The following is a 144,179-nucleotide window of genomic DNA, read 5'->3' on the forward strand; positions in this document are numbered from 1 at the left end:
GAAGTTTCTCTGCCCAGTCATTGTGTGTATCTACCATCTTTTGCAATATGACCTTCATATTCTTGTTGGCTGCTTCTACTGCTCCATTAGTCTGTGGTCGGTAAGTAGTAGACTTATGCCTCTTAATGCCAAATTGGTTACAGAGTTCTTCCACTTTTCCCCTGAAATGCAGGCCTTGATCTGAAATCAACTGTTGCGGCACCCCGTATCTGCAGATGAGATTCTCTTTTATGAACTTTGCCACCTTGGCAGAAGTTAGGACTGCATAAGATTGAGCCTCTACCCATTTTGTGAATTAGTCGATGGCGACTAACACGAATTGATGTCCATTTGAAGCCTTTGGAGTTATTTTTCCAACCACATCAATTCCCCAGGTAGAAAATGCCCAAGGGGTATTTAATGAGTGCAACTCTGTCGGAGGAATATGAATGATGTTGGCAAATATCTGGCATTTATGACATCGCCTTACGAAGGTAGCACACACAGCTTCCATAGTGGCCCAATAGTATCCCATCCTGAGAATTTTCTTGGCCAGCATCCTTGCATTCATGTGTGGTCCACATATTCCTTGATGGATTTCTTCCATAATGATTTGAGCTTGATCCTCATCCACACATAATAGTTGGATACCATCATAAGACCTCTTATACAATAAGTTTCCTTGGAGGATGAACTGAGTGGCATATTTTCGTAAATGCCTCTTCTCTCTTTCTGAAAACTCTTCAGGATATCTCCTTTCCTTGATGTAGTCGACCACTGGAGCATACCGAGGTCTTCCATCCTCAGTGAGCGTGTTGACTAGTTCTCCATATGCTGGGCAAGTCCTTTCTATTAGGAAGGGCTGGATCTTATCTTGAGTATCACATTCTACCATGGATGCCAAAGTGGCTAAAGCATCGGCGAATCGATTGCTATCCCTGGGCAGATACTCAAAAGAAACTTCCTTGAAGCATTGCGTCAGTTGTTCCAGATAGACTTGGTAGGGCTTCAACTTCTCATCCTTAGTCTTCCACTTTCCTTGTGTTTGACAGATCACCACAGAGGAATCTCCGTAAACTTTAATTTTGTCAACTCCTACAGATAGAGCCATTTCTAACCCAATAGCACAAGCTTCATACTCTGCTATGTTATTGGTACAACTAAATTCCAATTTGAAGGCCATCGGCAAGTAAAAATCTTCTGGGATTATCAATAACACCCCTGCGCCAAATCCTTTTTAATTGGAGGCTCCATCAAAGTACAGTTGCCACCCCTTAGTTGGTCCGGCTTCTACGGAGTACAAATCTTCATCTGGGAAGAGGTCCTCTGTTGCTCGGGAATCATGCTCTGAGGGAAATGCTGCTAGATGGTCGAGATTGCTCGCCCTTTCACAGACTTGAGTGACATAAGTTATGTCGAATTCGATAATAGCAACAACCACCTAGCCATCCTTCCTGTCAATCTGGTTTCTCGAAGAGGTACTTAATGGGATCCATACGAGAGATCAACTTGACGGGATGTGACACCATATAGTGCCTCAGCGCTTAGTTACCCAAACCGGAGATGTACATATCTTTTCTATGGGGCATATCGAAGTTTCATACTCGATGAATTTCCTGCTCACATAGTAGATTGCATGCTCTTCTCCATCCGCCTTGCCAACTTGGGCCATCATTGATCCGATCGTTGTTTCTCCTCCGACAAATATAGGAGCAAAGGTTCACCGAACACTGGAGGGACAAGTATAGGAGGAGAAAGTAGATACTCTTTGATTTTCATAAAGGCATCTTGACATTTCTCGTTCCATTCTTTCTGCTCTTTCTTCCTTAGGAGTTTGAAGATAGGTTCACAAGTGGATGTCAACCGAGATATGAATTTGATGTATTGGATGCTGCCCAAAAACCCTCGTACCTCTTTTTCTCGTCCGGGGTGGTGGCATTTTCGTGATGGCTTTTATCTTGTCGGGTCCACTTCTATCCCTCTTTTTGACAAGAAATCCTAGTAATTTTCCTGCTTTGGCCCCAAACACACACTTCGAGGGTTCACCTCGGCTTGTATTCTTTGATTCTTCCAAAGAACTTTTTGAGAGCTGCAACATGGCCTAGTCGGTCAATAGATTTGACTATCATATCATCGACATATACCTCTACTTCTTTGTGTATCATGTCGTGTAGGATAGCCGTGGCGCTCTTTGATATGTTGCCCAGCATTTTTCAACCCAAAAGGCATTACTTTGTAACAAAACGTGCCCCAGGGTGTGGTGAAGGCGTTTTCTCCCGTCCTCCGGGCACATACTAATTTGGTTATATCGAGAAACCATCCATGAAGGACAGAGAGCATGGCCTGCAGTGTTGTCTACCAAAATGTCAATGTGGGGTAACGGAAAATCATCCTTGGGCTGACCCTGTTTAGGTCACGAAAATCCACACACATTTCGACCTTCCCATCTTTCTTAGGGACTAGGACAATATTGGACAACCATTGAGGGTACTGAGTTACTTGAAGAAATCCCGCATTCCATTGTTTGATTACTTCTTCCCCGATCTTCTCACTCCATTCTGCCGCATCCTTCTTAACTTCTGCTTGACTGGGCGAGCCTCCAGATATGTTGGTAATTCATGTTGCACAATCTTTGGATCGATGCCAAGCATATCCTTGTAGGACCAGGCGAAGACTTCCTCAAATTCCTTGAGGAGAGAGATCATTTGGGATGTTTCGTTATTGTTGAGAGAAGCACCAATTTTGATTATTCGAGGGCATTGATCGGTCCCTATATTTACGGGTGGGTATCCTCTCGGACGGGTTGAGCTCTTCTTTGCTCCAATTGTTCTAACAGATTACGATGTTCTAAGACATTATCATCATCGAAGAATAGGAAGAAGAAGAAGAAACATACTCGGAATCGTAATTTCATTCATGATAAGGGGAAGAGTACAGACAGACCCAATGGACTGGACATTTCCACCGGACTCAGATACAGACTTAGACAGGACTATGCTAGAGCTGGTTACAACTTCAGATTCATCAATATGGAAATCCTCCATCATTCTTGCCCAATTCGCTACGGATCCTTGGAGAGGTTGTATGAGAAGATGTGGTGCCGGTCCTTCTTCTTCTTCTTCAATGATCACTGCTACTTCGAACAGTTTGCCGATCCCTTGATCCCCTGTGACTTCTTTCTTGCTGGCTTGATCCAATTCCATGGATATCCAGTCTACTTCGTTCTTATAGAATATTTAAAGTCCTGGTAGACGTTCGCCCTGTTCTTGATTGAACCATGGTTCTGGATTTCCACAGTAAGGGAAGTCTTCTCCCTCTTTCACGAAGTACCCGTTCAGGGTCTTGAAATATGGCTCACCATTTGCCGTACTATTCGTCTGTCCTGTGACTTTCTTCCTTGGGTTCTTCAGGTTAAACCCTAATCCACAACGGTTGGCATTGGCTGGTATCTCCGGGAACGCCGGTACCCCCTGTTGGTTTTTACCCAATCCTAATCCAGGGAAATATTTCATCTTTCTCATAATCTTTACAAAGGCCTCGCTCCACATTGTCAGGAATTTCCCTAGACTCTGGTCTTCTTCACTTGTAGAGGTAGTATAAATGTGGCCGATTTCAAACCCACCCAGCTGTACTTCTTGCGAGGATGAACTGCCTACTTCAATGTTGGCCAAAGTGTGTACCATTTCCGGGTCTCCAAAAATGGTAATCACTTTCTGATCATATATGAACTTCAGCTTTTGATGAAGACTTGATGCTAGGGCTCTCGTTGAATGTAACCATGGTCTTCCAAGCAACATATTGAAGGATGCTTGAATGTCAATGACTTGGAAGTCTATGGTAAAGCAGGCTGGCCCAATCTTGATACTGGTGGTAAGAATCCCAATCACCTCCCTTCTGGAATTATCGTATGCCCTGATGGTTTGACTGGACGACTTCATTTTGTCTAGAGATAAACCCATGCATCTGGCTGCTTTGAGGGGCATCACATTGAGGGCGGACCCATTGTCTATCGAACTCGGGGACTCGATTCTTGTTACATTCCACCGTAATGTAAAGTGCCCGTTGTGATTCTTTCCTCCTGGGGTAAATCCTCTTGAGAAAAAGAGTGACCGAATGGCATAAGTGGCCCCCACTATGTGAGATAATTCCTCGGCCCCATTCCTATGGGCACTTGAACCTTGGTAAGAGCTTTGGACGACTTCTCGGTGGGTTGGTGATGCCATTAATAAACCCTGATTGAGATGTTGGCTTGGGCTTTCTTCAATTGGTCTAGTACTCGGTTTTCTGGCTCAACAACTGCCGTGGACTGGCTAGACCGATATTTTTCCACTGTCAACTCTTTATTCTTGAAGTTTTGGCCACTCCTGGTTTCCGCCACCTCTGACTCTCTTTCTTTAATGACCAACCGGACTGGGCAAAAGTCCCCATCTTCTTCGTCACTATCAATGATGATAAGAGGACCCTTGGGATAAATTCGGGTTTTACCTCCTTCATCAGACAAGGCCACGATAGACTTCCGGGCTTGATTTAGGATTCCTGACAGGGTTTCTCGCTTTTCAGCAACCTGCTGGACTGTATGGGGTTCTTCTGGTATCAATTGGCCAATGGCATGAAAGGCTTCCGAAGCCGCTTGGTACATCTTCCTTGCTTCCGCCAATGACTTATAGAAGCTGCGATCCTTCTTTTCTCCTTGAGAAACTGAACTTTCGGACCTCTTTTCTGGGGTTGAATAACTGGGTGGATATTCCCTGTTGGGTCATTTACTGCTTCTCCCTCATTGACATGACACATATAGAAATCATCATGTGCTCTAGCCCATGTGCGGTATTCTCTGTTACCCTGATACGGAGACGGGGGAGGAGTCTCACATAGGTCTTGTGTCAAGGCCAAAGTTAACTTTACAGAGTTTTCCAAATGGCGAATTGCTTGAGGGAGCGCCCACTATTTTCTAACAGATTCCAGCTGTTGAAGCTCCTCCTGGTACTTATCATCTAAGACCACCGTCCTCATGAGTATTTCCTGGATTTTATCTACATCCCGGTGGATCTTGTTCACCCAAAATGATAATTCCCATGGTGCGGGTCCATAAATGTTCTCATACTTCTCCAGACGTGTCCTTGGTTGCCAAGGTTCCTCATCGTCCGTTTCTTCTTCCCCTTCAGACACTTCAACATTGGATTCCTCTGATGCAGATTCTTGCTTACTTTCATCTTCTTCAGATGATTGTTCTTCTTCCAACGGCTCTTCCCCTTCATCATCGATGTCCATAGGAAAGATACCTCCGGTGGGGTCAATCTGAAATTCCCGAGGTTGATATCATTGATCCATGCGTCCCATGTTTCACTTCTTCGGGGAGGATCTCGCATAGGAGAATGAATCGAATACAAGACCAGGTCTTCTCGGAGGAGTTTGAGCAGATCACGAGTGCCAAAGCATTGACTAACCAAGTCATATTTTTCAGCTCATGGAGGGTTCGAGCGAGTTCATCCCTCTCATTTGGCATCACCAAGCTCTCACAACGTGCTGTGAAGTTACTACACACCAGATCTGGAAATAAAGAAGTAGCCTTGTACAGGATCTCTTGAGTATGGGTGGAAACATCGAGTATATCTGCGACCTGATAGAAGGCGCTCATGTTCCAACGCTCGAAATCTTCTCTGGACACCGTCCAATCGCCACTGGGAACCTCTGGAGATGATATCTCCTCATCATCTCTGCTTTCATACTCATTTGATGATACGGGTTGAATAAGGCTGGTAGGGTCATTATTATCATCGCTTCTGATGTTATTTACCCAATCCATCGCTTCCACTCCTTCGTCCTCCATCGTTGGACTTTGCTCAGCATACTCTATCCATCCCTCGTGGATATCTTGATCGTCTTCCTCATCTGAGCTGTTGTCAATATCTCCCCTTTCATGGGTAAGAGAGACTTCTTTGGTCGAGCTTGTCCAATAGCTAGTGCCGAGATCGCTTTAAGGAGTCGAGGTGTGACTCGGTGATTTCAGTCCCTCCTTCTTCTTCAGAACCAGGTGAGATATTTCGGATGATGAGAAACCATACTTGCACAATGGTGTCATTATCTCGAGACCCTCTAATCCATACTCCAAGAAATCCATCTTTCGAAGCCGGTTGATGGATGCTATACCTCTACCTTGGTCACATGGTTGCCCGCCTATTCGGATATTCCTGTCACAGTTGGTTTGGGCGCAATAAACTCAAATCTGCATCCTTTCTGCCCGTGCTTATCGTGATCGCTCATCTCTTTCTGAATACCACGGGATGGGCTGGATCAATGTGGTAGGATCTTGGAATGGTGTCTCTTCCCGCAAGATATTCACTCGATCCGTCAGACGACTGGGAATAGGTCCCCTTTACCGCTGGTTGTGAGATTTTCCATGCAGGTATCGGTATTCTACCCATGTGGCATCTTTCGACTTTGGATGATAGAAAGGGGAATCGGGCCGATCCACTTCCGAGACACCTCTTGTCGAACTGTGGGTTCTTTTTCCTCCATAAGTTTCTTGGTCAACATTGCTATATAGACGTGTGCCTTCATTAGCTTCCTCTTCCCGATGGATGAATCAAGCGATAGGATCTCGCTTGCTCGGCATCCTCTTGAAGCATATTTACTCCATGGTTAGGTAGAGGATTTGTGGTGACATTTGGCGGCCGCTTTTTCGAAGTTTAATTTTACCCTCGTCAATCAAGTCCTGGATCGCATGCTTAAGAGCTAGGCATCTATCCGTATGATGGCCTTATTGGTCGTGGGTAATGACAAGATGATTGGGCTTATACGGTAGGTGGATTGTTCAAGTCCACAGGCTTAGGAGGAACGGAATTGATCATTCCCTGTTTCTTGAGCTTGGTGAATAACAATGAGGGCATCATTCCTTCAAAGTTGAGATTCCTCCTCGATGCTTCAGATTCAGTTTGGATCACAAGAGGGGTGGATCCTGTGGCTACCACCTGGACTTTTGCCGCCTGGCTGCTTGTCCCTACAGCATTTCCTCCTTTGGCTCTTGGGCTTTTCCTTGCCGAATAGCTCCCTAATGCTTCACGGGTCATACCCTGATTCTGCCTTTCTTTAAAGATCTTATCTTCAATCTTCTTCCCGATTATCATAAGAGCATCGAATGTTTTGATGTGCTAGTAGTATATCTTCTCACGGTACTCCCCATACAGATTTTTTAACAATATCTCGACCTGCTCCTCCTCAGTAGGGCGGTTCCACATTTTTGCGGCCTTCTCCCTAAACCGCATGAAGTAGTTTGAGAACTCTTCGCTTGGTTCTTGCCTCAAGGTTTCCAATTCTCTTCGAGTAATATCCATCTCAGTGTTGTATGAATATTGCTTAGTGAAGGCTTTAACCACAGAGGCCCATGACTGGGTTTGGGTGTGATCAATCAAGCTGGGTTAACCACCTTAAAGCAGATCCGACCAAAGAATATAAGAACGCCTATCCCATTTGGTTTTCAGAAAGTCCCCATGATCTGGCAATGGTGGCAAAAATCTTGAGATGAGCCCTAGGATCTCCCGATCCGTCGAACTTATCCAATTTCCATTTGAAATCTTCGGGGATTTTCCCTTCGGGAAAGAACACCAGGTCTTCTTCATCTTTTTCTTTGACTTTGCCCTTGACAACCACTTCCAACTCGGCTACTTTTTCTCTCATTTTCTTCTCCCTTTCAGTCTTAGGAGGGTCCGTAGGGTGGCTATCTTCCCCTTCTTCTACTGGTATGATGATTGGAGCCTTGAGGGTTGCGGGGTTAGTTCTCCGGACTTCTTGCTCTGCTGGTCCAGCTATGGATCCGCCCCTAGATAGTTCATTGACTGACTGAACTAGTTGTGCCATGAGTTGCCGCATTTCGGCCATGTCTACTTGCAGCTTATCCACTCGATCTTCGACGTGACTTTCAGACAAGTGATCCTCCAGAGGATTCATGTTACTCACAAGTGATATCTCAGAAGATGAACTAGAAGGAATCAGGGATCTTGAGGAGAATGGTGGGTTGGCTCGAGCCAACCTTCCGTCGCGTCGGACCCAGATGGATAAGGACGGAATCGTGCTTCTATGAAAGAGAGAAGAATACCTAGTTTAGACCCTAAGAAGGCTAAAGAAGAATTTTATTTTATTTATCTTTTTTTTTTGTTTATGATTTTTTTGTATTTTATAACATTTGTTTCATTTTATTATTTTATTTGACTCAAGTAATCGGAGTGGTCATCAGAGTTTCAGCAGACTCCTTCTGAGGCCAGACTTCGAAGGAATGATTTCAAGTCTACTTCGTTCTTACAGAATATTTCAAGTCCTGGTAGACGTTCGCCCTGTTCTTGATTGAACCATGGTTCTGGATTTCCACAGTAAGGGAAGTCTTCTCCCTCTTTCACGAAGTACCCGTTCAGAGTCTTGAAATATGGCTCACCATTTGCCGTACTATTCTTCTGTCCTGTGGTTTTCTTCCTTGGGTTCTTCGGGTTAAACCCTAATCCACAACGGTTGGCATTGGCTGGTATCTCCGGGAATGCCGGTACCCCCTGTTGGTTTTTACCCAATCCCAATCCAGGGAAATATTTCATCTTTCTCATAATCTTTACAGAGGCTTCGCTCCATATTGTCAGGAATTTCCCTAGACTCTGGTATTCTTCACTTGCAGAGGTAGTACAAATGTGGCTAATTTCAAACCCACCCAGCTGCACTTCTTGCGAGGATGAACCGCCTACTTCAATGTTGGCTAAAGTGTGTACCATTTCTGGGTCTCCAAAAATGGTAATCACTTTCTGATCATATATGAACTTCAACTTTTGATGAAGACTTGATGCTAGGGCTCCCGTTGAATGTAACCATGGTCTTCCAAGCAACATATTGAAGGATGCTTGAATGTCGATGACTTGGAAGTCTATGGTAAAGCAGGCTGGTCCAATCTTGACACTGGTGGTAAGAATCCCAATCACCTCCCTTCTGGAATTGTCGTATGCCCTGATGGTTTGACTGGACGACTTCATTTTGTCTAGAGATAAATCCATGCATCTGGCTGCTTTGAGGGGCATCACATTGAGGGCGGACCCATTGTCTATCAGAACCTGGGAGACCTGATTCTTGTTACATTCCACCGTAATGTAAAGTGCCCGGTTGTGATTCTTTCCTCCTGGGGGCAAATCCTCTTTTGAGAAAAAGAGTGACTGAATGGCATAAGTGGCCCCCACTATGTGAGATAATTCCTCAGGCCCCATTTTTATGGGCACTTGAACCTTGGTAAGAGCTTTGCAAGCCTTTCGGTGGGTTGGTGATGCCATTAATAAACCCCTGATTGAGATGTTGGCTTGGGCTTTCTTCAATTGGTCTAGTACTCGGTTTTCTGGCTCAACAACCGCCGTGGACTGGCTAGACCGATATTTTTCCATGTCAACTCTTTATTCTTGAAGTTTTGGCCACTCCTGGTTTCCGCCACCTCGACTCTCTTTCTTTAATGACCAACCGGATCGGGCAAAGGTCCCCATCTTCTTCGTCACTATCAGTGATGATGAGAGGACCCTTGGGACAAATTCGGGTTTTACCTCCTTCATCAGACAAGGCCACGATAGACTTCCGGGCTTGATTTAGGATTCCTGATAGGGTTTCTCGCCAAGAACCTCTCTGGATTGTATGGGGTTCTTCCGGTATCAATTGGCCAATGGCATGAAAGGCTTCTGAAGCCGCTTGGTACATCTTCCTTGCTTCCGTCAATGACTCATAGAAGCTGCGATCCTTCTTTTCTCCTTGAGAAACTGAACTTTCAGACCTCTTTTCTGGGGTTGAAATAACTGGGTGGATATTCCCTGTTGGGTCATTTACTGCTTCTCCCTCATTGACATGACACGTATAAAAATCATCATGTGCTCTTGCCCATGTGCGGTATTCTCTATCACCCTGATACGGAGATGAGGGAGGAGTCCCACACAGGTCTTGTGTCAAGGCCAAAGTTAACTTTACAGAGTTTTCCAAATGGCGAATTGCTTGAGGGAGCGCCCACTGTTCTCTAACAGATTCCAGCTGTTGAAGCTCCTCCTGGTACTTATCATCCAAAACCACCGCCCTCATGAGTGTTTCCTGGATTTTATCTACATCCCGATGGATCTTGTTCACCCAAAATGATAATTCCCATGGTGCGGGTCCACAAATGTTCTCATACTCTCCAAACGTGTCCTTGGTTGCCAAGGTTCCTCATCCTCCGTTTCTTCCTCCCCTTCAAACACTTCAACATTGGATTCCTCTGATGCAGATTCTTGCTCACTTTCATCTTCTTCAAATGATTGTTCTTCTTCCAATGGCTCTTCCCCTTCATCATCGATGTCCATAGGAAAGATACCTCTGGTGGGGTCAATCTGAAATTCCCCGAGGCTGATATCATTGATCCATGCGTCCCATGTTTCACTTCTTCGGGGTGGATCTAGATAGGAGAATGAATCTGAATACAAGATCAGGTCTTCTGGAGGAGTTCCGAGCAGATCACAGGCCAAAGCATTGACTAACCAAGTCATATTTTTCAGCTCATAGAGGGTTCAAGCGAGTTCATCGCTCTCATTTGGCATCACCAAGCTCTCACAACGTGCTGTGAAGTTACTACACACCAGATCTGGAAATAGAGAAGTATCCTTGTATAGGATCTCTTGAGTATGGGTGGAAACATCGAGTATATCTGTGACCTGATAGAAGGAGCTCATGTTCCAACGCTCGAAATCTTCTCTGGACACCGTCCAGTCACCTCTAGGAACCTCGGGAGATGATATCTCCTCATCATCTCTGCTTTCATACTCTTCTGATGATATGGGTTGAATAAGGCTAGTAGGGTCATTATTATCATCGCTTCCGATGTTATTTACCCAATCCATCTCTTCTACTCCTTCGTCCTCCATCGTCGAACTGTGCTCGGCATACTCTATCCATCCCTCGTGGATATCTTGGTCGTCTTCCTCATTTGAGCTGTTGTCAATATCTCCCCTTACACGGGCAAGAGAGACTTCTTTGGTCAGAGCTTGTCCAATAGCTAGTGCTGAGACTGCTTTAAGGAGCTGAGGTGTGACTCTGGTGATTTCAGTCCCTTCTTCTTCTTCAGGAACCAGGTGAGATATTTCGGATGATGAGAAACCATACTTGCACAATGGTGTCATTATCTCGAGACCCTCTAATCCATACTCCAAGAAATCCAACTTCCAGAGCCGGTTGATGGAGGCTATACCTCTACCTTGGTCACATGGTTGCCCGCCTGTTCGAATATTCCCGTCACAGTTGGCTCAGGCCCAATAAATGCAAATCTGCATCCTTTCTGCCCGTGCTTGCCGTGACTGCTCATCTCTTCCTGAATACCACGGGATGGGCTGGATCAATGTGGTAGGATCTTGGAATGGTGTCTCTTCCTACAGCATGTTCACTGATCCCGTAGATGACTCTGGGGAATAGGTCCCCTTCACCAGTGGTTGTGAGATTTTCCATGTAGGTATCTGGTATTCTACCCATGTGGCACCTTCTGACTTTGGATGATAGAACGGGGAATCGGGTCGATCCACTTCCTAAGACATCTCTTGTTGAATCTGTGGTTCTTTTTCCTCCTTGAGTTTCTTGGTCAACATTGCTATATAAACGTGTGCCTTCATTAGCTTCCTCTTCCCGACTGGATGAATCAAGGTAGTAGGATCTGCTTGCTCGGCACCCTCTTGAAGCATATTTACTCCATGGTTAGGTAGAGGATTTGTGGTGACATTTGGCGGCTGCTTCTTCTGAAGTCCAATTTTACCCTCGTCAATCAAGTCCTGGATCGCATGCTTAAGAACTAGGCATCTATCCGTATGATGGCCTTGTTGGTCGTGGTAATGACAGTACAGATTGGGCTTATACCAGGTAGGTGGATTGTTCAAATCCACAGGCTTAGGAGGAACGGAATTGATCATTCCCTGTTTCTTGAGCTTGGTGAATAACAACAAGGGCATCATTCCTTCAAAGTTGAAATTCCTCCTGGGTGCTTCAGATTCAGTTTGGATCACGAGAGGGGTGGATCCTGTGGCTACCACCTGGACTTCTGCCGCCTGGCTGCTTGTCCCTACAGCATTTCCTCCTTTGGCTCTTGGGCTTTTCCTTGCCGAATAGCTTCCTGATGCTTCACGGGTCATACCCTGATTCTTTCTTTCTTTAAAGATCTTATCTTCAATCTTCTTCCCGATTGTCATAAGAGCATCAAATGTTTTGATGTGCTGGTAGTATATCTTCTCACGGTACTCCCCATACAGATTTTCTAACAATATCTCGACCTGCTCCTCCTCAGTAGGGCGGTTCCACATTTTCGCGGCCTTCTCCCTGAACCGCATGATGTAGTTTGAGAACTCTTCACTTGGTTCTTGCCTCAAGGTTTCCAATTCTCTTTGAGTAATGTCCATCTCAGTGTTGTATGAATATTGCTTAGTGAAGGCTTTAACCACAGAGGCCCATGACTGGGTTTGGGTGTGATCAAGCTGGGTTAACCATCTCAAAGCAGATCCGGCCAAAGAATATAAGAATGCCTGTCCCATTTGGTTTTCAGAAAGTCCCCATGATCTGGCAATGGTGGCAAAAATCTTGAGATGAGCCCTAGCATCTCCCGATCCGTCGAACTTATCCAATTTCCATTTGAAATCTTCGGGGATTTTCCCTTCGGGAAAGAACACCAAGTCTTCTTCATCTTTTTCTTTGACTTTGCCCTTGACAACCACTTCCAACTCGGCCACTTTTTCTCTCATTTTCTTCTCCCTTTCAGTCTCAGGAGGGTCCATAGGGTGGCTATCTTCCCCTTCTTCTACTGGTATGATGATTAGAGTCTTGAGGGTTGTGGGGTTAGTTTTCCAGACTTCTTGCTTTGCTGGTCCAGCTATGGATCCGCCCCTAGATAGTTCATTGACCGACTGAACTAGTTGTGCCATGAGTTGCCGCATTTCGGCCATGTCTACTTGCAACCTATCCACTCGATCTTTGACGTGACTTTCAGACAAATGATCCTCCGGAGGATTCATGTTACTCACAAGTGATATCTCAGAAGGTGAACTAGAAGAATGAGAAGGAATCAGGGATCTTGAGGAGAATGGTGGGTTGGCTCGAGTCAACCTTCCATCGCGTCGGACCCAGATGGATAAGGACGGAATCGTGCTTCTACGAAAGAGAGAAGAATACCTAGTTTAGACCCTAAGAAGGCTAAAGAAGAATTTTATTTTATTTATCCTTTTTTTTGTGATTTTTTTTGTATTTTATAACATTTATTTCATTTTATTATTTTATTCGACTCAAGTAATCGGAGTGGTCATCAGAGTTTCAGCAGACTCCTTCTGAGACCAGACTTCGAATGCCGTCATTGCCCAAGCATTTTCAAACACAACAAAAAACAAACAAAAGAAAGATCCTAGTTACCGGGTCATTGATGATTATGTCTGGAGTCAAGATGAGATGCCTTCTTTTTTTTTTTTCTTCTCGAGGGACATGTAAGGTTCCATTATATGGAAGTGGACTTCCATTTTTCTTTGAGGGACCATCGTGGGACTATGGAATTCCTTATCTTTGGTGGTATCTCATATCAAAACCAGGTTAATCGTCAAATGACCCTAAACTCGGTCTTTCTTACAGCTAACAAAGGTTAGTTTGTGTCGTACCCTAATCATATGTGGTCTATTTTCCTACATGATGCATGTAATGGGTAGGCTTTCATAGGACAGAACAAGGCCACCCTTGACAAAACCGATATACCTATCGCTCGTGGTCGTGAATTGTAGGCACGTGGTTCTTTTGATATACCTGGAGAATAGGTCACACAAACTCAGAGTAATCGAGCTAGTGCCTTTTTTGAGTGGCAGAGCACTCCACAACACACTAGTGAATACCCTCGTTGGTGATTCTAAACTCGTACAGTAAATATCAAGGGCTGTAGCTTCGCCGCAAATTACCCATGACTACTCATGGGGTCCAACGGCTACCTACGGGGGTAAGAGGAGTTCCCATGCAGTGTATGTGTGCAAGAAAGTGGTACAGGAAGCGGCTATCATCCAATCTCAGAGTACTTAACATGACGTGCCTCACCTCCCCGGGAGTAAAGGCACGACAGGGAGTACCCTCGCCGTTTGATTTCACTTCGAGCACTATGCATGATGCGGTTAGTACACACAAAGGTTAGCCAGATAAATATATTATGGTATTTATTTATTCATTTATTTATTTTTTTGTATTTTGTTCTGCATATTTTTTTTTTATTTTTTTTCTTTTTATAAAAGTTTAGAGAGAACATTCTGTCATTTATTGATAGCACCTATTTAGAGAGTTTGACCTCGGGTGGACATTTGCCCACCATTTCCCCAGTGAAGTCGCCACTGTAAGTACCGCGGTCCTCCGGGACGAAGGTTTCCTCAGCCCTTCTTGCTAGTGTATTGGTGACATAGGGTTTTGGGAGATACATGTGTGTGTGTATGGATGTGGATAACATTGTCAATATATGATAAATAGAGGATTGGGATCATGCATTAAAATATGTTAACCTAATGAGAAGTCGCCACCTAGGGTTAGGGCCTAGGACCCATTAAGTGTAGCCCTACCCGTGGTGAGCGGAATCGGGCTACGTGACTCCATATGGTCCAACCAAAGGTTCGGGTAAGGGGTCAGGTTACGAGTGTGGGAAGGTGTTAGGCACCCACCTCGCTCGGCCGAAGCCGGTCTCTCTGTGTTAGATGCTACGTAAGGACGAATGTTGTTTCTCTCTTATTACTGGGATGGGGGATATTATGAACTACATTCAGGTGCTATGAATTAAACTAAAGTACAATAAACTACATTATATATGTGAAAAGTGCAGACTAAAGCGGTAAAATATGAAAGGACTACATTGGATCAACAAAAATGCAATAATTATACCTGTATGGTTGTATGCCCCTGGCTCAGGGGAGATGGACGAATGGACCGACGCTTCTTTCTCGGCGAGTAATGGCTCTTTCGAGTGATTTGGAAAAGAGCAAACAGACAGAATAACGTCTGTAACAAGGGAGTTTCGATGGTTATCCGTGCACAAACGGGATACCAAAGCTAAGGAGCCAAAGCGCTCTATACTCAGAGGGACAATCGAAGGATCTGTCCACCCCAGGGAAACCTCACATACTCACACACTCATGAGAGAAGGAGGAGAAATGAGGGTGAAAAGGGAGAAAAGATGCTAGAAATCACTTGGGGAGGGTCTCTCTACCCAAAATTCCTTGGGAAATGTGGGAGGGGACCCTCCTATTTATAGGGAGGGACCTTTTCTCTCTCCTGGCCGAAAAAGTCCTCCACGGCGCCGTGGGTGACGTCAGCAGGCTAATGTCACACCCCCTCATGGCACCGTAGAAATCCGGTACACCTCCCCACAGTGCCGTGGGAAGGTACCCACGGTGCCGTGGGAAGGCGTCCACGGCGCCGTGGGCGCACAGTGCCATTTTTCCTTGTTTTTGGGCCTAAAATGGGCCATTTTGTGTTCAGCATGGTTCTTGGTCTTATGGGCCAGGTATCTTTGGGTCTGAAAAGAGGGGGGTGCGTCGTCCATCGTCCATGTCCTGTTGTCATCATCGCCAATTAGGGGGTGACAAAAATCGGCGTCTACATTTTTCTTTTTCTTTCTCTTCTTTAGCTAAGTGAATAGAACTAAAAAAAAAAAGTGAATTTTCTTCTCCATAAAGATTATTTATAATCCATGGCATTTTGGTAAATATCAAGTTTTCATTTGAAAATACCCAAACAATCATGTAAAAAATCTAAGCCCTAATCCTAACATCCAATAGTGCTCAAGGATAAAAATATCTAGCTAAAGTCTTTTACTTAAATACCTTTAGTTCCATTGCTAAGTTAAAATTAACTCAACCCAAATTCACTTAAATTAACTCAAGCTAGATTCACTTAAATTAACTCAAACCAAATTCACTTAAATTAAATAAAGTCAAATTCACTTAAATTAACTCAGGTCAAATTCATTTAAATTCACTTAAATTAACTCAAGTCAAATTCACTTAAATTAACTCAAATTAAGTTCTCTTAAATTAACTCAAATTAAGTTCACTTAAATTAACTCAAGCCAATTCACTTAAATTAACTCAAGTTAAATTCACTTTAAATTAGTTCAAATTCATAAATGAAATTAAATCAAACCAAATGAACCTAAATGAACTCAAATTCACAAATGGGCCCAAAATCAAACACATTACATACTAGGCCCATAAACAAAATAAGAACCATGAGCTTTAAAAGAAAATCTCATAAGGCTCATACCTAGCAATTAATCAAGAATAAGCCCATGAATCATTTTAACACAAGTAAAATTTATAATTATAAGAGAATTCTTACCAAAATCAATCAATATCATATAGTAGAATCGGTCTCCTTTCATCCAGCCCAATCACTCTATAAAATAAATAATAAACTAATATTAAAAGACAGTACTTGGGTCAGGGTATTACACCATATGTGTTGTAGATGGTTGCCCATGGAGGGTTCATGCATCAGTAATTGCAGATAAAAGAACTTTTATGACCAAGACATACAACTCACAACATATGTGTAAAAGATCTGGAAAAAATAGTAATGCCACTGAGAAATGGATTGCTCAGAAACTTGAATCCTGGTTGAGGACAGAGCGTAATATGAAGGTTAAGTGTATGCTGGACTTGATTAGAGAGTTGTATGGCATAAAAGTAGGTCGGATGCAATGTTACAGGGCAAGGTTGATTGTGAAGGGAGAGAATGAGGTAATGCATAAGTAGGAATATGCAAAATTACCCATGTATGGGAAACTTTTGACAGATAGAACCCCTGGTACAGTGTTTATAATCAACTGCTATGAAAGACATGACTTTGCAGAGGCTTCAAAATTTAAAAGAATGTTTATCTGTCTTGATGCATGCAAGAAAGGCTTTATTAATGGATGCAGACCTTTTATAGGTCTAGATGGTTGTCATTTGAAGGACATATATGAAAGAATACTATTATCTGTAATTTCAATGGATGAGAACAATGGGTTGTTTCCCATTGCATAAAGTGTGGTTGAAGTTGAGAACAAAAATAGTTGGAGGTGGTTCATGTACAACCTAGAAGAAGCACATGGCTTGGATAACCTACCAATTGGCCTGACATTTATATCAGATAAGCAAAAGGTATGATTTCTAAATTGTGTTGTGTATGCGTATATTTACAATATCTGTTAATATGATATCATCTTAATATAATTTCTAAATTGTGTTGTGGGGTCTTCAAGAGGCACTAGCTGAAGTTTTTCCTCATGCCAACCATAGGAATTGCTGTAGACATATCTATAGTAATTTCAAGAAAAAATTTCCTGGTCTATGGTTGAAACACAATTCTGGGCTGCAACCAAAGCACCAAATGAGTTTCTCTTTCAAAAGACAATGAAGAAAATATTGCTATGTGACAAGGAAGCACATGATTGGCTGATGAGGAGTCACCATTCCACTTGGAGTAGGCATGCATTTGATTTCTCTTGTAAGAGTGATCACATAACCAATAACATGACAGTCCTTCAACAACTGGATAGGAGATGTGAGGAGTAAGCCAATTCTATCCTTAATTGATAAGATTAGGGTTAAATTGATGAGAAGGTTTTACAAGAGGTATTCACAGACACTCACACTGGAGGGGATGGTGACACCTTCTGTTAAGAAGATAATCCGTTTAGTTAATGAAGAAGCAAGAGATTGTAAGCCTCTTCCAGCACCCGTTGATGAATTTGAAGTCCTAGAAGGGAAGATACAATTTGTAGTGCATTTAAGAAACAAGACTTGTTCTTGTAGAGTCTGGGAAGCTACAGGAGTCCCTTGTAAACATGTAGCAGCATGTGTCATGTATAATAGGGATGACATTGACACCTATTATGACCCCTTTTATTCTGTTGAGAGATACAAATTGGCACACAGGGAAGTTATTCACCCACTAATTAGTCTGGCAAACAAATTGGGCATAATAGTAGGGCATCTCAAGGTGGAGCAGTCAAGGTATTAGTTTCAACACAACTTTTAAATAACTTATTTTAATTACATTATGTTATATTTGTTTCATTTTTTTACTGGTGAACTTATATTGTGTAGAGAAAGAGAAATGATGATGTAAGTGGCTCCCAAAGCCACCTACTTACCACACAGGAAATGAAAATACCATGTAGAGCTACCAAGCAATCAAGGAGAATGGAAAGGAGAGGTGTAGGAGCAACAACTGGCAGTGGAGTAGCAAATGGCAGAGGAGCTGAAGTAGCAGAGGAGCTAGAGCTGTTGGTGGCAGAGGTGCATCAATAGCAGCAAGAAGGGGTGGGAGAGGTGCTTCATGAAACAAAAGAGCAGTATGAATGTTTTCCCTTTTTTCTTTTTTTTTTAATGATGCGAATTCAGTAGATAGTTTGAAGAAAATGTAATGAATATTGAGTTTTAAGTTCAAAACCTTACTGCCTTGATTTTAACTAAAGATAAATGGAATATTAAGTTCAAAACCTTAGTGTGTAACTGTGTAATGATTAATGGAGTTTTAAGTTAAAAGCCTTACTATGTAACTGTGTAATGATCAATGGAGTTTTAAGTTAAAAGCCTTAGTATGTAACTGTGTAACTGTGTTCAGTGTGACGATGTGTAGATATTGTTGTTGGATATCCAACTACATGACCGCGAAATTTTTTTGGCCAGATTGAAAATGATATAAGATTTAAACTCTCTGCAGTTCATCTTGGGGATGCATGCAGGTCTTCATAATTGTTTTCTTTCACTGTTCTAGCCCATATGTCCTAATTAAATGGGTCAATGGAGTGAAGATGAATAAGGATTGTTGATGGCTGTGATGGAGTTACTCAACTTCAGTACCATTTAAAACTTAGCAGTGCATATACAAGAATTTGTGTGAGATTTCTATAAGAATCTATACACATTGCATGTTCCTTTATCTGCCTCTGTTCACAGACCACAAGATGGCACTCCCATAAACTTGATTCTGGGATCTAGACTGCTCCCCATCTATTTCTCTCAATCATAAGCACACCAGCCATTTCATGGAATTAAGTTACAACAAGTTGAACAAGCTCATACATGAAAAAAGAAGACTCCGAATTTTCATTGAAACATTAAACATTGTCATTCCCTTACATTAAACATTGTAATTCCCTTACATTAAACTTTGTTAATACCAAAACAATCAACCCAATAGTTATTTTGTTATAATCAACACTACAACCACCAAAACAAACAAAGCTAGTATAAAATAACCCAAAAGTTCTACTCTTGAATCTGACTTCTCCATCCTATTAACCATAATATTCCTCAAACTTCGAATTTCTTCATTCATCTGTTGCAATTCTCTACTGGGTTTAGCTACAACTGTCTAGGAATTCTCTCTAGTCAACGACAATCCTCTAGGAGAACTAACAGAGTCACACCATGACAAGTATCCACATCCATTTGATGGTGCATATTGACAATAGTAGTATAGTTTGTGCTTGTTCTGTTGCGACTCTGATATTCTCACTGCTGCTCTTTTGTTACAACTACATAGTCGATTCAGGTACTTCAAATCACCTTGGTTGTAGCTTTCATTCACACTTTTTTGTGACATTGTTTACCTACAAAAGAAACATGGACATCTGTAAATATGGTATAAATTTCATAGACAAATATATAAAAATCAAATAACGTGTGTGTGTGTGTGTGTGTTGCTGTCCCATTACTCTAGGGCCTTTAATTATTATGCTGCAGCCATAGGGAAGTAAAAAATACAACAAAGTATTTTTTGTACATGAGGGAGATGAGTTGCTGTTTTATTAAGTTTTCCTCACATATAGAGATGTGATGCCACTCGACTATGGAAAGGTTCCTATATTTTCTATTGAAAATCACATGATAGTTCTTCATTTATGCCATGAACTAGTCTTCAAATAGTCCCAAAAAAATGCAGCATAGGGTGCTGCACCCCTTCAACAGAAAAAATAGAAGCCAAGAGTCCTTTAAATCTTCAAAACTTGTCAATCTTCAATTGTAGGCCGTAGGAAGGAGACAAGGAGATTCACGAATGCTGTAGCAATGTCTATCCTTGCTCTGATACCATGTAAATTAAATAAAGAAGAAGAAGAAAGAAGACAAGAGAAGAAGAGAAGAAGAGAGGAGAAGGAAGAAGAGAAACTGCACAATTAGGGTTGCAGCCGTAACACTTACAGGCCCCAAAACATAATATTAATAGGTTATAACCAAAAAATACATAAAGATAAAACTACCCCCAAATATAGAGAAATCGTGAATAGGCTAGTGTCAGCCTATTCACGATTCCTCTCTGCTCCCCCTTACTCCTAACACATCCAAACGGAGCCTTCACACCTTCATCTTTCACCCTTTCATATTGTTAAAAAGAAGGGGCAGGGATGAGCTTTGGACCATAGAATCTTGCTCTAGAACCAACAGTAACAGGAGTGAAGATGGCTGTGTAGCCTGTGTTCATATAAATAGGCTGGGCCTAGATTATTTAGGCCCATTTTTCTCATCCAATCAGTGATGAACTCCACAAAATGACCATTGTTCAGGAAATATGGGTTGATGTCTCATTGTGTATGGTCTATACTTGTTAACCCAACAATCCCAAAACATGGTTAATTAGTTCAATATAAGAGGAACAGAGATAAAATGAAGATTTGTGAGTTCTCTCTCTGAATGAGAGTAACCCTGGAAGAGTATTGTTTATATATTAAAGATAATAGGTATAATACATCCCTTGTATAACAGAAGAATTACATCACATGCCACTACTTGTCCTACATTACATCTGTCTGTTGTATTACTCTAACATCCCCCCTCAAACTAAGCCGAGAACAAAGGCCTAGTTTAACAGACACACTTGCCAAGGCTTGCCGCGATAGTGGCTTAGTGAATACATCAGCCAGTTGTTGATTAGAAGGAACGAATTTTGTGACAAGCGAACCAAGAGCCACCCTCTGACTCACATAATGATAGTCCACTTCGATATGTTTTGTGTGGGCATGGAGTATTGGATTGACAGTCATATGCAAAGCACTGAGATTGTTGTAAAATAACGTGGCTGGACGTGGCTGTGGAAGACCAATGATGAACACATTTATGTGTGAAATCTTAGGGCATAAAGCTTACATTTTACCACATTGGACAGAGTTACTTTGGTGCTTTCTTGTGCTTTTTAGGTTTAAGATGAATTCTTGTGAAAATGGAGCAAATGATGCTAATGAGACATTTTTAAGCTGTTTAGTGGTGTTTGGCAGTAGCCGGAAGCGCCCAGGAGTCGAGAAAATCAAGTTTGGATTGAACACTAAAAGAATCGTGCCAATCAGTCAAATTTGAACGTGATTATAGTGGGCCCCTTAGCATAATTTTGAGGTGTCATAGTATGGATGCGTAGCCTGTCGAGTCAGCTTTGCAACGGTTCAAACGACACTTGATTCCGAGTTAAAACGAAGAAGTTACGGCCGTTTCCCTGGATAGAGGTTTATTTATAATTATTGACACTCGTCCGGAGACAAAGTAAAGCGAAAGTTTGGATTCCAGAGGCTTTAGCGCAATTAACAAAAGTTATCTTTCTGTCAGCCGAAAGATTCCATTTGGAAGGCTTTAGAGCAATCCAACTTCAACTTGAGATATCTTAGGCTCCCGAATTTCAAATTGGACGAAATTTGGGTCTATTTTGGGTGATTTTTCACAAGGAATACAATAGTGAGGCCTATATAAGCACCCCACGCTCCACCTTTTTTTGAAGGACAGAATGGATATTTTGTTTATTCTTTGAGTGGAGTCCTACTCATCATTCTCTCTCGTCCAACTTTCCAAGGGCACTTTTGGGATTTGACTATGGATAGATTTAATTTGGAAAATATTCTCTTATCCTTGGAAGGTTGAAAAGTCAAAGATGCATTGATCTCATTGCTTGGAGAAGATATCTACAAAGAAAATGAAGCACAAGAATAGAATAGGAAAATTACTTTTGAGAAATAGAAGGTTTATGTAGCTTAGATTTTTATCTCTCTTAGTTTCTATTTTTCTCTTTTTTCTTGGGATTCAAGCAATGTAAAGAAGAAAGGAGAAGGAAATATTTCTCCTACAATATTTCTCTTCCCTCTTCTATCTTCTCCTCTCCTTCTCCCTATAAATACCTATTCTCTTGGGTTGTAAGAGAGGGAGTTCTAGTTAGTTTAAGTGAGTCTCTAGTTCAGTTTTTAAATTAATTTTAGTTCAATTTTGATTAAAGTGTTAGTGAAATTTCTTCTCTTCTTTTCTTTCTAAATTGTGATTTTTGGCTTTCTAATTTTTAGTTTTGATTTCATAAGATTAGTTCTTTGTAGTTCTTAGTTTTGATTTCATAAGTCTAGTTTAATGATTGTAATAGGTTTAATTCATGCTTTAATGTCTTCAATATGGTTGTAATAGTTCTAGTTTAAAGCTTCCTAGTCTAAGTTCCTATGTTGATGATAAGACTTGGAGATTTAGAAGAGGAAGCCATGTTAAGTTTATTCAACTGTTCATGCAATTAATTCGTGCAAGCAAGTTCAATCCGGTTCAAACACATAAAGGTTTTTATTCTTTAAACCCTTAATCTCACTCTCCCTCTCTTCTATCTCATTCTCTCTCTCTTCTTCTTCTTCTCCCTCTATTTCTTTTATTTTTTTATGTGGTTGTCTATTTCTTTTATTTTTCTTATGTGGTTATGAAGTATGGCTCCATTTTTATTCCTTTCAATTCGCTTTAGTTTGATAGATTAGATGCTCATGTGTTAGGACGCCAATTTAATCCCTTAGATGCGTAACTTTGTTACATGCTTGTGAGTTAGGATCCGTTAGTTTAATTGCCATTAGTTTAATTTAGTAATTTAATTACTTTGGTTCACTTTGCATTACTTTTAAGTTAGTTAAATAGAGTGGCGTATATCTCCTCGTGTTCGACCCGTTGCTACGATTGACCCGTACGCTTGCGGTATTATTTTTAAACTCAAACAACCAATATCACGGAGGAGAAATGCCAACCAAGTGAGTTCAGTAGTAGTAGAAGCCATAGCCCTATATTCAGCCTCCATGCTTGAGCGGGCTATGGTGGGCTGTTTCTTGGCGCTCCAAGAAATACAATTAGAGCCAAGGAATGTACAAAAACCTATCGTCGAGCGTCTAGTGAGTGGACACCTTGCCCAATCTGAATCAGAGAAGGCATATAGATCCAAAGAACTGTTGCAAACAATACAAAGTCCACGATCCAGGATCCCACGGACATAGAGGAGAATACGCTTGACCATGCCAACAGGCATATGCTGGCACACGGAATTGACGGCAAAAGAAAGATCCGGTTGAGTCATAGTCAAGTATTGTAAGGCCCCAATGAGACTACGATACAATGTGACATCAGTGAAAGGATCAGTCGACGCCAAATCAGGCCGAAGAGCCATTGGTGTAGCCGTGGCCATGATGTCACTCAGATGTGCGCGGCGTAGTATATCCGTTGCATATTTTATTTGAGACAAAAATAACCCTTGAGGGGTAGTAGTCACTTCTATACCAAGGAAGTAATGAAGTGGACCCAGGTCCTTCATAGCAAACCATGCCCCCAATGTACCAATAAAGTCTTCAATAAACTGTGGATTATTACCCGTAAGAACAATGTCATCCGCGTAAAGGAGAAGCACCACAACACGGCCCTTGGACCGGTAGATGAACATAGAAGAGTCAGAAGAGCAGCAAAAGAAGCCACATTCAGGCAGAAATGTGCTAAACCGATCAAACCAAGCTCGGGGTGCCTGGCGAAGTCCATAAAGTGCACGATTCAGACGACATACAACAATGGGCCGAGAAGCATCAACAAAGTCTAGTGGCTGACTCATGTACACTGGTGTAGAAAGAAAGCCATGCAAAAATGCGTTTTTCATATCTAATTGCTGGATTGGCCATCCAAGAACTGTAGCAATGGTTAACACCAACCGAATAGAGCCTGGTTTAATAACCATAAAGTCAACACCCTCTTGTTGCGTGAATCCCTTGGCAATTAACCGGGCTTTCAACCTTTCTAAAGTGCCATCAGCCTTCAACTTGGTTTTGAAGATCCATTTGCACCCAACAATATTCATGGTTGAATCACGAGGCACCAAAGTCCAGGTCTGATTTCGGCCAAGGCCTCCATCTCCTCAAGCATGGCAGCAGTCCAGCTGGGATGGCAAAGTGTAGCAGGCGCAATTTGTAACTCTGTTGGAGGCCCATTTGAGGCTGAAGGAATGGTAATAGGTGCACTAGGCTCACTAGGCCCACCTGTGGCATTGGGTTGTTGAACTGAACCAGTAGAAGGCCCACTAGAAGCACCAGACCCACTGGACTCTTGTGGTGGCTGAACTCTAATAGGCCCTTGAGATGGCTGAACTGTAACAGATCCAGGAGGATCAGAAAACCAAGACCCGCTGTGTGGTAGGCAACATGTGATCTGAGTTGGTCGGAGGGTTGAGCCAATGCTCAAATGTCCCAATATCACAAGCTGTAGACTGGTGCAACGCGGGTGAGGTGTTTGATTGGTGAAAGGGAAATACACCTTCATCGAACACAACATGCCGGGATATGTAGACACGCCCAGTAGGATGGTAAAGACAGTGGTAGCCCTTGTGTTTATCACTATAGCCCAGGAATACACAAGGCAAAGAGCGTAGCTAGAACTTGTTGGTGTTAGAACCACATAAGGAAGGATAACACAGCGTGCCAAACACCCGCAACATAGAGTAGTTAGGGTATTTGTGAAATAACATATGAAGTGGAGTGTCCATGTCCAACAACTTTGAAGGCAACCGATTTATCAAGAATACAGCTGAAGAGAAAGCCTCAACCCAATACCTACGGGGTACTGAGGCAGCATACATCATTGCAAGGCCCAACTCTACTGTGTATATGTTTCCTTTCAGCCACACTATTCTGCTCGGGAGTGTTTGGACAAGAGACATGATTCACAATACCAAAGTGACAAAAATGTGCCAAAAAATTCTTATCAGAAAATTCTCCTCCACCATCACATTGAAATGCCTTTAGTTTAGTTTCAAATTGTCTTTCTACCATGGATTGAAAGTTCAAAAAAGTAGCAAAAAAATCTGATTTCCTCTTAAGAGGATACAACCAAGTAAACTGTGAGAAATCATCAATGAAAATGACGTAAAATCTAAATTGTTGAACACTGTCCACAGGGGCTTTACCCCACAAGTCACAGTGAATGCGATCCAAAGGAGCAGCACAACGAGTGAATGAACTGAGAAAAGGTAACTTCCTACTCTTACTAAGCTCACAGTTGGAGCACAAAGTCTTAGATTTTTTAGTTACAGAAATGAGACCCTTATTGAAAAGAAAATGTACTACCCGACCATATGGATGGCCTAACCGCTAATGCCAAACATCTTCAGTAGCAGATTGAAAAAGAGAAGAGAAAAAAGCCAAAAGATCCTGCTCAGTGTGAGGCTGCATTCTAGATGGAGTAGCAAATGTGTATAGACCACCATTGTTTTTCCCCGATGCCAAAATCCTGTTGGACCGAAGATACTTGATCACAAAACCATGTGCATCAAATTCAAAAGAACATGGAAAATCTTTGGTTAATTGAGAAATAGAGAGCAGGTTTTTCTTGATGGCAGGGACCAGAAGAACATTCTTAAGAGGTAATGAGGTTGTACTAGTGGTAACACTGCCAGTTCCTATATGTGTAATAGGAAGGCAAATTCCATTTCCTACCAAACTGTGCTAGAACTAGTATATGGAGTAAGAGATCGAAGTGTACCAGATGCAACAGTGACATGAGCAGTAGCTCCGGTATCAGGGAACCATTCTAAGTCTTGAGGGTTTTTTAGATGAAGCGCAGTGAGAGCTTGAGGTATATCATCCGGTTGATAGCTATTATCAAATCGGCTGTAGCATTTTAGTGCCTCATGACCATGTTTATGGCATATCTGACACTTAATAGAAGTTCGATTGAAGGATCCTTAGTAGTTCTGCTAAGAATTTGTGGAAGAACCTTTATCACTCTGATTTTCCTTGTCATCAGAGGGTGCGGTTCTGGAATTTTCAATGAAACCACGCCCTTTAGATGTGAAACCAGAGTTGCGACATCCTCTGCCACGATTGGATCACCTTTCAAACCGAGAAGTCTTGGCCCCAAGAACCGCAACATGAGAACCAACAGAATCAGAGGAGGTTATATTACCTCTATTTCGAAGCTCATGGCTATGGAGCAGAGGAACGAGCTCTTGATAGCTTGGAACAAGTGGCTTAAGCATAGTAGTGGCAAAAGCCTCATACGCAGAGCCAAGATTCGTCAAGAGCAGAAAGACCTTCCTCTGGTGTTCAATAGGCTCGCCGATTGAACTAAGTTGATCGCAAATGTTCTTGAACTCGATCAAGAACACTAACAGTGAAGTAGACTCGTCTTTCTTCAGGAAGTGGAGTTTGGATAGTAACTCAAACTCGCGTGCCTCAGATGCCTGTGATAATGAAGCTACAAGAGCATTCCTCAGATCTCAAGCAGTCTTGACTCCAACTGCGAGGCCAAGAACTTCCTCCGAAAGAGTACCGGTGATCCAGGCTTTCACAAGCCGATCTGTACGAATCCATGACTGATAGTCTGGATTCACGATCGATTTTCCATCTGGACATGTGGATTCACGAGCTGGTGGTGTGCATTCGCCATTGATGAACTGAAGCAGATCTTGGCTTTCGATTAGAGATAGCATTTGTGTTTCCCAAAGCAAGAAATTGGACTGTGTAAGCTTGAGAGTAACAAAATTAGCTACATTGAGTGTGCAAGGATAAGGAAACCCCATCGATGAATCTGCCATTAATGGTTGCAGGTGTGAGAGGTCAGTTCTGTTGAGCTCTGATACCATAAGAGGAACAGAGACAAAACGAAGATTTGTGAGTTCTCTCTCTGAATGAGAGTAACCCTGGAAGAGTATTGTTTATATATTAAAGATAATAGGTATAATACATCCCTTGTATAACATAAGACTTACATCACATGCCACTACTTGTCCTGCGTTACATCTGTCTGTTGTATTATTCTAACACAATAAACATGGTAAGGAGATAAAACATCTATAGAAGAATCGGGATCTTCTACCCAAAAAAGAAAAAAAAAAAAAGAATCGGGATCTAGCATTCCAGCCTATCCCGATTCCTGCTTATTCGGAATGGCACCAAAGGCGATTCTAGCATGACTTTTGACCAATTTTAAGGGGTTTAACCGGAAAGGAATCAGACTGGTCCTGATTGCATCTCTCGAACCCTGATTCTATCTCATTATACCATCTTTTATCCACCTATGGTGTTAAAAAATGGTATCAAATTAGACTTATCAGACCGATCTTGTATCAGTGAAAAGATTCTAAATGCGACAAAACCTAGGGGTGTCAAAAAAACCAAGCCAGCCCGAGCCTGCCCTAATCCACCTTGAACCTAGACAGGGCCATCAAGCCTAGCCTGGCCTGTTGACACACCTAGTAAGGATCAATCAGGGCTGGGTTGAGGGTATGCTTGGCCCTGGCAGGGCTGGTCTGGGTTCGGGTTTGTTAAAGCTCCTAAGCCCAGCCCAGTCCAGCCCGTTGACACACCTAGTAAAATCTGTCTTACAAATATTTTTTGTCTGATTCGACCCGATACGGTAGATCCGATCCTATATACTGGTCCCAAAGTCCCAGAGTCCCAGTCCCAATACCGTTTTATATAAACCATGATCGCATCCTCACCAGGATCCAAACGGACCTTAAGAATTTGCGCGGGCTAAGTTTGGAAGGTTGGTTGGTCATAAAACACAAAGGTGGGAAACCCTTGAACAATGACGCCAAGTCACCAACGATAAAAAATCGTCTCTCAGATCACTCCCTCCACTTAGTATCGGTCTTCGGAGCTCAGAGAAGCCTTTTAATCTCTCCATTGTTGTTGTTCTACATCCATTGAACTGCTTTTTCTGTACACCATCGGCTAGCCTCGCTAACCCTAGCTAACCCTTGTCCAAGGACAAATTTGTCGTTCTTCGTTCTACTTCATCAGAAGGCCATAAACCCATCCAAAGGTAATTACACTTCTATAATCAATTTTCTTCGAGGATCATGTATGCAGATGATGTTGATGTGTTCTCTAGTTTTAAGAATCACTAAATTAAGATTGTCTTTAATTCAAGGCCTCGATGGTGGAGGAGCATTGCCGAGTTGGATGGCAGGCTATCTTCCAAGTATCGCCATGAAATGTCTAGTTTGTTGCTTGAATCCTATTCTGAGGTATGTCCTTTTCTTATGTTTACCCTTCAATTTAATTTTCTATGGTTGTTATTCGCCATTTATGTTTTGCGGGCGCTTTTGTTGTGAAAAAGGGGGAGCCGGGGGGGGGGGGGGAGGAGAAAAACTTATAAGCTGACTTATTTACAGTTGATGTTGCCGGCACACTAAATTTCGTACTGTTTCATTCTGTGAAGATAGGAGCTTTCAGTCATTCGTACCACATTGGTGGCAGGAGCTGTCCGAGTCATGTATGGGCCTTCATTAGTCGGTGCTCCTTCATTTGCTTCCTTAGGTTAACATTTTTCTTTTAAAACTTTTAAATGCATTATGCAGTCATGGATTCTAAAGCTCAAGCTCTACTGTGCAGATACATCGAATTGGCAACATTATTGACCCAAATCATCTGGCACCTCTTAGTCTTAGAAGGTTAGTGCATTATTTTTGTATCATTCAAGTTCTATGATGTTGCATGGCTGCAAAAGATCCTCTTGTCATGGCCCTGCTTTATCATCTTCTTCCATTTACTGCTGATTCTTTACCCAGTCACTAAATTTATGAAACTAAATAGAGCAAATGACACCTAGTCCTTGTTTTTGTGGAATAAACATTAGTGTTAGCTTGATTCCTTATAGGTAATATGACTAATCAAACCGTGTTCCACTAGCTATCATTAAAAAGCTGATGTCAATTCAATTGAAACTTTCATCAACGTTTCACAATCACATCCTTTTTTCAACCTTAAAAATTCCAATTCTGAACAGTCACAAGTTGTCTGATCTAAGAGAATGTCCAGACTTCTACTATGTTCCATGTTTTCCAATAACTATTTTCACTACTCTCTATAGTGAACTAAATTATTGTTCTACCAGCTAACTTTTTTCTTCTGAAGAGATTTATGAATTCTTTGTACATACAACCTCTTTTCTTTTCCTTACCCTTAAAATTGTTGGTTCAGTAATTGTAATGAAAATTTTGTTTCTTCCTTTTGTTACTCTTAATTTCAGATTGATTATGATTTATAATTTTAGTATTGCTTTATGTTCCTACATTGGTTATTTAGGGTATGTATGGAAACCATTCTGATTAAAAAAATTGATTTTGGGTCAGAATCGATTTTTTCTGTTTCTGAATTTTTGGAGTAATTATGTACCAACAAATGTTGTATGGTAAAAAATTGATTCTGCTATACAGAGAAACAGAAACATGTATGGATTGCCATTTTAACAGAAACAGTTTCCTCTTATATTTCTATCAAATTACATAAAATCTCATCCCTTGGCATAATTTTCATAACACAAATGAATGAGAAAATTTCACTAATTTCAACATGTCCAAAATAATTCCAATACTAAACATAATGTTCTTACACATCAAAAAAACTATTGATTAATTTTCATTCAATTGGAGCCATGTTTCTTGATAAAGCCAACTAGTTTGCAATGTACTTTCGAAATTCATCCATCTCTCTTGCCCTATTTCGTTGGCATGTCACACCCTGAATAGAAACTTAAGTCACTAAGGGGTATTACTCACTTTGATTGAACTAGAATGTATAATAGTGATGTGTATGCCTCTTATTGTGTACGCATGTACGGTTTGTTTTTTTATATATAACATGTATTCTTATAAGATATCATTAGTACAAAAAAAAAAAATGCCCTTCCATACTAGCTGGACATATGTCTAGCCTAGGCCCTGATCCCAAAGGCATTTTGACTGGGCTGAAACAGCCACCCTACCATGATGTCCATGTTGCACAGTAAAAATGTTCAGTCTATCTTTTATCTTTCTTTTCCCCAATTTGATTAGTGTCACTCAATTCACTGCATTGGGCAAGCATTTGTTAGAAGTGGGACCCTTTTGGACCATCCTTACAGAGGTTGCTTGCTTGCTTGCACAAATCAAACCATACTTGCAAGGAAGAAGAATTACCAATAATAGCTTCAGCCTTCACCATAGTTCCCACCCCAGTGCATCTCTCCCTCTGCCACTACATCACCGAACACCCAAAACACAAACAATGAGAGAAAGAAAGCCTCTTCACCTGTGATTGGGCTCCTCTCCTTGGACCCTTTTTAACCAAAACCAAAACCTCTCTCTCTCTCTCTCTCAAGAAGGAACATGAAGGTTTGATAAGCTTTTTGTCCACGTTTTCTACCAAAAAAATGAAAAAAATAAAAATAAAAATCAAGAACCAAGCAAAAGAAGTCAGGGAAGGCAAAGGGAGTTGGGCTTCAGCATCAAATGCTGCTTCTCTCTTCCACCATACCCAGCCAGAAACCCATAGTTGCTCTTCAGCTAGACAACCCTTTCACAGATTAGCTAGATTTGCCCAGGCAAGCAAGCAACCTCTGTCCTGCCCTTAATTTCTACTTAAAGAAATTTTTTTTTTTGTTGATGAATTCCAACCGAAAAAGAGGGGGAAAAAAACACGAGGAAAAAAAAAAGAGGGGACAAAAAAAAAACACAAGCAACCTCTGTCCTGCCCTTAATTTCTACTTTAATTACTTTTTTGTTTAGGAGCTTTCTCTCTTTTTTTTAACACCAGGCCAAGCTTCGGTTGAGCCTTGGGAATCCGGGGCTGGGCCTGGGTTTTATGAGCAGAGGTTAATGAGAAGAGACGGATAAACTCTTATCCAATGTGCAGCACATATACGAAATGCAATTAAATCAGTTGAGCACATTGATTTAAGATCCCTTGAAATCGTGGAAGAGTTTTAATTGAAATCTGCCAACTCGGCTAAGAAACAGGTGAGCCTCATAGAATGGATCCAACCAGAAATCTGATCAAAGAACTCCACCTCATCACCCTCATGGATAAAAAGCACAGAAATTTGTCCAAGACAAAAGCTGGGCTTAAAACTAGATTTGTGAAAACTTCTTTCTCAAATACACAAAGGATATGGTGGTAGTATATCTCCATTACAGAAACTGAAGATATCAATCGATAAATTAAATGTGTCAAGTGTCTGTGTGTGTGTGTGACAGAGAGAGAGGATTGAAGGTCCTCTTGGGCTGGAAGTGGTTCTTGTCGCCCAAGGTGGTTCACATTCAAATACAGAGGAGGATTCTCAAAGAGATATCAATTTCGTTTTTTTTTTGATGACATAAAGTGTAATCACACAAACCACACACCAATCCCAAAAGGTTAACCGTTTCGATTTCGTTTTTGTGATCTAAGGTTTTAAACCCTAGATCTCAAAAAGAAGAAGAAGAAGAAGAAGAAGAAAGGAAAGGAAACATTACCTGAGTTGAAGTAGATGCAGATGATCCAAGCTTTGATAAATCAGAGCTTTTCCCTTCGTTCGAACAGAGGCAGAAATGATGGAGCGAAGAGGGTTGGCAGTGTTCTTCGTTTGAGAGATGGAGAGGGTAAAGCCGTTTTAGGTTTTGTTATGTTTTGAGGGAAAATTCCAAAAAATGCCCCTCTAACTTAAGTCGTTCTAACGCTACCCGATTTTTCATAAAACCAATTCTTAGAATTGAGAAACTCCATTTTGGTGTTTCTCAAAAGCTTGCCAGAATTCATTATATCACCTGGTCCGTTTCAAAGAATCACAATAATGGACTTGACAAACCATACATAATTTGACTCAATTCTGCCCCCAGAATCAGAAAAAATGCCAGAATCTATTTTTTGAAAGGTTACCATACATACCCTTAGTGTCCCAGTTTATGTTTTCTCTCTCCCTCTTCTTTATTGCCCTGACCTGTGGTGTGGTTGTGAAAATTATCATTTGGTTTGACTGTGATTTATGGAAACTATTTCTTCACATTCAATGGCTTAATGGTCTTGTGATATTAATTAATGAATGGGACCATGTCCTTCCTTTATGCATGAATTATTTCTATGCTTTTACCTGTTCATGTCTTTATCTATTGGCTATTGTCTATATTTTTTTGTCCATGTGTTCATGTTGTCTTTTTCACTTGTAATTTGTTCATTTGACTGACAAGATATATATGTCTTCATGATCTATTTCAGAGAGGGCGTTTCTGGACTGGAATTTGACACCAAGGTGATTCTAGATCTCTATTTGCATCGATAATTTTTCAAATGAAGAAATGTATTGATTATTGCAGAGTGGTCAATTTTTTGTGTTATTTGTGTAGGGATGAAAAAAACTGTCATTATTGCATGAAATAAGACGAAACAACATCTGATAACCCTGGTTACAGATTTGCAAGCTTTAAATTAGAGAAGGTAGATAGGAAGCAATCGTTAGTAGTTCTTATTGAAATACAATAGTAAACATAGTCGTCAAGATGTCGCCTTGGTTTTTCCCCCCTCGACCGCCTTGGGTCACCTAGCCACATTGGCGACTATGATAGTAAATTAAGAAAAGTTTCATATAAAGAGCTAGCCAAGAAATTCAGAGCAACATAATCCTAAAGAGAGAGTTGAGAAACTTTTACATGACTCAACTAAGAGAGTTTTTCAGGTATCTTTTAAAGGAAAGAATTCTAAGACACTGGATCACAATATGTAGGCCAGGATGGAAGCTTATTTTTGAAGTAAAGCGTATGAAAAGTCCATCTGTTATTGTTAGAATGTATGGGCCAGAATACCATGGGGGTATTCTAGACCTTTCATTCATTTATTTTCTTCTTTTTTTTGTTAAGCTTATGTCGGCTATGTAAGGGCATATATGTCCATGTAATATTGTTTCTCTTTATTATAATTAAAGAGCTTGAGGGATCACATTGATTCACTCAAGCATTATTCCCCAAACTGTTTTGTTAACATGGTATCAGAGCCAACTTTGATCTAGGTTTTCAAAACCCCCACCCTCCCATGGCTGCTGCCCAGCAAGCCCCAGCGTCCCATGGTTGCTGCCCAGCCTCCTTTGGCTGCTGCCTAGCCTCTTTTGATTCATGTCCCTTCGCCCGAGGGGAATCCATTACAGGGGGAGATCATGGAAACAAGTGGTGGTGATCTTCCTATTCAGGGGGAGCTGACTCCAGTATAGAGACTATTAGTAAATTTCAGAAGGCCATTGGCAACTCCAACATTCTCACTTATAAAAAGAGATGTTCTAGTAAAGGGCAACTTTAGTCCACTGTAGCACCAATACCCATCCAGTTGCCGACTCAGGATCCAGATACTCCTCCTGGGCCTTCCTCTTTCGATCTTCCCATTGCAAAGGTACTAGGACTTGCACTTTACATCCCATTTCTCGTTTTGTTTCTTATAGTTCTCTTTCTCCTTTTCGTGCATTTGTATCATCTCTTTCTTCTGTTTCCATTTCTAAAAATTGGTAGGAAGCATCTACAGACGGAAAGTGGAAGGCAATAATGTTGGAAGAAATGAGAGCATTAAACAAAAATAATACGTGGGATCTTGTAGCTCTTTCTCTAAGGAAAAAACTAGTGGGATGTAAATGGGTGTTTGTGGTCAAACAGAAGGCAGATGGTATAGTGGATTGGTACAAGGTACGTCTGGTTGCAAAAGGCTTCACTCGGACATATGGAGTTGACCACCAAGAGACATTCGCACCAATAGCAAAACTCAACACTGTAAGGGTATTGTTATCTTGTGCTGTGAACCTTGGATGGGATCTTCAGCAGTTGGATGTGAAGAATGCCTTCCTCCATGGTGAATTGGAGGAAGAGGTATATATGGACAATCCCCCAGGTTTTTCCAGTGGTGCTACCAAGGGCAAGGTGTGTAAACTGAAGTGTACCTTCTATGGATTGAAGCAGTCACCTAGAGCTTGGTTCGGTAGATTTCACAAGGCTATGCTTTCAGTGGGATACAAGCAAAGCAATGCTGATCATACCTTGTTCATCAAACGAGTGGGTGATAAGGTAATTACCCTCATAATCTATGTTGAGGGATAGAGGTTGTTCGTTCTTCAAAGGGCATTTTCCTGTCTCAAAGAAAGTATGTCCTAGATCTACTGTAAAAAACTGGGCTGCTAGGGTGTCATCCTTCAGACACTCTTAGTGAAGCTACTACAAAACTCAAAGAAAAGGGAGGCGAACCAGTTGACAAAGGTCATTAATAGAGATTAACGGGCAAACTTATCTACCTCTCTCACACTCGACCAGACAGTATGGTCAGCCAGTTTATCTCATTCCTCTCATATGGAGGCAATCCTTCGCATTTTACTATATTTGAAGTCTGCTTCGGGAAAAGGAATACTTTTATCTCCCATGGTCATCTTAAGGTTGAGGCTGATGCAGATTGGGTTGGTTCAAGTGATAGGAAATCCATCTTTGAATATTGTTCGTTTGTAGGTGGGAACCTTGTCACTTTGCGTAGTAAAAAACAGAATGTGGTGGCAAGATCCAGTGTTGAAGCAGAGTTCCGTGCGATGGCTCATGAAATCTGTGAATTGTTGTGGCTTAAGGGGTTGTTGCAAGACATTGGGGTTGCTGTCCAACCTCCAATGATGTTATATTGTGATAATAAGGCTGTCATTAGCATTGCTCATAATCCTGTCCAGGATGAATGAACTAAACATGTGGAGGTGGACAGACATTTCATCAAGGAGAAGCTGGAAGCTGGGCTAATCTGTGTTTCTTATGTGAAGTCTACTGATGAGCTGGCTGATGTGGTCACAAAGGAGCTGAGTGGCAAAGTATTTCATCCTCTTTTAGTCAAGTTGGGGCTGTTGGGCATGTGTGATATCTATGCACCAACTTGAGGGGGAGTATTAGAATGTATGGGCCAAAATACCGTGGGGGTATTCTGGATCTTTCATCCATTTATTTATTTATTTTTTTCTGTTCAGCCTATGTCGGCTATGTAAGGGCATATATGTCCATGTAATATTGTTTCTCTTTAATATAAATAAAGAGCTTGAGGGATCACATCAATTCACTCAAGCATTATTCCCCAAACTGTTTTATTAACAGTTACGATGATATGTCTTGACACTATACAAAGATTATTTTGACTTGGGATTGTAAAATGACTTATCTACGTAAAACTCTAGAAACATTTCTTTAATAAGATAAATTTTAGAAGTTATATATTTATGCTTTGCTTTATGCTGCCTTGTTTTCTTTGGATTTATGATGAATTTTCAAGTTGAGTCTTGTTGAGAAATTTTAATAAACTGTGCCATCAAACTTGTACTGGAATTTGTGTAAATTTTTTGCTTTAGTAGAAGTAAGTCACCTTTGATTACAGGAAGAGTGACATTCTTAGAAACACCAGATTGGCGTTTGGCATTTGGTTATGCGTTTAAGCAATTGTATTGCTAATGACAGCATAACTTCCTATTTGAACTCTCTTGGCATTCTGCTTCAGCAGTTGAAGTTAACACATCATTCCTCGCATTTTGTTTTAATTTTTTCATTTCTTTTTGGTGACTCGTTCATTTTTTTATGGCTGATTTCTACTCTTGAATCTTTCAGGGAGAATACTTGGCATCAGTAACAAAATCGGGGTGTTTAACAATTCATGACTTTGAAACTCTTTATTGCCTGAGTAGTGGTCTATCACCATGGAAGTGTCATCGACTTGAGCATATTGTGTTGTTAGCATGTAGTAGTGAATGATCTCATTTATTAAACCCAAATACTTGCTTAGATGCAAGATGCCCCTGCAATATATATATAGGGAAAAAGAATTCTGTCTGGGAGCGTGGCACCTGCACCCAAACACAGGATGGGGCAAAATGACCGCCTCGCCCTCCTGAAAGGCAGAAATCCTGCCCCAGTTGATGCTTCCGTGCGTGCTTCCATTGATCCCCGCGCTGGTGAGGAGGGGCCATGCTCCCAGACAGAAAACTCTTCTCCATATATATATATATATATATATATTCTTTTTAAAGTTAAGCTTCAAAATATGTTATAGGATTTTATTTTTCGCTTTGGCAATTTTTCTTTCATGGTTTGCATTAATCAGATGTTTTGAATCTTTCAATACCAATGGACTGATACCCCAAGAAACACGAGATGTAAACAGAATGTAAAGTTTGTACACATATACATTTTTGTCAATTACCCAACTGAACTGAATTGAAGAAGTCAAAAGCCTCAACTAGCGTTGCATGGAAAATCAACTGTACATTTCCTATGTATTTTCTTTCTCAATTAATCCAGAAACCTCTCTTGTGATTTATTTTCCTTCAAAATGAAAGTCAGTCCTAATATTCTTTTCACAGTAGATAAAATCTCCTAAGAACACTTTGATTCAAAATATGTCAAATAGTCTAATGCCATTTCACTGCTTTTCCTTTCAGGGAAGATTTATAAGGAAATGACCGAATGCTGATCAGCATTTGGAGATACCAATCTGACTTTCAAACAGTTATAGTATCACTACCTTCCATAAGTCAACAATTCAGTCTTTGTTTTGCAATCTTTTGGAAAAGAAACAAATCTTTCACCAGTGTAAATAACCCCACCAACGACAAAGGCATCTTGGCAAGGATGTCATGTCCTATGGTTGATCTCTTTGGAAAGATCCAATCCCTATAAATCAAGAGTTCCTGATCCATTCACCCCTCTCTGATAATTTATTAATTTATTTCTTCCTTGATACCCTGCTGAAGTATGAGACTTTTCTCCTCTGCCTGTCAACTTTAACCCAATGCTCCCTCACTACTCAATATGGTAGGATTCAATAATGGAAGATTTTCTTACAGATTACTTACAAAACTATGCTGCAACAATGCAGCTTATGTCGACATCTCATTGAGTCATGTTTATCAGTCATTAGCATATCTAACTATCTAGTGACTTTCCACTTAATTTGCAAGATTCATGTGAAGAAAATCCTACTAAAAGTCTAAAAGGCATACGGCCAATATTTTCATCAGTGCCTTGGAATGAGTAAATCCCCTATACTTTTCATTATGAGGACAATAACCAATAGTTTCCCTTAAGCCCTGGGACAGAGTATGTTGCAGGAGATTGTCAGCTTTGCAGGAATAAATTTATCTATGGACCAGTTGAGTGGAAATGTTGACAATATTATGGTTTTAGACGTTATTGTCTTTCCTTGACACATTATTCTTCCTTCTTTTGATGTGACATCTAACTCTCGACTTCTCATTTCATTTTCCTCTGACTTGCATGATGCATCTTTAGAGACTCCGAGAGGTTGGCTACCCTGTTTGGAGCAACATGCTTGGATTACTCTTAGTAGATAGCAGCTGAAGTGATGGGACAAACAGGTCCATGTATTCCACTGCCCACCCTGTCTTAGCTATGCACGTTTCATGAATAAGGATATCTGCCATGTGGTGGAAAGAGTGCCATTTCTTTTTGTCCCTTTCATGTAGAAACGTGATGATTCATTGGCTGCCATTACCTAGTAAAAGTTCAAGTAATGGCTGGGTCCATGGCTGGATGACGCCAAGATATATAGCCAATCCAAAGATGCTTGTCCATCTGGATTGGACATACAAGTAACTATAGTGGTAGAAAACCTGCCTATCAAACTGAAGATTAAGCCTTTTGTGTCCGAATAAATCCTCTTCCAATTTGTTGAACCTAACACGATGCAGCGAAGAATGGAAACGCAAACAACAATCACACAGTACGCATGAGAATTTACGTGGTTCGGCAAGATTGCCTACACCCACGGTGAGATGAGATTTGTTCCACTATCAATGGAGAATAGGGTTACAGTTGCTCGTCCTCACACCTCTCTCAGATTTTTCGTTATAGAGAAAGAACTCTCGCTACCTGTTTATAGCGAAACCCTATACAAGAAATTTACTGAAATACCCATATAGTCCTTACAAAATTTTCCTCGGGGATTGGTGCCCCCGAACCCCCTCCATACCCCGCAATAGTCCAAAGCGGGTCCAACGCGTGAAACATGCAAGAGCCTTCGGGTCGCGTTGCGTCCCACGGAGGCTCCACACATCAGTCCAATCATCAAAAGTCAAGACACCAAACCTCAACAATCTGGATTGGACATACAAGAAACTATAGTGGTAGAAAGCCTGCCTATCAAACTGAAGATTAAGCCTTTTGTGTCCGAATAAATCCTCTTCCAGAATTTTGATTCCTTTTCATATGAATTCAGACAGATGCTGAAACTTGTATATAGTCATTACTATACTGCACCTTACATGAACAATAATAGGACATCCTTGAAACAAACATATAACGTTGACTATATGGATGCATTCTGGGTCTTGTGGGTTCTCTGAAGTTGCATGTGAGACCATATTTGAGCAAGGTTTCAAGGATTAGGATCGGACTGGCCGGATCACCTGATTTGGATTGGGAACAGCAACATAGTTGAGCATGGTTCCACGGACTGGGATTGGTGGTCGCCAATACTAGCCTATACTAGCTGATATCTCTAGAAATTGGGCCAGAATGGCCAATCTAGGTTGGTATTTGTGGCCACATATCCGGTCTCCGATATGCTCTTTAAACTCTTTTATTTGAGTACCGCACATGAGTTGTTCTTGTTACATAATGGTTTCTTTATACTTTATTATGAATATAGTGACAACCACGATATGCAACTTCTAAATGTTTGCCTTCCATATTTTGCATGTTCTAGTAGTTTAGTTTAACTTGTTTTCTTATGTTCCTGTTCTGCATCTAGGATTCTTAGCTCTCAGTTACCATGATTGTGTCATGTGCCGCTGGTTCTATGGCATTGGGAATATGCTAGTACTTTCTATTCTTATTTTCTACTTGAAGTCCAGCTTGGGATAAAAGTGTTTACTGCATTAGGTTCATTTAGTGTGATTGTTTGTAGGTTTGGAAGAAGATGAAACTAAACATTTGCTGCACCTTTCTACTCATCAACTTGATGTCGTTCGATGGAATCCAGCTAACCAAGATGAGGTTCAGAAGATTTCACCATCTTTCATGGTTCATATTGATACATATGGATTATGTTCATACTTCATAATATATGTGCTGTTATACTGAGTCTGCTACATGTTCCTGTTGAAGTTTGTGCCATGAAAAGGATTGTTCCTCAGATCATGGCAGTGTTCTTCTTTAGTAAATTTAGATCATCTTGACATCAGTTTTTTCTAGAGTGTAATAAACTCTATGTTGGTAAACTAGTTTACAACGGTCTCATGTTGTACTGAGAGATCTGTTCTGATTTAAAGCAGAGGTTGGATTGATAGGTGAGTGTTTCTTGTCATCCAATCTGCGAGCTTTTTTTCTTTCTTATGTTTTTGGGGTGGAGGGGGGAGTACTAGGCTCTGCAATATTCCTGCCAGCAATTTCTGACAAATAGCCACATAAAGAGGAATTTTAAATTTGGATAATGACAAGGACATTCTTGCTGGTTGCCACTAAAGCTTCTAGTTAATGACACGTAAATTCATCTTTAACTTCACTAATTTTTGGAGTTAAAAAGAAGAAACTTGGTATTATCAAAAGTGATTGTAATTTTAAGTAGTGTTAGCTTGTGACCTGAGGGAAGCAGCTATAGTGGTTGAACAGGATTGTTTGTTTAGAAAATGTCACGTCGAATAAAAAAAGAAAAGAAAAAGAAAATGAAACTTGTGAACTTTGTGCAAGTATTGGAAAATAAACTTATATGGGGTTATCCTCAATGGTGCCCCTTTCCTGCTCATTTATTTATTTGTTATGATAAATAAACTCTAAGTTATTGGAGAATAGTAGTTAACTGATGTAGATACACCCTTACATTACATTCATGGAGGAAGGGTGGTGATGTGCATTACCTGATTTTTATTTTTTTGCCAAAGAGCTTGGGTTCAAGGATGGTGCATGTTAGCTCTCTTACTTGCAGGTGATGTGTGTTAATATAATCTCCATGAAGAAATGTAGGTTTATTTGCTGTTGTTGTAATCTTTCTTGCTACTGTCAGATTTGATCTCATGGTCTTTCCAGCTTCCACAACGAAATATGCACGTGTATGCATTTCTATGTTTTTACTTTTGTACATACATTTACTTTGGACCTCTACTGTTGTGTATTCTTGATTTATGCCAGTCTACAATGCACATGCATTCTCTTATGCTAATAACTGTCCAAGTCAAATTATAAGCTCTAAGCACTTAATTTTAGACAATAATCAGATGCTCATGGCTTGCATTTGCTAGTTTTATCTAGAAGATTTTCTATTTCCAACCAAATGCTTTATATTCTTGACCTTTTATCCCTAACTTGTGACATGGTTGTGTATTCTGCAGGTTGCTTGCACATCAATGCAGAGTAATGAAGTTCTTCTTTTTGATATTGGTTACATCTCTTCTGAACCAACAGAGGTCAGTTTCTTCCTTTATTTTCTCTGCGCCTGTAGTCTGGGGCTTATTGACAGTGTGCTTTGATGGATGCTTGCTCTTCTCAGAGGTGCTACTTGCCAAGAACACTAGGTTGACCTAGGTCCATGCCCAGAATGGTACTTTGGTCCATCTAACATGCTCTTATATATTTATTTTCTGGTGTGTCCACTCATAGTTGTCACGGTGTCTAAGCAACCCAAGGCGTTGAATGGGCCTGGACGCAAGGCGATCAAGGCGACACTAGTTGTCAAGGCGTCTGGATGCCAAGGTGGTCACCTAGGCGACGCCTTGACAACTATGGTCTACACCTATCTTGTGTGAGGCTGGTCGCAAGTTGTAACATTGGGCCTTTTTTTTTTTTTTTTTTTTTGCGTTCTTTGGTATGGTATAAGCATTTTTTGTTTGGATGAATAAGTATAAGTATTTTAAGAAATGGTTGCATGTGGGATTCTAATTAGTTGATTATTTTGGACAAAGTTATCTCTTATTATTATCAGCTGTCTTGTGGTCTGGTCTTGACTCTAATGTTCATGTTTATCAACAACACAGGTGCTAAGAAAGAAGCCTACCGTCACGGTGCATGGTTGTGAAACCCTCAAGGGTTTATCTGATATTTCTTTTACTTCCATTGACAAATCAAGGTCAGTAGGACCAGAACTAAATTGGTGTATCTATTCCAGACTTACATACCTGATCATTGGATGGATTTGATATATCCTTTGTTTATCAGCAGTGGATTCCCCTTTATTGTGTTTCCACCTCTTGTAATTAATTGAGTCTTATGGAGGATGAAGGAAAACTTCTAAAATTCTAATGGATGCTTAGGTCTAAGAACTCTTAAGCAGATATGCTATCCAAGTGAAGGATGTAATGGAGATCTATGTTAAATGGCTTAGAGAACGTTGCCGATATCTTTTTTGGTGACTATGGCACTATGCTCTTTTAGATTTCTGGGTTCTCTTGAACTCCATGGGTTTACCCCTCTAGTTCTTGTTTAAGTTCTCTCTTTCTTTTCTTTTAGTGTTACAAAAACATGCAGTCCATACAAGGACATAATCCATTGAAAAGTATCATTGTTGCTGTGTAGCACCCTTCCCTCCCAAAAGCTGTTGGAATCATTTAACACTTACATAAAAGAGAAATCTAAAAACAAAATCCAGGTGCTGCATAAATTTGTATGTGGGATGGCGAGCATCTTTGAATATTCTTCTATTTTCTCTCTGTAGTTCTCAAGAATTGTGAATGGTGTGATATTCTGTTAATGTGAGCTCAAGATCGAAAGGGAACCCAAGGTGGAGACATAAGCACCTGCTGGGGCCTTTTGTGTCCACCAACTCCAGCCAAAGAAGCAATAGGAGCTCCAAATATCTATTGCAATGTCGAGGTAAAGAGAAATATGACAGGCCATCCTATTAGGATCATTGTTCTCTAGACTAAAATGAGTCCATATGGCTGTCCTTTTAAAGCTTAGCAGGCATCTCATGAGGCCGTACTACCCTTTTGGATTCACCCATGAAATCAGGCTCTTAACACACAAAATCCTCCAAGTCTTGATTTATCTAATATCTAAACGTAAAATGTTTTCACAGCCCTGTATCGTTCATCTATGCTACAAACCTACAACAACCTATTTGTCATTTTCTGGCTATGTCCATGTGTCGTACTAACAAGCATCTCACACCGGATGCTTCATATCATAGTTGTCATGTCGCCATGGCGTCGCGTTGGGAGAGGGGCATATCGAGCTACGCCATGGTGGATGTCAATATATGTGATATGGCTTCTGGGGCCACATGGACGCCATACCACGATATGTTGGCATATCGTCGATATTTGTACATATAAAAGTTAGATTAAAATTTTTTTTTAAACCATTTAATAGCTTAGATGCTTTGCTCCAAATCACATACACTAAAGAAAGACTATTGCTATCAAGTCTAACAGTTAGCCTATCATTTGATTTTACTATTGCTTTCAATTATTTGATAGGTTAATCTATATTTTCAATTTTCATACTTTCATATACACTAATGGATATTAGTTACACTTTCATGAATTAAACCATAGTGGCATAGTATATTAGTAGTAGTGTAGTACACTTTCATGTTGATTTTTGATGTTATAGGACATATATTATAGCATACTAAATGACATTAAAAATACAGAAAATAAAAATTAAACATGGTCGACATGCTCGCCATGGCACGCCATGGGGCGACTCGATATATCACGTGACACCCTTCCACCGACTTGATCGCTGCGCTGACAACTATGCTTCATATATATATAAATTTAAATAAAATACAGGGAGTACAAGTGTGGAGGGGGAAGTCTGTTGCAGAAAGAAAACAAGTTATGGCCAGAAGAATGAAGAAGAAACATAATTACAATCACCCGGCTAACTAGGTGATTGTCTAGAACAACATTATGATTACATACTTACAGATATTTCAGTGTTGAGCATTTGGGGTGCTACGTTGGACACCAACTGTTGTCCTTATTATGCTGCTGTCCGCTATTATTTCTAGTTTTTTATGCTTCTGTCCCAGCTGTCTGACATCAGTTTTTTTAATTTTCTAATGTAATGTTTTTTCTTCAAAATTTCAGAGATATTCCTTATTTTGCACACATCTCAATTCCAAAAGCAAGTCAGCTTATGTTTAACTAGAACCCTCAAAATGTTGTTACCCAAATGCGATACAGCTTTTATGGTTGGGTGTGGGTCTGGGAGATTGGAATTCTTGGCTATTGAGAAACACTTGTATACGACTAAGATTCGTTAAATATTCTATCATGTATATTGTTTTCTAATTTAAATATTTTTTATACACTATTCAAGAAAAGTTGACCTTAAAAATTGGCAGAGCCAGTCGTAGCCTACATGCATCATATAGATCCATGTCATATGGTGTTGCTTTAAATTCATTGGGGATTGGAAGGGAATCTATATGGTATTTAGTGATAAATAGAATAAACAGGCAGTTTTACTATGCTGACTTTTAAAATCTCATATACTTTCTGCTAATCTTATCTGTTTTTTTCTGTCGAGCCTTTGATTGATTAGTGGAATTTCCACATTGTGCTTCTTATGGTAATTGTTCGGCTAAATGATTTATCTTCATTTTAACCTTTCCTTCAGGTTGTTTGCGTCTGATGTTTATGGCATCATCAATGAATGGGACAGGAGAGCGAGTAATTTTCCATGTCTTGAGCTGGCCACCAATTCCCGTTGCACTATTAATAGCATCCAGTTAGATGTGGAAAATCGGGTTAGTTACATATTCACAATTTAAACTAAATTATAACATGTGAAAGGGTGATGTAGCTATTGTGACTGTAAGATAGATGCCCTATGGATTTGCCACATCAAATTTTTTGCCCCACCATGTATTACAATTCCTCTTGTTTTGAGTTAGTATTGCTGATCTTAAGAGAGTCCTTACTGAAAATATGATTATTTTTTGAATTTGTGGTTCATCATGTTCCCCCCCCCCCCAAAAAAAAAAAAAAAGAAGAAGAAGTTGGTGTTCCATTTTATGCTTCTTTTTCATGCTGTTTGTTTTTACAAAAAGTAGCCTTTGTTTACACAAATCATAATGCTGGTTTAGCACATGAATATTATGACTAGGTCTTCTTCTATATGTTGCCATTATCTTAAGAGTGGTCTATGAGTTATTTGAAATTCCCTTGCTAGAAGGAAATATACAGGTGAAGCTCATCATTTTCAATTTTTGTAGGGTTCTTTTAAGTTCGTAGAATTTATAAGAATCTTCCTTCGTATTTTTAGGTCTGTTGTTTTCGAGCTTGTCAATTAACCTACTAATCTCATACTTTCCATATAGATTGTTTTTGGGGCAAGTAAACATGGCATCATCTATGTTTGGGATATTCGTGGAGGAAGAACATCTGTTGCTTTTCAAAGCCATAAAGAGGTAAAGGGCAGGGGCACCTTTCAGGTTCTGCTTATTTGATCTTTATTGCTTGATTCTAGCATGGTAAGATGGCATGAACTGTGGTCTATGATAGCTTGAAATGGGAAACGGGTTTTATGAGGAAAATTTACTCTCGTCTCGCTTCTTAAAAGAAGTAATGAGCAGAGTCTCCTCACTTCATAAGTAATTAACTAGGGCTCTTATGAGGGACGAAATAATCAGGCATCTTCCCCTTCTAGTGGCAGTGAAAACATGGTGTGACTTTCGGAAAGATTCATCTTTGACTCCCAAGTTATATCCAATTACTGGCCAAAGGATCAACACGTTGCTCTCTCTCTTGAATAATACAGCCTAGCTTCCAAAACCCTGATTTATGTCGCTAACAAGTGACAGAAACTCAATAAGATAGTGGCAATTTTCTGTAATTTCTAGTAAGTCTAGGACCCTTTTGGAAAGGCAAACAAAAGCTGGGTATGAACCGTAAATAAATTTGACTGGAAATGACGTTTTTGAAATTGCCGAAAAGTGTGAATGTAACAGAACAAACTCAAAATAAATTTTTGGAATATTCTGTAATTTATGTGTAATTTGTAAACAAGTCACCTTCAACTTCACGACTGATTTAGAAATTAGCAGTAACCCAGCACTCAACTTCTCGACTGATTTAGAAATTAGCAGTAACCTAGCACTTGTATAGTTGTATGGTCTGCCACCTACCTGAAATTTTCAGGTTTTGAATCCTAACTTGCAACCCTCTTGAATCCAGCTAATGATAACCCGAAAATGCTACTAAGGAATCAATATCAAAATACTGAAGTTGTGCATTGCGGAAGACAAGGGATCAGATCTGAAATTTGATTTGGAACTCTTGAGTTCAGGCAGCCTTCTGGCCTCCAACTTTGCAATCTGAGTTGCCTTAGGGTAGGAAAGTAAACACTCTAATCTCAGCCCAAAGCATGAAGGTTCAATTGAGTTCTAGAAAGTTTCCCTCAACCCTATGATAATGTGAGACATGGGGAAGGAAGGGGGGCAAAAAGCAATAGCGGAAGAGAATAAAGCAAAGGATAGTGGGAGCGATCAGACCTGAGGAGAAGATGGAAGTGTGTCCAAAATCCAAATCCAATAATTAATTATTTAATTCATTTTATTACGCATGATACTAATGGGTTATGGTTGTCCTTAGGGTTTCACTTCAAAGTGTTCACAACTAGGGACAGAATTGGGCATTTCATTCATACGGTTGTCACATTGTGTCTTATAGAATGATGATTCCAAGACGAGTGTGAGTGTATATACATGTGTATATTGGACAGGATCACATGGGAATCTTAAATGGTGTACTGTTGGATGTTTAAGCAATAAGATTCTCATACGTAGCTTTTGATTGGTCCCTGACCTAAGAGGTCCTTATTGTAGCACATAGGCATTATGGGTTTTCATGTACCAATGTTGATGTCTTTCGGATTATATATCGATGTGTTGGATTTATGGTGTCAAACTAAGTACAAAAGAGAGGCTCAACACGGAATCCATTTCATGTAATGAAGAATATCAAAGAGTGTCTGTACATGATTGAACGAAATCTGGATCCAGTGGCATGATTTGTAAATAGTTTATAGATTTTAAAAAAAAAATTACATATTAGTATATATAATTAATTTCTAAATGTATTTGAAATATTTTTATTGGTCCAATCAATGGTATAGATTCTTTGTGCACGTTATTACAATGGTCTGGGTGGTGGCAATAATTTTTACCATGCCTTGAGGATTGTTACGTGATATTGTTTAAGTGGAGGAACCTAAGTGATTAACTGTTGTATTGGGAAAAATAAGAGTTATTTTGATGTACATATTGGTAAATATCTTTAATTAGAAATAAAGACATTATCCAATATTATATCAGAGGTGGATATTCCAATTGGATACTACCTCTTCCCAATTAAGCAACCAAGGGACTCTTTTAGTAGTGTTATCTCTAAATAAGAGTTATTGATTCAATATGACTCAATTGGATTAAGAGATAAATTAGACTGAGAGATCAAATTTTATTGGCAGAAGTTTTCATGCACGGTGTGCATGGCCTGCATGGAGGCCAGCTCTGCCCCATCTAGGACAGGCTTGATGGGAAGAATCTCCGGTGTACAAGTCCTGGCCCCAATTTTATTAGTTAACTCTTTTATTAGAGTTTGTTTGAAACATGTTTTTTCAGTGGTAGAATCCATTCCACCACCAAATTATACAGGGTAAATTACATGTCACCCATTGGTTTTCAAACAAAACTCAGATCACCCCCTAGTTTTTGAAAAAACTCAAATCACCCCCTCTACAGTAACGGTGTTAGTCTGCTATTAGTTGTTGGTGTGAAAGGACTACTTTACCCTTGTACAAAAACATTAGAATTAAATTTACAATACTACCCTTCCTTCATCTTCAACATTGGTCAAGGGTAGTTTAGGGATTTAAATTTATTTAACTGGCTGACATCATCACTTAATAGCATAAAACTAACGATAGGGACTAATTTGTCATATTGGGGTCTAAACCAGGGGTGATTTGAGCTTTTTCAAAAACCAAGGGGTGATCTGAGTTTCATTTGAAAACCAGGGGGTGACGTGTAATCTACCCATTATAAATAATGAAGATAAAGCCCAAAAGTGAAGTGTGACTCACTCCTCTACCTCCTCTCTTCTCTCTCTCTCTCTAAAATCTTCTGTTGCCTTTTCTATCACCTGATTAGCCTTTATCAAGAGAAGTGAAGCTAGGGTTTTGAACCCAAGCAGTCAGGGAGCAAAAGGAGTAAGTGATTCATCGTTTGTGCAAGCATTGTCAAGTGGATTTGCTATAAGGAAGTCCATTTTCTGAGGTTGCGCTCCATCTTTCGGAACAAAACAACGTAGGGATGAAAGAATCTGGCTTTGGAAGTCCATCTTCTGAGGTTGCACTCCATCCAGATATGATAGATGGTGGCCCCAAAGGCTAGCTTGCCCACGATAATACAATTGGGATTGCCGGAAAAGGACATATCCACTGAATTCTATTCTCAGCATATGGCATGATCTTTCTCCTTTGAGGCCAAAATTTGGCTAGGAGGCCTTCCCAAATTGAGGAGAAGAGGCAAGCAAAGAAGAGGTAGTCGACATCTTCATAGGAGTTCCAGCATAGGCAGCAAAAGGGAGAAGCTGAAATCTGCTTCTGGATGAGGAAGGACTGTGTTGGCAATGAGTGGGAGTGTTACACCCCAAACCACCCCCTCGGAGGAATGGGTAGGTGACCCGAATTGCACATCTGCAATCCGCCAAATCCCACGGATCTAGAAGCAGTGCTTACATTCATGAACCAACATCCACATCTTAACCACAAGTAAGATCAGAGTAATGCAGGACATCTACAATTTATCAAAAATAAACGGAAGCATAGTGATACGGGAAATGGTGATAATATATACATACTAACTGTGTTTGTACATTTCTCCAGCATACACACAACCCACATCAAAAGAAAAACATAAGCTGATGAAAACAGTACTACATACATGATATATATTTACAGGGTTAGAACACCCAACCCCAAAAGAAAGAAAGAAAAGAAAGCGACTACAACCGTTCCACGGTCAAAACAGGAAACCTCCTAACAAAACAAAAAGGAGTTCCCCACAGAAAACATCAGAAGCACTCCTCAACGGTCTTCATCCATGACCACCGAGAAAGTACGCAGAATCGGTATGACCTCCGTCGGGGTCCACACCAACATCATCATACACACCAAAACTCTCCTCCTCGTAATAGCCCGTCATGCCACAACGGCATCCACCCGCAGGATCATCTAAGAGGAAAACAACATATACAAGAGTGTGAGCCCCACCGAGCTCGTGAGCAAATAACAATCATCATACCTGCATATGCAACCACAATCCACAGTTCACATGCTCTACATGATATGCAAATCCAGATTTTATTATTAGCCACCTAGCAATACAACTAAGTCAGGTCTGTGCTACCACAATCCCAATGCATGTATCCCTGGTGTAGGCTTGGTTACCTCTTCCCGCGATACACTCATGGGGTTGTCGGGAAAACCAGCCGGCTCCAGCATCTCCCTCACCTAGGTCAGCCCGACCAGCCTTCAGTGATTACCTCGGAAACAACCGTTTCTTCCCTTATGCACCATTTAGGTGATCTTTTAGCTATGCCCCTTCCGGGGTTCCGATATATGCACCTTCCGGTGTTTTGATATGTGCCCCTTTCGGGGTTCCGATCCTATTCACTCCCTGATAATTGTTTCCCAGGCATCCAACACCTTAACCCCTACTGGCAAGGGTTCGTAGCACGGGTGATGAAACTCTAGCCCCATGTCTATATGGCATAGTATGAGTCCAGCGGTGTCAACCTTACCCCATAAGACAGGCTACCACAAGCCCCATCTCCAAGCCGAGTACGGCATCTAGTCTAACAATCACAATCATCATATAGAATTCACAGTGTTGATCATCAGACAATCATTATGCAGTGATTTGAGTAACTTGAATTAGAAATAAGTAACACAGCATTCATAATTCAATTATTAATAGCCGACAATAGATCATAATTACATTTGCACATATGATAGTATTATTCACTCACCGGTACTTGGCTCCAGGTACTCAGTCACAAACTCAGTTCCAGCTGTTGTCTGATTGTTGTCCTCGAGCATGGGATCAAGTCCTAGATACCAAAATCAAATAGTGTTTCATTTAGTTATTGGTCCTACACTGGTGACCTAGGGTTACCCTAACTTACTGGGTTGACCCAGGGTTTAGTTAGTCTCATTTGGAAACACCGGGCCTTGGACTGGATCTTGGGTCATGTCTCGGTGCACGGGCCAGGGTCTAGGGCACAAGGGCAATTTGGTCACTTTCAGTGCTAGACCAACCATTACGTCAGATTTGTTCTCAGTATAACCCATGACATGATGCACTGCTGTCCAGCTCAAGACAGTGCAGCACAAGCACTCACAGTAGTGCATAGACAGCTGCAGGGCCCACTTAGGGTTCCAAGCATTTTTCACATAAGGACAGATGTGGGGGAAAGGTCATTTATGTCATTTCCCACATCCCACAATGTCCAAGGATCGAGGCTATCCAAAAATTACAGATCTGCCCCTATTCTAGAAAATATTCCATCACTGGGCGATGGCTCTGGGCCTTGCTGCATCGCCCAGTGCATGCAATCGACAGCAGGGCTGAGTTTCCAAGGCTGGGCATTGCAGGGCCAAGACTCCAGTGGATCCTCTGCATGTTGGGATGGTCCAGTAGGTCTTGTGATGGTCTATCTCATGGTCCAAGTGGTTTCATCATCAGGGTCCCAGTTAGGCTGGATATGGCTGTCCAGAATACCCTGATGAATCGTGCATAGGGTTTTCCAGATCTGAGATTCAAGAATCCAGCCACATGCAAGGCTGGGATTGGGTGCAAAACAAAGTTCCAGGGCTGTACCTGTCTAGGGTTAGGTCTGTGCAGCCCTAGCTTGCAGTCTAGGCTTCAAATCATAGAGCAACAGGGGCCAGGGCAGTGCATGCATGCTCAGCCAGATTTCGGCCAAGGCAGCAGCATAACAGCCCAATGAAAAATGATAAGAATCACAGATCTCCCATGCTCCATGCATGCATTGCAGATCTGGACCCAGACTGGGCAAACCCAAGCTGTTCTGGGCTGCCCAGGGTTGGAAAATACTGCATGCAAAGGGAGAGGATATAGAACAGCAGGTTTTTATGGGGTTTTATACCTGAAAGATGGATGAGGGAGGCTCCGTTGCAAGCTGGAATAGGCTGCAGCTGGTCCTCCACCCTTCTTCCTTCTTCCCTCTTCTTCTCCTTCTCTTTCTCTCCTTCGAATTCAGCAGAGAACAAGAGCTCTAAATGAGCTCAGGTCATGCCTATTTATAGGCCCAAGACCACTAAGGTCTGTTTGGTAACAGTCCCTTCTTTTAAAAATTGTTTTTTAGAACTGATTCTGTCTAGTTTAGGGCTCTCTGGTGGGGTCCACACTGAACCAGGGATATGAGGTGGTCCCTCAAGGTCCCCTCTATCATTGGAGAGTGTTCATGGTCCAGTGGGGTGGTCCCCATTATTTTAATAATTTAAAAATACCCAAAAACAGCCACTGGGTCTTGCACTGGGCTTTGCTGCATCGCCCAGTGCATGTCCCAGTGATTCCAGCAGGCTGAAACCAAAGGGGAAAATGCACAGGGGTTTGACCCTAAGGCAGGGCACTGTCCCCACATGTTTCCTAGAGGTTGTTTCACAATTTTTCATAGGTGGGTCCCATCATTATAGGGAGGAGAGAGAATACATGGGGTTCTAGCCATACATCAGGTTGTGGGCTGTGCAGGAGCAGGGGTCCACAGTCCATCTTCTCACAGGTATGTGGGATGACCCATACATGGTCTCTCCATCAATCCAAACTATTGGAGTGATGCACCATAGTGTTCCTTGTTGTAGAGGCAGGGATTCCTGCACTACAATCAGATTCCAGCCAATTAGGGGTCAGGGTTTGACAGGAAGGGCCCACCAAACAGTGAAGTTGTGGCGGGAATGTGATTCTTGAGCCAAACAATTTTAACCAAGCGATCACAAGGCCTCAAGCATGGATTAGATCCCAAGCAGAATGGGAGAACTGACTAGAGGAGGAAGCTGTCCAGACAAAAACGTTACCACTCACTCTAGGCCTTCTAATGGTGGCAGGAAGAGCATCCCAGACTGCTGGGGGGGGGGGAGGCGAAGGGGACCAGCCGTTGATACGAAGAATATCCGAGACCATGGTGAGCCTGAGGATTTTTTTGCTTAATTTATTTAAGGTTGAAGTTGAAACAGTATGCGAACTGACATAGGTTTGTGTGGATTCAAACAACAGGCTCTCCATATATATGTCACATATCACCAAAAAAAAAGCTTTGATCCTTGCTTGATCACATTTTTATATACTTGGAATACTCTGAAACATCAATGGGACTTCTCTACTAGTTCTCTATAGATAAGAACCTTACAGATGATTAAAATTCTGTGACAAAACCAAGGAGAAAGCAAACCATAATCTCTGTAGATGTTGATGAACACATTTATGTGTGAAATCTTAGGGCATAAAACATATATTTTACCACATTGGACAGAGTTACTCGATGCTTTCTTGTGCTTTTCAGGTTTTAGGTGAATTCTTGTGAAATGGAGGAGATGATGCTAAGGAAATGTTTTTAAGCTTTTTAGAGGTGTTAATAGTATGGATGCATAGCCCATCGAGTCAGCTTTGCAATGGTTCAAACGGCACTTGATTTCGAGTTGAAACGAAGAAGTTACAGCCGTTTTCGTAACGACGCGCAAAAATGGTTTGTAGGGGTTTATTTATAATTATTGATAGTTGGCCAGGGACAAATTGAAGCGAAAGTTTGGATTCTAGGGGCCTTAACGTAATTATTAGAAGTTACTTTACTGTACCCAAAAGATTCCATTTGGAGGGCTCTGGACAGTCCAACTTCAACTTGAGATATCTTGGGCTCCCCAACTCCAAATTGGACGAAATTTGGGTCTATTTTGGGTGATTTTTCGCAAGGAACACAATGGTGAGGCCTATATAAGCACCCCCTGCTCCACGTTTTCTGAAGGATAGAATGGGTATTTTATTTATTCTTGAAGGAATCCTAGTGATCACCCTTTCTCTCTCTCCTCCAACTTCTCAAGGGCATTTCTGGAATTTCACTTGGGAAAGATTTATTTTGAAAGATAATTTCTCATCTATGGAAGGTTGAAAAGTCAAAGATGCTCTGATCTTATTGCTTGGAGAAGATATTTACAAAGAAAAGGAAGCACAAGTTAGAATTAGGAACTTACTTTTCTAGAAATAGAAAGTCTATGTAACTAATATTCTATTCTCTCCCTCTTTCTATTTTTTCTTTTTTTCTTGGGATTCATGGCATTGTAAAAGAGGAAGGAGAAGAGAATATTCTCTTTCTTAGGGAATATTTCTCCTACACTTCCCTCCTCTCTTTTCCTCTCTTCCCCCTATAAATACCCCCTTCCCCTCTTGCTTGTAACAAATTAGTTTTTTTAGTTCAGTTTTTTTGTTAGTTTCTAGTTCAATTTTAATTCATTCACTTAGTGAAATTTTCTCTTCTTCTCCTATTTTTGGCTTTAGTTCTTAGTTTGATTTCATAAGATTAGTTCTTTCAAGTTCTTAATTTTGCTTTCATATGATTAGTTAATGGTTGTAATAGGTTTAGTTTATGTTTTAATGTCTTCAATATGGTTGTAATAGTTTTAGTTTTAAGCTCCCTAGTCTAAGCTCCTATGTTGATGACAAGACTTGGAGATTTAGAAGAGGAGGCCATGGTAAGTTCATGCAAGTATTCATTCAAGCTTCTTCAATTAATCCGGTTCAAACACATCTAGGTTCGCATTCTCTAAACTCTCAATCTCATTCTTTCTTCCTTCTTCTTCTCCCTCTATTTCTTTTATTTGTTTTATGTGGTTACTTTGTTTATGTGGTTATTTTGTTTATGTGGATGTGGATGTGTGGCTGCATTTTTATTACTTCCAACTTGGTAGTATAGGATTTTATTTTTAATTACTCCCAATTTGCATTAGTTTGATAGGTTAGATGTTCATGTGTTAGGATGCCAACTTAATCTCGTAGATGCGTAATTTGTTAGATGCTTGTGAGTTAGGATCCGTTAGTTTAATTACCATTAATTTAGTAATTTAAGTAATTTGGTTCACTTTGCATTACTTTTAAGATTAGTTAAATAGAGTGGCGTATATCTCCTCGTGTTCGACCCGTAGCTACGATTGACCCGTACGCTTGCGGTTTTATTTTAACTCAAACAGATGCTAGAGTAGTCAGCAACACCACCTTTAGCGCGCAATACAAGCACATTAGCCATCAACACAGCAGTGGGGAAAAACCTTTCTGTCAAATAAATCCAGATAATAGTGACAAAATAAGCGGTAGAGAATATCAATTGCAAGCCAAAATATCATACCAGCAACCACAACATCATAAGCCTTTCTCAAGGAAGGAAAATAGTAATTTTCACAAAGAAGACAGATAAAAATATAGCATAGGTCGTTGCAAACTGTTGGTAAAAGTTTAGTGTAGGTTACTGCACGCCACTGATAAAAATGCAGTATAGGCTATTGCGGACCACTGATAAAAGTGCAGTATTGGTTACTGCGAACCACATAACACAACATAAGGTTGCTGCAAACCACAAGTAGCAGCATAAGGTTGTTGGACGCCACAAGTAGCAGCATAAAGTTGTTGAATACCACAAGTATAAGTGTATAACGGTAACCATCTTCATAAGAAAATATTGTTGCTGCAGACACGAACAAATAGCATGAACAAGCAAATAATAATAATGTTCAGCTGATGACTGGATAACAATAACTCCAATATGTCGAGGGCCTTGAGGCTTGGTGAGAGGGAGAGAACCAAAATACCGATGACAACGATCAAATGAAGATCCTAACACCACCGGTAATGACGAAGATCACGACATCAGGTGATGATAACTCAAATGGATAATAACTAGGGTATGCCAATCTTCAGTAAGTAGGGCATCTAATTCTTTTCTTGACTCTGCAAACCTCTCCCTGTCAAAGGCATCCACCAAGTACACCACAACACCAACCTTAGCATAATAATCCTTCCGGACTCTGCGGGCGATCTAATGCCCGCCCAAATTTAAGGCCTTCAACTTGATTTTGAGGGTGCTCATAGCCTCGTTGTGCTAGTGACGGCAAGAGAAGATCTTGTTTCAACTTTCAACAGGGAGCTCAAATGTTGCATTTTCTCCAGTAATGCTTGAAAACAACCAGAAGAATGATAGCCGCTATGCTGAAACAACCAGAGAAAGAGCAGCACAGCAAGGTATGACATAAACAGAAGAAACCCTAATAGACAGACTCTAAGTAGGAATCCTACTAAGATTACAACTACAACTATAGTTACGAACTAATAAGGAAACTAGAACATAAACACATAAGGAGACTGAACCATAAACATATCACGACTTGGACACTTTCCCTATCATGATCAATAACAATGAACCCAATAGCCAATAAAGTCCCCTTCATGTTATGCATTTAACAATTTCAAAAACATGATTTATTTTCCTGAATAATTTGAAGTTATTTATTAAAACATTCTTGTTATGGCTTGCTAAACACCGATCAAGTTGTAATAAATATGATTACTTTATTTTCATAAATCGTCTCATAAATCAATAAACAAGATCTTGATCCCCCCCCCTCTCTCTCTCTCTCTATATATATATATATATATGGGAGAGGGTTCTCTAAGCAATCAGCATAGAGGATCTCCTGTTATAGCTTCAGAGATGTGATGCCCAAGACTCTGGCATGTTGAATCCTTGGCTGTGCATGTCTTGAACCCAATTTATGTCATGTTAAACATGTTTTGTTGCCTGCATGAATGATTCAAAGTTATGCTCAGGATTTTTATCCAAACACATGGATAATATAAATAGATCTTACTTGATACCATTTTACAGTTATGCATTAGTAATCTTTCTACTTTCAGGAATTGTCAAAATTCGTTCCTTGAAGCATGTCTATTTGCCCTTGCCTTTTCAACAAATAAGAGGGGGCCCGAAAAAAAAAAAAAGAAAGGAAAACTCAACATCATTAACCTTTGGATTGCCTTTTACGGTATTCTTGCAGTAAATTTTAGTTGATTCTCATGTAAATGAATGAAAGGTTTACCATATGTATTACTTGAATTCTCTTCTCATCCAGGTTAGTCATCCTCCTCTAGCATCTTTGAAGCTAGAATCGCTGCTAGAGAAAATCAGGTCCTTGAAGGTATGCATAGTTATTATATAATTGCTCTCCATCCTTTTCAGTTAAAAAATAATGTTCTCTTGTTTCTTTTTGGTCTTGTACTTCATCCCAGCATCCATGATCCATGTAATGAGACTAATCCCGAACCAGGAAATCCAGTAGGGGATTAGCTCAAACAAGATCGCATGTTGTAATTATAAAATCAGAAAACAGAGAAAAGTTAATAACCTGAGCAATTTAGGTCAGATAGTTCTGACACTGTAATTAATGGACTAATTCAGCAATTAGAATAAGACTGCAAAATTTGATTAAATTCTGGTAACAGTTCAATAGGTTTCTGAATGAAAAAGACTAGCAAGTAGAATAAGACTGCAAAATTTGATTAAATCCTTCAAATCATTGGGATGGCCTGAAGGCTTTGCGGGTATTCATAGCTTCTGTGGAAGCCAGAAGTCTCCAATTGGCTTAGTAGAGAGCCTACATGATGCAAATAAATCATATAAATGGGCTTATTTTATTTGGAAATAAGCATTGGATTGCATTCTACATATGTTGGGCCTTTGGTCCAATGGGTTTTTATTGTAATAAACCACTTTAATGGGCCTAAAATATGGGTACGAGGTAGGAAATACGAGGTTTACTTTATCAGTTAATCTAGTTAGAGTTCATTTCTTTATTTTAATTGTTGTTAAAGTGTTTTATTTGGACTGGGTTAGGTCTATATGCGTCCAGTATTTTTTTCAAGTTGTTTTCTTCATTTTTATATGGCATCTAAAGCATAAAAAGCCATATATAGAGACGGCTAATAACACCAGATCCCATGTGTGTATTCTTTTTCATGCCTTTCAAAGGCATTAGTAAACATGAGAAGGAACCAGCGTTAGCAGAGGATCTGTTCTCCTGTTAACTATATCAGAAACTTCCTCTTTGAGTGTAGTTCCAAATCTGTAATTACTTGACTCATACAGGTTACTGTGCAGCCTTAATAGTCTTTAGACTCCTCAACGGTTGTTCTATATTTTGCATGCAGGCACAATCAGAAATTTTATCAAAGGAAATACACTGAATTGATCTGGACTCATCTTGTCCATATCAATTAGCATTTCATCTTGATGATGGTTGGTTGGTTTCGGAAATTGATCATTTTCCACATACAATATTTATTTCTTTTAAAGTTCTCATTGCTTTGTGTTGCAGTACTTCAAGTTGATCATGATCCTGCTATTAACAAGTCAGGATTTTTATGATCTGTTATATTCCTTTACTATTACATGTCATTCTTTTACTTTTGGAGGAATTTTTGTACCTACCTATTTGTAAGAAAGCAGGTAATATTTCATGCCAAAACCATTTTTCAAATGGGATAAGCACCAGCTTCAAAACTTGCCTTATGCCATACAAGATAACAGTGTTTAGTATCTATGGATGGTAGGCTAGGATAAGACACAGGGGTCAGGGAATGATTTAATGTTTTGCTTCATTTCATTGTTTGGAATTTCTTATAGGAGCCAATGGCAGTATGGCAAAGTATTTCTAAATCTTGTTAGTCTAGTGAGATTCTCCAAGGGGTAAACCAAAAATGACTTAGGAAGAGATATAAATGGCATTGAGTTCACAGAAAAATGGCTTTTAACTGAGTTCAATGGATAAACAGGTGTGTAGAAGACCCCATTAGTTGGGGAAACACCTAGTATGAGTTGAGTTCAGTTCAATTTATTGATGGCTAAGAAAGCACAATGGACATTTTCCATGACCATAGATCAATGAGGGATGTGGATTAAATGAGGAAAGATTGGAAAATAGAATTGAAGGAACAGGACGTGTGGCTACATAAAAATTTTGCTTAAGCATTAATGATGATCAATGAAAGCTGTTGCCTAAAAATTCAAGAGAGGACCCAAATAAGTAGGACTTTCAGCTGTTCATTGTAGTAATGACTTGGAGAACATATAATAAATAGATAGATAATTTTTGTGTTTGTTTATTCACACTGAAGAGTGGATAGTGAGCTCCAAATAGTATGATGGCCTGTTTGGGAAACTCTGTGTTATATTTGTTTGTGGATTTTACCGTCTACGGCTTGTTCTTAATTGTAAAACGTTAATGGGCTGGGCCCAATTTGTGCGCCTACAAGGGGCTGGCATCATGAGACCCGAGCTCTGGAGGGGTCGACCAAGTGAGAGGGGCGCCTAGGGTTTTGTCTCTAAATAAATATTAGGCTAAACCCTAGCATAATTAATTTCATATCTTTTTGAGATGCCATCTCTCTCCCTCTCTTTCAAGTTTTGTGTTATCCTAGGGTTTCCATCGTTGGTTAGGGTTTTGTGATGTGAAATTCTTCTTCGTGAAGGAACCTTTTGAGATTGTTTGTGATCGTTATCTGCTCGTAACTGCAAGCTGCATTTGATCATCCCTTCCGTTGCGATTCCATTCGGTTCAGATAATCCCTAAACCTCTCTGATTAATGGAATGTTCGTATGCTAACAATGGCATCAGAGCCATTAGGATTTGCGGTTTGTTTTCAATTAATATATTAAAAAAAAAAATGGAATAATGGCAGGGGAGAGAGTTTTTTTATATAAAGAAATAATGATTAAAATCATGATTTGCTTTTTAAAAACGTCATGATTGAAATCAAATTTTTTTAAGTAAGGATTGAAATTAAGGTTTTCATGATTTGTATTCTCTTCTCACTCTATCCCCTCTGCCGGAAAATTATCACCTCCAGTTTGCTGACTGGCTCAGTTCCCCAGTTCCTCTAATAGGGGGATGGTGGACCCCACCCGGGCAGGGTGTTTGGGCATGGGTAGAGAGGTCATTTCAGCCCCCTTTGTTAGAGGAACTGGGGAACTGGGCCGGTCAGCAAACTGGAGGTGATAAAGATCCCCCCTTTGCCCGCACTTTGATTGCAATTTGCTTGCGCGCATAGCCGCGACAGCAGCACGCCAAAACAACAATAAAAAAAAAGGGAAAATAAAGGGGTAGATTCAGTTTTTGCTCTTTTGTCTTAGTTTTCTTTTTTTGGGGGGGGGGGTGGGTGGGTGGGGAAGGAGATGGGTGAAGTGGGAATCCCTTCACCCACCCCCTTACCTTTTTTTTCCTTAATTGAGCTTATACTTTTGGTTCTAACAATATGCATATGATTGATTGATTGGTTATAGCTATGTCTTATATGCATGTGATTGGTTATGTACTTAAGCATGGGAGTTATAGTTTGTTATAAGTTTTCTTTGGTTTTCTTGATTTCAAGATAAATCATATATATTATTGAAATGCATATCATATGTTGGTATTAATATGAAAGCTCATGGTTTGTTCTTGTGGCCCTTAACAATTTTGGGGATCTCCCCTATAGGGTTTCTCGTTTTGGGGATATTTCATTTATGTCATGTACAACCCCCATTGGTGTGAAACCATTTTGTGAGATTCATGGGAGAAAAATGGGAGAGAGGGTTTTGCCCCAAACCGTCCCATATTTTTCTCATGTGTATTAGAGATCGCCTAGGGCAACTTTGTTAATAAAGAAACATGTGATTCCCCCCATTGCGGTACAGACGTGTTTGACGTTGCCATTAGGGTATCGTTGTCAAACACCCCATCCCATACAACCATGTGTTTTATTATTTATTTCTCATGGGATGGATTTAGTACTTATCAAGTGATGTGTTTATTTGGATATATGTGCGTTAGAGTTAGTACCTGGAAGTGATACAAAGTGCACTGCTCGTTGGTAATTTGTAGTAGGGATCTTGTATGTAAAGAGTCGGTCGTAATTTTAATATTTTTTTTGAGAAGCCATGTAATGGAAGCTATTACACTACGTATCACAACCTTGTACCGACTCGACATATCACTTCGAGTACCAAATTTGAGTCTCTTATGTGAGTTCCTTGCGCACCCGTGTGTATGGCGCATTAAACTGTGGTTAGGAGATTCTTGTTTTTTCTCCTACATTTGTTCGAAGTCAATTAAAGTTAAACGTCCCCTGACCCACACATTGTGAGATTTGATTACCAGTTTAGCGAAGTTTTTTGGTCTCATCGTGTGGGAAAGGGTACCATTAATTTTAATTAGAGTTTCTTGAACAAATTTGTGGATTTATGAATGTATACTAAATGTCCTCCCTTGCACATTGTAGTGATGACTTCTAAGATTGTTATGACCGACCTTAACCAAGGCAACAAGTTAGATGACACCAACTATGACATGTGGCACCGAAAGGTCAAGTTCTTGCTTAATGAGCAAGATTACCTAGACCTCTTGACCACTAAGATGGCCCCACCCGAAATGGGTACTACCATCCGTCACCATCAAGAAAAAGAGGCTTACGACAATTGGTTTAAGAGAGATTGTAGTGCGTACTTTCTTATGTTAAGCATGATGCACCATGATCTTATCGGTCAGTATGAGAAGTGCAAGACTGCCAAGTCCATGTGAGACCAGGTAAGACTCGACTGTGGCGGTACATCCACGACCAGACTTAGGTCCATGACCTTGAAGTTTGAGATGTACCATAAAGACCCCAAGCACATTATGGTTGAACACCTCAGAGTCGTAAAAGACATGATCCGAAAATTGGATGATGCTGGGGTACACCTTACCGATGAGTAGCAAGTACAGGCCATCATCAGGACGTTGTTTGATTCCTGGGGGCAGATGAAGATAGTTCTGACACATAACGACACTGTCAAGACATTTAATGATACTGCCGCTCATGTGAAACTAGAGGCGGAGCGCCTAGAGGCAACCCAATCACATGCCCTTGTCACCCAAGCGGGGCAGTGCAAGAATGGGTCTAAACGCAAGAGATAAAGGACCACTGGGAATCAAGATCAAGCTCAAAAAGTTGCGCCAATTGGGCGTAAGACCACAACGCGCCGAAGTGGAAACCGAGGTGGAAAGAAAGATATCACCCAGGTCAAGTGCTATAACTCCCAGAAGATGGGGCACTTCGCTCGTGACTGCACTGAAGCGAAGCAGGTACCATTTCTACCTCTCTCCTTGTACTTTTGTATGTACCCATATTTTGGTTGCCCAAACCCAATCTGATTGGATTGTGGATACAGGTGCAACAAGACACATAGCGTGAGATCGAGGAGGGTTCGTAGATTATAGAAAGATTTCGGATGGCGTCCAAAATATATACATGGGGAATGACACTAGTGAAGCAGTTCGAGGAGTTGGTACCTACCAGCTCACCTTGTGCATTGGGCGCATCTTGCTACTTCACGATGTTCTATACGCACCAGAAATCCAGCATAATCTACTTTCAGTTACTGCATTATTGACTTTAGGATATTCCTTTATTTTTTATGGTGACACTTTTGAGATACGATTAGATGGTAGTAGTTTTGGACATTGTAGGCTTGAGAATGGTTTTATTAAATTAGATTTGATAATTCTTTTTGTTTCCCTTTCATCTTTTGTAGTTGATTCTAATACTAGTCCAGATTCAATTACTTGGCAAGATTCAATTACTTGGCATGCTAGACTAGGCCACATAGGTCGAGATAGGATGGGACGGCTAGCTCGAGAAGGCCTTCTTGGCTCACTCGCTAAAGTCAACCTACTGACATTTGAGGCCTATTTAGCAGGTAAGACCCATCGAAAGCCTTTTGGAAAGGCTAAACGGGCAATTCAGACCTTAGAGCTTGTCCATTTGGACATCTGCAGACCAATGAACGTGAAGGCATGTCATGGTGCTTCCTATTTTCTCACCTTTATCAATGATTATTTGCGATATGGTTATGTGTATCTGATTGCTCACCGCTATGAAGTGTTAGATTGCTTCAAACGCTTTGTAGCAAAGGTTGAGAATCAGCAAAGCAAGAGGTTAAAAACTCTGCGCACTGACTAAGGACGCAAGTATCTGTTTGATCAATTTAAAGAGATGTGTGAGGAAAAAAGAATCACTAGGCAGCTGACTATTCCCTACACTCCACAGCAAAATGGTGTAGCGGAGCAGAGGAATATGACGCTTTTAGATATGGTTAGATCGATGATGGCGCAGGCCAACCTCCCAATATCTTTCTAGGGAGATGCTATGTTGACCGCTGCCTACATCCTTAACCCGCGTGTCGTCACAGTCAGTTTCCTCCACTCCCTATGAATTGTGGAAAGGCGCAAAGCCCACTTTGGGGCATATGCGACCATGGGGATGTGCAGGATATGTTCATAGTATCTCCCATAAGTTTGGGAAACTTGGCCCTAGAGGTAAAAAGAGTATCTTTATAAGATATTCTTATTACCTCGAAAGGCTATGTAGTGTACGGTGAACATCAAGATGGAGGAATGACAGAGAGTAAGTCCAGCGATGTGGATTTTCTTGAGACTGATTTCCCTAGCATCAGTGACGCTAGCAGAGACCTTGATCTCTTTGAGATAGAGACTGATGAAAGCGTCTCACCTACTCCTGGCGAGGGTGAGGAATTAAACACTCATCATAAGATCGCCGGAGAGGGTGAGAGTGATCATCAGCCCAGTGGGAGTGCGCTACCTAATGAAAGTGCACAACCCATGGGTCAAGAACCCTCTGCGCGTAAGAGCGCACGTGGACACGTTCCCCGACGTCGTTTTGAGATTGAAGGGGAAGCTACCCTCGTCTGTGTCCCGAGGGATGAGGATGAGCTAGCCTCAATTAGTGAGGCGTTCGCTTCTCCAGCTAAGGAAATGTGGCAAGCTACTATGGAAGATGAGTTCAGTTCTACGAGTAAGAATCAAGTTTGGGAGTTAGTTGATCTTCCACTTGGGTGCAAGGCCATTGGGAACAAGTGGATCCTGAAGGTCAAGCGAAAGGTAGATGGATCAATTGACAAATATAAGGCACGTCTTGTGGCGAAGGGATATACCCAAAAGGAGGGTATAGACTACGATGAGATGTTCTCCCATGTGGTGAGGATGACCTCAATTCGCCTCATTCTAGCCATTGTTGTAAAGTTAGATTTGGAGCTCTATCAAATGGACGTTAAAACTGCTTTTCTCAATGGAGAACTGGACGAGGAGATCTTTATGGCTCAGCCTGTGGACTTTGAGAAGAAGGGACATGAGCGCAAAGTATGCCGTCTCAAACGTTCCATCTATGGCCTTAAACAATTGTCTAGGCAGTGGTACATTAGATTTCACCATGCCATTACCACTACGGGTTTTGACATAATTGAAGAAGACCAATGTGTGTATGTTATATGGTCCAAGGCGGGGTTCCTTATCCTATCGTTATATGTTGACGAAATCTTATTGGCTGGGAATGACATTGGAATGATTGTCGCCACTAAAGCGTGGATGTCCTCTACTTTTGAAATGAAGGACATGGGTGATGCCAACTTTGTGTTGGGTGTGAAGATTGTGAGGGATCGCATTAGGAGACTTCTTAGTTTGTCTCAAGAGACTTGCATAAAGAAAGTCCTAGAGCGGTTCCATATGAGCAACTCGAAACCCGTTGACACTCCAATGGACAAGGCATGCACTTTGAGCCTAGACCAATGCCCTAAAAGTGATGAAGAGAGAAAGCAAATGTCCAAAATACCCTATGCAGCGGCAGTAGGCAGTCTGATGTATGCAATGATGTGCACGCGTCCAGATATTTGCTTTGCCGTTGGCATGGTGAGCCGTTACCAAAGTAACCCAGGGCCAGCTCATTAGCAGGCAATAAAGAGGATATTTCGATACCTACGTGGCACTGCAGACCTCCCGCTCACCTTTAGTGGCTCAGACTTGAGACTGAGAGGTTATAGTGATGCTGAATGGGCTAGTGATAGAGACAAGCGCAAGTCCACTTCGGGATATGCATTTGTCTTGGGAGGCGGGGCTATCACTTGGAGTAGCAAGAAACAGACTTGCATCGCCCTGTCCACGATGGAGTCGGAGTATGTCGCATGTTTGGCAGCAGTACAAGAGGCCATTTGGCTCAAGAGGTTCTTGCAGAGACTTAGCGTTTTTGCTCACTCAGACGACGCTGTGCTTATACACTTTGACAGCACAACAACGTTTGCATTTGCGAAGGACCCCAAGTTCCATGGTAGAGTCAAGCACATTGACATACGATATCACTACATTCGAGACATGGTAGAGTGAGGTGAAGTGGTTCTGCAGCATATCTCCACTGACAATATGTTGGCTGATCCATTAACTAAGCCCATTGCCAGAGATGTTTTCTTAGTTCATGTTAGGAACTTGGGACTCAGGGGGATCTGATATGTATTTGCTTTGAGAACACTTTTTTTTGTGATGGACATTTATCTGTATTTCTCTTACATTTATTGATGAGCATATATTTGTTTGAGTAATCTTGTGTGTATACATTCATTGTTTGTAAAGATGTCACCAAGCTTAGAATCGACCCACTCACATGGGTGATTCGCCTCAACGCTGGGGTGTAACGAGCGAGACGAGCCCATGAGCATGTGTGCTCTATGGTGCCTTAGTTAGAGCTAAGATGAGACCTTTACTTGGTCTAACTTGGAAGACACCACACTTCCAAGTAGCCTATTAGAAGCCAGATGTGAGGTTCTAGGCAGAAACTAGGAGGGTGACTGCGCTAGAGACTCAGGTTAGGCGCTTACAGTAGCGACTAGAATAAGATCTGTATGGTGTTTATTTATTACGAGTGACATGCCCACCTTAGTAGGAGTTATGCCATAGCATGCATATCATACTGCATGTGCTCATGACGACCGATGGTGTGAATGACCGAATGAATCCCTACTTCGTCACTGTGTGAGCCACGTGGATTATATTAATCCCGTAATACCCTTATTACTTGTGACGATGTCACGAAAAAGACACCCAATGACGCTACTTTGACGTTCTCCTTAGGACCATGGATGATGCGGTCCAGCGGGAAGCGATTGGGAAAGCTATTGGGGATATTTGGATTGACATGAGGGGCTCAGGGAAAACCATTGGACGTTACACCTTTGTTATGTGACTCATTGCCCGGGCGACGTGTCGTATTTGTGATCGACGCAGTCATGAATACATTACATACCATAGATTAACACTGCTCATCATGAGGGGTCGAGAGTGTTAGATCGGGTGTAAGTGGATCGTTTGGGGTATTTCGAGACTTTTGAGAGTGATGTACTATGTTGGCTAGATGGAGGTTTGATATAGTAATCCTACCTTGTACCATCTCGACAGGTCACACGCCCCATTACCTGTATGGAGGATAACGCGGAATGAGAGAAACTTGAATGCATAATTAAATTTATGTGCCCTGTGTGGGCGAGTGGGAGAAGTAAAACGTTAATGGGTTGGGCCCAATTTGTACGCTCACAAGGGGCTGACCGCGCGAGACCCGAGCTTTGGAGGGGTCGGTCACTTAAGTGACCAACCCTCCCCTTTTCTAATCGGTCTAGACCTCTAGTTGAAGTCGACCAAGTGAGAGGGGCGCCTAGGGTTTTGTCTATAAATAAGTATTAGGCCTAAACCCTAGCACAATTAATTTCATATCTTTTTGAGAAGCCGTCTCTCTCCCTCTCTTTCAAGTTCTGTGTTATCCTAGGGTTTTCATCGTTGCCTAGGGTTTTGTGGTGTGGAGTTCTTCTTCGTGAAGGAACCTTTCGAGATTGTCCTTGATCGTGATCTGCTCGTAATCGCAAGTCGCATTCGATCATCCCTTCCGCTGTGATTCCATTCGATTCAGGTAATCCCTAAACCTCTGTGATTAATGGAATGCTAATTTGCTAACATTAATAAATTGTGAACTTCTTATAGTCATGCTCGAATAAAGTTTCCATATTTCTTCTCGTGGAAAGAAACATGAGCTAGTATTCTATTGCCCTCTTTTTTTTTTAAATGCCAAATATCCAACAACACCTTGAGTATCTACTTGGCCTGTGTTCCAGCAAAAATGTAAATACTCTAAATGACATTGTTGGGAGTGATTGGCTTCTATTTTAAGTTAAAATGTTTTTTTACAGCATTCATTGATTTCTCAATAACAATATTCAAGTTGAACATGTAGAGCTTTATTGATCTGAATGAAATCTATACCAAAAAGCACCACAAACTTTCTCCTTGCTTGGTCTGTGTATAGACTAAGATCATTTTCTTTGTATTTTTATGATATGTTGTGGCGGTGTTTGTCGACCATTTTTTTTTTGTTGGCATGGAATATTAGCTGTTCGTTGTTTCAATGATCCAAGCTAATACTTTCAACTTTGAGGATATCTCGTATAAGATGATGTGCTTCTGGCGGTACTTATTATTGTAGTGAATTTGCTTCTTATAATCCTTTGTTGTTTGTGTAGGTCAGGTGTTCTGGATACCAATAATTTTGAAGTTACTCACATGCATTGCCCACCTCCTGCTTGGTTGTGAGTATAAGTTTGGCAATTTTTTGATATCATGCAGAATATCATTACTTCATCTCTATCTTTTCTCCTGCCACTAATTATCAATCTTGCTGTGACTTTTGGATTGTTAGGAATGGAGCAGTTATATCATCTGGTTATTCATACTTGAGAAAACCATCATGGCTAACATGTTCAGTAGGATTTTTTTCCCGTCGTTGGATGTATCTGACCTTTACTACATTATTGCGTTGCTAGTGATATATGAATTTCTTTTTCTGTGATCTTTCCACTGTAATAATAGGGTTTGAAGGAAATAGTGTGTGATTAGCCGGTTCATCTCTTTGTTCAATGAAACTATGTATGACATGGCATCTTTTATCACCAATGCTCAAACTGATCATGCTAGATAAGACAAAGTGAAAACTCAGGATTCTTGAACTTTGTAAACAAATGGGCAAGGTGAAACCTCAGAGTGAGCAATATGATGAGAGCACTAGATATTGGATTATAAATGATCCTACTTTTTCTCCTTTTTTAGGTAATGTCAGACTATCTACTGAAGGCAACAGTCCAAAACAGTCCTTAAACTCCAAGGAACTGAGGAAGAACAAACCAGATTTAAACAGAAGAAGTAATCAACCTACAACTGAGAAATAGGATTGAATGGAGAGAATTTTAGGTACTCACAAGGGGATTACAAAAGTAGCAGCAGCAGCAAGTAAAAGAAGCCCAAACTGAGATTGAGCAGCCCTCTTTGAAGGTTGAATAAAACCCTAAAATCCTTTAGAGAACAGAACTTAGGAGAGTCACCAATAGTGGATCGATTTCTGCAGAAAACTCCAGGTTACAGCAGAGCTTGATTGGACTGAAAAGAGGAGCTTTGTTGTTTAATCTTCAGCAGTACCGATGACAATTTTCTAGCACCACAGCAGGGACTCAGCAGATGCTAAATTGATGGAGAAGTAGTCTTCGATAGGCAGCAGCACAAGGGATCACAAACAAAGGAGAAAAGAGAGCTCGAGACGGAGGTGGGTAAGGGTTGGGCAGTCTCAGCCGGGTCTCTCACCCACAGCTATCCCAGCTGTTGAAAAAGGGATTCTCTCTCAGAATAGTGTGCAAGCATTGCTTGTAAATTTCATTCATCAATTGGTAATCCTTCCTGACAATGGGTGCCAATTTAATAGCTCAGGCAAGCTTACAAAAATAGAAGGTAGGAAATAGAAACTGACTGAAAATAGAAGCTAACTGGAAATAGAAACTGACACGGCTTTATAGAATCCAGCCTTCTAAACGAGCAATGATACTAAAAAGGAAGGAAAACAAAATTAGCAACTAACTAAGCAGCAGCTGAAGTTTGACTGGTCAAAGGCCAGCTGTACCAAAATCAGTGCAGCAGATTTTGGGGCTTCTAGAAGCCTTGATAGTCTGGCTTGACCTGGTCCAATTCTGGCCCATTAAACCTAGTTCGATGGGGCTGTTGCTGCTGATCCTGGCCCTCGAGTTTGGTTCTTCTTCTTTCTTTGGTAGTGTAGGCCAGACATGGGATCTACATCACAAGGGCTTTCATTTACCCAGTTGCATAGAGAAAGCATTTAGAAGGTTTCTATTTAGCCCTACAACCTGACCAACTCTCTAATGTGACATTAGAAAACCTAAACTACTTGGCAGGGTGATATTATGCTATTTCAGATCACCACTGGAGCATTACTATATCAGGAATGGTCATAAAAAACGTAGACTTGGGTCCTTATTGTATGGTCTAATGCCACATGGCTTATCAGTAAGTGGTGTTAAGGTTTTTGAGAGTGATAATGCTTCATTTGACATATTCGAGTTGGACATCTTTTGAAAATAAAAGCAATATCTACTAAGAACCTTCATGCATTCAGAATGAGTTTTAACTTTGTATTGATAGATTGATTTAGTTCCTTACGTGTTATCTTTCAATACTCTAGTTTCTTGTTTTAGTTGTTGCTCAATCGCTCTCTCCCAAAGTTCCAATTGCAGCCATAAGCTTGATTCAGCTGTTACTGGTGCAGCTTTGAATATCTCGCATTCTCACAAACAGGTGGATGGTGTGCTTTGCTCCCATTCTTGTGGACCCCTATGTTTTATTCATCCTCATAAACACTTAGTTAACAACGATAAACTAAGATTAAATAAAGATGATACTCCAATGGGTTGATACGATAGACTAAGATTAAATAAATGACCAGTTACACATTAAAAAGGGATAAAAAAAAGAATTGCATAGGATGATGAGGGTGCAGTTGTGGAGAGCAAGATATGAAACTGGTATTCAAGAACCCAAGGAAAAAATAAAATACAGAAAAGAATATTACATAAGAGAAATAGAAAGAGATAAAAGAGAGAGGAGAAGTTCTATCAAGGTTGTTGGCCAGGGTTTCACATGGCTGGCACAGAGCAACAGACTCAAACGTTATTTCATTGACACTGTACCATATTTGTGGATTATTATAACTAACCACTAATATGACGGAACAGGAGAAAAAAAATTCAATTAGCCCTAGCTCTTAATGACTAAAGACTCATGGCGTTGCATGTTTTGATAAGACTCATAGAGTTGTACTTACGGACACCAGTATAGAGCGGATCAGCAACATGATCTGCTAAGGGAAGTAGAACAACCAAAATGCAATCAAAGGTCTTTTCTTACACAGCCCCTTCTCCAAGAAGACTTAAGACTTCTCTTCGCACCAACTGCAACGTGGATGAGTTCCTTGACTATTCCCAGGCATGATTCCATATACAAATGTCTCATATTTCCTTTGCCAGGGACTCTATTGTGGTTATAAACATCTTACAAGCCTTGATCAAGAACAGTTCCTTTCAGCTGTTATTATTTTGTGCTGTGATAGTTTTCTGTGCTTCAATAATTCCAGTTGGGCTCCCACACCAGAAGATCTCAAATTTTCAGAAATATTTACCTTTTCCAGGCTACACTATCAAAGGAAAAGGTATTTGGGGAGCTTCTCACTACTTGGGCTCCTCTTCTATTTGTATGTAAAATTATACTTCCAACACAGTTGAACTGCTTTTCCTATGATTGGTAATCAAGTAGAAGAAACAGAATTTAAAGTCAACTAGAATTTTAAACAAGTATACTAACCTCAGAACACAGACCATAGTTTAGCCCACATCCCCAACTGCAGCAAAAGCGCAGCTTGGTTTTATCATACAACCATAAGCAATCGAGATTAGTTTCCTTCACTAAATTAATTCATTCTAAAAATTCCACGGTGTGAAGGCGTTGTATTTATAGCCGGGTCTACTCTGTAACTTTTACGTCCTTGAACAAGGTCATGATCATCAAAATTTTCATGATTACACAAACAAGGACATATCAAAAACGAGATTTTAAACTTATAATACGAAAAGCAGGAATTCAGTGTATATCGCAGCTGTTCAACCGATTCCATACCCCTAAATAAAAGAGAAAAAGGCGCACCTTTCCTGTCCAGCAGTATCCCATATCTGTGCCTTGACAGTTTTGTGATCAATAACAAGCGTTCTCGTCTGGAATTCAACATCAATCGTCGCTTTCGAATCCAAACTAAATTCGTTCCGAGAAAACCGTGCAAGAAGCTGGGATTTTCCGACTGCCGAATCTCCAATCAAGACTACTTTGAACACGTAATCAGTCTTCTGATTGAAATCTCCTCCATACAAATTCGACGTCTCTCTATCTATCTCAAATCAAATCAACCCCCTCTCCCGTCATTCAATTCAAACAAAATCAAAAAACAAAAGGGGGCAAAAATCTTTGATCAATTAAACTACAGAGGGATCGGGCGGGGAGACCGAATGTGATCGAAAGCTCTAATTGCTTTGGAAAGAAGAGATTGAGAGAGGTAAAGAATTGTCATGAGGTTGTTTCAGTCAAATAGAGAAAGAGAGTGAAAGAGAAAAGGGTTTCAGTGAAGAGATGGAAAATACAGAGAAAGAGAGAAGAAAAAGAGGATTTTTCAGTTCACGGAAAAAGATCTTATGCAGCCTGGAAGAAGTTAGGACATGGAAGAAGAGCTTGACCTGCTTTCCCTTCGTTTCCCCGATAGAAGTTAGGACTTGGAATGACCCAGCGGAACAGTTGTTTTCTGTCCAATGCAGAGATACCGCCAAGGCTTTCTTGTATTATCAGGGAAGACAAGGCTGGCCTTCCTGTGTTCCGGCTTTAGTCTTTTACATTTTGGTTGTACAAGGGAGGGTTTCAGCGTGGTGTGAGCAGAGAGTGATTTTCTGTCTTGGTTTCGGGGTAAGCCGGGCTATGCCCCCTCGTGTAATTCCTTTATTGATTTGGTTGTATTATTAATAAAATTCTAGGGGTCACCCCGAGTCCCAGATAATATTCGGGGTAAAAAAAAAAAAAAAAAAAAAAAGTTAAGATATGGAATATCCCGCATTTATTCAGTGATCCAACTAATTGATGGTGGATTGTAATATCCTGAAAAAATAAGAGAGTTAATTTAAATCTTTATTTGTTATGTAAATCCTATATAAGTGACGGAAGGATAATCTGATTTCTGGGAAAGCCCTGAGAACGCTTTAGCCTTAAGACAACCAATCAGGGGTTAGTACTTTCGTACTTAGTCAAGGTTAGTTCCCAAGAGTCATTTTGGGAGTTTTACCAAAAAGGGTAAAAATGTCTTTGTTAGGGTTTTCTAGAGAGAGGGAGAGAGGCTAAAAAGGGTATTTTTGGGATTTCGACAATAAATAATTTAATAAGTAAACCAATAATTAATTTAATAAATGTTCGCTATTTGAATAATAAATTAATTTCTAATTAGTTCAACCAAACAAACCTTATCCTAATTTGGGCTAAACCTAAACCAGCCTAGTTCTAGTGTGAACGGGCCTAACATTTGTGGGCTTAATAAGTTATAATTTAATTTTAATTATTTCAACTTAATAAAATAATATTATTTTAAAGGATTTATGCTTGGACGATTTTTATAGACTGTATAAATTTTATTTGAGTTTTGGATGAGAGGATTAAGGTGATGTGGCAATCTCCCATTGGTTGGAGACTTAACACTAAGAAAATCTTTTCTCTAAGGATAAAAGAAAATCTCCATGGAATAGAATCCTATCAAAATAAGGAAGTTAAGTTAGATTAAACCTATCAAATCTGATTTTTAATTAAAAACTCTAAGTTAAAGATTCCTTTTGAAATAATTTTATTGGAGGAAAGCAAATTAGACTTGTAATAGAATTTTGGAAAGAATCATAAAAGGGTTTGAATTATTCAAAGAGTTTAAATCATGAGAATGAAGCTCGCTTTTTCCCTAGCAAAAACGTGAGGGAGAGAGAGAAATCGTGGAAGAGGAAGAAGAAGAAAGGAAGCAAAAGAAAAAGGGGAGAAGGAAAAGAGAAAAAGGAAAGAAAAAAGGAACGAAAAGAGAGGAGGAAGAGGAGGAAGAGGAGGAAGAGGAGGAATAGAAAAGGATCAGAGTTATTGCCTCGCCTCTATTGTTGGACCTATAGTTGCAGCGTGCTCATCATCCTCCATTAGAGCACTTTCAAAGCTTCGTTAGGAAATCCGATTTATCAAGCAAATGGTGAGTTGATTCAATCCCGTACAGATTTGACCTTTTGCTATTTGAAAGATCATAACTCACTCAATAGATATTGAAATTGAGTGATTCTAATTCTGTTAGTCAATAGACACTAAAATCTACAAATTTTACAGAAATAGATATCTTCCAATTCTGACTCTAAATGGATCAAAAGTCACGTTGAAGTTAAGTAAAGAATTCTGAAATTTTCAAATTTCAGGAGAAATACACATTGATTAATTCGACAAACCTGTAAGTGCACTTTATGATTCCATGCTTATATCCTAAATTTCTCTTCAATGATCCATTTGATTTATTCTCCAATGATCTACGCTCTATTTGATTTATTCTCCAATGAAACTATGTCTATTTCATTTGGTCTATGATGATCTATTCTATCGAAATACTGATCTTATGATTTTAGATGATACATCTTAAGCCAACCTATGATCTATTCTAATCAGAATCGATTGATTTGGTGAGCCTATTTTTTTGGTCATTTACCATAGTGATTTTATATGGTGAATATCATATGTCATGATTTAAATTCCTATAGCAATATTAGTATTGTGATTTATTTTCATGCATGTGTTTAAAGGGAGAATTTTTATTGAATTACATTGCATATTATTTAGTGAATAGGGGATTATGTTCTCCTATATTTTGTATAAAAAAAAAAAGAATTATTGATTTACACCTAATGGTAATGGCATATTATTTAAGATTGTATTACGTTACAGGCCGTATCACGTTACGGGGCACTATGTCATGAACTTGAAGGATTTATGATTAATTATAAGATTTTGGCTTTTGCGGAAACTGAAAAATGGTTAAAGGCTGTATCACGTTACGGGGCCATATTTCACATTTACACAAAGTTAATTGATAAGATTTTGGCATTTGGTGAAACCTGAAAATGGTTAGGAGCTGTACCACGTTACAGGCCGTATTATGTTACGGAGCCATATTTCATGTTTACCAAGAATTTATTTGAAAATGTTTGAGAGAAAATTATTTTATTGCATATGCATAGCATTACCGCATCTTTATTTATGATCTGCTATTCCATTATTACCATGATTTCCATCTAATCTTGACTGTTGCTATTCTTTAATTTGTATCTCTAATTTGGAATACTCAAATGGTTATTATATTGTGTGCCTGCTAAGCTTTTTCCCAAAAGCTTACTCCTTACAAATTTCGGATAATGAGCCTTTAGAACCTAGAGTCGCACTTGGTGGATGGCTGATCGAAGAAGTGGAGCCACGTGATGGTAATGATGGACCTTACTGTATTGCTGTTAGAGGATATCAATGATTTTATTACGTTTGAAATTTTGGGAATAATGAATTAATTTGAGACTTTTTGGGAAGATTTGTAGTACGGTGTAAGTTTAAAATTTTAAAGATGATTGTAACAAGGTAGATATTATTGGATTATTTAAAGAGTTCACTGTGTTTTAATTTTTTTTAGAATGGTTAAGATTAGGTACACTGCCACTGTAATTTGAGGCTACGTTGATTTTTATTTGGTTCACACTTCGGTTCCTTTTCGCTAAGACTATTGATCTTGTGAACCGTTAAAGACCTAAACCCCTTGACGGATTTGGGTGGGGGCGTTACAATCCATCCTCAATCTTCTCTCTCTGAGAATTCCTCTTGTCAGTGGTCTCGCCCCTGCTCCCTTGTGCTCAATTTTAATTGTGATGCTTCTCTTTCCTTAAATCAATCGAAAGGAGGCCTAGGTTTTGTTATCCGAGACTGTAATGGTGTGATCTCCTGTGCTCAGTCGGTTGTCTACTCTTTCGACTCCATCATGATTGGCGAAGCATTAGCAATCAGGACAGGGCTTATGGAGGTCATTAGCCGTTGCATTGATAAAATCTGGGTGGAGTCAGACTATGAGAGCATCATCAACCTTATTCTAAATCCCTCCAGACCTCGACCCATAGCTATTCAGAGGATTATCGATGACATTAGTTATCTTCGCACTTGTTTTGAACTTGTAATTTCTCTTTCGTATCTAAAGAAGCTAATGATTTAGTTGATACTACAACAAGGAAGGCCCTGTCTATCCCGTGTGCGACAGATTAGCCATTGTCCATATATATATATACACACTATAAAAGTAAGTACTCCACATTTTTTTTTGGTTCAATTTTTAGATTCCCAAAATACCCCTGAGATCCCTCTCACAAACTCTTTTTCTCGCGCGAACAGATGCATCTCCATACAAAAGAGACCAGACCTCACTCCCTTTCTCTTAGACTCTTCCGACTTATCCTCATATGCAACCTCTGCGAGAAGGTAGGTCGCTCCGTCACTGTGTCTCTTTCCTTCCTGGTCCCCTCTTTCATCCCGTATTATTGAAGTGTTTAACGGATCAGATATTATCTAATGGAAAATTGCAATATCCGAATTCGTATCCGTTTAGTTTTTAGATGAATACATATATTGCTTTCTCGAATACGAAACTTTTAAGCCCGTAAATGAAATTCATGCAATGATGAAATTAAATTTATTTATTCGAAAATGACCCGGGTTTGATGAATATACGTACTCCAACAAAGAGTGGTGTTGGTGTTGCATCCATGGGTTTGATGTGGCCTGAGCTCGTCACGAAATTGATCGAACCAGTTGTTATGGCTTGACTTTGTGCTCATCCATATGAATAAATCTAAGTTGTTATGGCTGGACTTAGTGCTCATTCATATGCGTTGCAGGTGAAAACCTCCGATGCTCGGTTCGCCCACGGATGAGCCTGCAAAAATCAAGCGATGAGCACAAGAGAGCCGGTGTGGCTTCGGCCAAGGATTCTCCGACGCTCAAGTCAGGTCTCCAATGCAACAGCGTAACTGCGTAGTGAAAGCAAGATGAGGAATGGTGCTCCATACCTGGGTATTTATAGAGTGAGGATGAGATGAGGCGGTTGGGAGAGTCCTAGTATGGTAGGAGTCCTTCTTTTGGAAGACTCTCTTGCGTAGAGCTAGGGGTGTCAATACCCAACCCGAACCGATGAAACCGGCCCGGACCACACCGGACCGAACTCTTAATGGTTCGGGTTCGGTTTGTGGATCTAGAGAGGCAAACAGTTTGGTTTGGTTTGGGCTAGCCCGACAGTGCACCGGTAGCCCGAACCCAAACCGAACCAACCTAACCCGATAAATAAGTAAATCAATAAATGCCTAATGCCCCATTGCCCCCTAAATGTGTTGTGATAGTTTCTCACTTTATCTCATATCCTTTGTTAGTGATTACCCAACCAATTGTATCCATAGGCCATAGGACATAGGATACAAAGATGCATTGTATTTGAAATATTTTATGTACTTAAAAGAGAAAGAGAAGAAAAATTAGCACTAACCGGACCTTACTAGTTATATAAAATCGGTACCAAACCGAATCCAAACCGATATCAACCCGTTATCATAAACCGAAACCGACAAGAAACCAAACCGCACCGAAACCGAACATTTCTTAATGGTTTGGTTTCGGTTTCTATAAAAGTCACACCGAAACCGAAAAGCCCGAACCGAAACCGGCCCATTGACACCCCTACGTAGAGCAGAATGGAGAGCTATTTTCGGGGTCGGACTCTTATTAAGGTAAGAGTCCATGTAAAGTGTGATTTCATATTGCGCCGGGATCGTGGCTAGATCCTTATCCCGTGATTCTTGGGATGTGCTGACGTGGCCCCGCGATCCCCGGTGGGGAGCTATGGTAGCTTCTGTGGAGGAGGGCTCGGCCTCGGAGGTCGGCTTGGGAGATCGATCTTGGCAGTCAGCTCGGCCTGGGAGGTCGGCCTAGGAGATCGGTCTTGGCAGTCAGCTCGGCCTGGGAGGTCGAGTCTTGACAGTCAGCTCGGCCTGGGAGGTAGGCCTGTTAGGTTGGTCTCGGCCAGGAGTTTATGGCGACTTGTGTGGGCTCGGCTCAAAGATCGGCCTCGGCCCTGCAACTTGTGTGAGATCGGCTCAATCAAGTGACCTATCGGAGACCGGTCTGCCCGGCTTCCTACTCAGCTCAGTTTGGTTCTTGGATTGACCACAGGTCTGCCACGTGGCAACCTCTGATTGGTGGGGTGTTTTATGCCTCATCAATATGAATAGGTCGATATTTATGGTCATTTTTGAGATTTTATTTTTTTCTATTTTGTTAATTTTTTAATATTATTTTGAACAATAGTGGCCGATGCAGGAAACGATCTAGTAAAAGCCGAGTTTTGGTCTTTTTGACCAATCCAAGCCGATTCTGATCGATCCTGAGGCTGATCCCAGGATTAGGAACCATGGTTGTAATAGATGCTTTTGCCATCTAATTTTAATACAAAATTCATTTTTGAACAGTTTTAAAAATATAACCGTTCAATCATATAGTTCAGTTCCTCTGCAAGTACAGGTGTATGTACATGTGAGAGGTAATCACTTTTCTTATTATTACCATTTACAAGGGGAAGAGAGGCATTTATGAAAACAAAATAAACATGTCATTGGTTCACAGGTGTATGTTCACCTCCGTCTAGAATATCCATTCTCTCCATCATATGGAAAATTTATGAAATAAGTTTCATAAAACACTTGAAAAGAGAAGAAGACTATTTCCTAATACATTTTTTTTTGTTTTTATTTGGATTTTGGAGAGGGTCGCCGCTTTTCTTATTTTATGGGGGATGTCTTATAATAGAGGAAACCATTTAAGAATTTTTTTTTTTGGTAAAAACCATTTAAGAATCTAAATGATGTGATTATAAAGAGGGGTATGATTACATATTTTAATTGGAGATCTATGGGATCAATGGCAGGGGCACTGAGGCACAGCTGTATGTACAAAATAATAATAGAATTTGTCGGACCTTTAATTGAGTTATTAAAAAAAAAAGGCTTAAACCGAATATTGCTAGTTAATTACAGATTGGATGCTAATATCTCATCGTTACCAAAAACCAACTGGTTTTGTTTGCTCTTTCATAACTATAAATGGCGAATGTGTGATAAACTGATCCTTGTGAGATAAAGTTGACCAATGAGAACAAAGCACAAGGATCATGTGTTGCTGCCTGGGATTTTGAAATTTGAATCATCCCAAGAATTTCCATATTTGGTTAAAATAGCGGATTGTAAATTTTAGCCGTTGGTATTTTATCTCTCTCTTCCCGCCATCTCTAACTATTCTGCTCTATTCTGATCTGGATTTCTGTAATTATTCTAAGGTTCATTTGGTTAAAATGGAGGGTTGTTGATTTTGACGAGACTTCATTTACCTCCTCTCGAGTACTTGTCTCGTGAAACTGCATTTCTCCTCTTTCGCATCTCCAGCTACGCAAGTTTGAGGTTGTTTTTTTTCTCTTGCTGCTTAATTTTTTTTCCTTTCCTATACTAACATAACCTATTCTATAGGCTATGGCACTGCAGGGAGGCGGACCACCAAACCCAGCAGCAAACGCAAACCCAAACCCAGACCCAGACGGGCTCATGGAACATCTGAACGCCATCGTACAAGGTTTCATACAACATTGGCCGTTCATACAGCAACAAATTGATGTGTTTGCTCATCTTCCGAACAATGCGCAAATGTTACAGCAGTTAAACGCACTGAATGCGGCAGTTAATGCCCAAACTGTTACTATGCAGAATTACTACAATAATATTCAAGCGAATCTTGGCGTGATTCGTCAGGGTATGATTGTCCTGGACTATAACAGTTGCGCGAGAGTTCTGAACTCTCAAGCTAACTGGAACTCAAATGTTCACTGGCTGTAGAACAGACAAGGACAATTTCCACCCGGGGCGCCTGCGATGAAGAATGATGTGCTGTACAACTTGACTGCACGTCGAGTCAATGCACTTCTTAATTTCTACACACTCGGCATCATCGGAACTGTTGTGGAAAGGCGCCGTAGACTTGCGTTCTTCATAGGTTTATTATTTTAGTTGTTTTTAGATTTTATGTTTAAGATGGAAGTTAGAGCATGTTATTTAGGTACTGTTTGATGGAATTAGGTGCTTGCTAATTTACTTGAGCTATCTTTATATTATCTTTTGTCAAATTGGACATTCACAAGTATAGTAAGAATCCAATGCAACCAATTCTGTATTCATTTTGCATTTATGAGCTAATTTTTGTGATTCAGAGATTCTGATTGGTGTTTTAAGGTAAGAAAAATGAAGGAATCTAATGTTTCAATTCTCTTAATGGAGTTCAAGGATGTTGATAGATTGACTTTCCGGAGAGTGTTGAAACCTTTGGGTCAAGTTGGATATAATTTTTTAGTTTGTGATTCCTTAATATAGGAGAGGAGAGGGTGAAGAGTTATATATATAGAGACTATGATGTCCATACATAATCAAGTATAGGAAAGCTAAGTTTTAGTCCTTAGCTGGGTTAGATTCAGCATTGAATTTCCCCACTATAATCAGTTCACATGGATGTTGAGTTCTCTCTTGATGGTTAAGGTATTTTGGGTCTTGCCGTCCTATGTGTATCTTATGTTCTGTTCCAACGTATTGGTTGAATTGTATTTCGCTTCTCAGATCACCAGATAATCATCTCAAGAGCCGTAAAGAGATTACATTGACAGGTTTTGGTCTTGGATTGATGCTTGCATTTGAGATTTATTTATTTTTTTTAATGGTTTTTGTTTTCTTTCTGAAAATTTATTTGAATTGCACATATGTACGAGTAAATGTTTGGTTTTATATTGTCCACAGATCAAATCCCTGCTGAAGGAGATCTATATTGCCTTCTTCATTGATGAGGTCCAAAGTCTATTGAAATTTTGTGTCATTGATATGTGTTGTTTCAAATATTTTGAATCCCAAGCACTGTTCAACACTTGACAGGGACTTTTGCTCTTTATATTAGAATGGATATTTCTCCTCTTGCAGAGATTTTGGAATTATTCCAATGGAAGAAGAGTATGCTTCTTTTATATCTTGTGATTTGCTTGCACTTTTGAATTTTGAGGAATTAAAAAAAAGCAAGGCAGAAATAACATGATATCTTTTTATGTAGTGCCCCCTATTCAGCTCCAGCAGACAATGGTGTGGGTGTTTCTGATCCTGGTCCAAGAGGTCAAGCAGAAGCGTCCAGTCAGAGAGATGCTGAAATGCCTAACTCCCAAGGCCTTCCGGAAATTGAAGTTATCCATGATGCTGTTCATAGCTCTAGATCAGAAGACTTTCCAGAGTTGCCATACCTCAGTAATGGTGCTTTTGAACAAAACAAGCAATTCAACGAGAACATGAGTGTGGAAAAGGCTCTTTCTCCAATTGTGGAGGATATGGTAGTTTCTGGAGGATAATCTGAACCATTTCAGTTACAACCAGAACTACCAAACTCTGTTGCTTCAGAAGAGGCCCTTGAGGGTTTTGATGCACATTTTTCACTAGGTGGGTTCACCTTGGGCATCATTACAATATATCTATGTTTGTTCTATTTTACTGGCTTAAAAGAGAAAATTCTATTCGGCCTTTCCATGATAATGGTTTCTCATGATGCTGGTCATATGTCACATGGACTGGTGATTCAATCAACACTGCCTATTGAGAAACAAAAAGCTAGACCACGGAAGAGAAAACAGATGTTTGATCAGTCTGTAGTGTTGTCGAATAAGTAAGTGTTATTGTTATTGTTATTTTTTCCCTTAGTGTAAAGTTCTTGCTTACTCTTGTACTCATCTTTGATTATGGAATTTCATGTTATTAATTTGGGTTTTGTAGGTTCATGAAGGAGAGCCTCAGAGACCCCAGTCGTCTAGTGCACCATTGTAAGAAACTTCCTTGCACAAATTTGGATGTTTGGAAATTCTACAACAGCTTAAGGATGGAGCATGTCTTCCTTGAACCATCAATTTCTGGCTAGTGATTTCCACTTTGCAGGCTGAATCTTGGTACTTCACCAATTCCAGTCTGTGGAACTGATTTTATGAGAATCTGGACATGTATCTTGTGTACAAATCTTCAAAACATATATAAGAAGGATTTGATTTCTTCCAGAGTTGGTTCAATTCCCACAGAGGATGCTCTTGCTGAGTTGATGGGTGCACAGTCTCCTGCTCCCATACCTGACCATGAGATGGAAATTGAACACCTTCGATTTGAGGAAGGCCATGTTGGTCTCAGTTTTATTCCTGAGTTGATGCCTTCTTCACCTGGATTGATGCCTTCTCCATAAAAAAGAGATGGATTCACTCCCATCCATGCCAGTAGTTTAGACCAGGGCCCATGTCAGAAATGTCAGCTGGAACTGAAATACTGCCAACACCGGATCTAGAGGGATTTACCGAACCACTCAGCACTGAGCCGGGAACATCAATGACTCGTTTTGAGGTTCATTTCAGTCTCAGAGATACTGGTTTTTCAGTTATTCCAGAGTTGCTGAATTCTGCAGAAACAGATGTGAGTTGTGTGTGTTGTGTGAGGGAGATGGATCCTGCAAGCACCAAATGCAGTATGTTACTGATTGAATGGTATTTTTCATGCAATGTACGACCTAAATTTTCTGGAAGCATATGACACACCAGCTAGTAAGCTACATGGTATTCCAATTTTTTTCCCACCTGATATGCAGTTGCTTTGAATGATTTCCTGATTTGCATAGTGTTTTGTACCATTTTGCTTTTGGAAGCTTATTTTCAAATGATTAGTGGAATAACATTTAGAAGCTTAAATGTATTTAAGCAATCTCCATCTGTTGTGGTAGTTAGATATTCTTAGTGAAATTCCCATTTCTGTTAACAGGGCACAGACAAAATGAAGAAGTTGACACATTGTCTGTAAGGACCAGGTAGGCATTTGTGTTTTAGATCTTAAGATCTGAGTAGCATTTATAATCTCTACTGGCCTGAATGACCTGCAGGGTTGTGGTTCAGTATTTGAGAAGGCAGTTGCCTTCAGCCCCAAATTCGAAGGGCCCATCAGGATTCTTAGCTTGAACAAGATTTTAGAAGGAAAAACCAGAAAATTAAGTGCGCGGATGTTCTTCGAAACAATGGTAGGCTTATATGAAGTTCTGTTTAAAGATGCAACTGCAATATTTCATGATTCCCTTTTTCTTTTCTTTTTTTTTTGGGGGGGGGGGGGGGAGGTACCACTCTATTTGTATCTTTATACTAACATATTATACCTTCATATAGTTTCATTTATCCTTGAAATCGTAATCTCGGAGATGCTATTTTGGACAACAAACTTCTTGTATTATACCATGAAGAATGGAATAGGAGTAATTGTCAGCAAGCGATCATTCTGACAGCCTAAGAAATGTGATTTCTTGCCGGAGTTGGTGAACTCTAATTACAATATTCTTTCAATTGGTTCTCGGCTGTTGCATTGCTTATTTCCTTGGCAGCCTTCAAGAACGAGAAACCCCTACTAGACAGACAGTGATCAGTGCAAAAACTATGACATAACACCTTTTTTTCTTGTCAAAAGTTTGTAACATATGTCTGATTCTTTAACTCAATAATTAATCTAGCCTACCTTAGTATGTCCACCAATTTACATTTTAGCAGACTGGGACAATTCCAAGTGGCTAATTCTGTCATACTTAATGTACCAATCTAATTATTGGAGCTAACATTGATACTGAACTGATACACACAAGATAAATCTCTCACATAAATCACTAACCCTAATACACTTCACGAGTGATTTCTGAATACATTGTTGTTGCTGAACCTAAGAGCAACTCGACACATAAAATTTTAGTACAGAAAAAGATAAGCAGCCTCAATACATTGTCATTCTTCATGTGATACTCCAAAATAAACACCAGAATTTTGACAGGTTCTAACATTAAGCAGTCTGATAAACTAACTCTTATTAGCTTATTTCCTTCTTCTTTTAGTGGAAGGAGGGTTAAACTTGTAGCTTCTTCTCCAAAGCTGAATATCTTGTGTCTTCATAGATTTAGAATAGCAATACAAAGTATTTGAACAATTCTAAACTAGTAAAGTAGTAATGCTCTTTGCCATGATGTGATCCATTAAATGACCACTGATGTCATCTCTATTTGTCATGTAACATCAGTTTGGAGATTTCAGTAGCATGTGTTGGAGAAAAACAACCTCTTTTCCCATCCATATGTGCAATTAATGGAGATACACAATGATAAAAAAGTATGCACGAAATAAATAATACACTGAGGAAACAAATCAAGCCACTTTTAACATGGAAAACCTTTCCAAGGCGAAAGGGGAAAACCACAAAACCTCATCCAGATAAAACCTTCAACTACAATGAATAATGGGATTACAAGATCTTCTCTCTAGCCATTGCTAGAGGCTAATAAACATCAAGAATAATAACCTTTCATGGATAAAAAAACAACACGTGAAACAAGGTGGATCAACGAGATAACATTCTTGCAACAACAAGGGATTCAAGCCAAGGTTATTCCAGGTACACAAAACAATAATGGAACTGTTTCCCATCATTTAACTGTAACTGAAGCAGAAACCATTTAAGTGGAACACTAGTTTGATCACTGAAGTTATTATCATACAGGCATTACAGCTGCTTCCGGAATAGCAGCAGAATTGAGAATTCCATTAACCCACCGGGGTGTTGCAAGTAGTGTTAGATTTCTCACAAGGCACTCAAGAAAAGGAGGTACTGATCCTCTGTATGTGGCAGAGAATGCAGCAGATCCTGATTCAACCTTGCCTCCCATCTCTTGCTCAGAAGTTGATGGATCACGGTCTACCATCTGATAAACCTGCTGCTGCAATAGAACGAGGGACTACCCCTCAACAACAAGTGGTGAGTGAAAAAGGTTGATAGTTTTTCTTTGTTTCACCTGTGTGTGTCTAGGGAACTCCATGGATTCCCCCTGTGGATTATTTAATCAATGCACTAGGTGCTTGTTAGGTATCCTTTTACTAAGAACTACTCACTGAGACCTGAGCAGTCATTACTTTTCACATCTATCTGAACCATGATGTAGGTATTTGCAGAACTTAAGGATCTCATCGATGAAGTTACATCAGCAAACTTGGTTTCACCAACCCTAATCATTATTGGGAAGGTTGTCGCACTCTCACCGTTCTGGCCTCACTATTCAAAAGAATCAGCTATTTTGATGGAGACTTAGTTGTCAAGTTCAGGATATCCAAGAAAAAGTATAGTATTTGCATTTGAAACATGGTTTTAACTGAGGCCTTCCAACTATGGTGCTGTACTACTTTCGAAGGATAAATAATCAATGTGGTTACTTGCACATCATGGAGGCACATTTGTCTGGGTTGTCCACATTGGATCCATTTGTCTGGGTTGTCCACATTGCATCCAATGTGGACAACCCAGACAATAATTGTAAGGAAGAATCTCATCAAGTCCATTGATATGTGGAAATTCCTACAACTGCAGCTCTGCAACTAGGTTCGGGGTGTTGGGGGGGGGGGGGAGAAAAAGAAGAAAAGCTTTATCGTGCTCCGTGTTCTTGCTCACAAGTATCTCTAGAGATAGTGTGTCCAAGTTTTAAGGATGAATGTCTTTATGACTCCCATTGGTTCCTTCTCGTTGTTATAGAGTATGATCTCTGTATCAAATATTGTGATAGTTAAAATACTTGTGCTGATTCTGTTTTAGCAGAACTACTGTTCTACTGATGTTACCATGTGCCACCAAATAAATTAAAAGGCTTTGCTATTCACTTTATTCATTCAATTGTATTTGCCTATTTGGAATGCATTTTCTATTACAATAAATGAAACATTACCTGTTTATTCAAAATTGTGAAAACATGATACGTATGTTGCTTGAAAATGTGGTAATTGTAACTGAATCAAAGAGAAACGAAGAGCAGAGAGGGAGATGAATAGAGAATGGAGAAGAGAAAAGAGAGGAAAACTAGAGATTGATATCTCAACCAGCCATTCACACACGCTATTTATAGAATAAACAAGTTACATACATACATAGAAGGAAGTCAGTTTCCTAGAACAAATAAGAGATTAAACCTAGACTCAAAAACGAAATAGGAAACTAAAACAGGAAAGAAAAGGAAAAATTAACTCCTCAACTAAAACCAATATCTATGGCCCTCCATAGACCCTAATACCCAAGAAATCTAACAGTAATAAAATCTAGAGATAATCCCAAGTATATACAGTGTCCAATCCAATGCATCCCCTGTTGGCAGTTTGGCACAATGAACAGGAGATTCTACCAACTTTACCCTTTCCAGATGTTCAATTTTGAATAGAGCTGCCAAAAGGTTTGATGACTTGCTTTCTCCTTTTCTTTGTACTTCCACTCTTTTACCAATAAATAAACGGAGAAGCCCTCAAATCCCTAGGGTTCCAACTCTGCAAAAACAAACATTGCACGAAACCATTAGGGCCAACTTCTTCTTCTTCTTCATCATCATCATCATGAACTTCTCCCTTCATGATTCCTTACCAGCTTCTATTAGTAACCCGTAGGGAACTCACATTTGCCATATTCTGCAAAACAAACAAACAAACAATCATATTTTAAGTCAGTCTCAAGAGCAGCTCCCAAAGCAACTTAATCAATCAATCAACCTAAATCAAATCAAAGGATTTCTAAATCCCAAAACAAGATAAGAGTTTCATACTGTGGGAGAAACGTAAAATCAACAGCAAAAAACTTGGTCCCATGGTCTGAAGGTCTAATGGTCTATGGTCCAACTGTGACAAGACAGCACTTTTGTTTCCAAAAAAGTATCTCCCACCGCCTCTAATCTTTAGAGTCGATCACTACTCCAATCTCACACCTTAGTCGCAAAGCCCAAATGGAAAGTGTGGAAAATGGGAAAAGTTACTGCTCCGGCCGCCGGTGGTGGCCGAGGATATAAATTCTGAAACTGCCCATTTTGTATAGGAAGGATAAAAAAACACATAAAAGAGGAGAAGTGTAAAGGAGGAAGACGCACTGGGAGGTTGGGTGACGACATAAGCGGACCCTTGGAAATCACAGGTACCCATTACTCTCCCCTTCTTCTGGTAGTAGCTGTTGAATGCGAAGGATGCGTGTGCCTCTAGTGTATTCGGATTGTAACATGTGCTACCCGGTTGGATCTTCTCGCAATCTGCTCCTCCCTCCCCGCACGCGTAATCAAGCGCCGCCTGCAACCTCTTCTCCCTTGCTTTCCCGTTCGCCACACACCACGTCTGCCCCGACGACCTTGTCGATACGCCGCTGCTTCCCCCGCCGTTCACGGGCGTCAACTGGTTCTTCCCTCCGCCCACTGGTCCATGCTGTTTCACTTCCTGCAGTGTACTCCTCGTTTGGGTAGAAAAGACCGTAATTTCTCTCGGACCTCGGACCAGGCTTCTTGTTCTCATTGAACAGCTGCGAATAGGTAGACCTCTATGTCCGTCTTGGACCTCAATGGCGTTCCTCCGCCTGTGAGTACGTAACGCACAAGGTTGCCATTGTAGGCTGCTGCGTTCCCCTCGCTCGCCTCCTTCTCGTTCTCGTCTCCCTTGGAAGGCCAACCGGTCTCCGTCACCATCATCCCCAGATCATCGTACTTCAAAGCCGACATGGCCGCAAGCACCGCATCGATTTGCGCGTCAAAGAGACTGAAGTAGCGCAGCCCATTACCGGCGTCCACCACACCTGGGTTCTCCCTGAAGAGTGCGTAATCCAGAGAGATAACGTCGGCATTAGCAGAGTAGGCGAAGAAAGGGTAAGCATTCACCATTAGGTACGACCCAGTCCCCCGGAGAAAGTCCAGCATGGGTTTGATGACAGGTTCGATTAGCTCCTGCTTGAACGATCCAGCGGAAGAAGGGTAGGAGTTCTGCAAAGCACTAAGGGCTATGGGTGAGGACACCTTAATGGAGGAGTGGAGATTGTATTGTACGAGCGCAGCATGGACGTTTCGCATGGCAGGGACAAGGTAGTCGGTTAGGTTGTCTGGATCAACAAAAACCTCTTGCCGACGACAATGGCGTGGATTTGTGTGGCTGGGTAGTAAGAAACGATGTTCTTTTGAACCCATGCGTTGGCGAAGGATGGTCTCTTTGCGGCCAGGTAGAGCCTTTCGTTTGGTAAGTCGACGACGACCTTGATGCCTGAACCAGCAAGAGCTTTAAGCACGGTCGGGTCGGTGTCGTAGAGCTTGACTCTTTCAAGACCCTGAGACTTGAGGAGCTGAACAACCTTCACTGCAGAAGGAAGGTTGTTTGCTATTCGCCCGTAGTTAACTCCGATGGAAACCGCATCCGCAAATGTAAGCGTTAGAAACAATCAGAAACATTTTACAGAAAAAGAGAGAGAGGGATACAGTAGTATAAGAAAATGCAGAAGAGATGCCGTGTTCTTACCTGCAGCAAATGCGAAGATGCAGAGAAGTAAGAGGAAGCAAGGAATGGTGAGAAGTCCCATGCTCTGATTCTAAAAGCAGCAGAAACGGAGCATGAGAGATGAGAAGGAAGGAGAAGATGCAATGCAAAGACGGTGTTTGTTTTGGGGAAACTGGAACAAAGAACGATGAGGAGGAAGTGGGGAGAGTGGGAGTAAGGGAGTGTGAGGTGGGAAAGATGACATTATCAAAAAAAAAGGTGGGGAAGATGGGAGAGAAAGATGCAGAGCATACGGAGAGGTTAAAAGCTTGTGAAGATCGAGAAGGTGTGGCGGGCCCCACGTAGCAGCTCTGACATTAATCACGTCTGTGGTGGCCATGTGTGCTACGTGAGTTCTGCTATGTCATCAGATGTGCACTGCAACCCATCAGTATTGTAGAAGATCCTGGTCCGCCAGGTGGGGAGGTTCTGGGAACTGGGAATCACCTCCTTCTGTTATTTTAAATCTCCCATTAATAATATCGTAATAACGTTGACGATAGTTTTCTGTCAAATAATACTAGAAAAGTTACCAATTTTATTGACGAATGTCATAACGGCTAGGGAAATATATTCTTTTTGGCAAAATGATCCGGGTACGTCCTTAAGAATTAGTTTGGGAAATGTTCTTCGCTCATTACCGTCAATTTCTCCAAATAAATTTGAATCATAAAAATGTATGAGTCTGTTTAGTTAGTGTTAGACTTGCTGTCACCCTGACAGCAGGTGGAAATCTCCCTCCTCGCAGTCCCTTGGTTGCGCTCTCTCTTTCTCTCTCCATCTGATCGGCGATGGTATTGCAGAGATATATGCACAGATATATCATTTCAATTCCTCTCTCTTCTCTCCTCTTCCCTAACCCTCTCAATCTCTTTCTGATTTATGCTGTCCTCTCTCCTCTACCGTAACCCTCTCAATCTCTCCCTCATTCTGCCAGGTCCTCGATTGGAAGTTGCCTCACAAGGTGGAGTGCGACCCCATGGAGCGGTGATTCGCTGTTAACGCCATAAGATGGAATGCGACATTTGGATTCTTATTCTTAATCTTTATTTCATTCTATTTTGGACATTCGATTTTACATTAGCCAATTAGGAAAGGATGGAACATGGAAGGAATGAATTTTTAGACCTTGCACTAGTAAAATCAAGCAGCAACAAAGGAGCAGCCATGGCCTGTCCATCAAAGCTTTTTTGTTTTTTGATAAGTTTGTCCGCCAAAGCCCTTACTCTAGATTTATCTGGTTCATTCTTTGAAGGAGGAGGTGGTGAAGAACCACCACGCCCTCAACTTGTGGTGTAATCAAGTATTTTAACTCACTCATCTTCTCTGCTCTTCAACTATTCAATTCTGACTTATCCTAATGTTAATATTAACGTGTAGCTCGGTCAAAAAGTAAAATCACATCATGTAAGAATGGCACTGTTGCTGTGTACGTAATATCAAAACTGAGAATTGATTGAAGTCCAATATTAACAACACCTTAGCATCCCAAATTATCTTGGATGATCTAATTATTTGTTATGGGTATCTCAAGAAATTTATACTTGAGAACCCAAATGTTATGAATTTTTCTCTTTATGTTCATGCGGTGTCTAACATCTGTAATGTAAACATTGCAATACAAAGTTTGATGAAATTGCAATTTCATCAGTAGGATTTGCAATCAAGCTTGAGAAAACAGGGAAGTTCCCTGATCCACCGAAGCAAACATTCAGTTTTGATTTCTTGAATTTTATTCTCGCATTAACTCTTGAACACAGAGCTCTAGTTATGGACCTTGAATCATGAAACTAGCCACCCTCTTTTACTAACCCCAGAAACCCAATGCAGTTGGGGAACTCTGTGTTGGTTGTGACAACACCAAAACAGCAAAAGCAGACACACTTAAAGACTTCAACTTCTGATGCTCTTAATTGTTCTTGGAACTTATTGAACTTTCAAAATCATCAGAAAAAGAGAGCACTCCAGACAGATCTTGCTGCACTGTTCACATCAAAACTAGGTTTCCTAAGCGATTGTGCACTCGTTTCAGACCACCATCCAATTCTAAATCTTGATTAGTGAAAAGTGAAAACTAGGGGCTTCTCAATCCAATCAAAGCCAACTCTTACTGAGTTGGTGAAAGCCAAGATGAAACCAACGATAAAAGCGAAAGAGGAAGATGGATGGAAAAGCCCAGAGAGACAGGGTAAAAGTGGAAGAGGAAGATAGACGGGTACGCCCAAGAGAGAGAGAGAGATTTACCTGGTTTGTCATGCTCAACTCTCCCACTCTCCCTCTCTCCCTTTGATTCCGGAAAAACATAGTCCTCGCGAGATTAATCTGTTGGGTTGGGATTGAGTTTTCAAATAATTACCGGCAGTCGCAGTTTTGGGTGAACTAAGGGAGAAGCAGTTCAACGACTCAGATTGTACTTGGGCAAATCAATGGTTAGCAGAGAACAACGTTCTGTAAACAAATTCTCATGTACATACCGCGACCACTCACCCATTTTTTTTTAATCATTTCCCTAATTTCGAACGTTGGGCAATGCCGCAATCAGGCGCTCTCACATTGCTGCGCGCCAGCTGGGGGGGCGGGTCCACCAACTTGAACGTTTTGACAGTCATCAAGATCAGATCTGGGAAGATACATTTTATCTTGTCCGTACACCTGTCATGCGGACCATCCCAAAGAACCATTCTCTGTTTTGGATTTTTTGTTTTACTACCCCAATCATGCCTTATTACAATGCCGTTTGGATGATGAGATGTGGGGACAAAAGTGTTATTACACATTTCTTCTACCTTTATCTAAGGTAGCATATCACGGTTCAATGGTGGTTGAGGTTTAGCTGGTTTCATGGGACCGGTCTGTTTATAAATCTCTTTGGGGGAAAAAGAAATTTGTCATACTCGTGCCGGCCTCACCTAGAACTAAAAAAGAAAGAACAAGAAGTTCCTGATTCAAAGAATACCAGGATTTACAAAGGAAATTAAGGTTAAGGGAAGCCCCTCATGAGCATCCGTTTGCTTTTTTTTTAAGTGTTTTTCAATTTTTTAAAGAGAAATTTTATTGAATATATAAAAAGAGGCAAACAAGTCTATGATAGAATACTGACAAAGAAAACTAAAGCTTAAAAAATGGTGAACTTAGTCCTAAATCATATTGGCGAAGCCCTCGCTTACCCGAGAAAAATAATAAAACAAGTTTACGGGGGATCTGCGAGACGCATCGAGGGGGTCCTTGTCCTATTTGATTGTCGGGGGATCTCAGTATATACACCAAGCCGATCAAAAGCTCCACGAGCCAAAAGAGCTTTCTCCTCTGGTGAAAAGGGAGATGAAGTCTCCTTTTCAATCGGGGGTTGTTCTGCTGTCGTGTCCACCGCTTTAACACCAGACTTTGCCTTTTTTTGACAACGAGTTCTACCAATACCTGGAGTTGCCATACGGCCACCCATACGACCACCTCGAGGGGCATTCCTACAACCATCATGATTTTTCTGACCCAACACTTGAGTCCACCCACCTTGCATCTCCGCATGAGTCGGATCTGCATCCCTACCTTCATCCCTACCTTCAACAACGCCAGCTGCGTTGTTCTCCACAGCATGGTCCATGAGGTTCGGATTCAGATCCGGAATCCATACCCGATCCATCACTAGAGGCATCTTGTAGTTCGTTACAGCGGGATAACACCACCTCTAACGTACCCCCAATCCCAAAGAATCTTCTATTCTCAGTCATATTCTCTAAATTTTCTCTTAGCACGTCATCCCCACTACCCAAAAAGGTAGGAGACTTTGGCCTTCTACTAACGATCTCCACATTCCTTGTAGATTCCTCTAAAATTGGAGAGTTTGAATCAGGAATCACCACGCCATTTGGGTTGCCTAAAATGTCACGGCTTGTTGCGTGGATCTGGGGCCAATCCCTCCTTTTTCGCCACCTTCTTCGACCACCCTCCCCAACGCCGTGCACCTCAGTCATCCGGCCATCATCCATGACTACGCCCGCAGCGTCCACCTTGTCCTTCACATAACAGTAAGCCAAGGAGTGGCCCACTTTGGCACTTTCTTGTAGAACCCACACCACTCCATCTCGTCCTCGTAAACAATAGATTGGTGAAACCAAAACGGATCGCACGACCCAGGCTGCATGTGTTCGACTTGAATCTCGCAGAGTCTGTCGCCCTCCACATCTATTTCCACAAGAACTCCCACACATCACCCTTTGGGTGCGTCGATCAATCGCCACTGGCCTTCCCGCCTCCTTTGCCATGGAGAACAGAATTTTCTTATGTCAGTACTCAAGAGGGAGATAAGGAAATCTGATCCAAACCAACTTAGTCACAGCAGTTTTTTCATGGAAGTTGAATCGCGGCCTCCAACGGTAAAACGTGATCACCTGTGAACCCACCTTCGTCGAGCCTCTTTTCCAAATGGTCGCCATGTCCCCCTCCTTCTCAAATCGAATCAGAAAGAAGCCCTTCCCTAAAGGAGACATAAAAACCCTACCCTGCATATTCCAAGAAGATCTAACTGCAGTCCTTATATCATCCAGTAACACAAACCGGAAGTTTGTAAGACCGAACAGGGCATTCTTGAAGCCTTGCAACCCTTGTTCAAAGGCTTCTTAAGGAATAATGACCTTGGTAAAACTTCCCGCTTTAATAGGCTCCGGCAGATCCTCCAAAACAGGAAGATGACCTCCCACAGCCTTCGCATGAGATTTCTTCAGAGGAGGGCGGACAGGGCCTCCATGTTCCCCTCTTCGAGCCTGGCTCTCGATCACAGCCTCCCCTCCTACGGGTTTAGGCTTAGGCTTAAAAAAATCCACGATCCACAGCTGTTTCCCACCCTCCGGCGGACTGGATCCTCCCGGATCAGGCAGCATTTCATCTCCCATCACTAGCCTCCCACTTCAATTCCGGGTAACTTCGCCTAATTGATAATCATGATATGAGCATCCTTATTCAGAACTCTATGAACATATATACAGAAATCTAACAACAACAAAATAGTACTTTGAGAGCTAAAATGTCCTCAAAAGATCCTTTATAATTTCGAATGATAACTCCCTTGCCACCATGAGATGAATTGGAAACCCAAGTACAAGCACAAAAGATATTAAAATGATCAATAGATTGAGAGGAGGAGAGTAGCTCAAAACCCCACCTACCCTTCTTGTTCTTGACTGAGTGATGAAAAGCCTGTGTAGTACCAAGAAGAGACAGATTAGAGTGTTTAAATACACAGAAATTTCTTGTTTTCCAGATTTACCAAACTAAACATGTATTGAACAATAATGAAAAATTAGAGAAAACTTCCTTAAAAATAAGACCTTGAAGATTCTAAAGAGAGAGAGAGACATAGGGAGACACTAGCATTGAACTTAGGGTCTTTTTGATATCATTTTTCATTTTCATTTTCTGACATAATTTATAAGTGTTTGGTACGATTTATGAATCCTATTTCTATTTACAAAACATTAAAATAATAGAAAATCTATAATAGAGTTGATGCCTTATTATAGATTTGGATTTGGTTTTCATGCACGGTCGTGTATAAGAGGAATCTTTTACATTGATTTTTAGTAATCGTTAGATTAAAGTGTTTTAATCTGAACCGTTCAAGGATAAAGTAATGGTAGATACTTTCACCTATATGGTTACCTTTCAGTTACTTTTCAAATGCGTGTAAAAGACTTTTGTATTTATCAACATAATTTAAAAAAAAAAAAAACACGAAAGAACTTCCTTTTGTTTCATGCTCTTCAACTCCCTTTTTCACATCATCTTTCTATTGATTTTCTTTAAGAAATCTTCTCATATTCCTACTTCTGTACTGATGACAAATTAAGAGCCAACAAAAGCCAAGAAGAAAGGGTGGTAGTAGATCACCAGAGGAAAAGCAGACCCAAGCTCAGAAATTACCCAAGCAAAGAGTTTCTAGGTTAAACAACCCTTGTACTATCGTGCCCTGAAATAAAAACAAAAATCTATCCATTGCAGCTGAAGAATCAAAGCTAAACAAGGTTTTGATCTCTTTAACCTGACCAAAGGTGCGGTTTGATTAAAGGTACTATCCATTGGTATGGTTAGAACCTCATGCACCAATCATGTGCAGGATGCAGTAACACCTGTTTGCTTTAAGGAATTTGGTATGGCTAATACTCACACATTTCCAGGTCCAATTATGATTCATTTGGTCCTTCATCCCAATTTTGATTTGGGATTGGAAACCATGTTTTGGCATGTGCTTAGCTACAAGATCATAGGAGCAAATCAAAGAAGTCTAGCTTTGTGAGTTCATACTTAATGGGTAAATTTTGTTATGATCACCCTGCAAACAGGTGGGATGAGGCATAGGGGTTTTGTTCACCTAACTAAATAGAGAATGAACACATTAAGTTCACAATCGTAGAGTCAGTTACAAAACAAGGTTCTACAGCTAGATCTGATAAAATCTCTGAGAAAAGTAGCAACTGGGAGAATTCTTTTACTTCAACACATAATTCCACAAAAAAAATCAAAGCAAATCTATGCAACGGGTTTAATCGATTAAAATAGGATTTCAAACAGCTCAAATTTAATAACACGATTGATTTCTTCTATTTAGATTTCTTTTTAAACTTCTTATCATCTAACTACACTCTACATAAGCCTTAACTTCTATGATTTCTCTGGATGATGGTAACGCTAGTTAATGGCTGCCTTTTACATGAAAGACTGTGAGATCAACACCAAGAAGAAGAAGAAGAAACTGAAGAAGAGACAAAATAGAGAAGCGAGGGAAGAACAATTGCACGTCTAAGAAATTGGTTAGGGGATTGGTCACCTATAGAAGCAGTTTTCATATACGAACAAAATACGATTTGAAATACAAATTTAATTCAATTGAGTTTTTTTGTCTTAATTGTATAAGGGCCCATATTTTAAGTATCTCAATACAACAGTTTGAAGCCTCACTATGTGAAATATGCGCCAACCATGCTGCTTTTAGTGCTATATCCACATCCGCATCCGATTAGCTATCAGACGGATTTGGAGTGTGCTAAATCGATACGGATCAGATATTTTATCCGTTTATATGTAAATATAGCTTTTTTGGATAGCTATAGCCTATCGGTATCTGCATCCGTTTAGCTTTCGAACGGATTCAGATAGTGCTAAATGGTTGCGGACACGAATACGAAAACGGATTTTGACTATTCATTTATACCCCTACTTTTAGCATAGTTGGAAAACAAGGTTTTCTGACTCGACTTATCTTTTAGAAAAACTTGGTGACTCGATCTTGTCAAACCCGGTCAAGGCGAATCACTTTATTTTAATATTTTTAATACAATAAATCTGTATAAATTAGTAAAAAAATAAGGAAAAAATAAGATAAAATAATGAATCACATAATAATGCATTTTGAGTTTATACCATTGAACATGAGAAGGGAGTCGGAAGAATTGAAGGTTTCTTACTATTTTAGAATACGGATTGCTAATTTATTCAACTAAAATTCAAGTGAACTGGCTTTATAGTTTTTTTTTTTTAAATGACTAAACTAGCCGCAGCTGCGCATGCCGCGCACCTGTGCAAGGTCGCGCCTTGTGCAGGCTGTGCACTTGCACAACCACGGAGTAGCTGGCGCAGGTGGTCTGCCCATAGGCAGGCAGTAACCCGCGTGCACTAGGTTTGAAGAGATGATCACCATGATGCAACGGAGGCTTTATTGATCTCATAGAGGGCATGACTTCCCTAGGTGGAAGAGTAGGATAGTGGAGCAGAGGTTGGATGCTTGGGACTTCATATTTAACTTGCATCCATCACCGTCCTCACAGGATTTACCACTAGAATAGGATTTCCAATTGATGTTTATGTTTTGGTCAAATGTTCTCTGGATTGGGGGAGCAGGCTGCACCCAAACACATGAGGGTGTGCGAAATGACCACCTTACTCCCTTAAATGATAGGCTCATGTGTCTGGGTGTAGGCTGCGTTGCGGCGCAGAGAACATCAACCCTTATGTTTATTATCTTTTTTGTTAGTTGTATTTCCTTTTATTCATTTTATGTGGTGTTTTGAAAATAGTACCTCTAGCTTTCTTTTTCTTTTCGAATGTAAAAGTGTATGTTCTTTCGATGGTCAGGAGTTTGCCATCATTCGGTTAAAAATATGGAATCTTATTTGACTTGCACAATTTATGATCCAGTCTCATTACTTTTTACCCTAACATAATCTACACAACTTCTGATCAGATTTTTCAAAATGTTGACTTCACTTCGTGACTTGCTCAGATAAAACCTGGTTTTCCAACTTCGGTTTTAGAGGAACACCGGTCACTAGCGTGTGAGCTTGAACCCCGCCTTCTCAAAAAAAAAAAAAAAGAAAATTTTTTCAAAAAGATTCCGAAAATTACAAAAACGGAAAGAGGGTAGACCGCTAGAGACGCCAGTGACCGGTGTACCTCTTACCTTCTCCTTCTCCCTCTCTATCTGTGATAGAGGCCAGAGACCTACGTAAACTCACTATCTCCCAGAATCCCAATTTCTTGCTTTATTTCAATTGCGAAGAGCAATCGGAGAAGATGAGGATGAAGAATATGAAGGAGGGTTACGAGATTCTGGCGCTTTCCCGTATCATGAATGCATACGAATACGATCAGGAGGAATCATCGTTGTCATCGTCAATGGGAATGGAAGCAGTGGACATGAACATGAGAGCAGCGGTGGCGGCCGTGGAAGACATTCTCCGCTACCGCTTCAAGGACAAGACCCTCCTTCAGGATGCCTTGACCCATTCTTCCTACACTGACTCTCCTTCCTACCAACGCCTCGAGTTCGTGGGTGACGCCGTTCTCGGTCTCGTTCTAGCCGAGAATGTATTCCGAGACTACCCAGACCTCGACCCCGGTCATCTCTCTCTCCTCCGTGCTGCCAACATTAGCACAGAGAAGCTCGCCCGTGTTGCCGTCCGCCACGAGCTCTACCGCTACGTCCGTCACAAAGCCCCTTCTCTTGAAGCCAAGGTTGGTGCCCAAACTGAAAGCTTGCTTTTGCTCTCACCCTACATCGTTCTCATTCTCATCAGTCATTCTATGTGTCGAGAAGTTTCCTTTTCTTTTTCATTCCTTGATCCTTTGTTTGGTTACTATATAATCTTTTGATTTCGTGTTCAATTTCAGGTTAGCGAGTTCGTCCTTGCTGTTCAAGAAGAAGATGGCGCCGTTACCTACTGTGGATCTGTTAAATCGCCTAAGATTTTGGCTGACATTGTTGAGTCTGTTGCCGCAGCTGTTTACGTCGACTGTAATTATGACCTCAAAGCTCTGTGGAAGGTACTTGTTCTGTTTTTTTATTCTCCTTACTGAATTCTTTTCATCTTCCTCGTCTTCTGGTTATTCTTCCTTCCTGGTTATCAGTTTTTCATTTTCCCACTGCAACGGCCTCGGTTCTTCTTGCAGGTTTTTAAGAGACTTATGGAGCCAATTATTACCCTTGAAACCTTACACAAGCAACCACAGCCGGTGACCGTGTTGTTTGAGTTTTGCCAGAAGCAGGGGAAGCAAGTGGACGTTAAGCATTGGAGGAAAGGGTCCAAGAATATTGCTAGTGTTTACGTGGACGGGAAGCTCATTGGCTCTGGTTCCTCAGATCAAAAGGAGATAGCCAAGCTTAATGCTGCGAAGGAAGCTTTGGAAAAGCTGTGGAAATTGCAACCCTCGGAGACCAAGACTGGGGGTGGTAATGGAGCTGACAAGATTGAGGGGGCAAAGCACAAGTTGAATGAGATATGTGGCAAGAAGAGGTGGCGTCAGGCCAAGTATAGGTATGCACTTCCGTTCTTTCTGGAACTCAATTCTGCTTTCATCTCTGAAAACATGCAGTTGTACACTATTAGGAAGTGAAGGCATATATACTTCATTCATTTACATTCTAAGGATAACCACTGCAACACGTCTGTGGGTCTATATCACAAACTTAATTGTTTTGCACATGCTAAGAAGTAAGTGGGTTGGAGAAAGTTTCTGTAGGATAATACCAAAACTGTGGGTTACAGTCTGCTTTTTGTTATGGCCGGATATCAAGAGGTTCGAGCTGATTTTCTTACTTATGTTTCTATTCTAGGGCACCCATATCCTTATGGAAGTAGTATAAATAAGTGAAAAGCAACTTAGTTTTCATATTGAAAGTCTGGATATTTGCAACTTGAGTGTCCATTCAACTAGGCCAGATGTCAAATGCTATTTGTTGGTCGGGCATAAACATATTAATGTATTACTTAACACAGTTGACACAGAAGATTTTGCCTTGTCATAGTGATGCAGCCAGCCAATCCTGGATTCCAGATTAGGAATCAAATATCAGATGGGCTGCACCACAGGCAGTTACAAATTTGTGTTTATTTAAAAAAAAAAAAAACAGTTTAAATTTGTTTCTCCAATGACCAAGAAATGTGTTTTTTACCCAGTTCATTCCAGAGCTGTTTTTTTTAAACCGTTGCCATACGCACACACCCTAGATAACTGGATGCAAATCAGAAAATAAACCTGAGGTTCAGGAAAGCAAATTGATGGCAGTTTATACAAGGATAGATGTTAATCAATTCAGGAACTTGATTCAGATTCAAGAACTAACCTGAAACTGAAGGATTCTAATTGAATATTAAACTGCAGGTATAGAAATTAGAAGTACTGACCTGATTTTGATGGAGAAGAAAGTAGAAGATCAAAGAAGATACCAATCAGAAATCCACCTGATTGCAGGCTTGAAATTTCTCCAGAGCCTAACCTGGAATCCTCTAGGCCTTACACTACTGAGTCCACAGCAGTATTTGGTCTGAAATCCACAGAACCAGTAACATAAAGTTTTTTTTAATCATCAAAATCAGGGGGAGGTCTTAACCTTTTACATATATTTATAGCTTTACTAAAAGCTGTCTCAAACTCAATCAAGGAAAGGCTAGAGCCAATCCTGACCAGATTAAAAAAAAAAAGAAAAAAAAGAAAGAATAAAAACTAACTCTAAATTCTCCAATTGCAGGCGGTGATTGGTGTCCTAATCCGACCAGGACTCTGAGAAAATAAAGGAAATATACTGAAAACAAGACTGGAGTAACCTAATACAGCCTGACTACTGACAATTTAATAACAATAAAACAAAGAAAATACAGCCCAAACAAGACCCCACGATTCTACTTCCAAGGAGATGCAGAAATTGAAACTGCAGGCCAGAAGGAGAACCAGATAACTGGTTCAAAACAGGAACTGCGGCCTAGGAAAGCCTAATTTCTTCATTTTGCCACAGGCCCTTCTTTTTCCAGAGATACTTTCGCTGGAATCTGGATTCTGCATCACATCTTAATCATAAAACATCTAAGTCGCCTTTGTTCAACTTGTGGATGAGTAAAAAAGACCCTTAAAATTCCCCCACTGAGTACCGCATTCTGTTTCTAGACAACATAAATTGGCTGCGGTTTAGGTTAACACCCTATTAACAAGACTGAAACATCAAATGAATCCCCTGAATAATGGCTACTTAAAAGGTGTAATAAAATTATATAAAACAGAACTAAAACTGGACCCAAATACTTGAATACCTTGGAAATCTGAACTGACGCTACCACTAGGTGGCCCACAACTTTACTTGAAAGTTCCCCTGGACTGACCCCCCTGAACAGAAATGATCTGTGGGAGCCCTCATCATTTACCTGTGCTTAATTGGTGATTGGAGGAATATTGTGAGGGACTGGCATTTGCAACAATTAAGTTGGAGGGAAAATATCATAAGATGGCTATGCTTTGTGCAACAGCATGTTGAGCAATCAATCAAGGAAGGATCCATAAATGCCTTTGCATAGGTGGGTACGTCGGAATATATGATGGCAAGAATTGTAGGCTAAAATCAGGAATGAACATATGTACTCACGGTAGCTTAGGAAATCCCATAGGCAATTAGTCATTAAAGAAGCATTGACTAGGATGATTTCTTCCTGTGCAGCAGAAATCATGAGGACTGAGTTGGTATAGTTCAAAGCTGAGGAAGATGTGGTAACAAAGAAAAGATATGGAAATTTATGCTTGAACAAAAGATATGGCATCATCATTCACCATTTGCTTCCATGAATTCTGATCCATTTTTCAGTTTCAGGTGGTGATGCTGATGATGAAAATGCTGTTCTATAAACCTTAACAAACATAAGTGTATAGATTGATGCATATTAGGTCAATATATGGTCTTCAAAGTTCCATATGGTTCTCATTAATCAATGACCTTCCTATTGAAGCATAAAATATTAAACTAGGGCTTTTTTTAATGCTTGTTCTCATTTTGGGTTATTCTTTATTGGATAACAATTGTAATTTTTTTGCTTTCATTTATTCTAGTTCCTTTCAGCTTTGGTTGCCTGATTCTTTCCACATCTTCTGGTAAAAATATAGAAGTTTCTACTTTTGACTATACTTGATATTCTTTCTTTGTGACTTCCATCTTCTTATGTTTGTTTTTAGCTTTTGTCTGTCATTTTGTGAATCATCATTAGATATATTAGTTTGATCACGTGTCAGTTGATTTCTATCAATAGTTGTAAGCCTCTAACATATGGTGTAAAGCTTCAAAGAGGATAATAGTTTCTATTTTTTTTTTCTTTTCCAAATAAAAGAGGTTAATATTTTCATCCATGCAATGATAGTCAACTTTTTACTCTTATTTGCATCACAAAATTTAACTCAATGGTGCAAAATTTCAAAGCAAACATGGTAAAACTTCTATCCATGCTTCTTGCCGTAGTAGCAACTAGCAACTAAAGATGATGTCTTGATTAGGGGTTTGTACTGAATAAATCTCTTCTGACTAAAATTTTAGTATGCATTAGGAAACAAACATGGATAAGAGGGCGGGCCTTGGTGCAACGGTAAGGTTGCTCCATTGTTACCAAGTGGTCATGGGTTTGAGTCTGGAAACAGCCTCTCTGCGAGAGCAGGGGTAAGGCTGCGTATATTATGATCCTGCCTTGACCCCATAGTGGCGGGAGCCTCGTGCACTGGGTACGCCCTTTTTTTTAAGGAAACAAACATGGATGTAGAAAGATCTTGATATGCATAGGTTGTGCCAGATTGGAGCTTGCATAAACTTTTAGCCATGCCTTGCTTAGAATTAAGGAAGGTGGATAAAGTGCAGAGATAATTGTGGGTGTTGTGCCATTGACAGATATATTATCATTAAAATAAGCAGGGAAGTTTTATGTGAACTTGGCTATTGTGTCCTGTAATGCGGACTCAAAGCCAGCATAATGGAGGAGGATAGTGTTTGGTTGGAAGGTGGCATAAAACATGTTTATGAAGTATTTTAAACACCTTTTGTTAAATCATTCATCGAAATAAGGGGTTGGACCATGGGAGGAAGGTGGTGGGTGAAACTTTATAAGATTGGCTGCAGGACTGGTGATGCTTTATTGAGTAAAAATCGACACATACAATAGAAGTACTGTGAGTGAGATGCAGATGTTGGAGGGTATGAATTTTAAGACAGAGGATAGAATCAGAAATGAATGATCCGTAGGAACTTTAGGGTTTGAAAAAGGGGTGACATGATGAGGGGATAGAATCAGAAATGAACAGATGATGTGCATAGTTCATCTATGAGTTGTTGTTTTATCCTTACAGACTTAACAATTGACACAGGATAATCATGTATTGCGCAACATTTTATCTTAATACGATGAGTTGACGCACATACACATCGGGACATTATGGAGCTTTCCAATTTTCATCTATCATCCGAAGATCACAATCAACGATTGTGATATCCGGTTTCCATTTTCTCAAAGATCTATTACCATATCAGTGTTATTCCACTACCATATTAGAGTTATTCTTGTTTCCATACTAGGCTTGTAATTGTTGGGTTTCCATACCGCAGCAGATTGAAATTGATTGTAATCCTCAACTGATATTATATAATGAAAGTGTCCATCTCATTAGAGATTCGACTGGTTCACAGTTAACATGGTATCAAGTGCTTGGCTCTCCACCGAGTTCTCTTCTTCCTAATTCTTTTTTTTTTCCAAGCTCCACCGAGCTTCTTCAATGGCTGATGATATGTCTCAGGCCATATCCCCTCCCGGGACGCCCTCTCTAGCCGCTGCAGATCCTACTCCACCCATATCACCTCCAGTGGCCTCTCCTCTGCTGGCTGCCGACCACCCGCCACCCCTCTATGCTGCAGCAGCCCCACCATCTCTTGTGACCGCCCCTGTCGCGTCTCCCCTCACCGGTGCCCACCATTTCCTCTCTATCAAACTATCCTCGAAGAATTATATATTTTGGCATCCTCAGATCACACCTTATCTCCGTGGTCAAGACCTCTACGGCTTCGTTGATGAAACCAAACCTTGTCCATCTGATCCCATTGCCACCCATGTAGGGCTGAAGCAAGACAACATTATAATGAGTCTGCTCATAGCTTCCCTCTCTGAAGATACTATCCCTATTGAAGTTGGAAAGACAACCAGCAAGGACCTGTGGGGCGCACTCCAGGGTACCTTTGGGTCCACCTCCAACACGCGCCTAATGTTGTTGCACATGGCCCTTCAGCTTGCAAAGTCGATTGCTGACGAACTTGCTGCTGCTGGTAAGCCCTTATCTCTGGCTGGTTTCAACCTTCTTATTTTCTGCTCTCTCCATCAAGATTTCATGGTAATTGTACCATTACTAATGACTTGCCAAGACCCTATCTCATACACTGAGCTTCATGGGCTGCTGTTGAGCCAAGAATTTTTCAACGGCAATTCCATCAACAAGCTCTTCCTCAGCAATTCTTCCATGATCACCATCATGCCACCCTCCGCTCATCTCAGTCAGCCCGCTGCCCCCACCGGTCAACCTGCCACCTACTCCAAGAGTGGTGGTTGTGGCTGTGGGGGGTGGGGTCGCGATGGTCGTGGAGTTCAAGTGGCCGCGGTATGTTTTGCTTCATCTATCATCGGGCAAATCATCTGGAGAGTACTTGCTACTACAGGAACCCAACCGCCCCTTCCCCTACCACTCACCCCACCTGTCCCCCACCTCCATTGGCCTATCTTACTCACCAGACCCCTACTCCAGCCCTTACCCATACCCCTCCCCACTGGTCTCTCATCCATGTAACCCATACCATTCTCCATCGGCTGCCTTACCTGATATCCAGATACAGGCGCTACCCATCATGTAACGTCGGCCATTCAATCTCTCTCCTCCTATGACACATACAATGGTAATCAACAGATTCAGGTTGGCAGCTGTAAGGTACTTCCCATCATTCACACTGGTTCCTCATCTATCTCCTCCCCTCATTCCTTTCTTCTTTCTAATATTTTGTGTGTTCCCTCCCTTACAAAACCATTGCATTCTGTTCAGCTTTTCACTCAGGATAATAATGTGTTTTTTGAATTTCATGCCTCTCATTTTCTCGTCAAAGATGAGAAAACCAGGACTACTCCGCTGTCCGGCCCGAGTAGGGGAGGCCTCTACAGCCTCAATGTTTCATCTTCTTCTCCTCCGTCTGCTAATATCACTAAATGAATTTTCATTGAAGGCTGGCAGTGTACATTGGGCCACCCTCATGAGGAGGTCTTTCGTCATATGTTACGCACTAATGATTTACCTACTTTTTGTGTGGGGACCTTCTCCCAATGTTTCATCGGATGGTCACCATTACTTTGTTATATTTGTTGACGACAACACTAAATTTATTTTATTGTCCTTCAGGGTGTAAATCTGAAGTTTTTGCCACCTTCCAATGTTTTAAATCTCTTGTGGAACATCAGTTTTCCCGTCAAATTATTTCTTTCCAAATGGATTGGGGCGGTGCGTTTCTTACTTTACCCCTCTTCTTTGAATCTCTTAGCATTCATCACCGCCTATCCTGTCCTCATACTCATGAACAACAAGGCAGTGTTGAACGCCGTCATGGATATATTGTTGAAACCGGACATACTCTTCAAGCTCAGAGTTCAGTACCAGCCCAATATTGGCACTTTGTGTTTGAGACTGTTGTGTATTTAATCCATCGAATGAATGCCCTACTGTGTCACTGGTAATGTATCCCCATATCAACTTGTTTATCATACCCCACCCGATTACCAGTTTCTCAAAGTGTTTGGTTGTTCCTGTTTTCCACTGTTACGGCCCTACAACAGTTACAAAATGGAGTTTTGGTCTAAACCTTGTGTATTTCTTGGGTAAAGTCCTTCTCACACTGGTTACCGTTGCTTGGACATGTCCGCAAACTGCATCTACATAGCGCACCATGTCCGGTTTGATGAAACCAGTTTTCCTTTCCACTCTCGGTCCATCCTTGGTCGCCCACCCCTCTCTCCATCTCCCTCCTCATTTCCTTGGGCTGTTGCCCCCAACTCCATTGGTACCAGTCTCTTACCGCCTCCACCAGCTAACTCCCAAGCCCCGTTAGGCCATTACCAACCCCTATATCTTCCCCTCGTCTACCCAACCCACCATCCCCCTTCCTCACCTCACTCCATTACTGACTCCCTCCCCCTCTCCCACTCCATCACTGCCTTGCTCCTCCACTCCCCCTATTAGAACTCGGTCCATTGTTGACCTTTACCACAACCCCACTGCCCCCACTATGGTGCAGTAAAAAATGGCTGCTACCAAGATTGATTCTGGTAGAGAATAGGGACAGGAATGTTGAAGGTTGGTGGTAGTGATGATGAAGATGGTTAACTTTGTGAATTCGGCAGGTGTAGTTGATGATGAGTGGAGCTACTAGTGTCTCAGCCATAGGAGTCCCACCTTGGCCACGCCTTAGGAGTCCCACCCAAACAAGCTTGATAAACTCACAAGCACTCTCAAAAGAGAAGACAAGTCTTTTTCCAAAATCTGGAATTGCTACAGCAGCCTTCCACGAATTCTGTTTATATAGGAAAAAGGAGACTTAATAGTCTCTTGGATTACATCAAAATGAATTAAAAGACTCTTGGAATTCCAAGACTAAATGGAATTTCCCAACCATAGTTATCAAGTTGGGAAGGCGACCATGGCGTTTTAGAGGGTAACAAGCAAGGCCACACCGCCATGGCAGCAAGACGCCTGCCTAGGCATCCAAGGCAACCAAGAAGCCTGGACGCCATGGCGTCACCTTGGATACGCCTTGATAACACTTATAAACCAAACCCAATAAAACATTAACTACAACTTTCAAACTTCTAACTAGGAAATTTAAAAGACAATAACTACACCTTGGAACTATCCCCTATACATTGAAAACAAAACCCAATAAACCTAGGAACAATAAACAAGAAACTTAGAAACTAGTTACAAGAAATAATAAATTATTCTAGGAAGCTGAAAAGTCACTTGATTGTGTTGACTTAAGGGCCCAGAACTTGGCAGTCCCAAGGGTCCACGATTGGACTGGCTGTGCCACAAAAATAAATCAGTCCATGTTTGAACTGTGCTTGAACTTGGGCTGGGCCTTTTTTGATGGACCGGTTGTTGGATTTAAAGGAGCAGAACCGCCACAACCACCACCAAACCCTCCACCCATGCGCCTTCATCCAAGACAAAAACCCCAAGCCCTCATTTCCCAAACCACCACCCCCCGCTACTGAACCAACTTGTATTTTATAGTCAAACAGGGTTCATGAGTGGCGCAGTGCCATGGCCGCCTAGCTTAATGCTCTATTGAGAAATAACACCTGGTCTTTGGTACCTCTACTACCTCACAAAAAAGTGGTGGGTTGCAAGTGGATTTACTGCATCAAGAGAAAGGCTAATGATACTCTAGAACGGTACAAGGCGCAACTTGTCGCCAAAGGATTCCACCAGCAACAGGGTTTGGATTACATGGATACTTTCAGTCCATTAGAATGGTGCTTTCCATTGCATCCTCGAATTGCTGGCCCATATGCCATCTCGATGTACACAATGCATTCTTGCACGGCATCCTATCCGAAGAAGTGTATATGGTACAGCCCCTTGGCTTTGAAGATCCCACATGCGCCCATCATGTTTGCCGCCTCCACAAGTCCTTGTATTGCCTCAAACAGGCATCATGTGTCTGGTTCCTCAGGCTATCCCAATTTCTCACTGCCTCTGGTTTTCGGTCCTCCCAAACCAACCCTTCATTATTCATTTACAAGCAGGGGTCCATCACATCGTATGTTCTAGTGTATGTCGATGACATACTCGTTACAAGCAGCCAGCCCTCACATGTGCAAATTTTCCTTACTCAGCCGGGGGCAACGTTGTCCATCAAGGACTTGGCTTTGAGTTTCTTTTTGGGTGTGGATGTCCTTCCCCATTCCAATGGGATCATCCTTTCTCGATCCTGCTATATTTCAGATTTGCTACAGCGGGCTGGTATAGCAAAGTGTAAGCCAGTTCTCACACCCATTGCTACAACTGTCAAAGCATCTACAACAAGGGGTGTACCACTCAATGACCCCACTCAGTTTGGCAGTATTGTGGGTGCGCTCCAATACATCACTTTGACCCGGCTAGTTGTGGCGTTCTCTGTGAATTGGGCCTGCCAGTTCATGCACAATCCCTCTGAGGATCACTGGTCTCTTGTGAAGAGGACCTTGCACTATGCCACTGCCTGAAATATATTCATTCCCATGGCCCACTTATTGAAATATCCAATGATACTCGTCTTCAGACATTCTATGATGTGGACTGGGCGGGTAACTGTGATGACCACAAATCCATTTGGGGAGGGGGGGTGTATGCCATTTTATGGTTCTGAACTTACTGTCTAGGCATCCAAGAAGCAGAAAACGGTAGCGCACTCCTCCACCGAGTTGGAATATAAAGTGCTTGCTGATGCTTGCGCTGAACTCACATGGCTGGAATCTCTCTTCCGTGAACTTGGCTTTCCTCTCGCCCAAGCACTGATATTTTGGTGTGACAATATTGGCGCAACCTACCTATCGGCCAGTCCTGTGTTACATGCACGCATTAAACACATGGAAATTGGTTTCCACTTCATTCGCGATAAAGTCTCCAAATGCGAGCTCAATGTGCAATTCATTTCTACCTATAGGACCAACTGGCCGACATCTTCACCAAGGAACGCTCCACTGCTCATTTCCAATGGAAACGTGAAAAGTTGAAGTTTCGCAGCTGCGACACTCCAACTTGAGGGGGGTGTATCAACCAAAGGTCACAATCAATGATTGTGATATTTGATTTCCATATTTCTCAAAGATCTATTACCATATCAGTGTTATTCCACTACCATATTAGAATTATTTGTTTCCATGCTAGGCTTGTAATTGCTGGGTTTCCACACCACAGCAGAGTGAGATTGATTGTAATCCTCAACTGAATATTATATAATGGAAGTGTCCATCTCATTAGAGATCGAACTGGTTCACAGTTAACATCATCACACTATCCATTTGATACAGTACGTTTGGTATTATTGAATGTTGGTACTTGTTTTTGTTTTTTGTTCTAGAAAGGAATAAGATGATTCAAAACCGTCAACTGTTTCCATTTCATGTTAGTGCCATGTGTCAGCATTGATCTAAACAGAGAGAAGGGGTGGCAGGGAAGAGAAGGAAAATAAAATCTGCACCTGAAATATCGTGGCTTTGGTAGAGAAGGGAAAATTTCCATTACACGGCCCCAACAAAAGAAGCTTCCCTTGAGGATTCAGTTAGTTCTGCCAAGTAGCAGTATGATGTGTCGATTCCAAATGTTGGATAGACAGGTCAAGGTTTTGATTGGGCATGTTTCTTTCAGAACCCAATTCAATCAAGTTGCACCCATGTACCTTTCAGCTGTCCATGTATTGGCATGCACCTTCCTGTAGTCCCTGGAGTTCAGAGCTTTATTTTGCCACTTAACCAAGTGATGCAGAAGCCAAAACCATGATTAATTTGGCTGTTCTTTGATTTTCGTTGGAGCCTTTTTACCTTTTTTATGATAGGGTTAAAACAGTCTTTTTATATTTATTTTCTTAAGTTCTCCCTCCACGATTTTAGAGGGATAGGTGGTTTTTTTATTTTATTTGTTTAAGCTTATACTCCTATTTAGAGTATAAGTCTATTATGTTTTATGTTTGTGATTAGGATTCAGATTAGGAATTCCCACTCCTAATCTGACTAGGATTTGCTTTAGATTGATTATTTGTAAGGCCTTTTGGCCCCCCTTTATTATTATAAATAGTAGAATCGTGGGAGGCTCCCCCACCTATTATGTTTTGAAATTTTGTTTCTTCTTGTTGCTGCCGCCATGACTGCTGCTGCTTCTCTGTCTTGTGTGTCATATCAAGACCCCTTGTGAGTAATATCAAGGGCTAGGGCTGGAGTAATCCGGCGACTCCTTGCATCTTGCAGATCGGGAGGTTCGTCTTCTTCTTCCTTCAAGTCCTTCAAGGTTGCTGCTGCTGAAATTCTGCAATTCCAGTAAGAGTTACAATTTCCTGCAACTTTATCATCTCTTCTTCTTACTTCCATCTAACCTAATCGACTTCCCCAAACCCTAGCCTCATCTACATTCATCACAGCCCTATTCCCTCCTCAGATTACACTCAAACCCTAACCACAGGTCCATCACAGTAACCCTCCCACTCGATCTCAGTTGCAGCCTCACCTATCCACTACAAACCCTAAATCCCTCCCTCAACATAAAAACCCAGAAACCCTAAAATCTGCCTAGACCTAACCAGCCATCAACACCCCACCAAAGTCCAGCCGAACCACCCCCTCCCTGCTAGGAAAACTCGACCTAAAGCCCATCACCTAAATCTGCTCCTAAACCCTAGTTTCAGCTTAGATCCTAAATCTGAAAACCCAAAACCCTAACCCTAATATTTCTGAATTTCTATTTCTTATTCAAACCTCATTAAAACCTATTCTAATAGACTCCTAAAATTCTGCAGACCATTACCCAATAAAACCCTAACTCAATCTCCCATTCCTAACCCTAATTTTGCCCTAGTTACCCTAAACTGCCCATTCGGCCAACCTAAAACAGAACCTGGTCCTAAGTGAGATTTATTTCACCTAGGCTACATCAAATTGGTATCAAAGCCATGGCTGAACATGGCAGCCCTGCCATGGATCCCACACGACCACCCCAACCTGATTCCCTTGCTGCAATCATGGCTATGCTGCAGAAGATCTCAACAGACCAGCAAGTTCTTGGTGATCGAATGACAACAATAGAACAAAGGCAAGCTGTGCCTCTTGTAAGCAACCCTCTATTTGTAGAGGAAGACAGATTCCAAGTTCATTCTGAAGTACATGGAACTGCGGGAAGGGATGAATATCATAGAAGTCATCCCCGGCGTCACGGGGACCACAGAGATCGGTCTAGACATGACCGAGACTACGGGGATCGCGTAGGTAATGACAGAGATGACTACAAAGAAGACGGGGACAGAACTACTGAAGCACCTCGAAGACCTAACTTTGAGGAATATTTGAGGTCCTACTTCACTTGGAGATGAAGCTACTAACCGGCGGTTCGATACACAGAAGGTCAAGCTAGAATTGAAAGAGTATGATGGGCATGGTGATCCACAAAAATTCTATGTGGCTTGCTGCCCTAGATGACTACTTTGGTGGTATGATTTGCACGAAGACCGAAAGATGAGGCGCACGCACTAAACTAATTGGTTCTGCTTCGAGAATGGTGGCGCAAGGCGAGCGGGACATGGAACGTGAAGGTAAAGCACCTACCAGCTGGGAGGATATGAAGTATGATTTGAAAGAGAAGTACTTACCAAGACACTACACCGCTCGATGCAAGATCAATTCAACTCCCTTCGTCAAGGAACATGACGTATCCGAGTACATGCAAAAGTTTGACTCTCTCTCATCTCGCACCGACACAATAGAAAGTGCTACTCGGATGTTGTCCGATTCCGGTTGGGATTGAGATCGACATCCTCGAGCTATTGGCGTTGTGGATGTTACGGACGTCAAGGATTGTTTTGAGAAGGCATTGAAGGCTGAAGAATTATTGGTTGGGAATAGAGAATTTGATTCTTCCATTGAGGGTACTGTCAAAACTTTTTCAGCATTCAAGTCTACTACCACTGGTCACAACCGAACTGGAAATTCTATTGCTGGTCCTACTCGATCAGGCTACTCCGCTGGTAGTTCTTCCCGTCCTCCACGTGCTGATTATAAAGGTAAAGCTCCCATGGACAGCAATGAACCCCACAAGTGTTTCCATTGCAATGAACTTGGGCACTATGCCAAAGATTGCCCACAAAAGCATAGACTGTTAATGTGGCTGCCAAGGCGGAGGAAACCTCGAAGAGCACGATGAGCATGGCATATATGCACTACCCCACGATAGTGATGAAGACTTAGACCGTCACCTTGAAGATCTAGATGGTGGTGCTCAAGGTGTCCATACAATTGCTCCAGTTCTCATGGATGATGTGGTTGATTGTGACAAGGTAATTGGGAACATTTCACAGGAGACAGTATCAAGCAAGTTGCTGTTCTTGAAGAGGTGGGGCTGAATGAGAAGGTTATAAATATTGAAGACCCTATGGAGGTTGAACACATTGATTTTGTGATGCCCCCTTGGTTCTTGAAGAGAAGGCCCCACGACTTGAAGACCATATTCCCACTTTGTTATAACTTCAACAGAATTCTGCCAGGAAGTGTTGAAGCTGCTGCCCACATGTTACTTCCTCCTCCTCATCACAAGGTTCGTGGACGAGTTTCTTCACACAAGCATGGTACGTGGACTCCCATTCATGAAGTCAACAAGCTCAGCCCCAAGTTGCGGGCGTTGCATGGATTTCACCCATTCATCGGAGATGAATGTTTCTAAGTTGGGGAGAGTTGATGCGAGAAGCCAAAACCATGATTAATTTGGCTGTTCTTTGATTTTCGTTGGAGCCTTTTTACTTTTTTTATGATAGGGTTAAAACAGTCTTTTTATATTTATTTTCTTAAGTTCTCCCTCCACGATTTTAGAGGGATAGGTGGTTTTTTATTTTATTTGTTTAGCTTATACTCCTATTTAGAGTATAAGTCTATTATGTTTTATGTTTGTGATTAGGATTCAGATTAGGAATTCCCACTCCTAATCTGACTAGGATTTGCTTTAGATTGATTATTTGTAAGGCCTTTTGGCCCCCCTTTATTATTATAAATAGTAGAATCGTGGGAGGCTCCCCCACCTATTATGTTTTGAAATTTTGTTTCTTCTTGTTGCTGCCGCCATGACTGCTGCTGCTTCTCTGTCTTGTGTGTCATATCAAGACCCCTTGTGAGTAATATCAAGGGCTAGGGCTGGAGTAATCCGGCGACTCCTTGCATCTTGCAGATCGGGAGGTTCGTCTTCTTCTTCCTTCAAGTCCTTCAAGGTTGCTGCTGCTGAAATTCTGCAATTCCAGTAAGAGTTACAATTTCCTGCAACTTTATCATCTCTTCTTCTTACTTCCATCTAACCTAATCGACTTCCCCAAACCCTAGCCTCATCTACATTCATCACAGCCCTATTCCCTCCTCAGATTACACTCAAACCCTAACCACAGGTCCATCACAGTAACCCTCCCACTCGATCTCAGTTGCAGCCTCACCTATCCACTACAAACCCTAAATCCCTCCCTCAACATAAAAACCCAGAAACCCTAAAATCTGCCTAGACCTAACCAGCCATCAACACCCCACCAAAGTCCAGCCGAACCACCCCCTCCCTGCTAGGAAAACTCGACCTAAAGCCCATCACCTAAATCTGCTCCTAAACCCTAGTTTCAGCTTAGATCCTAAATCTGAAAACCCAAAACCCTAACCCTAATATTTCTGAATTTCTATTTCTTATTCAAACCTCATTAAAACCTATTCTAATAGACTCCTAAAATTCTGCAGACCATTACCCAATAAAACCCTAACTCAATCTCCCATTCCTAACCCTAATTTTGCCCTAGTTACCGTAAACTGCTCATTCGGCCAACCCTAAAACAGAACCTGGTCCTAAGTGAGATTTATTTCACCTAGGCTACATCACCAAGTCCATCTGGGCTGAAGCTTGATGCGTGGGAAGGGGACCTTAGGGTCTACAGGTCCACATATTTGGCCCCATCTGACATGCCACCTGGCTGAGAGGCTTGCATTTAATTTTAAATGAGTGCAAGTCCTAACTGTTGCAGGATCGTGGATGCTATGGCTTGGAGGGGGAGGGACTCTCAGCTGTGTAGTGGGCCATGCTGCAATGCAGGAGTGGACCATGCTGTGTTGATGTGGAGCCCAGTGTAAATCCCATTAGGCTGTTGCCGTGTCAATCCTGTCAGCATTACTCAATTTTAAGATTGTTGAACTTGAAATTTCTTTTATGTTGAGCATTTATCGCTATCACATCCTTTCTTTTAGTTCCAACTTTTAAGTTATTTGTCACTGATGTTTTGTTTTTTGCCTGTTGATTTCAATCATAAGCATTTCTGGGTGAATTAAATACAATCTATTGGTTGAGTTAATCAATAATCAGCTCACCTCTGCCTTGTGATAATGTAACTAGTAACACCTTCCATGTGCACACATGCAGCATTAAAAGTGAGGAAGGTCCTTCCCACGACAGGAAATTTATCTGTTCAGTTAAAGTAGACACTGTTGATGGTACATATATTTCAACTGGGGATATAAGGTCAAGGATAAAAGATGCAGAGAACTCGGCAGCATCAGTGTTTCTTCACAGCTTGAAAGACAATGAACATTGTGTTGGACTGGTAATCTGAAATCTGAGTTGTTGGATTATTCATATTATTATTATTGTAGTTTAACCCTAGACAGGTATTTGGTTGAGATGAGAGATGGAGCTGGGATCCTGGATCAAGAATTTGGATGTTTATCTTGTTAAGTTCATGTTGCAGTAGTTTTTTTGTTCTTCTTTTGGATCTACCTGTCTAACATGCCCCATGGGACTTTTACTATAGCTTATCAAACAACCTTGCTAAACCAGCACCATTGAAGTGTTCTCTATAATCGTTGATATCTGGAACTATTTTTTTATTATTTTATGACAAAAGCTGATATCCAGAACTGGTGTGTAACTTCACTGATAAAAAAAAAGGTATAGTTTAGCTTGGTTTCACTCCTTGACTCCGACATTTATGTAACTTGGATGCTTCAGCCTTGCTCAATCAGTTATCAATAATAATACTCGCCTTTACTCCCTACCCTTTGAAAGCAGTAGGTTCACAAACTACAGAAAATTTCAAAAAGAATGAAGTTCATTTACTTTTGCTTAAAATTTCATTAACAATTTATGGCCATTGATTATTTTACGAGTTGTAAATTTTGAATGGACTAAGTTTCCCTTCACCCATGATGAATGGGATCTCATTCACCGAGGGGCGGGAATGGGTCAGGAGGGTATTTTGGAACAAACTAAAACTCTAGGAGGGGTTTGTGAACCCTAGGATGGTGGGTGAACCGTCCTCTATGGGTGGAGGGAAACTTTGTGTCCATCTTCAAATGTTACGATTTTTTTCATATTTGCAAATTGACTCAACTTTTTTGTGCTTTGAATCATCTCCAAAAATGAATTTGCTTAACCCTTCCCTTTAATTAAGTTATTAAGTAGTTCTAATGAGCCTTGGAAAAAAGTTGGATGAATCCTTGGTCAAAGTAAAACCATATTAAACCCTTATTTTATACTGAAATCATATAAAACTTGTTTTCAGGAAAAGAAAATACAAATGTTCCCCCCCCCCCCTCCCCCCATTAGCAGGAAAAGGAAAAGTTGCTCGATTAGCATTAAAAGTGGACTTAAACCATAGTATTGCCTATGAACAGTCTAACCTTTATTAATTGGTGACTTTGTGTCTCATTAACTAGTAAAAGTGATGGTAGAAGGTATGGTCCCTCCTTAGAATTTAGGTCTTGAAAAATGATGTCATTAGTCATTACTCTACCTTATTGATGTACATCACATCGTGATAGCTTAGGTAGTACAGTTTTCATCATTCGAGAATGCAAAATCAGCCTATAATGCATTCTTTACCAAACACAGCCTTAGTATAATTAAAGCTGCTTTTGGTATTCATTCTTGGAATGCATTCTGCATCAAGAATACAATCTGAAATGTAAAAATGTTGTTTGCTTTTTCCGATCTCTGATCTACGGCTGTGTCCAAAAAACTCCTTCAAACGAGGGTGTAAGCGAATCTTTCATACCATTTTCCATATTCTCCTTCTTTATTGATTGAATAGGAAAAGGTTGATTGACTAATTGTTGAGAGAGAGGAAGGACCTTGCACAGTCCATTCCAAATGAGGGGACCTTTTTTATGTCACTAGCCCACAAATCCAAGTCGGATTTTTATCGTCTCCGGTTCTAATACTGTTCTGTTCGTCTAGTTCCATTAACTGATGAATGCTACGTAGTATATTCAAATCCAACGATAGAATTTGAAAAAAAAAAAGGGTTCCGTGAAACACAATAACTCTCTCCTCTCTCCTCTGTTTTCTGCTTATCTGTCTCTCTCTTTCCTCTCTTCTCTTTTCCCTTTTTACTTCTACAGAAAACGAAGAAGAAACTCCGGCGACCACCAAGCTTTGCTTCGCATCTTCCAGCGAAGGCCTTTGAGCGTCGTCTGCAACCTCCGGCGTACGCGGCTTAGTGTGATTCCCAGGGGTTTTTGCAATCTTACGCGAAGGCAAACGACGGTGTACTGTTTCTGTCTTCTGCAACTAAAACAAAAGAAACGATTTGGAACCCACCCCCATCGTCTTTCTCTTCTTCCTCCTCGTTCGAACCCACCCCCCATCGTCTTCCTCCTCTTGCACTCTCTTACCTCCTCTGGTCTGGCGAAGGTCGAAGCCGTGTACATCTCTTCCTCGTCTTCCACTTTGTGAAGAAACCTTGCTGGCGAACCTCCAAAGAAGAAATAGGGGAGCTCTGTACTGTGAGAGAGACCCAGCTTCGCTCTCTGTTTGTGTGTGTAGACGACAATGTAAGTCTCTCTCTCTCTCTCTGTTATCTCTCACTCTCACATACTCGATCTGCCCTGGGGGTATCGCCCAGTACAAGAACTGAGTTAGAAGATCTGGTCAGGGTCATTTGGTTAATAAAGTGAAGGGAAACTCTTCTCTGTAAGAAGTAAAGTGGGTTAGCGGTTAGTTCAGATGATGAAGACGCAGATTGGTTAACTTTTTAGAGGTCAGGTAAGAAGGAGTTCCAACGGTAGGAACGTGGGGCTGGGCTTGGTGGCTAGGTTTGGATTGATTTGCTTGGGCATTCTATTACAGTGATGAGAGGGAGTTTCTTCTTCGTTTTCGGTAGAAGTAAAGAATGAAAAGAGGAGAGAGGAAAGAAGAGACAGATAAGCAGGAAACAGAGGAGAGAGCAGAGAGTTATTGTGTTTCACGAAACCCTTTTTTCCAAATTCTATCGTTGGATTTGAATATACTACGTGGCGAACTGGACGAACAGAATGGTCTACCGACTATGTAGTGTACCCTATCGTCTCCTAATGTCTACCTAGAGCTCAGATCAGGTCCTTGTACAAGGACCATCTTGGGACCTCATAGCCAACCAAATGGAATCCAGAGGACCTACAGAAGGGACAGTGGATTCCATGTGGGTTGCTACAAGGTCCCAAGGATGATCCTTGTACAAGGACTTGATTTACACTTGTCTATCTCTCCCCTCCCACAATAGGGGTTTGATATGTCATGTCATTTGTATACAATAATGGCATAGTGTATAACATAAAGTATATTTTGTGCATACTCTACGCAGCGGGGTAAGGCTACATACATTATGATCTTCCCTAGACCCTGTAGTGGCATCAGCCTTTTGAGAGAGAGAGAGAGGATTTATTTCGTTTGATTAAACAGAAGAAGACCCAATTTGTAATTTAGAATGGAAAATCAGAAGAAAAGCCCAATTTGTAATTTAGAATGGATCCATTTCGTTTGACTAAACAGAAGAAAGCCCAATTTGTAATTTAGTATACTATCCCTAAAAAATTGGTATCATTGATTGGGTGCAAAATAGTGAGTGAGCCTTGGAGCAATGGTGAAGTTGAGTGTTCCCACTATTCATTATGTGTGAGAGAACATAAGATGGGATCTACACTCCAGCTTCATGAGGATCTTTATGGTAACATGAACTTAATTGAAGAGCAAAATTTTATTTCTTTTCTATGCCATCCAAACATAGAAAAGAAAATTTTAAAATTTTTTTTTCTATGCCTACCAAACACTACCAAGAAACTTTTGGATTTCATTTCGTTTCTTTTATTTTCATTCTTATCCATATCTTACCAACCAAACACAGCCTTAAGATTGTTTTTTCTTTTTATATCTATTTCTATTCATCCAAACACAGCCTTTATGTATGTGTCTATAGTTTAAACGGTTCGACTCGTTTGCGTTAAAACCGGGTTCGGTTCAAAATGCATAGTATTGTCTTTTGGTACGTACTACTCAGTACGCGTAGTCGCTTTTACACAGATCCACGTAAACGGAGTTGAGGCCGATTCTGAGTTCTTCCTCACTTCCACTTGTTCTTTCAAAGAGAGCAGAAAAACGGTGGGAGCGAGCTCTGGATCGAGAGAAATGGCAGTACATCAAGGTGGGTTGTGCAGCCCCGGGGTGCTGAAGGGGACAATAGCTGTGGTAGCACTGTGCTTGGCTGGTTACATATTGGGGCCTCCGCTTTACTGGCACTTAAGCGAGGCCTTGGCTGCCTCCTCTTGCCCTCCTTGCGTCTGCGATTGTGCTTCTCAGTCTCTTCTCTCTATTCCCGAAGGTAATCAACTCATCCTTCCTTCCATCTATCCATCCACCCATCCTACTTTCACTTAATGATGATAATAATGATAGTAATCAGAGATCTACCCTGTTTATTTTGTTCTACATTCTTCTTCTTCTTCCAAACCTCCAAATCCGTTTAGATCCTTCGTTTAATTGCTCCAATCGATCTCAAATGAAATTCTTCTGTAAGCCTGTTAGAAGATTTCGTGATTACAAATGTTTTGATTTCCTTAAATTTAGTACCACAAAAATGGTGGAAATCCCGTACTTTACGCTCTTTGACGGATCTGTCAGAATTTAACCCACTTGGCAACAAAACTGATGATAACTAACGAGTTTAAAACAAACAGAATCATCGTTACTAGTCAACAAGAGTCTTTAGTCAAGATTTTCCCTTGTAAAAACTGAATTGGAGGCAGGGAAACACCCCAGACTCGGGTTGGAACTGGGTATTTTTTTTAGTAACTATTGATACATTGGTGTGGCTTTCTTTTGGAAAGGGGGGATTCAGTTTTGGTTCTATTCATCTCCTTGGCATATCGTTACTCCAAGGAAGTGTGTCCGATTGAGTGAGGGCTATTAAGGGTTCAGGTTCTACTGGGCATTGAATGAAAATAGAATATTTTTTAGTACGGTAAAGTGACAAATAATTTTTAATGTAGCTGCTATTTACTTTTTACATTGATTATGGAACTAGAGAACCAACTCAGTTTGACAGTTGAAGACCGTTCTCTGGGTTATTGAAGTTTCCCTTATGTGATAATGATTATTACCTGCATATAAATTATGACTATTATCTGCTTATGTAACACAGTTTATGAAGTTTCTAATGGTGGAAGGCTAATTTGAAGTAAGTGTCAAACACTCCTATCCTGGAAAATCCTATATGCTAAGACTTTCTTACAGCTTTAAAATAGATATGAGCTAAAACGAGCTATAACTTTTTGGTATACCTGTGTAGAGAATTGTTTTTTTTTTCCACTCAAATTTTTAACTTTCTTATCGAGAAATTGGGAGAATTATCAGAGGTTTGAGAAGATTTTTCGAAGGGCCAGCATGTTCTTGAAATGGGAAGAGACATGGAGGTAATTTTTTGAAAGGAGGGTCTGGTACCCTTTGTCTTTTCTGGATTCTTATGTATATAGGTTTGAAATGATATTGTTTTGATTCATTAGTCAAAAGTAGGGATCAACACTAAGCTGGAGTGATGGAGATCAACCTTGTAAGCAGAAGGTCTTAAGATAAGTAGAACAAAGACAGAGTATATGCTGTGTAACTTCAATGACACTAGGACAGAAAATGATATAGTGAAAATTGATGAGGGAGATTCCACAAAGTGATTATTTTAGGTATACGAGCTCAATCATAAATAAAGAAGGTGATATAGAAGATGATGCTTCACAGAGAATTGAAATATGATGGATGAAGTGGAGAGGTGCGTCCAAAGTGTTGTGTGATTGACGTATTCTTTTAAAGCTTAAAGGAAAATTTTATAAGACATTCATACGATCGGTTATGATGTATGGTGCGGCGTATTGGCAGTTAAAAAGCGTCATATAGATAAATTAAGTATAGCAAAGATGAGGATGTTGAGATGGATGTGTGGCAAAACTAGGGAGGATAAAGTAGGGAATGACCATATTAGAACTGATTTGGGAGTAACTCCGGTACATGAAAGCTACAAGAAAGTCATCTGAGGTGGCATGGCCATGTCCATTGAAGGCCTTTGGATGCTCCAATATGAAGGAGTGACTTTATTGGAAAGCTATACAACTAAGCTTTCAAACAAATTCAAGATTGTTTAAATCTGATTTATATTGAAGGAGTTATGTTTCAGTCAAACCTAATTTGGTGTGCGTGACGTTCTGAATGAAAATATTTTTTTAGACATCAAAACAAATGAATATTTTACTGCCATTTGGTTTTTAGCAATGTTTTAACATATTAAGATTTATGGAATTTATAGATTTAAGAAAAACCCCAGTATTTAAAAGTTGAAAATTGCACCTACTGCTGAAAATCCAGTTTTTGTTCTTGAACTTGGGGGTTGATTTTTTATCCTTTTGGTATTTGATTTTTAACAATTTTATTGGATTCAAATAGGCGGTATTTGCTTATTTATGAATAATATCTTAAGTAAATGAAATAACAAATATTAGGCATAAATAAGTGGCTAGTATTATTTCATTTACTTAAATGATATTAGACATAAATAAGTGCCTATCCTGCTTTCTTGCATAAATTAGTGTCTGTCTTGCTTTCTGGCATAAATAAGTGTCTGTATACCAAGGTTTGCATAAATAAGTGTTTGTATACCAAGGTTTCTCACTGAGATGACTGAGACCGCTGAGATCTCGAGATCTCGGCCGAGACACTATATTTCTCCATTTCGCCTTCAATCTCGTCTCGATTTTTGAAAAAGCCAAGATATTACTGAGAACTTGGCGAGATCTCGGCGAGTTCTTGAACTATGAAGAGAAGAAATAAAAGACAAGTAAATATCTCTTCTGCAGGCTATGATAAGTCCCTGCGGTAGCTAATAACATTACTTAACAAGCATGACCCCTTCTCTTTATTTATTACTTCAAAGAAAACAGCCAAAATAGAAACCTCCTATGCGTGGAAAAGAGGAATCCTTACAGCCTAAGATTCTTTTGGAAAAGAAACCTTTCCAAAGTAGAAGCTAAATTTCTAGAACTTAGTAAATTAGAAACTAACTACGTAATTCGTATAAAACTTATTTTTCTAATATTTGGGCTTTTATAGAATTGGCCCATTACAATAGTAAACTCAAAAAGTATTAAGCGAATGACCCATATAACCCATTGGGCACTCCAATTAAGCCCAACTTAAACCAAATATTGAAGCATAGGTTCAGTTGGACACTTGGACCCAAAAACTAAACCAAATTCAAACCAACTGGCCCATCATCTCTTCTTGTTAGAATTCTGCATCAGAAACATATGGGCGTTACTGATTTGAGAAAGATGGATGACTAGCTTGAAATGCCAATGTTCAGTCAATCATTCTCTCCCCCTCCCCTCAAATTTCTTTAGATGGCATCGGGATTTGGTAGCATGTAGTTTTTTTGTTTTCAATTGTCTCATGGAGCTAAGGAGTGACTAAATTGTCAGCTTTGTCGATGGGTATTATGGTTTCAGGCCAATATGTCATTGATGTAGTGCAGACCTTCATTACTTGCCTTCGAAGAAAAAAATGATGGTTTAGTTCATTTGATAAACAGTAGAGAAGGGTCACAATATCCGTTCTAAAACCATATCCTAAATAGCAGCTTTCAACAAGACATTGGCAAGTTATTTTTGTTTTTATTAAGGTGATTTGTCTTTGCCTATTGTGTATGTGCTTCTCAACATGGACAAGTTTTCAGAAGATGGAAATCCTTATTACAGTGTTCTTTTCATGGTGGGAGCATTACAGGTTAAAATTTTTTCTTCAATCAATGAAATGTCCTTGTTTTAGTAGCTAAAGACGAGGTCCTGGTTCGGTTCTGGTGACAGTATCAAAATCCCTACTGGATAAGATCGTTGGGAAGTGAGAACAGTAAATCTTGGTTTGGTCTTGGCGACAGAATCTTACGCTTTTTGTTCCTTATGATCAGCAACCAAACACCTTCTGGAACAAATATGTGAATAACTCAAAAATTACAGAAATAAGGAAAAGATAAGAGGGATATTACCAAGGCTTCTCACCCAGGCCTTGGTTAGAATGTCACCAAACAATTCTGTATCTCATAGTTATGTAGGCAGAGCCAAGATTTCATTCAAATTCAGTTCTTCCATTAGCTTGCAGGCAACTCCTTATATAGTGTCGTTAGGGGGGTTCTAGACTCTTATAGGGACTTCCTCCTAGACTTTTTGACCAATGATAAACTTTACATTTTCAAGGTCTTTCACATCTAACAAGGAAACTGACCTATTGATTGAAATAAGACTTCAGTACTTTAGATACTAGTTACAACTAACTAGTTAATGCTTTTCATTTTCAGCACATATTACTCTTGAAACTTCTTGACTAAGTCTTGGACCTGGAATTAATTGATCTCTTTTTCAGCACACATGCATTAATTACTCTTGACCCATCTTGACTTTTTTTTTTTGGTGGGTAGAAGACCCATCTTGACTGGAGTTAACTGAAAATTTGGCTAGATTATTTAGGACTGGAGGGTCTTACCTGATCCAACCGAACTTAGTTTAGGCCTGGTTTCTCCCTTCTTGCTATGGTACTGTTTGGAGTAGAATTTATCTGCATCACCTGAAGATAACAAACAATTAGGGCTGTAAATGGGTAACCGAAAATCCGAATTCGATCCGCATCCGTATCCGTTTAGAGATATCCGGAAAAAAAATCCGAATACTCCGATAAAAATCTGAATCCGAATACTTAATTATAAAAAATTAAGTAAATAACGATCTTTGGGGTTTTTGAAGATTCAACAGGTTCTAGAATATGAGGAAAAGAGAATCATGATCTAAAACTATGGATTGAGAGTGAATTGTATCCACTAGGGGGAGGAAGGTTCGGGTTACACAAGGCAGAGGTGTAAACGGATGGCCGAAAATCCGAATTCGATCTGCATCCGAATCCATCCGAATCCATTTAGAGGTATCCGTATTCGACCAGGAAATATCTGAATCCGATTACATCCGATCCGTATCCGAGCCGAATCCGTTTACAGGCCTACAAACAATGTACACATGAGGGCAGAGGAAGCCCCTATACAACACAAAGTCTTAAGTATTTTGGAGAAGAGCTGTACTGTGTACAAGAACATTCAATGCATGCTGCATAAAGCCCTTAAAATGGCTTTCATTATCTTTAAAAGAACTGTCCATATTCATGAGTGGGGAAAAAAATCCCTGTCCTTTTGCCCAAACTCCTCATGCTACTAGCTGATCCATAACAAGATCCCAATGCTTGAATCTTCTTGAGGGATATAAACTGACTCGAATATACCTGTAAAAAGCACTAAATAATCTGAGATACTGGGGATGAATTAATACAAAATATGCATCATTTTCCTTGAATTTTTATAAAACGCATCTGCTCACCATCTGCATATCATCTCCTTCAGCCAATCCGTAGTAGGCAAGCAATTAATAATGAGCATCTGAGCAAAGACCTCAACCCTTGGTTGAATTGACCTTCCACATCATTGGTATTATAAATCATGAATATGAGTTTTCTTTAATATTTCAACTGTTATTGGTTTAGATTAGTTGGTGACTAAGATATCACTGATGGATAGAATGATTTTCTTCAACATATTTATTGGTTAAGCATGTTTATTGACCCTTAAAGTAGCTTGGGTCCTTAAGAAATTGAGTTTGATTTGAGCACAGTTTGAGGCCAATAAAAACCAAGCCTAAGAAATTTACTTCTTGACCCTAACCTTGCTTTAGAATCCATCCAAGGTGTCCAACCCAAGCCTGCTAGAGTCTCCTCAATCATGTTTGGGTTGGACATGGCCCGGCTTCCAGCCCTTACTTTGGATTTCGCACGTACCATCGTGCATGGGCCATTTTACTTCTTTGTGGTTTTAACAATTGGAAGTTTTCAATATGCTGACAAATGCTTGAGAATCAGCTTTGCTTCTGCCATTTTTGTGAAACTCTTATGGAAATGGTGGGAACCCTAGAGTGATATTTTTGTTATCTTGGTTTGATCATTAGTAAGGAGGGAGAAGTTAAAGAGAATGTTGCCGTTAGAAATTGAGTTGATTATGTTGGAGGTGCTTTTTGAGTGTCAGCAGAGTCAAAAACAGTTGAGATGATTAAATGGCAAGAGTAGAAATAGTGGAGTTAGAAATTGATTGCTGACTGAGTGAAAGTCATTGAGATGTTTTGGCCTAATGAAGCCCACATGCACCAGGAGAAGTGTTAGTGCAAGTTAATGGTGTTGAAAGAAAAGGGAAAGGCCAAAAAACGAATTGAGTTGAATTTTTTTTTTTTTTTTGGGGGTGGGGGAGGAGTTTATGGGTTAGTTAAAATATGTGCCTACATGAATTGCAAGGTGTAATAGGATTTGTGTAGTTGGCTTGAAGTAGTTGGGTACTTGGTTGAATTTTCTAAATCTTTTTTTTAAAAAATTTTTAATCATTACTGTAATGAAATATATTTTCCAGGCTTTTGGAAGACATTGGTGTGCTTGTGGGGCTTCTTGATCCAATCTAAGCAAGTTTGTTTAAGGCTACCTTTTATTTTTGTGTGTGATGCTGTATGTCAAACTGAGTTAACTTTGTCATCTTTTGCTTCACTTTCCCCTTTTTTATATTTGCCTTTGCTGGTCAACCTTATGTTTGTTTCGGTTCTTTTTATTTTTCCTGCAGGATTAAGAAACACCTCCTTTGCAGGTTAGTTTCCCTTGCTCAAAACTAGATGCAGAGGAGTATGTAAGCTTCATTTATTTTACATGTGAAACCAGATTTGCTGTAAGTGCATGTTTGGGGGAGCTTCTTTGGCTTCTACTTATGAGATTCTTGGGAATGCAGCTTCTCCAACTAAAAATGTGCGTTCAATGGAATTATATCACTTGGAATATTTAATTCATAATATGGAGAATCTCTAGAAGCAGGGAGGAGTACTGCTTCTCATGCATAAACTGTGTGTAAGAAGCCCTCCCAAATATGCCCTAATTGCTCTACTGGGGTTTCGATTATTGGTCTCAGAAACCAAACCTACAAGTGCAAACAGAGATGGAATGTTTATCGCTATTACACATTTTTTATTTGATCTGTCATAGTTTTATATCAATACAAGAATTAGTTTGCTGCTAATATTTGTTTGAGATATCTGAGTGTCTTTTACTGTTAAGTTCTCTTAATTTTGAAGATCTGAGCCCTAAATGCATGTAATCTGGAAACAAATCAGATAATATTAAGTTAATCATTAGAGCTGTAAACGGATTGGATTTGGCTTGGATAGTGCTATATCCGCATCTGCATCCGATTAGCTATCGGACGGATTCGGATAGTGCTAAACGGATACGGACATGGATACGGATCGGATATTTTATCCGTTTACATGTAAATATAGCTTTTCGGATAGCTATAGCCTATCCGTATCCGCATCCGTTTAGCTTTCGGACGGATTCAGATAGTGCTAAACGGATATGGACACGGATATGGAAACGGATTTCGGCTGTTCTTTTATTTTCATTTGTGTGCTGTGTCATCTTATTGTTGTAATTTGTCTTACCAAGGGCCCCTTCCATATTTGTTGCATCCTCTTCAGTACATTTTCATGTGTTCTTTTTTTTTGGGTGAATAAATATATTACCATACCCCAAGAGGGGCAGGAGCAGAGGGGAAGGGATATACAAAGGGAAAAAAAGGGGGGGGGGGCGGGACAACAAGCCAACCTATGCAGAGGTGGAAAGAAATAAAATAGACAAATCCAGGCCCCAGGAGGCAGCGATATGCCTGTTCCTAAGGAAGTCCAGAACCGGACGATGACGGGAACAGCTGAGTTTGGAAGAGACTTCAAAGGAGATGGCTTTCCAAATCATATCTTAAGATCGAGAGTTGGAAGTCCATCTCCTGAGGTTCCGCTCCATCCAAATGTGGTAGATAGCAGCTCCAAAAACCAACTTGCCAATGGTGTGCATATAGAGGACCTAGAAAAGGACATGTCCATCCAAAGCCATTCTCACTCAAAGGGTAACGGTCTCCTGCTGCGGGGCCAAATCGAGGAGAGGGCTTTTTTCCAGATGGTAGAGGTAAAAGGGCAAGCAAAGAAAAGGTGGGGGGGTGTCCTCAAAACCATTCGAACAAAGGGAGCAAGCAGGGGGGATAGGGATGTTTCGGTGAAGAAGGAAGGCTTGGGTTGGGAGGCAAAGGCGAAAGGATCTCCAAGCTGTGAAACTGTGTCAAGGTATATGGCCTTTGAACCAGATGAGATTGTGCTAGGGAACGAATGGTGGGAGCAGGCTCACGAACAAAGTTCCAGGCAGATCTAGTGCTAAAAAGGCCATTGGGGGAAGGCAGCCAAAGGATCTTGTCCGCAAGGGGGGAGGGGGAGGGGGAAAGGGGGGGGGGAGAGCAGGCCAAATCCGAGAGACTAAAGAGGGATTAAGGTGAGGGGGAGGGGACCAGGAGCCAGAGGAAATGAGGGAGGAAAGGGAGGAATGTTTTGGGAGACCAGAAGAGTAGATCGATCTGGGGCCAAAGACACAATAAAGAACTCCACGAGGGTGCCAAGGGTCAAGCCAGAGGGAAGTGGTGGTGCCATCAACGATAGAGGAAGAGATACCACGAAGGGCAAGGATCTTGCGCCAGATCCAGGAGGAGTCAGAGGGGATGGCAACAGTCCAGATGGAGTTAGACTTGAGAAGGTGGGAGTAGACCCAATTAACCCAGATGGAATCCTGACGGGAGGAGATTTTCCAAATAAGCTTAAGAAAGCTAACGGAGTTGGAGTCACGGATGCTCCGGATTCCCAAACCTCCCTCGGATTTGGGGAGACAGATAGACTTTCAACTAACAGGATGGAGAAATCTAGAAGAATCATTCCCTTTACAGAGGAAAGCACAGAAGAGGCGCTCCATTGCTTGGATGGTGGCTTTGGGTAAGCTGAAAATCCCATTCCAGTAGATGTAGGAAGCTTGGAGGACAGAGCGCATGCAAATAAGGCGACCAGCGTAGGAAAAGAGTTTGCTTTTCCATAGTTGGAGACGTTTGCGAATGTTATCCAACATAGGAGCACAATGGTGATTGGAAAGCCTGGCTGGGATGAGAGGGAGACTAAGGTATTTAACTAGGAGGGAACCAATGGAGAACCCAGTCAGATGCATAAGGGATTCTTTATCGGAGTCGGGGATGCCAGAGAGGAAGATTTTGGATTTGATGAGATTAATGCGAAGGCCCGAGAGTGACTCAAAGAGGTGGAGGGAATCCATGATTGCGGAGATAGAAGAATGAGAGGCCTTAGAGAAGATCATTAAATAGTCTGCAAAAGCCAGGTGGGTAAGGTTGATGTGCTTGCATTTAGGAATAGGAGAGATGAGATGAAGATCCGTTTTGGATTGAAGGCTTCTAGAGAGAGCTTCCAGAGCGAGGGAGAACAGGAAGGGGGAGAGGGGGCATCCTTGGCGAATGCCCACATTGGAATGTTAGAACCCGGTCGGAGAACCATTTACCAGAATGGAGGAGGGGGAGGAAATGCAGGCATATATCCAATGGATGAAGGCAAGTGGGAAGCCCATTTGAGAAAGCACATCACAGATGAAGTCCCAGCGGAGGGAGTCAAAAGCTTTGTGAAGGTCAATTTTCAAAAGGGCAGCCGGAGAGTGGGATTTACGGTAAAATCCTCGTACGATTTCAGAACAGAGGATAATGTTATCCGCAATGCTTCTTCCAGAAATGAAGGCGGACTGGTTGGGGCTGACCAGGGAGGGAATCACATCCTTAATTCTGTTGGCAAGGATTTTGGCAATGAACTTGTAAATGAGGTTACAGAGGGATATAGGTCTAAAATCAGAGAGAGAGGTGGCTCCATCTTTTTTAGGGATGAGACAGATGAAGGTCTGGTTGACCTAAGCCAGCTGGCTGGGTTTGAAGAAGAAGCTACGAATGGCTTTAAACAGGTCTCCTTTAATAGAGTCCCAGCAGCTCAGAAAGAATCACATACTGAATCCGTTAGGACCGGGGGCTTTGTTGGATTTGTGGGAGAGGATTGCCTTAGAGATCTCATCATCAGAGGGGATGGCAAGGAGGGAATCCGCAATGAGAGGAGGGATAAACTTGTTGATGAGGTCAGGAGGGAGGGGAGAAGGGGAGAAGGGGAAAAGGGGGGAGGATTGAACAGGTTGGAGAAGAAAGAGATGGTTGCCGATTTGATATTGTGGACTGAGGTAAGGGGGGAGCCATCAAGGGAAAGCAAGAGGGTGATGGAATTAGAGTTGAGTCTAGCTTTCAAGGATCTGTGGAAGTAGGCTGAGTTGGAGTCTCCCAGCTCTAACCATTTAATACGGGATTTTTGGCGCAAGAAGTTTTCCTCAAGGGAGGATAGGGAGTGAAGCTCCTTCGAGAGCTGTTTCTCCTCAAGGGCAAGCGACCAAGCGTAGGGTTGGGGGGGGGTCAGAATGGAGTCTGGACTGGACAGAGGAAATATTGGATTTGCAAGAGGAAAGCATGGAGTTGATGTTACCAAAGGTGGAGAGATTCCAGCTTTTGAGGGTTGATTTGGTGTTACGAAGCTTCCTGGCCAGGGCAATAAGGGGGAGGAGACCGGGATGCTCCAGGCTTTCAAGACAGTGGGAAGGAAGAGTTGATGGGAGGTCCACATATCAAAAAATTTAAAAGGTTTGGGACCGAAGGAAGAGTACGGCTGAATAAGGATGTGACAGGGACAATAGTCAGAAAGACCTTGAAGGAGGAAGTTGGCTAGGGAGTGGGGGAAGGAGGTGATAGGGGTGTCAATGGGTCGGGTTGGGCCGGGCCTTCCAAAACCACGACCCGACCCTGACCCAGTGAGGCAAAACCCTCGACCCGACCCGACCTTGCCAGGGTTTTTCAGAAACCTCAACCCGACCCGTGACCAGCCAGGGTTTTTCTTTGGCCCGGCCCTGATTGACCCTGTCTTGACCCTGTTTTAACCCTGTCTTGACCCTGATTGATATATATCAAAGAATATATCTAAAAAAACCTTGAAAAATTCTGTAAAGAATAAGAACAAGATGGGAAGGAGAGAGAGGGAGAGAGGGACTTGTAAATTTAAATAAAAATAATTCACAAACATCTATAAAAATCCATAAATAAAAATATTGCCATAAACATCCATAAATAAAAATACTCTCACAAACATCCATAAATAAAATACTTCCACAAACATCATAAAAATACTACCACAATCATCCATAATAATCTACCACAAATATCCATATAAATACTACCACAAACATCCATAAAAATACTATTGCTACAATCATCCATGAATAAAAATACTGCCACAATCAACCATCAATCATAGCAGCATCCATGATCCATCTATATGATATGCTTGAATCTGGGATTCCTGGAAAAAAAAAATGCCCAAAATGAGGGAAAAACTCTATTAATACAAGCAGATGTCAAAGAAAATATTAGCTAATAAGAACTATTGTTTGGATACAAGTCCTTACCAGTTCACGCCAAATAAGTATGCATTATCATCCATCAAGTCAAAGTTATAGTTGCATTACCACAATCATTGTTAGTAGCTGAAAAAAAACACATTTAACAAATGAACAAATCAATAAACTTAATCATCATTCATAATGTTATTATTATTATTGTAATTAAATGATATAAGGGAATTTAAAAGGTTGTTACCTGATTCGATCTTCTCTAGGTCAATTAAGTTCTCTTCAACATCAACTGAAACCGGTGCCTGTCGTAGCCAATCTTGTGTACGTACCAATGCCTGGAGTCAAAGAGCTACGGAACTGGTCTAAAATCTTACCACCGGTGCTAAAAGCATACTCTGAAGCAACACTTGAGACAGGAATCGCCAAAACATCCCTTGCCATCTTATTTAGAACCACAAATCTTGTACTATTGACCTTCCAGCAATTCAAGATGTCAAAAGAATTGAGTTCATCCTCCTTCTCAATACCTTCCAACAAATATTTGTCTAAGTCAGATGTCACATGGAAACGCTCCTCCTCTTCTAATGCATTATAAAAACCCCTTTCTGAAAATTCACTGTCATCATCATCTATTGATGAACCATCAAAAGAGGTTGTAGATGAATCAACTCTCACTGTACTACTTGTCGACCCTTGCATTTGGTAATGTCTCAAGAGACGATCCATGACATTTTTAATCCTCTCAATTTTCTCTTCCACCTCATGTTGAGAATATAATTTTGAATAGCAATATTTCACATATCTCAACTTAAATCGTGGATCAAGAACACGAGCAACAACCAACATAATATTCATTTTGTCAGTGCCACTACCACCCCAATATTTGTCAAATTTTTCTTTCATTGCCAATGACATATCCCGAATCATGTCATGTTCACTTCTTGACCACTTGTTCAACTGTGATTCAATCACACTAATCTCTTTGAAGTAAAGATTTAAAGTAGTAAAAAGAGACCCAGACAATCTTGTAGTTGCATTGTAAAAAAACTCCAACATCTTGCATAAAACTTTAGCTCTCTCCCAATCTTGAGTAGTTGGGACCCCATCCTTGCACTCCATAGTAAAGTTTGGGTCTCTATCTTCTATACATTCAAAAGCTTTTTGAAACTCCAAAGCAGTTTGCAACATAAGATATGTAGAGTTCCAACGAGTAGAAACATCTAAACTCAAAGCTTTCTTACACTCAATCTTTTCTTACTCACAACACAATCTAAACTGTTGTGACCTTGATGGTGAACTCCTTACATACTTCACTACAGAACGAACTCTACTTACAACATCTCCACAATCCTCAAGACCTTTCTTGGCAATCAAATTCAAAATATGGGCAGCACATCTCATATGAAAAAACTCACCACCCAACAATAACCCATTTTTCTTATTAAATCTTCTCTTTAAATTTGAATTGCAACATCATTATCGCTTGCATTGTCCACGAGTAATACTACACGTTTATCCAACCCCAATCAAATCAAACACAGCTCAAGGGCATTACTAATTGCTTCACCAGTAGGTGGTGATGGGACTACGCAAAAGTTAATGATTTTCTTTTGCAATTTCCAATTTCGGTCAATGTAATGTGCTGTGAGGCACAAATAACCAAGATTTTGGATAGAAGCCCACATATCTGTGATGAGGGACACCCGTTGAGCAGTTCTCTTAAACAAATCTTGCAACTTCTTTTTCTCCCCCAGATACAATTGCAAGCAATCTTGTGCCACAATATTACGGGTCAAAGTATTAAACCTAGGCTGTAAAGCCTTACAAAAATCTCTAAACCCGTCCCGCTCTACAAATATAAATGGCAATTCATCCATAATAATCATGCGAGCAAGCGCCTTTCTACACAATTCATAATCAAATTTCCAAGCTAAGATACTAGTGATTGTACTCTTACCATCACTCGTGTCAACTTTAAAATCCAAAAGTTTTTGCTTCTTATTTTTTTCACTACTTGGACACAGAAGACATCTATCCAAATGTCGTTTTAGTGAACTAGTACCATGTTCACTTGCACAACCAAATTCCTTGTGGCAATACTTGCATGTACACTTAGTAGCTTTTGAACCATTGGGAGGTATAACTTTAGTGAAGTGATTCCAAACACTAGATGACCCTATAGTGAGGGGATTAGAAGATACCTTAGAAGCATTAGAGTTTGGTTGTGCCTTTGTAGAGCTTGTCACAGGATCCTTAGAGCTTGATTCAACTGGATTTGAATTTGGATGATTTGAAGTTGAGTTTGGCTGCCTTGGATTTGAGTTTTCCTCCATTGAGATCTGTACAAATTCAAAAATCCAGACATGTGTAAGATCTTTGAAACAATAAGTTGAAGAAAATAGTGAAGAAGAAGGAGACTTGCTCTATATGATTGATACATGGTGTGAGTGATGAGCTCCCACTCAGATTGATACATTAATGAAGAAGAAGGAGACTTGCTCTATATGTAGATCTGATCTGAAAGCACCACTCTTTCACACCCATTATAAGAACCCTTCCCTCTCCACAAAAAACCATCTTATCACACCCTTATCCACTCTCTTTGTCCCTCCCTTCTCAAGCTAGTTCATCTAATATAAGTAGCAGGGGAGATCTTTCCCATTGCATTATTTAGAGTGAAGTGATCTCTTTTCCGAGATAGCTGTTAATATGCAGATTTTGTGTATTTATTCTATCATACTGGGTTGTTATTGGATTTTTCCTCTTTCCTGGTCCCCTACCCCCTTCATCTGGACTCTGTAATATAAATACACCACATCACAACTTAACAGATGGAGGCTAACGGTAGGGAAGGTCTTAGTAATTTTTTGAAAACTACAAGGGAATCATATGTAAGGTGGGATAATCAAAGGGAAGGTGTAATTAAGACAAGTACAGGGGAGGGGATGTAATTTTCCCTAAGTTAAATTAATTTACTGGTGTAGATTTACTACTAAACACTAGAAAGTGGTGCCAAAGTCTGATACTTTGACTCTATATCTATCATCTAAGAGTATAACAAAACAAATCCTTTAAAAAAAATTAAAAGTGATCTCATCATAGTGGTTGGAACAGTTCTAGTCAAACACCCTGACCAGGTCAATTTCGTAGACAACCAATCACACAACCACCGCTGCTTTTACTATTGACATAGTCATCTTTGAGTCCATAGCAATGTACTGCAACTGGCCGGAGAAAAAGAATTCGCTCAGAAAATGAATGAACCAGGGGAGGTCTTCTATGCTCAAGTTTGGATTCTTCTAGGTTCAAAGTAGAAGTCACCATCTTATCACACCCTTAATATAAGCAGCAGGGGAGATCTTTCCCATTGCATTATGATATTTATTTATTTTTTCAATATTTTATTGCCATTCTCGAAGATGGGATCTGTCTGTCTCATATGAGGACATTATGCATCTCTTGTGAAGGTGTGATAGAAAGTGTGAACTTGTAGATGTGTTTTGGCCTCTGTTTTAAAAGAATTTGAATGAATGTGGATATTCATTTCCCTAGAGGAATAAGGGATTAGTTCATGTCTTCATGACTCATCTCTGATGTCTATGATAGAGATTGTTTGCATTTAGTTATCTTTAAGTGTGAACTCATAATTCTCATCCTAGACAGATCATCTATATCTGTGAATTGGTTATACAGCGCAGCTATTTCTTCTGAATGGGACTTTTACTTCATTTCATTGGGTTAAATACAATATTTTGCTGTTTAACCAGAAAAAAGAGACTGTGTGTGAAAATATAAATGACAATTCAGTGACAGTGCAATTGGTTGGCCACAAGAATAGCCAGTATGTATCTTGTTCAGCAGGCACTAACAGACGTGTTCCACTCTCACCCAGTGGTTTTTGTTAGGTCATGGTCAGTGTTATGTTCAGCCGGCACTAGCAGACGTGTTCCACTCTCGCCCAGTGGTTTGTGTTAGGTCATTCATATCACACTGGCATGGGCCATATAATGCTGGTTAAGAGTAGGAGACAACGAGCTGTGGGGGCATTGCATCCGACGATTGCCGGAACGATTCAGAAGCGTTGGTTCTTAAAATAATAAAATAGTTGCTATTGCCGCAATTCTTATGGCTGGTGTTGTAGCAAGACAAATATATCACAGGTTCACAGAGAACATGCATTCAAACTTCAAAGATTTAAAAAACAATAAACACAGTCGCTGATCAAGAGAGATGCATTTCAGATCTGAATCCACGCATACTAGCAGCACTATTGCGAGGATGGGGAAAGACCCAAATAAAAATGAAGTGCTGAATATTAGAACATACCTTGAGTCCTTGATGCGAATCTGGGAAGGAGGAACCGAGGAAGAAGAAGGCTGCTAGTCGTCGAGCGGCGGCTTTCTCAGCTTCTCGTGGATGAAGAAGAAGAACGGGAAGACTGAAAATGTGAAAACTGAAAACGAAAAGGGAATATGGCCATATGGGATTAGGGTTATTTATCACTCTTATGGGTATTTTGGTATTTTCAGCCATATAAATGCTTATAAAGAATTCAGGGTCGGGTCCGGGCCGGGCCGGGCTAGGCCCGCCACCTTGAGCCCGACCCGACCCGACCCTGCCAGGGTCAGCCAAAATCTCAACCCTGACCCGCCCTTCGGGCTGGCAGATCAGGGTCAGGTTCGGGCCGGGCTCAGGGCGGGTTCGGGCCAGCCGGGTATTATTGACACCCCTAGGAGGTGAGCCAAGCTTCATTAGAGAGGAAGCGGTCCAGCTTGTAAGCAATGCTGTCAGGACCCACACGATCGTTGTTCCAAGTAAGGGGGGAACCAGTCCAGCGAAGATCATCGATGCCAAGATCCTCAATACAATCATTAAAGGCGTGGACGGAAGAAGGGTCGATGGGTCTACCTCCCAATTTCTCACTTTGAGACTGCACCACGTTGAAGTCACCATCTAAACCCCAAGGAAGGGAATCCATGCTATTCTTGAGGAGGGAGAGATCAGACCAAAGAGAAAGACGGCCAGCAGCTTGGTTGCAAGCATAAATCACCGTCATGTGGAAGATGGTAAGGGAATTAGGAATGGAGAGACAAAGATGGAGAAATTGAGAAGAGGAGTGGGAAAGAGAAATGCGGATTTTGTAGGGGTCGCAAAGAAGCCAAATTCGACCATTAGGAGAATGGTTGTAATTGGAGAGAAGGGACCAGGAGGGGGCAATAGAGGCAGCAATGTGGGCAGCATTCTCTTGGAGGATGCGGGTTTCAAGGAGGGCACAAAAAGAAGAGTGGGTGGATTTGATAAGGGATCTAATATCCTGATGCTTAGCCAGGGAATTGAGACCCCTGACATTCCAAATGAACTCGATTGACATTGCAAACTAGAGGGGGAAGAGCAAAGAGCGCACCGGGGGGGGTGCTTTTGTAACGACGGCGGTAAAAGACAATTGCCGGGCTGCGGACAAGAGGCCTGCGGGGGGGAGGGAGGGAGGGGGAGGGAATCCCACGGACAAGGGCTGAGGGGGGGGAGGGGCAGGGGAACCCTACGGACAAGTGCTGACAAGTTAAAGGGGAAAGGGTGGGCAGGTCAAGCAGGGGGGGGACAGGGGGGAGATGGCCGGGAGGGAGGGGGAAGAGATGGATCGGGTCAGGGAGTGGGAAGGTGGGTTGGGGAAGTGTTTGTGATAAAGGTGGGCTGGAGGCTGGAAGATGGGGAGGTTGTAGGTAAAAAAGGACTGGATTTGGGTTGGGGGGAATGGGTTAAGGTGTGGATTGGTTAGGCTGGGAAACTGGGTCGGGAATTAGGAGGGGGCGAAAGCGATTGGTCGTGGGCCTGGGGGGAAGGGCCAAAAGGATTAAGAGGGGGGGTGGGTTTTGATCTGAAAGGGGGGCACGTGGAAGGCGATGTGGTTGGCCAGGGGGGTAGGTAGCAGGGGGGTAAAAGTGGTAAAATGCGGGGTTAAAAAGGGGGGGGGGGGGGGATCGGCTGAAACAGATAAAGGGGTTGCAGTCCTTACCGTAGAAGACGGAGACGAAGCATGAGAATGGCAATTGGCAATGGACATCGTCTGGACCTCGACTATAGCACCTGCAGGAAAAACTTGTTGACCAGATGGGGTACTGATCGGCACATCGGATGAAGGGAAGGGAAAAGTGTATCTTTCAGGCTCAAGGCGCATGATAGAGAGCAGCTGCAGGGATCTCGTCTGAGCCATGGCAGAGAGAGCTTCAATAGCAGGGCTAGCTTCAACGGGATCATCGAGATTTGAGGCAGGCGTAGGCATCGAGGATACTAGCGCCAAGAGATCCATCGCATCGGGAGCCAGAGGTGCCTCGGTATCAGAGACCTACAACTCCGTCGTGTAAGGAGGAGAGCCAGGGGCAACACGGTGGGGGTTTTTGCTGATAGAGTCTTGTTGACGACGGTGGCGACGGTGGCGTCGATTACGCTTGTGCCGAATGGGATCTCTACCTCGATTGACAGATCTGGGGAAGCCAGAAGAAGTCGAGGCAGTATTAAGGGAGGTGACACCAGGGAGGGTTGCCGGAGAAGACACCAAAGTGGAAGTCGAGGCTGTATTAAGGCTGGTGGCACCAGGGAGAGTTGCCGGAGAAGATGTCTGAGTGGTTGCCGGAGAAGGCACAGAATCGTTGTAAGGATTCTGAGCTGAGGCAAGAGCAGCCGTGGCCAGGGGCAACGAGGCAGAGCAGTCCTTGGAATGGTGGCTAAAGATTTTGCACTGTTTGCAGTGGGGGTGGGGATCCATTCATACTTGACTGGCTGTTCGAACCACAATCCATCTTCTTCCTTGATAGAGATGGACGAAGGAGGAGGGGCATCGGCTGAGACATCCACACAGATCCTTGCGAAGGATAGACGGTCCATTTTGAGTGTGCGATGGTCAGTGCACAGCAGTACCCCAATAATAGAGCCTATTCGCCCTAAGCAATCTTGGGTCCAGTAATGTAGAGGCAGATCAGGAAGATTGGTCCACAAGGGAATGGTGCTGAGGTCGACCTTGTGGAGAAGGAGATGGGGTTGCCATTGACTGAGGAAAATTGGTTTGGTGCCTACCATCCAAGGGGCTCCATCAAGGGCTCTAGACTTGGCATCGTCTGAGAAGAATTTAAAGATGAACACTCCAGTGTCAAGGAGATAGACATCAAGCAAGCCAGAGACTTTCCATTGCTTAGAAAGAGAAGCTTTGACGATATTGAACGATGGACAAGCTCCCAGAAAATGGCCAACCAGGCAAGATTTCCATTTCGGGATTTCAGGAGGATGGAGTTGGGACAGAGGGCAAAAGCGACCCCATTTTCAGAGGAAGGTTTGACAAAGTGGAGGGAGGTATCGAGAGTGGAAGTGGAGGTTTGAGGGAACAGGGATGACCATTGTTGCAGTCCAGCAGAAGTAGAGGGGGAGGTGGCAGAGGGGGGGGGGGAAGGCTGAATGGTGGAGATGGGTGGGGATGATGGAGAGGGAGAGGGGGCAGCGACGGGGGGTTCAGAGTGGGGTGCGAGGGAAGGAGGCGGAGGAGGGGGGGAGGGGGGGAGAGGATTCATTCTTTCGTGTTCTTCAAAAAGAATGGAAAGAGAAGTAATCATAAAGTGGGCCCATGAAAAAAAAAAAATACATAAGAAGGTTATACTTAAATCATTTTAAATTAAAGGTGCCATGCAGGCAAGCTACATGGTACAGAAATATGGTGGAGGACCAAAGATACATGTTCCTCGAGCATTCTGTCAAATAAAGCAAGAGATAATGTTTCCTTTTAGGTATAACATGCAAGAATGAGTCTGTGTTCTTGTGCGTTGGGACTAAAATATTATATTCTAAAGCATTTTGTCATTGACAAAATGAGAGAGACATTCCTTATAGGGGATAGGGAATAACTTTACGAGACAGATGTGTTTCTAAAGCAAGTTGTCATTATTACTTTTCCAAAAGACTAGCTGAAACATGGTGATGCAGTTAAGATTGTCCCATTGGGTCAATCGGGCCTTGAAGACTTTATTTTGGCCCATGGTTGGGTTGTATGGACTTTGAGCTTCTTATTTTTGGGTTTATTGATGTAATGGATCTAATTTATAAGCCCATAAAGTATGGATAATGTTGGTACACGGGATTAATAGTTAAATTGAGTGTTTGAGTTAGATTAGGATACTTAACAGCTAGATAGAATTCTGTTTTGATTTTATTTACTTTATTTTAGAGTGATTAGGAGTCCTTTTATGAGTCAAATTAGGAATTTTAGAAGGTCTATATATGTAATACATCCCCATCAATTAGAGATGATTTGAGAAAAGAATATGAGTTTTTTTCTAAGAGTTTTGGTGCTGTTGAGTAGTGCATACGGGATTGGTATTCCAAACCTGATTTCTTCTCTTGTCTGTTCTCTTCTTCTGTCTTCTTCCTCCCAAGAAGATTGATCTCATCTCTCTGCCCTCCCATTCCGTCAATCTGATTTCTTTCTTTAACAACGCAGTTGCTACCTTTATCTCAGATCTGATCACAGATTTAATTATTGGGCCTGCTTGCATCTGAGATCCTTAATCTGGATTTTCAGATTGCATCACATGGGCAAAGAGAAGTAAATTGTTGGTTACCAGTTTCATTAGTGGAGATAAGTTGGCATGCAACATATAATGCAGAATCGATCTCGAATCAATAAATCCTGCATGAGATCAATCACAAACATTTTTTTACATATGAAAAAAGAAAGAAAAAGGATATGATTTTGGATTCACCACCGAAGCCCTGCAGCAATGGAATCACCACCAACCCAACCTACTGACTCACCACAGCAGGGTCTGATTGGAATCACCACGAAGACGGCTGGAACTGCATCCCCACAGTCCAAGGAACATCACCACTGCATCAACAAGGCTGAAGGCAAAAATCACTTTTTTTCCCCCAATCGTTAGAGGGTCTACGCCCCTTCTCTTTTATTTATAGCTTCATGGAAACTAACAAAATAGGAAACCTCAGTATGGTAGGACTGTAGGAGGATACCTTACAACTTAATTCTTCCTTCAAAATAGAAACTATCTTGAACATTATTAATAGAAACTATGGCTGGATTGTAGCATATCTAACCCTACAAAATAGAAAGTAAGAAACTACAAAGTGAAATCCACAATCCCCATGGTAGCTGGAATATCTTTAACAGAATTTTCCCACTCAAATCTCCTCTAAATCTTCTATAGTATCCTCCAAATCTCCTCCCTATTTTCTGCATCAACGTACTTTTGAGAATTTTGTAGTGAAAGACATAGTAGGAAAATGGAGGATGATGTTTTTCCATCTAATTTTGAAAGGATGGAACCTGGTGTCACAATCTGTTTGGTAGTGTAGGTTTTTGGACAAAGTCGAGGAAAAGGAACAATAGGATTTTTCCCTCTAATTTTGAAATGGTGGAACCTAGTGTTGACAGACTGTTTGGAAGTGAAAGTGATTTTGTCAAACAATGTCGAGGAAGAGTAATAGGTGGCTACAAGAGAGCAAATTAGGGGGTTTCTTCCTCAATGCCAGGTGAGGGTGTCGGGCTGTTGAGGTAGTGGTGAAGTTTGTCTTCTAGCTTGGGGTGTATTTGCAGAGGAAGGTTATTTGGGTTTTGTTAATGGCTTGCTTCAGTCTTGAGTGGTGCAGCTTGAGGGTTATCTGGTTGTTCTTTTGCCTTCTCTTTTCTTTCTTTCCTTTTTTATAACTTTTGACATGTCATCTTGCTATTGTGAGGCTCATCTTGAGCATTTGAGGTTGTTCTCTCTGCTCTCTTTTCTCTTAATAGATTTTGTTATTCATCCCTCGTAATGTAGGAGTTCATTTAAGAACGCTCAACAGTAGGATCGATAATAGTTGCAGCAGAACACCAAAATAGTTTTAAATCAGAATTAGTAACTTAGTGAATAAGGACCAAACCAGCAGCAGGAATGGCTCCAAAGTAGGATTGAGTGAAGGTCTAGGCAAGGGTGGTTTGTGCTCCAAATATCAGCCAATTCTAAAGGCTGAAGTTTGCAGCAGATTCTGGGCAGAACTGAGATCGCAGGTGGAGCAGTCCTTCACTTGATTGTGTAAACAGCAGCAGCAGTACTTGGTGATGATTGTGGATTCATTCAAGTCTTCAAAGAGTTCTCCAGCAGCAGTTTATTGCAGTCACAAGATGGCAGCAACAGTAGGGGTCGATTGGAAGAACAAAAAGAGAAAATAGAAGTATAGATGGAAAGGAGGATAGGGATAGGAGTGGGGTAGGCTATCTCAGCCTTGGGTCTCTCACCCACAGCTATCTCAGGTGTTTAAAGGCAAATTTTTTCTCAGAATTGGAGGCAAGCATTGCTTGTAAATTTCATTAATCAATTGGTGACTCTTTCTTACAATGGATGCCAATTTTATAGCTTAGGCAAACTCACAAAATAGAAAGTAAGAAAATAGAAACTTCCTAAAATAAAATAGAAAGTAGGAAAATAGAAACTTCCTAAAATCAAAATTGAAGGTAGAAAAATAGAAACTTCCTAAAATCAAAATAGAAGGTAGGAAAATAGAAACTACTGAGGCTTTATAGGATCCAGCCTTCTAAACAAACAAGGAAACAAAATTAGAAACTAACTAAAATTAGAAGTTACCTAAATGAAATAAAATAAACTTTCTAAAACTGAAAATAGAAACTAAACTTTGGCAGCATTAGGAATTTAGGATAGGATCTTTCTCCACTTGATGGGCCCACAAGATCTTCTAAAAAGCATCCCCACACAAGGCAAATATGGGCTGTGAAACTGTTCACTTGAACAGTACCATGAACAGTGTTTTGGTCTTATTTTCTTCATATTTTGATCTACATCAACTCTCCCCCACTTAAAAGAAATTCGACCTTGAATTTTGACAAGTGTAGGACCGATCTTTGTGTTGTGCACGTCTGTCTTCAATCAATAGTAGAATTCAGGTAGTGCTTTGAAAAGACGAATGTAATTCAGAAGGTGTGGAGTTCGTTCTTCAAAGTACTTTGGTGAGATAACAAATTCCACATGTTCAACTTCCACATCATCAGTCGTGTCCATGGGGTTGTCCAAGAATGTGTCTTTGACCTTCTTTGCTTCAAACTCGAGCTCTTTAAGTTCTTTCTTGTCACTCACAGTTTCCTCAATGGTTTCTTCAACCACCTTGTCAACTGTAGTGCCAAGTTCCACATCATCCTCTGCCTCAACTTTGCTTGCTTCAATTTCTTCAATGTAAGACTCGACATTCGAAACATCAAGGACTGACTTTTCCTTGTTGATTGAAGTTTCTGGAAAGTCTTCAACATTAACCTCAACTTCATATTCTGGTTCTTTGATTGGAGGTTTCTTCTCTTGTTGCTCTTTCATCTTCAAGACTTCAACAACTTTCCCTGTAGCATTTGTTGGAGGTGGAGGGTGATGGGGACCAAATGTGGCTTTAAATGTTTGCTCAAAAGAGGCCATTCGGTCTATTAGTTGCTTCATGCTCTCTTCAAGTGTAAGTGGTTTTTTGGGGGGGGGGGGGGGTAATCTTGTCAAAGAGAGAGCCTTTTGTGCATATGTTCCAATAGGTACTTGATCTCTAACTCATATTTCATCTCTTCCCAAGTCCTAGGTTCACGTCCTCTAGCTATGAGTCTCTCTTCATGGAGTTTCCACCATTTTCTAGCATGTTGAGATTGGGAAATATATGACTTGTGTCTTATGTGACACTAGCCCTCTTTATTTATAATATGGAGAAGAACAATCTAGAATAGGGTACAAGACAGTTTTAGCAGAGATGAGGATGTTAAGATGGATGTGTGGAAAAACAAGGAAGGATAAAGTAAGGAATGAACATATAAGGACAGACTTGGGAGTTGCGCCGATCAATGGCAAGCTCTGTGAGAGTCGTTTAAGGTGGTATGGTCATAAACTACGGAGGCCTATAGACGCCCCTGTAAGGAGGAGTGATATGATTCCGATTGAAGGAGCTAAAAGAGCTAGGGGTAGACCTAAAATTACTATAGGAGAAGTGGTGAGGAAGGACATGCATAGTCTAGGTCTTGTTCCAAGTATGACCTCGGATAGAGGCCGATTGGAGGGCAAGGATCCATATCGCAGACCCCATTTAGCTGAGATTCTTTCGATGTGCTGGGCTGTGCCTCTTTTCTCTTACTATCTTTCATCCTTTTTTTTTGGATCCATGTAGCCAACCCCATTAAGTTTGGATAAGGTTGAGTTTGTTGTTGTTGTTGTTGTTGTTGTTGTACCCATGTACAACACTCCCCCTCAAGTTGGTGCATAGAAATCACACATGCCCAACTTGGAAACAATAGAATGAAAAATCCTACCACTAAGTCCCTTAGTAAATACGTCAGCCAATTGATCATGAGAAGGGACAAAGGGAACGCAAATGAGATTGGACTCCAACTTCTCCTTGATGAAGTGACGGATCAATCTCCACATGTTTGGTCCTATCATGCTGAACTAGATTATGGGCAATGCTGATGGCTGATTTGTTATCACAGTAGAGCATTATAGGAAGAGTAATAGGAATAGCCAGATAAAAAAGAAGACCATGGAGCCGTAAAAGCTCACAAATGCCGTGGGTCATAGCACGGAATTCTGCCTCAACACTAGAACGAGCCACAGCAGCCTGCTTCTTGCTTCTCCAAGTAACCAGGTTACCACCCACAAAGGTGCCATAACCAAGGTTTAAAGTATCGGTATCGTATCGGTAGGGCGATTTTAAGAGATGTATCGTATTGTATCGGAGACACGTATCGGTGGGTGCAGAAACGCATGAAAATGATCAAAATACACATGGAAATACACTTTTGGACACAAAAAACAATATAATCAAGCAATATATGTCATATATCATGCATATACACTAAGAATTGTGAATAATGTATAACCAGACAAGTGCAATACTTTAAAATTGTTATAAAAGATGAGATTTCTTACATGTAGAGTCACTGTATTGCCAAGAAGAATGTCGGGGTGGATCAAACTCATGTCTGTAAGGGTCTTCAAGAATAGGAGCGACTAGGATGATATTGTGTATTGACCAAACATAAGCACAATACGGGCACGGTCGAAATACTGATGGTAGTGTCTCTCCCACTCATAGTAGAATCGTGTGTACTGCTCTGGAGTGGCTAATGTCGTTAAAGCACTAGGTTGTGGTTGTGTCTCTCCGTATCCATAACTTTCATACCCTACAGAAGTTCCATGCCTATAGCCCGAAGAAGAATCTGACGCATAATGCCAATGGCTTGATGAAGCACCAGCATGATCTGAACTAATGCTAAGTGACTCCATGCCACTCATAAGCACATCACTATCACGTGGATTTTGGGAACACTTGCCCTTCCGACTGTAAGTCTGTGGGCGACACCATGATCAGTATCTTGGGTAGCATGTGTGTATCCTCCCTCACGTGTGAACTGCATCCCAGTATAATATTGTGAAGCCCCATAGCAACCACAACCACCACCACTACCACCAGCACCACCACTACCACCATGGCCATCACCACCACCACCATCACCACTACCACCACCACCACCACCATCATCATCATCATCATCATCATCATCATCAGCAGTAGCATCACCATCACCATCACCATCACCATCGTTGCCTTCATCATCATCATCATCATCATCAAGATCTTGTTGAGTTCCTCCATACGGATGACCTGACCTCGTCCTCCTAATTAAACCTTCATCAGGGCTACTGGCATCCTCTTCAACATTAGGATCTTGTTCTTGTGATGGTGCCTGTGTTTCATCATCATCAAATTGTCGAATGATGTTCTCTATGATTGGATCAGGTATGGTTGTCTGGCGATCCTCACTTAACTGATCCATCACCATTACCTTATTGGTGTCCTCTATCCATGCTCTAACTGGATCTTCTTCGTCAAGTAGGTGGTTGATGTCGATTGGGTTGACATCTACTTCATCACCTTCTTTTTCCAACTCTAAATTTTCAGCTTCAACTTTATATTGTAATGGACATAGACTAACTTCTCCAACTTTGAATAACTGAGACGATTGCGGGGTTTAGTGTGTATCAACCCGAATGTACTCTAGTTATGTTCACAACCACTAGAGGATGCTGTTAGGGATAACACCCGAATTGCAATTGTTGTTAAGTGTGGAGCACTAGTGTAATAGTAAATGAAATATTAAAAGACAAACATTTGAAACAAATTTTAAATAAGATAATAAATTATTAAACCTAACTTACCTGGGCGTTATGTGTTCCTAGCATGGATAATCATTCTATCAGCAAAACCACGAGTAGCCTCCTGAAAATCCTTAGCCTAGAGAGGTATTAAAATATTAGTTAACCACTGAAACTGTTTTATGATAAATTATTGGTTCCAATCTTTTTATACATTAATGTATTACTAACCTCTTCCATGGCAAGTGTGGCCTTGGCCACATTTGGCTCTAATCTGTTGACATCTCTCTTTGGGGATTCCAATAGATCCGGTCTACACCCTATATTATTGGTGTATTGAATATCCAGATTCAAATAGAATGCTAAACATGGTTTGTAATTGATGGTTAGAAACCTAGAATACGAATAAATAAATAGTAATTTAGTAAGTGTTTAAAATGAAACCAAAATCATCTACATAAGGATGAGTTATAAGATTACCTGCCCGATGAACGTCTTGAACCAACAACTTTTCCTTTCGCTCATTTATAATTTTCAATTACTTCTTGTTTGATGTTGGGCTATTCTCATGTATCCTCTTCTTCACTACTTCCATGGCCTCTATCATCTTACCCGTGGTTTGCTCCTTATCCCCATCAACTTCTCGAAGAAGAAAACAGTGGCACCATAACATTATAAAGTCGATGCATCATATCCCAAAACTTTGAGGAGGTGACAAGATCTTGAACATATCTCCCAATTTCAGACCTTGTATAACTGCTTGTCAACCAGTTAAAGGAGGTGAACATCTTAAGCAGCCCATCTTTTCGGGAAATGAGGCTATCGATTGCAATATAATTTGTTGCAAATCTTGTGGTTGCAGGCCTCACTAAATCTCCTTTTGTGTGCCTCCTCATCAATGCCAAAACCCAACTGTGATTATAAATAAAGTTAGTGATCTTCCTTGCATTACCAACCAACCGTTGGACCTTTGGCAATTCTCTTATGTCCTTGAACATCAGATCTATACAATGAGCCGCACATGGTGTCCAAAATAGATGCTTCCTCTTCAACATAAGCAAATGACCAACCTTTTTGAAATTTATTGTATTGTTAGTTACTATCTGGACAACATTATCTTCTCCTACCTCCTCCACAACTTCATCCATTAATTTATACAAGTAATGGGCATCTTTGATTTCACTAGATGCATTTTCTGACTTGTGGAAGATCGTCTGACCATCACAATATACAAGGAAATTGATGATGGATAATCTTGTCGGTCTACTCCATCCATCACACATGGTGGTCACTCTGTTAAGAGTACTTAGTTTCAGGGGTATATTTGTACTTAAACACTTTCTTATGTATTCTCTGTGTTATTTGTATTAGGCTAAGGGCTTGAGTGTAATTAAATATTCTTCTCAATATAAGGTTGTTTGTCTCTAGTTGAGAGACAAAAAAAGATTTACACCAAATCGTGTTTGAACTTTGTCTCTCTTGGAGCTTTTCTTCTTTCTTCTCTTTCTACTCTAAAACCTAACGTGGTATCAGAGCAATTTGTTCCTGGAATTTGAAGGTGTTTGAAGGTTGCGTGGAAGGCTAGAGTTAGCTTCCATCTCCTTGTTCTTGCTGGTTTGCGAAGGAAACCTTAGGGTATCTTCACCAAGCTGTTTTTTCCTTGTTTGACAACCAAATAGAGTGCAACCAGATGCTCTAGCTTCGTTTGGAAGTCTCCTTTCTTGTCATTTGATCATCTCAAGTCTACTGGCATCATCAGAGGATAGAATCTGAGTTTCGGCCAGACACAGTCTGCACCCATTTCCGCCAGTCAGAGTTCTTGAAGTGATCCAGCTCTTCGATAGAGTTTTGTCTGATACTTTCTCTGGGCCATTCAGCATCGTTTTTTGGGTAAGGAAGACTTGCCCTTGTTGCTCCGCTGCTGTTTGCTGCTTTGATGAGGTTTTACAAGCCTTTTTCAGTTTTCTGGTCTTTGTTTTTTGCCTCTTTTTTACTGCTGTGTTCAAGGAGCAGTTGTTGTGGTTGCAATACCGTTGTTTGGACTTATTAAGTATTTGATTTAAGGTAAACATGGGTGACAAAAATGTGGAAACAGCCTTGCCTTTGTCTGCAGACCAAATTACTGCATCAGCCTCTGTCCCTTCATATGAGAACCCAAATGTGCAGCTTCCCATTGTCAAGTTGGACAATACCAATTACCTAGATTGGTCCCGATCCATGAAACTGATCCTTAGGTGTAGGGGAAAGATGGGGTACATAAATGGCAGCATCAAGGCCCCTCTTCCTACCGACCAAGGGTATTCCAAATGGGACACTGAGAACTCTCTTGTGATGGCTTGGCTTCTTTTCTCAATGAAGCCTGAGATTGGACGGAGGTTTATGGGTAAGGAGACTGCCAAAGACATTTGGGATAGTGTAGCCCGTATCTTTGATCATGTTGGAGACTCTACAAAGGTGTTCCAACTTCTCCAACAGATTGTTAGCCTACGCCAGGGTGATAGAAACATCTTTGACTACTATTGTCTTGTTGTGGGCCTGTGGGAGGAGTATGATCACTATAGAGATCTTCAGTTGTGTCCTGATGATGAAGTCAAGGTACACAAGTTGTTTGAGAAGTAGAGGGTACTATTTCTTCTTGGTGGCTTGAATCCTGAATTTGAGCCTCTAAGGGTACAAATCCTTGGCCGACCTAGTCTTCCCTCACTGGAGGAGGTGTGTGGATATCTATAGAGTGAGGAAACCCGTAGGGGTGCCATGGGGACTAGTATCAACCCCACTGTTGAGCGATCTACTCTTGTTTCTTTCACCTCTCAGGACTCCACTAAGGGAGCTGATAAGGGGGCTGCTAAGGGATCTTCGAAGAGCTGATTCTTATGTGACCATTGTGGTAAATCTGGACATACGAAGGACTTCTGTTGGGATCTCCATGGGAAGCCCCCTCCTGGTTCCTCTGGGGGACTGAAGGGACAATGGAAGAAGGGGCCTAAGGCTCATGTTGGGGTCATTGAAGCTGATTCATCCTCTCTTTCCCAAGCTGACATTGCTGCCTTTCGCCGGGTTGTAGCCCACCTGAATGGTTCACCTGCTGCTCCTACTTCTACTGCACTACAGGCCTCTTCCTCCTCCGGCACCACACCTTGGGTTATTGACTCGGGCGCCACGGATTATATGACTGGTAGGTCTCAGCTGCATAATTCCTACTCTGTTTGTTCTGGGAAAGATAAGGTAAAAATTGCTGATGGTTCATTCTCTTCCATCTCTGGTAAGGGAGATATCCAAGTTACACCTTGCTTACCCTTGAAGTCTGTTTTTCATGTTCCCAACTTTGCAACTAACCTTCTTTCAGTTAGCCAATTGACTAAATCTTTGAACTGCTTTGTCACCTTCTTTCCTACCCATTGTCTTTTTTAGGATTTGGTGACGAGGAAGGTGATTGGCAGTAGTCATGAAGTTGATGGCTTATATGTTTTGGAAATTGGTGCTTCCTCTGTTGTACAACCTCAATCTTATGTTTGTGGGCAAGAAGGTAGACGTACTCAAGAGGATATTTTGCTTTGGCATCGTCGGTTGGGACACCCTTCTTTGTCTGTTATGAGAAAACAGTTACCTCACTTATTTACTTCCTTTCCTATCTCTCATGTTTTTCATTGTGAACCTTGTCTATTTGCTAAAAGTTGTAAAACAGTTTATACATCCAATGGTAATAGATCTACTTCACCTTTTCATCTTATCCATACTGATATTTGGGGGCCTTCCCCTGTTACCTCTTTGCGTGGCTTCCGCTACTTTGTTTCTTTTATTGATGACTATTCTCGGGTTACTTGGGTGTACTTGTTGAAACACAAAAGTGATGTCCATGTTGCATTTACAAATTTTTATGAGTTAGTGTATACCCAATTTCAAACCCGGATCCAAATTGTTCGTTCTGACAAAGGTGGGGAGCATATGTATAGTGGTTTGGAAACCTTTGGCATTATTCATCAGGTGGCCTGTGTTGATACCCCACAACAAAATGGGGTGGTTGAAAGAAAAAATCGCCATCTTCTTGAAGTGGCTAGGTCCCTCTGGTTTACCATGCATGTTCCAAAAACTTTTTGGTTTGATGCACTACTCACTGCTGTCTTTCTTATTAATCGCATGCCATCTAGTGTCTTAAAATTTCAGGTTCCTTTTGATGTCTTACCCTCACGGTCTTCTTTATTCTCTCTCCCTCCAAGGGTGTTTGGTTGTATTTGTTATGTACATGTTAGCAAATCTGTCCGCACTAAATTGGATCCTAAGGCTCTAAAGTGCATCTTTCTTGGGTATTCCTCCACCTCCAAAGGGTATAAATGCTATCATCCTCCTACTCGTCGGTGGCTTCTCTCCAAAGATGTCCATTTCTTTGAAACCATACCATATTTTCAGTCACCTCTTCAGGGGGAGTGTTCATCTCTTGGTGGTGGTATTGCAGGTGAAGAGGTTCCCGAGTCTGTCCCACTTCCTATCTCCTATCCTGTTCTTATTTCACCTTTTCAGATTGACAAAGGAAAGAGAAGTTTTGTGGAGAATGTTGTTGAGGGGGAGCCTTGTATAGAGAATGTAGTTGAGGGGGAGCCTCCTTGTGTGCAGGTGAACAGAGAACAGGGGGAGCTACTGGTGTATACAAAGGACAGGAGAAATCCTGCTTCATGGCTTCCTATAAAGAAGACCTGCCAAAATCCTTCTTCATCTCCTCATCCTGAGCCTCCACCCATCGAGATAGGTATACCTTCCTCTACTCCTATATCCTCAGACTTGGATCTTCCTATTGCCCACCGCAAGGGAACTCGGGCATGTACTAATCCCATTGCCAAGTT

At 40.9% G+C, this 144,179-nt stretch overlaps 3 protein-coding genes, 3 long non-coding RNA genes and 3 pseudogenes across 7 annotated transcripts; 6 read left to right on the plus strand and 3 right to left on the minus strand.

Annotated features, from left to right (window-relative positions):
• Positions 1 to 27,971: 27,971 nt before the first annotated feature.
• On the plus strand, positions 27,972 to 28,511 carry LOC122642131. Of its 2 annotated transcripts, none has more exons than XR_006330015.1 (3): positions 27,972 to 28,058; positions 28,167 to 28,263; positions 28,458 to 28,511. It is a non-coding gene; the product is annotated as an uncharacterized LOC122642131 (long non-coding RNA). The 2 variants fall into 2 exon arrangements; XR_006330016.1 differs by having other exon boundaries at positions 28,411 to 28,498.
• Positions 28,512 to 34,580: 6,069 nt separating this feature from the next.
• Positions 34,581 to 43,125, plus strand: LOC122643611. Its single transcript, XM_043837223.1, has 7 exons — positions 34,581 to 34,660; positions 34,745 to 34,847; positions 35,629 to 35,719; positions 38,945 to 39,033; positions 40,365 to 40,439; positions 41,007 to 41,098; positions 43,065 to 43,125. Exons 1-7 carry the CDS (start codon positions 34,581 to 34,583, stop codon positions 43,123 to 43,125), a joined length of 591 nt encoding a protein of 196 aa, XP_043693158.1.
• A 230-nt stretch (positions 43,126 to 43,355) lies between these two features.
• On the plus strand, positions 43,356 to 66,024 carry LOC122643612 (annotated as a pseudogene).
• An 11,484-nt stretch (positions 66,025 to 77,508) lies between these two features.
• LOC122643613 lies at positions 77,509 to 80,236 on the plus strand (annotated as a pseudogene).
• Positions 80,237 to 81,434: 1,198 nt separating this feature from the next.
• LOC122642130 lies at positions 81,435 to 82,179 on the plus strand. The gene is made up of 3 exons (XR_006330014.1): positions 81,435 to 81,476; positions 81,582 to 81,836; positions 82,021 to 82,179. It is a non-coding gene; the product is annotated as an uncharacterized LOC122642130 (long non-coding RNA).
• Positions 82,180 to 82,594: 415 nt separating this feature from the next.
• Positions 82,595 to 97,729, minus strand: LOC122642132. Its single transcript, XR_006330017.1, has 3 exons — positions 97,719 to 97,729; positions 87,943 to 87,946; positions 82,595 to 82,677 (listed from the first exon to the last, which is right to left on the minus strand). It is a non-coding gene; the product is annotated as an uncharacterized LOC122642132 (long non-coding RNA).
• Positions 83,467 to 85,483, minus strand: LOC122642126 (annotated as a pseudogene).
• On the plus strand, positions 93,980 to 110,150 carry LOC122642128 (ribonuclease 3-like protein 2). Its single transcript, XM_043835549.1, has 4 exons — positions 93,980 to 94,393; positions 94,550 to 94,702; positions 94,829 to 95,193; positions 109,883 to 110,150. The coding sequence occupies exons 1-4, from the start codon at positions 94,007 to 94,009 to the stop codon at positions 110,070 to 110,072; spliced, it is 1,095 nt and encodes a 364-aa protein (XP_043691484.1). The 5' UTR covers positions 93,980 to 94,006; the 3' UTR covers positions 110,073 to 110,150.
• Positions 110,151 to 126,705: 16,555 nt separating this feature from the next.
• LOC122643614 (zinc finger BED domain-containing protein DAYSLEEPER-like) lies at positions 126,706 to 131,486 on the minus strand. The gene is made up of 2 exons (XM_043837224.1): positions 131,193 to 131,486; positions 126,706 to 127,518 (listed from the first exon to the last, which is right to left on the minus strand). The coding sequence occupies exons 1-2, from the start codon at positions 131,484 to 131,486 to the stop codon at positions 126,706 to 126,708; spliced, it is 1,107 nt and encodes a 368-aa protein (XP_043693159.1).
• Between the last annotated feature and the right edge of the window lie 12,693 nt (positions 131,487 to 144,179).

The sequence above is a fragment of the Telopea speciosissima genome, chromosome 10, assembly GCF_018873765.1.
Source record: "Telopea speciosissima isolate NSW1024214 ecotype Mountain lineage chromosome 10, Tspe_v1, whole genome shotgun sequence".
In the NCBI taxonomy this organism is placed as follows: domain Eukaryota; kingdom Viridiplantae; phylum Streptophyta; class Magnoliopsida; order Proteales; family Proteaceae; genus Telopea; species Telopea speciosissima.

Excerpts from the sequence above, each read along its gene's own strand:
- LOC122643611 (XM_043837223.1), top strand. The coding sequence starts at position 34,581 with ATGGCTCATGAAATCTGTGAATTGTTGTGGCTTAAGGGGTTGTTGCAA. Across the intron at positions 39,034-40,364 it reads ATCCAGCTAACCAAGATGAG|GTTGCTTGCACATCAATGCA; the intron begins GTTCAGAAGATT and ends TGTATTCTGCAG. Across the intron at positions 41,099-43,064 it reads ACTTCCATTGACAAATCAAG|AGATATTCCTTATTTTGCAC; the intron begins GTCAGTAGGACC and ends TCAAAATTTCAG.
- LOC122642128 (XM_043835549.1), top strand. The coding sequence starts at position 94,007 with ATGAATGCATACGAATACGATCAGGAGGAATCATCGTTGTCATCGTCA. Across the intron at positions 94,703-94,828 it reads ACCTCAAAGCTCTGTGGAAG|GTTTTTAAGAGACTTATGGA; the intron begins GTACTTGTTCTG and ends TTCTTCTTGCAG. Across the intron at positions 95,194-109,882 it reads TGGCGTCAGGCCAAGTATAG|CATTAAAAGTGAGGAAGGTC; the intron begins GTATGCACTTCC and ends GCACACATGCAG.
- LOC122643614 (XM_043837224.1), bottom strand. The coding sequence starts at position 131,486 with ATGGATCTCTTGGCGCTAGTATCCTCGATGCCTACGCCTGCCTCAAAT. Across the intron at positions 127,519-131,192 it reads CTTCGTCTCCGTCTTCTACG|ATCTCAATGGAGGAAAACTC; the intron begins GTAAGGACTGCA and ends GAATTTGTACAG.